This window comes from Aquarana catesbeiana, linkage group LG08 (assembly GCF_042186555.1).
Source record: "Aquarana catesbeiana isolate 2022-GZ linkage group LG08, ASM4218655v1, whole genome shotgun sequence".
In the NCBI taxonomy this organism is placed as follows: Eukaryota; Metazoa; Chordata; class Amphibia; order Anura; family Ranidae; genus Aquarana; species Aquarana catesbeiana.
The window spans coordinates 275,283,464-275,417,629 of NC_133331.1; the positions used below are offsets into that span (position 1 = coordinate 275,283,464).

Below are 134,166 nucleotides of genomic sequence, written 5' to 3' on the forward strand. Positions count from 1 at the left end.
AAACTAAGACTGGGAGCCCATTAAAGTTCACGTGCGTGTAAAGGCAGGCGTCCCAATACTTTTGGCAATAAAGTGTTCTTTAAATGTAGAAAACGGTTTTCCTACAGCTGAACTCTGGGAATCTGTAAACAAAATTGACCTTCCATTAGGGCTTCCTGCACGCTAAGGGTAAAATCAGAACTAAACTTTTTTTTTTTTTTTTTTATTTCATTTTGAATAAAGTAAGGGGGCGATATAACCAGTGTGTTTTTTGTTGTGTTTTTATTTATTTTTTTGTGTCCCATTTGAGAGCTTTTCCTTCACTTCCTGTACCATAGTCACAACAGGAAGTGAGAGGAAATCCCTTTAGCGTGAGGGAATCCCGTGTTGTCACCAGAGCTAGTGTCCCCATTTGCAGATTTCCCCTCTTACTGTCCTGGTGTAAACATAAAATTTGTGCTTTGGGACAGGTGCAGTGTCCAGCCCTGCAGTATGGCAGGCTGCAGCTGGACAGGGTTGAACGTTGTACAAAGTGGTACCATTGTTAAAGTGTGTGTTTGTTAAGCCATATAAGTAAGTCTAAGCCAGCCCCTCTATTAGAGCCTGGCATAGCACAGTGTAAGAGTTTTTTATAAAAAAAACAAGGTATGTAAATACCTGTTTAGAGCTGTCTTCAGGCCGGTCACATGACTCGCAGCCACTGTACAGCTCCAATAGATGGCTTCTGCAGGAGGGGCTGAGATCTCCCGCTGATGTCAGCTGGGGAGGTCACATGGCCGCTCAGCCCCTCCTACAGTAGCCATGGGAACTGGCCGAGAGTCACGTGACTGGCCTGAAGATCACTCTAAACAGGTATTTACAAGCCTAATTTTTATAAAAGAATAATACAGTGTGGTTTTATAGAGGGGCTAGCAGTGAGCATTTCAACGTTTTTATGTGTACTAATTGCGGCGTGGGGGAGGGGAGGGGGGGGCGGAGACACAGAACACAGAGCTGACAGGCAGACAGGAAGGAGGGGGTGGGGGTGAGTAGGAGAGAGTAGAGTAGGGCTGCGGATGACGGAGTGATGTAAACTGACCACGGTGGTCAGAGCTCAGCAGCCCTGGTTATTGTGGTCAGCACATAGAGGGGGACACAAGGGGTGGCAGAAACAGGCAGGTTTTTTACAGTTTAGAGAGCACTGTGCTGTTTAATCTGCTTTAAGGGACCAGGATCTGGGTTAACAAATACTTTAAGGTCCCTGTGTGTTCAGGGGATCAGTGCACAAAACTCAGGTCTTCTGTATTCCATACATTTATCCCTAAATGCATAGGTCCCTAAGTGCGGGTACCAGTAGACTAGCTTTCAGCCACAGGCTGCCATAGACTTCGACAGGCAGCATGGACATTGCACTTGTCTCTCCCCAGGCACACTAAAATGCTTGGAGAGATGCCCCAAAGCAAAATGGTCCCTTCTGCAAGGATCCTATGGCCTTATTCACAACAGCACTCCCGCGCTTAGCTTTTCTGTACACAGAAGAAGTCATCTGGGAGGTGTAAATGGACATTCATCTTTGGGCACATGCTGCCCTAAATGCTAGTACCGTAAGGTGCACTATATAGTCCAAGGATCCTCAATCTATGGCCCTCCAGGTGTTGCGGAACTACATATCCCATGAGGCATTGTAAAACTCTGACATTCACAGACATGACTAGGTATGATGGGAATTGTAGTTCCTGAACAACTGGAGGGCCATAGTTTGAAGACCCCTAAAATAGTCGCAGCAGCGATTAGGCTCTCATAGGTTTTTTTTTGTCAAAGCTTAAAGTGGAACTTTTGTCAGAAAATGAAGCCCTGCTAGATCACTTCAGGCTGGCCACTTTTGCAGGTATAGTTATGTGAAACATAAAAAAAAGTGTCTATATTGTTTAAAATCCAGTAATACTCTGTTTCGCCCTAGTCTGCACATGCTCAGTTGCTCTCCATTTTTAGGCACTCACTACTGAGTTTGTAGAGGCCGAACTGCGGATAGTCTTAGGTTGGGTTCACACCTATGTGAATTGGATGCGGGTGATCAAATACTAGCAAAAGAAAGCTCTATTTGTGGGGAAAAAAGAACATCAATTTTATTTGGGTACAACGATGCACGACCGCGCAATTTTCAGGTAAAGCAACGCAGTGCCGTATTGCAAAAAATGGCCTGGTCAGGAAGTGGGTAAAATCTTCTGGAGCTGAAGTGGTTAAGATTGCCCCCTTGTCCTCTGTGATGACCTTAACCACTTGACGACCGCCTCACGCCGATGTACGTCGGCAAGGTGGCACGGACAGGCAAAATCACAAACATATACGTGATTTGCCTTCCGCGGGTGGGGGGTCCGATCGGACCCCCCCCCCGGTGCCCGAGGCGGTCGTCTTTTGTCCCCCGGCGATCGGAGGTGAGGGGGAGGCCATCCGTTCGTGGCCCCCCCCTCGCGATCGCCGCCGGCCAATGGGAACATTCCTTTGCTGCTGTATGCTAAACAGCAGCAAAGGAAATGATGTCGTCTCTCCTCGGCTCGGTAATTTCCGTTCCGGCCCGAGGAGAGAAGACAGGTATGTGAGTGCACAACACTACACACATACAGTAGAACATGCCAGGCACACAAAACACCCCGATCGCCCCCCCGATCACCCCCCAATCACCCTTCCCCCCTGTCACAAACAGATACCAGCAGTTTTTTTTTTTTTTTTTCTGATTACTGCATTGGTGTCAGTTTGTGACAGTTACAGTGTTGGGACAGTGAGTATTAGCCCCCTGTAGGTCTAGGATAACCCCCTAATAAAGTTTTAACCCCTTGATCACCCCCTGTCACCAGTGTCGCTAAGCGATCATTTTTCTGATCGCTGTATTAGTGTCGCTGGTGACGATAGTTAGGGACCTAAATATTTAGGTTCGCCGTCAGCGTTTTATAGCGTCAGGGACCCCCATATACTACCTAATAAATGTTTTAACCCCTTGATTGCCCCCTAGTTAACCCTTTCACCACTGATCACCGTATAACTGTTACGGGTGACGCTGGTTAGTTTGTTTATTTTTTATAGTGTCAGGGCACCCGCCGTTTATTACCAAATAAAGGTTTAGCCCCCTGATCGCCCGGCGGTGATATGCGTCGCCCCAGGCAGCGTCAGATTAGCGCCAGTACCGCTAACACCCACGCACGCAGCATACGCCTCCCTTAGTGGTATAGTATCTGTACGGATCAATATCTGATCCGATCAGATCTATACTAGTGTCCCCAGCAGTTTAGGGTTCCCAAAAACGCAGTGTTAGCGGGATCAGCCCAGATACCTGCTAGCACCTGCACTTTGCCCCTCCGCCCAGCCCACCCAAGTGCAGTATCGATCGATCACTGTCACTTACAAAACACTAAACACATAACTGCAGCGTTCACAGAGTCAGGCCTGATCCCTGCGATCGCTAACAATTTTCTTGGTAGCGTTTTGGTGAACTGGCAAGCACCAGCCCCAGGCAGCGTCAGGTTAGCGCCAGTAGCGCTAACACCCACGCAAACACCGTACAGCTCCCTTAGTGGTATAGTATCTGAATGGATCAATATCTGGTCCGATCAGATCTATACTAGGGTCCCCAGCAGTTTAGGGTTCCCAAAAACACAGTGTTAGCGGGATCAGCCCAGATACCTGCTAGCACCTGCGTTTTGCCCCTCCGCCCGGCCCAGCCCAGCCCACCCAAGTGCAGTATCGATCAATCACTGTCACTTACAAAACACTTAACGCATAACTGCAGCGTTCGCAGAGTCAGGCCTGATCCCTGCGATCGCTAACAGTTTTTTTGGTAGCGTTTTGGTGAACTGGCAAGCACCAGTGGCCTAGTACACCCCGGTCGTAGTCAAACCAGCACTGCAGTAACACTTGGTGACGTGGCGAGTCCCATAAGTGCAGTTCAAGCTGGTGAGGTGGCAAGCACAAGTAGTGTCCCGCTGCCACCAAGAAGACAAACACAGGCCCGTCGTGCCCATAGTGCCCTTCCTGCTGCATTCGCCAATCCTAATTGGGAACCCACCACTTCTGCAGCGCCCGTACTTCCCCCATTCACATCCCCAACCAAATGCAGTCAGCTGCATGAGAGGCATTTTCTTTATGTCCTCCCGAGTACCCCTACCCAGCGAACCCCCCCAAAAAAGATGTTGTGTCTGCAGCAAGCGCGGATATAGGCGTGACACCCGCTATTATTGTCCCTCCTGTCCTGACAATCCTGGTCTTTGCATTGGTGAATGTTTTGAACGCTACCATACACTAGTTGAGTATTAGCGTAGGGTACAGCATTGCACAGACTAGGCACACTTTCACAGGGTCTCCCAAGATGCCATCGCATTTTGAGAGACCCGAACCTGGAACCGGTTACAGTTACAAAAGTTAGTTACAAAAAAAGTGTAAAAAAAAAAAATATATATAAAATAAAAAAAAATAGTTGTCGTTTCATTGTTCTCTCTCTCTCTATTCACTCTCTCTATTGTTCTGCTCTTTTTTACTGTATTCTATTCTGCAATGTTTTATTGTTATTATGTTTTATCATGTTTGCTTTTCAGGTATGCAATTTTTTATACTTTACCGTTTACTGTGCTTTATTGTTAACCATTTTTTTGTCTTCAGGTACGCCATTCACGACTTTGAATGGTTATACCAGAATGATGCCTGCAGGTTTAGGTATCATCTTGGTATCATTCTTTTCAGCCAGCGGTCGGCTTTCATGTAAAAGCAATCCTAGCGGCTAATTAGCCTCTAGACTGCTTTTACAAGCCGTGGGAGGGAATGCCCCCCCCCCCCACCGTTTTCCGTGTTTTTTTCTGGCTCTCCTGTCTCAACAGGGAACCTGAGAATGCAGCCGGTGATTCAGCCAGCTGACCATAGAGCTGATCAGAGACCAGAGTGGCTCCAAACATCTCTATGGCCTAAGAAACCGGAAGCTACGAGCATTTTATGACTTAGATTTCGCCGGATGTAAACAGCTCCATTGGGAAATTGGGGAAGCATTTTATCACACCGATCTTGGTGTCGTCAGATGCTTTGAGGGCAGAGGAGAGATCTAGGGTCTAATAGACCCCAATTTTTTCAAAAAAGAGTACCTGTCACTACCTATTGCTATCATAGGGGATATTTACATTCCCCGAGATAAAAATGATTAAAAAAAAAAAAAAATGAAAGGAACAGTTTAAAAATAAGATAAAAAAATAATAAAGAAAAAAAAAAAAAAAAAAAAGCACCCCTGTCGCCCCCTGCTCTCGCGCTAAGGCGAACGCAAGCGGCGGTCTGTCGTCAAACGTAAACAGCAATTGCACCATGCATGTGAGGTATCGCCGCGAAGGTCAGATCGAGGGCAGTAATTTTTGCAGTAGACCTCCTCTGTAAATCTAAAGTGGTAACCTGTAAAGGCTTTTAAAGGCTTTTAAAAATGTATTTATTTTGTTGCCACTGCACGTTTGTGCGCAATTTTAAAGCATGTCATGTTTGGTATCCATGTACTCGGCCTAAGATCATCTTTTTTATTTCATCAAACATTTGGGCAATATAGTGTGTTTTAGTGCATTAAAATTTAAAAAAGTGTGTTTTTTCCCAAAAAAAATGCGTTTGAAAAATCGCTGCGCAAATACTGTGTGAAAAAAAAAATGAAACACCCACCATTTTAATCTGTAGGGCATTTGCTTTAAAAAAATATATAATGTTTGGGGGTTCAAAGTAATTTTTTTGCAAAAAAAAATAACTTTTTCATGTAAACAATGAGTGTCAGAAAGGGCTTTGTCTTCAAGTGGTTAGAAGAGTGGGTGATGTGTGACATAAGCTTCTAAATGTTGTGCATAAAATGCCAGGACAGTTCAAAACCCCCCCAAATGACCCCATTTTGGAAAGTAGACACCCCAAGCTATTTGCTGAGAGTCATGTCGAGTCCATGGAATATTTTATATTGCGACACAAGTTGCGGGAAAGAGACAAATTTTTTTTTTTTGCACAAAGTTGTCACTAAATGATATATTGCTCAAACATGCCATGGGAATATGTGAAATTACACCCCAAAATACATTCTGCTGCTTCTCCTGAGTATGGGGATACCACGTGTGAGACTTTTTGGGAGCCTAGCCGCGTACGGGACCCCGAAAACCAAGCACCGCCTTCAGGCTTTCTAAGGGCGTGAATTTTTTATTTCACTCTTCACTGCCTATCACAGTTTCGGAGGCCATGGAAAGCCCAGGTGGCACAAAACCCCCCCAAATGACCCCATTTTGGAAAGTAGACACCCAAAGCTATTTGCTGAGAGGTATAGTGAGTATTTTGCAGACCTCACTTTTTGTCACAAAGTTTTGAAAATTGAAAAAAGAAAAAAAAAAAGTTTTTTCTTGTCTTTCTTCATTTTCAAAAACAAATGAGAGCTGCAAAATACTCACCATGCCTCTCAGCAAATAGCTTGGGGTGTCTACTTTCCAAAATGGGGTCATTTGGGGGGGTTTTGTGCCACCTGGGCATTCCATGGCCTCCGAAACTGTGATAGGCAGTGAAGAGTGAAATCAAAAATTTACACCCTTAGAAATCCTGAAGGCAGTGATTGGTTTTCGGGGCCCCGTACGCGGCTAGGCTCCCAAAAAGTCCCACACATGTAGTATCCCTATACTCAGGAGAAGCAGCTAAATGTATTTTGGGGTGCAATTCCACATATGCCCATGGCCTGTGTGAGCAATATATCATTTAGTGACAACTTTTTGTAAATATTTTTTTTTTTGTCATTATTCAATCACTTGGGACAAAAAAAATAAATATTCAATGGGTTCAACATGCCTCTCAGCAATTTCCTTGGGGTGTCTACTTTCCAAAATGGGGTCATTTGGGGGGGTTTTGTACTGCCCTGCCATTTTAGCACCTCAAGAAATGACATAGGCAGTCATAAACTAAAAGCTGTGTAAATTACAGAAAAGTACCCTAGTTTGTAGACGCTATAACTTTTGCGCAAACCAATAAATATATGCTTATTGACATTTTTTTTACCAAAGACATGTGCCCGAATACATTTTGGCCTAAATGTATGACTAAAATTTAGTTTATTGGATTTTTTTTATAACAAAAAGTAGAAAATATCATTTTTTTTCAAAATATTCGGTCTTTTTCCGTTTATAGCGCAAAAAATAAAAACGGCAGAGGTGATCAAATACCATCAAAAGAAAGCTCTATTTGTGGGAAGAAAAGGACGCAAATTTCGTTTGGGTACAGCATTGCATGACCGCGCAATTAGCAGTTAAAGCGACGCAGTGCCAAATTGTAAAAAGACCTCTGGTCCTTAGGCAGCATAATGGTCCGGGGCTCAAGTGGTTAAAATGTATTACTCAATACCAAGTTCACTATATGGACCTCTTATATATTTGTACATGTTGATCATATCCCCCCTTAATCTCATCTTCCCAAGAGAGAATAGATTCAGTTCCTCTAATCTGTCCTCTTAGTTGTGTTCCTCCATGCCTCTTATCAGTTTGGTTGCCCTTCTCTGTACTTTCTCCAGTCTGAAAGTTGATAGGATATAACAGTGAGCAAGTAACCATGTGAGTCTGGTGTGTCTGCCCTTAGATGGAACGCTCACTGAAGGAGAATAGGCCTGTATCTTACTGCAGACTTTGACAGGGATGCTGCCAGGCTAAGCAGAGCGCTGCAAGGAAGCGGACGGAAGAATGGAATGCAGGGCCTCTTGGTCTTCTGTGCCATAACAGGCAGAGTGATGCAGAGAAGCATCTGGGACTCCAAGCAATAGGTGACATCACACACAGCATGCGTGGGAACATAAGTCCAGAAATTAAACGAGATGATGTGGGATCCTCCGCTCAAAGAGGGGCTTAAACCAGAGTGCTTGTGTCTCATGAGCTATGAGTAAGCACTTGGTGTAAGTGTGAAACGCGTCAGCTATTTTTGTACCACCCCACAGTCGTGTTGTGTACCCCATGATCCTGTATTTTGAATAAAAAGATGAATTTATCCATTCTGGTGTGCGGCTGTCCAGGACTATTTGTTCTCTTCTGCGTGGGAACATGGCTATGCATTTTGGGGCAATCCTACTATAGTACTGGGGAAGGAAACTATGCTGCGGCCATGGAAACAAATAAACGGCTATGGAACTACAGAGAATAGCAAGCTGAGATGAAGTATATGGACCTTTAGCTTGGGTTAAGACTATTAATAAATGTAATGCAAATAAATTACATTAAAGTGGATGTAAACTCTCAAATATACCCAGTGAAGTGAACAGCTTCTGATGATACACAGAGATTAAACAAATTTTACATGTATATCTGCTGTCTTCAGCTTGCTATATTCTTCAGAAAGTGCACATCTTATTAGAGATTTTTATCTTCCTGTTCACCTGTGGGTGTGGATTCTTTCCATACACTGGGTGACAGCTTATTGGAGGAAGGGCACACGCCCCTCTCCACATAGGCAAAGGAAGGAAGCAGAGCAGAGCTGTGCTGTGAATAGACCAGCTCTCTGCTATCTATTTATAGCACCTACCCCAACACAAATTTCAGGCTGGTTATATCTTGGTTGTCGAAGAACTTGTCAGATGTTATCAGGCTGATAACAGAAGAACGGAGCAGCAGAAAGACACAGGACTCAGGGCTTTGGACAGAGATAAGTAAAAATACAGCTATATGTGCCCAGCTCAAATTTCATGAATCGGGTTTACATCCACTTTAAAGTAGTTGTAAACCCTCGTGTTTTTTCACCTTAATGCATCCTATGCATTAAGGTGAAAAAACTTCTGTCAGTCACCGACCCCCAACCCCCCCCCCCGTTTTACTTACCTGAGCCCCGTATTTCCCTCGGCGGAGACGCGCTCTTCCTCTCTGCGCGGGGACCCAGCTTTTGATTGGATAGATAGATAGCAGCGCAGCCACTGGCTCCCGCTGCTGTCAATCAAATCCAATGACGCGAGTGGCGGGGCCGAGTCCGGCATTCGTGTCTATGGACGCCGAATGCTGGACTCGGGAGCGCGCCCGCAAGGTAACCCCCCGGGAGATCGCTTCTCCTAGGGGGTTATCTGATGTGAGGAGGAGCCGCGAGAGCCACTGAGGGACCCCAGAAGTCGAGGATCGGGGGCCACTCTGTGCAAAACAAGCTGCACAGTGGAGGTAAGTATAACATGTTTGTTATTTTAAATAAAAAAAAAAAAAAAAAAAAAAACAAGCCTTTACAACCACTTTAATGCTCCATTCACACTTGTAGGACTCCAAAGTCATGCAACTTTGGAGTGCAAATTTGGATAAGTGCAACTTGGATGTAAAACATTTGGGTATGACTTTCATGCAACTTTTGATGGATAACATTAAAGTCTATGGCACTCAAGTTGCATGAAAGTCAGACCAAACTAGTGCATGAACTACTTTGAAGTCGCTGTGATTGTAAGTTGCACAAATATGGATGGTTATCTTTGGAAAACATGGGGTACAACCTCTCATGTGACTTTGATGTCCAAAGTCATATGACAAGTCACACAAGTGTGAATGGGGTCAAAAGGACATCTGTGGGCAATTCAATTATGGGGCTGCTTGTCCGGATCCTAATGAAGGAAGGGATTTACTTCCAGAAAAATGGACAAATGTGCAAAAACAGTAATACCTTGGATTGTGAGTAATGCGGTTTATGAGCGTTACACAATACGAGCTTATTTTTTACTCGATTTGCGAGTGTTGTTTCACGAGCAGGATTCAAGCCTCTAGGGTGTGCAGTACCAAATGTGGCCAGAGGTGCGGGGGCATCGGTAACGCTCAGAGACACTCCGTTTCCGAGTGTCTCCGGCGCCCCTGCATCTCTGGCCACATGATGTACTGCATACACCAGCAGTAGCACTGGAATGCATTATCTGAGTTTCCATTGATTCCTATGGGAAAACTCGTTTTGGATTACAAGCATGCTTCTGGATCGAATTATGCTCCTAATCCAAGGTATATGCAATAAATACATGAGAATACATAAACACAATTTTAAAAAAATGGTGTTAAAGTGGTTGTAAAGGTAAAAGGATTTTTTTTTTTTTTTTAAATCTTAAAGAGGTTGTAAAGTCAGAAGGGTTTTTTATATTAATGCATTCTATGCATTGAGATAAAGAGCCTTCTGTGTGCAGAAGCCCCCCTTATACTTACCTGAGCCTCCTCTCTGTCCAGCGATATCTACAAATGTCTTAGCCGTCTGGAACCCTCCCTCCTGATTGGGTCAGGCACAGCAGCGGCGCAATTGGCTCCCACTGCTGTCAATCAAAGTCTGTTAGCCACTCAGGACAGAAAGGGGGCGGGGCCAAACCACAGCTCTGTGTCTGAATGGACACAGGGAGCTGCAACTCAGCTCAGGTGCCCCCATAGCAAGCTGCTTGTTGTGGGGGCATTTAACAGGAGCGAGGGGCCAGGATCACAGAAGAGGGGCCCGAGAAGAGGAGGATCGGGGCTGCTCTGTGCAAATCCACTGCAACAGAGCAGGTAAGTATGACATGTTTTGTTTTTTTTCTATAAAAATAACAGACTTTACAATCACTTTAATGCATTCTCTGCACTCAGATAAAAAAAAAACTTTCAATGGCAGCTCTCCCCCAGCCCACCCTTAAATACTTACCTGAGCCTGATTTCAATCCAGGGTTGTGCCTGTATGCAGCACTACTGCTATTCTCTCCCCTCTCTCACATGATACTCAGCAGCAGTGGGAGCCATTGGCCAGTCAGGGTGTCCATGCTGACCCATATCCCCAACCAAAAGCGCATACAATGGGCATTTGAGCATCAGAACTGGACCACAGAGCAATGGAAGAAGATGGCCTGCCCTGATTAATCACATTTTATTTTCCATCATGTGGATGGCCAGGAGGGTGCGTGTCGCTTACCTGTAGTAGTAGCAGAGGCAGTGAGATGCTTTGGGCAATGTTCTGCTGGGAAAACTTGGCTGCTGCCATTCATGTGGATGTTACCATGTTACCTGACACAAACCACCTACCTAAACATTGTTGCTGACCAAATACACCCCTTCATGGAAATGATATTCTCTGATGGCTATGGCCTCTTTCAGCAGAATAATGCACCCTCCCTCCCTGCAAAAATGGTTCAAAAATATTTTGAGGAACACAACAACCAGTTTGAAGTGGTGACTTGGCCTCCAAATTCCCCAGATCTTAATCTAATTGAGCATCTGTGGGATGTGCTGGAAAAACAATGATCCATGGAGACCCCACCTCCCAGCTTACAGGACTTAAAGGATCTGCTACTGATGGCTTGGTGCCAGATACCACAGTGGACCTTCACAGGTCTATTGGGGTCCACGCCTCGATGGGTCAGGGCTGTTTTGGAGGTAAAAGGGGACCTATTCAGCCTGTCAGTGTGCCGCACACTGCATCAAATTGGTCTGCATGGATCTCGTCCTAGAAGGAAGCCTCTTCTAAAGATGATGCACAAGAAAGCCCGCAAACAGTTTGCTGAAGACAAGCAGACTAAGGACATGGATTACTGGAACCATGTCCTGTGGTCTGATGAGACCAAGATAAACTTATTTGGTTCAGATGGTGTCAAGCGTGTCTGGCGGCAAGTCCGATCAATGAAGGCCCCACCTTGCAACGGCCTGGTGTCAGATACCAAAGCGTACCTTCAGAGCTCTAGTGGTGTCCATGCCTCAACAGGTCAGGGCTCTTTTGGCTGCAAATAGAGGACCTACTCAATATTAGGTGGGCACTGGGTAGTCATAATGTTATGGCTCATCAGCATATATATATATATATATATATATATATATATATATATATATACACAGACACACACATACACGTGTGTGTGTGTGTGTCTATATATATATATATATATATATATATATATATACATACACACAGTTTCTTGTGAAAGTTGAGCACTTCTACTGATATGATAAATAATATCCCAGCTGGAGGACTTTCCTCCTTCCATAAAACAGAGGACATTTGGACAAAAGGATGAGATGGGGATCTGTACCAGGACAATGACACCTACAATCTGATTGGCTGCTCTGGCCAGCTCTACAGAGAATAATACATATGATAATTCACTACTGATATCTAATTATCATTGTAGCCAAGACTGGATAATATATGAATCCCATCAACACCACACATCTGCCTATCTCCTCTCTATCATCTGTGTGCCCCGCCCACACCGGAAATGCTCTTCACTTCCGCTCTGCGGTAGGGCCCAGGTAAACCATGCTGCTTCCTGGTTACCATAGTGACGCCAAGCGGCGTGATTGGACCGCTTTCTAGACGCTTAGAGCCAAAGTGTGGAAACGGAGACACCACTAATGGATGCTGGTCTGACTAGAAAAGGTAACCTTTGGAGCGGAGGGACGGCGGCCATTTTTTCGAAGTCCGGAAGTAGTATTAGGCGAAAGATTATTTTTTGAAGAAACTTGAAGAAGAAGTGTGATTGTGCAGAGTGTGTGAGGAGGAGGTAATAATGTCTTCTTATTATGAGAGAAGGGGGTCCCAGCACTCTGTGCGGACTGGATGGGGGGACCATGTCACCTCCACACATCATCATCTTCCTGCAACTCCTCTGATATGGAGAACATTGGATGGGGGGCTGTGCTGGGGGTGGTCTCTGCAGAGCTGTGAAAGGCATGGGGACATACAAAAAGTAGTGCAGGAACTACATTTGCAAATTGCGCTGCACTAAACCACACAGTACTTCAGTTTCATGTGATTTGGTTATCACAAATGTGTTGCATTCGCTAGATGTGCCATCAACAAAAATGACACCCGTGTGCATCTCACAAGGGCGGTGCATTCATGTGTGGGAAACGCGCATGGAACGCACCTTTCCCACACCGTATTATAATGTGAACCGACCCTAAATCTCTGCGGTAAACAAGTTCCTTCCAGCAGCCGAGGCGGGATCTCCTGCATGACACAAAAAAGTTCTGCCTGATGGAGAAGTTATCCAATGCAATGGTGGGTTTGTATTGTGCTCATATTCAATGACACCCAACCATTGGGGAGAATTTAATCCCACTGACACCAGTGAGTGAGTCCCATTATCCAAACAACACCAATGATTGGGTCCTATTATCCCACCGTCACCAATGATTGGGTCCTATTATCCCACCGTCACCAATGATTGGATCTTAATATCCCACCTACACTAATGATTGAGTCTTATTATCCCACCGACACCAATGATTGGGTCCTATTATCCCACCGACACCAATGATTGGGACCTATTATCCCACCGTCACCAATAATTGGGTCCTATTATCCCACCGACACCAATGATTGGTTCCTATTATCCCACCGTCACCAATGATTGGATCTTAATATCCCACCTACACTAATGATTGAGTCTTATTATCCCACCGACACCAATGATTGGGTCCTATTATCCCACCGACACCAATGATTGGGTCCTATTATCCCACCGTCACCAATGATTGGGTCCTATTATCCCACCGTCACCAATGATTGGGTCCTATTATCCCACCGACACCAATGATTGGGTCCTATTATCCCACCGACACCAATGATTGGGTCCTATTATCCCACCGACACCAATGATTAGGTCCTATTATCCCACCGAAACCAATGATTGGGTCCTATTATCTCACCGACACCAATGATTGGGTCCTATTATCCCACCGACACCAATGATTGGGTCCTATTATCCCACCGACACCAATGATTAGGTCCTATTATCTCACCGACACCAATGATTGGGTCCTATTATCCCACCGACACCAATGATTGGGTCCTATTATCCCACCAACACAAATGATTGGGTCCTATTATCCCACCAACACAAATGATTGGGTCCTATTATCCCCCCAAAACCAATTATTGGGTCTTTTTATCCTACCGACACCAATGATTGGGTGTTATTATCCTATTAACGCCAATGATTGGAGCTTATTATCCTACCAACCACATTGATGGAGTTTTATCCAATCAACAGCAATAATGGGGACTTATTATTCCACCAACACCAATGTTTAGGTCTTATAACCCACTGACTCCTTCATCAGGCATGTGTGATGGCGATATACTGTATGCTTTGACGTCTGGTAATGGATTACTTTTTGAGATTCATAATCCACCCTACATTTCATATACAGAGACCTACAGAAGACCCAAGGATCTCTATGGGGATTTCATGATGGCGAGCCAGGCAACCCTTAAATTACCGGGTAAGAGGAGACTTTAATTTTCTTGTAAGGCCAGGTTCACACATATGTGGCTGCGGTTTCTTGCTTGGGGTCCAATGCGTCGCTGTTCATGTGCGAATCGGGTCTGAATTTTTGCCTGAACTCGCACTTCAAATGGACTCAGACTGTGACCCCTATTGAATGCGGACAGCGGTCGCCCCAGACCTTTTGTTAACTGGCTCCATTGAGAGCTGGTCACACTCGCCTGTCATGCGAATTGGATGCAGGGAAACCAGCATCTAATTTGCATATATGTATTCAGTCAGTGTGTGTGTTTCCTACAGATGGATCCAGTAACAGAAATCCCTCAGAGAGATGTCCCCGTCCTCTGTATTCCCGGGACTCCACACAGGAAGATCAGAAGATCCCTCAGGAGGATCAGGTAGATTATGTTTCAACAAATATACTAAATGAGTTATACAAAGTCATAGTTCATCATTGTAGTATCTGTACTATTTTGTCTTTTAAGAATGAAGTTTTAAGAGATAAAGTAGAAGTAAAAGACGAGATGTACACGATGGGTGATGATCCATGTAAGAAGGAGGAGATCCCTCCAGAGATCAGCACAGGTGAGTAATAAACACTAAATCCAGAGAAGAGTCCCAGATTCTCCTTGTTCAGTCACTACAACAATCTCTTCTTCTCCCCCCTCCTCTGTCAGTAGACAGTAATGGGGAGACAGTATGTGTCCAGTGGGGGAGTCAGGAGACATCAGCCTCTATTAGACTCCGGCTCTCCTCCTCACATCATGTCATTGTGTGTTACCAGCCAAGAGATGTGATCAGTCTCCCCCCACACACACTCTCTGGGGTCTCTCATACATCTCAGTACAGGGGGCTTCACTCCCATCTTTATTCACAGACCCCGGAGACACCAGAAACACTCAGAGAGACATCAAGGCTGAGGAGGAGGAAGAAGGAGGTCATGTGAGGATTAAAGAAGAAGAAATTCCCACAGTATTCAGCACAAGTGAGTAATAATTACTAAATACAGTTATGTATAATATAATAGTATCTTATTTGGGCTAATGAAAGTATGTTATTACAGAGATTATCCAGAAAGGATTATTAGGTTGATGCTTTTATACAACTAACCTGCTGTATTTGTGTGAATTGACTGATCAGCTTGAATACTTATATGCATCAAAAGTCCCCCTTAGCTATAATCTTCTTCTAAAGCAGATATATTTGTGTATTGATTTTTTTTCTTTTTCCTAAAGTGGTTGTAAACCTCAGACATAAAATATGAGCAAAGCATATCCCTCTATGGTGTGTACTTGTCTCAATCCAGAGCACTAATTTACTAAAGCGGGGGCACTCAGAATCTGGTGCAGCTGTGCATGGTAGCCAATCAGCTTCTAACCTCACCATTCAATTAAGCTTTGACAAGAAAACCTGGAAGCTGATTGGTTTCTATGCAGATGAGCCTGATTTCGCACTCTCCAGCTTTCGTAAATAAACCCCAAGTGTCAATACTGTCTGCTGCGTCATTCCTCTGCTATCAGCATGAATCACTTCTGACAAGTTTTAATGAAACCAAGAGAAAAAAAGTGACAGGGGAGGGACCTTCAGCTGATTGACAGCCTCAGCTCTGTTCCTCTGTGCTGTGCTGAAGAGGCGGGTGTTCCTTCCCTCCAATCAGCTCTTTGGGCTCTCCTCACTGAACTCTGCAGAGTATAACGTCAGCTCTTCCGCCCCCTTTTTTTCTGTTCGCTCAGACAAGCTTTTTAAATTCTGGACTTTGAATGGCTGTGGAGAAGAGAAGACTGCAGATAATGAGGTACAACTTATGTAGGAGGATTTGTATAATCTCTGTGTATCACCAAGACGCCAATCACTTCTTTGGGCATATGGAAGGGTTTACAACCACTTTAAAGAGGGAGTCCCACGACAAAAAAAAAAAAATTAAAGTCAGCAGCTACAAATACTGCAGCTACTGACTTTTTAAAATAAGGACACTCACCTGTCCCCCGAATCCAGCGGTGTGGGCACCCGAGGCCGAACCGTCTCTCGGTCCTCGGCACCTGCCGCCGCCATTCTCTGTGAGGGAATCAGGAACTGAAGCGTTGTGGCTTCACTTCCTGATTCCCTACTGCGCATGTGCGAGTCGCGCCCCTCGTCCTAATTGGTCCCCTCTATCTCCTGGGACCCGTGTGTGTGTCCCAGCAGACAGCGCGGGGGGACAGGAAGAGGCATAGACTCCCGTGGGAGTCTATGCCGGAAGTGGGTGCAAATACCTGTCTTAGACAGGTATCTGCACCCCCCTCCCCCCTGAAAGGTGCCAAATGTGACACCGAGGGGGGGAGGGTTCCGAAAAGCGGAGGTTCAATTTATGTGTGAACCTCCGCTTTAAGCTAGGCATACATGTTGAGTAAAAAAAAACCTCACAGGTTCCTGCACCCACACAAGCAGGAACGGGGGGCTCCTCCCTTTCCGAATACACAGATCAGCGCTGCAGCAGCTGATCAAATGCTGGTTTTCCAGCAGGACCATTCAAAAGACCAGCTTCTGTTGAACAGAGGGGGTTACACATGGACCGAAATTCGTCTGGTTTCTGTAGAACTGACCAAATTCCAATACAGGTATTCCCAGATTTAATTATGTATGGAGTGAGGAAGAGTTAGAACCCCCTGATGGGTTTTTCCAGGACTCCCTTAGGGAGATTCTTCCATCCTTCATGTCCTGCTGACGTTTTACCAGGCAGGCAATCAATTGCAACACTGACAGAAAAATAACCCTTCCAAAGATGTACGTTTTGGCTTGACATACTGTACACTTAAATAGTTGTCACTTCTTATTTCCCACAGATGGACAAAACAGAAACTATAACATTGTTGTTATCTCAACATTTGGTAAAACAGAAGATGAGGACATCAAAATCAATTCTTCAGAAGAAAATCCCATCACCCAACATCTCCATCCAATACCTCATGGTGCAGATCTGTCATCTGGTTCCTTTACACATGGGGAGTGTTTTCCTGATCTCTGTGATCCCGTCATCTACCATACAGAGAGGGAAACATTCTCATCTTCTGAAAGCGGCAAATGTTTTAATCAGAAAGCTCATCTTCCTTCAAACGAGGGGTCTGACACAGTCAAGGAGCCCTACTCGTGTTCAGCGTGTGGGAAGTGTTTTTCTCTATTGTCCATTCTTAAGAAACATAAGAGAACACACACTGGTGAGAAGCCGTTTTCATGTCCTGAATGTGGAAAATGTTTCACCACAATGTCCGGTCTTAAAACGCATAAGAAAGCGCAGATGTGTTCTTCGCCTGACATAGGGCAATGCATTCCTGACCAAGACGGACTTACTAAACATCACCTGGGGGAAAAGCCTTTTTCATGCCGGGAGTGCGGGAAATGTTTTTCTCAGAAAAGCAATCTCATTATACACGAGAGAAGCCACACAGGAGAGAGGCCACATTTCTGCACCGACTGTGGAAAATGTTTTTCCACCACTACAAATCTTGCGTCACACCGGAAAACTCACACCGGAGAAAAGCCATATTCGTGTTCTGAGTGCGGGAAATGTTTTTCTCAGAAAAGCAATCTCATTACACATGAGAGAAGTCACACTGGAGAGAAGCCGTATTCCTGCACAGACTGTGGAAAAAGTTTTTCCACCACGGCAAATCTTACTTCGCACCGGAAAACTCACACCGGGGAAAAGCCATATTCCTGTTCGGAGTGCGGGAAATGTTTTTCCTGGAAAGCATGTCTGATCAGACATCAGCGTGTGCACACGGGATAGAAGGCATGGCTGTGGATCTCATCTTCTTTTAACCGGTGACTCTAGATCTTATCTTTGTCATGAGATGACTCCCATGTCTTGTAGTCATGTTGAAACACCAAAGGTTGAGGGTTTCACTGGCTGCACCGAGTTGATGCTGAACTAGCTCCTTTTTTATCACCATCACACCAAATGGCAGTAAAAATTATAATAATATTATCATCTGGTATTTGTGTCTACATTATTTTCTCACCACCAGTATATTGAAAAACCTACAGTGTATGTCAGGGCAAAAATCAAATAGGCACCTAATTTTACCACAAAAAAACTAGGAAAACTTATTGACTCGAGTATAAGCCTAGGGTGAGAAATGCACAGCTACTGTAAGTGTTAAAGAGGGTCAACAATGCCCATTTGCAGCCTCACTGTGCCCATTTGCACGCCTCACTGTGCCCATTTGCAGCCTCACTGTGCCCATTTGCAGCCATAGGTCCCCTGAACTTCAAACTCAGTAGTTAAGGGTTCCTAGGTGCCCCCTAGCTGCAGCCAAAATTTGGGGTCTCTGGACTCAAAGGGTCCCGAAATGACATTGCTGCAGATGGACACAGTTGACCGAATTTGGGGCCCCGTATCTCGGGGCCACTTAGTGCTAGGAACCCCAAATTTGGTGTACAAAGACAATGGAACTAGCACTACAATTAGGGCTGGGGAAAAAATCGATTTAAATCTTGAATCGAGTTGAGAGGTCAAATCGATTCAAAATTTAAGCAAATCGATGTTTTTAGATTTTTTTTTTTTTTTTTTTTTCACCGCGCCGGTCCCGAGGCGCTGCGGGCATGAGTTTTTAGGCGAGGCCGCGGCTTCGCCTAAAAACTCATGCCCGCAGCGCCTCCGGACCGGCGCGGATACCGCGCCGGGCCTGAAGAGCTGTGGGCAAGGAGTTTTTAGGTGAGGCCGCGGCTTCGGCCTAGTCCGCGAGGCCGGACTAGGCCGAAGCCGCTGCCTCGCCTAAAAGCTCATGCCCGCAGCGCCTCGGGACCGGCGCGGTTTCCCAAAAAAAAAAAAAACAATTCGAATCGTGAATCCAGTTTTTTTTTTTTTTTAAGAGAATCGAAGATTTTTTTTTTTTTTTTTTAAGAAAATCTCCAAGCCCTAACTACAATATATCCAAAGCTGGGGTTCCTAGCACCAAGTGGCCCCGAGATACAGGGCCCCTAAAACCGGTTCAGAAAATGTCAAGCACTTTTCTGCAGCAGAGAATGACATTTTCCGAACTGAATTAGGGCCCCGTATCTCGGGGCCACTCGGTGCTAGGAACCCCAAATTTGGTGTACAAAGCCAATGGAACTAGCACTACAATTTATGCAAAGCTGGGGTTCCTAGCACCAAGTGGCCCCGAGATACGGGGCCCCAAATTCGGTTCAGAAAATGTCAAGCACTTCTGCAGCAGAGAACATTTTCCGAACTGACTTTGGGGCCCCGTATCTCGGGCTCACTTGGTGCTAGGAACCCCAGCTTTGGATATGTTGTGTTACTAGTTCCACTGGGTTTGCACACCAATGACATTTTTTTGCTGCAGAAAAGTACTTGACTTGAGTATAAGCCGAGGGGGGCACTTTCAGCACAAAAAAAATGTGCTGAAAAACTCGGCTTATACTCAGGTATATACGGTAAATATATTAGGTATATCCTTTCCAATGCATGCACACTTTCCCATGTCTAACTCCTTTTGAAAATGCTGCACAAAAAGTACAGAAATATACTCTGCTGACCTGCCAGAAATCCAGCGTGCTCCTAACTTCTTGTGTGAACACAGTGTCTCTGAGCCACTGATGTTCCACCCAGCACTGACAGCCCTACTGCCTAACACTCACTATCCATTCTACATGCACACATTGATTTCTTCCCAGCAAAACAAGACTACTACCTTCATTGTCACTGAGTGTAGATAAAGGGCTCCTGGAAGATTCCAAGTAGTTCTGGGGGCAGAACTACAGGAACAATGTAATGGGGAAAAAAAAAATGTGCAATATTCCCTGGGGGGAAAAGAGGGGGTTTTGAGCAAGGCAAGCCATAGATGATGCGGTTCTCTTTCCTGCAACCCAAAATTGCTCCGTTAACACAGTCGTTGTTGGGGGAATCCCTCCCGTAGTGCTATTGTGTTCTGCTGGCAGGGAGCCTTCCTTTTCTGGCAGAACACAATAATTACTGCTGGTGGCTATAACCACCGACAGTGATTGCATGCAAAAAAACCTGACAGGCTGGTTGTACTAAAGTCAATCGATGGGTCGACTTTAGTACAGCCAGCCTGCCCATACATCAGCATTTTTCAAGGCAACCTTTACAACTGTACACAATCCTGGGGCACGCCAGTCTGAGGGCTCGTTCACACCAGGAGGTGCATCCATTTACACACGTCACATTTTTTAATGGGTGCAAATGTACATGCATTTGCTAGATGTGTGGGGGTGTCAGTAAGAAATAATAGCACCCACATGCGACTGCAAAAGGCAGCACATTTTTGTGTGGTACAGGAAAATGTGAACCCCCCCCCCTCCTAGCACAACCCCCGCCCCCCAAATTCCTCCTCCTAGCACATCCCCCTCCCTCAAATTGCCCCTCCTAGCATAAAGCCCCTCAAATTGCCCCTCCTAGCACAAACCTCATCTAATCCTCCCTTCTAGCATAAATCCTCCCTCCTAGCACAGCCCCCCCCCCCCCCAAAAAAAAAAAAATCCTCCTACAACAACCTCCCCCCCCAAAAAGAAAAAAAATCCTCCAACTGCAACCCCCCATCGCAACATGAACCCTCTTGTTCCCACATCCCTACCCCTAGCATAAACCCCACTGCAATCCCCCCCAATCCACTTTCTTAGCACAATCCTCCCAAACCCCCCCACCTAGCACAAATGTGGGCTGTGCTTAACTCCCATGCAGTGTGTGGGCTGTGTGTGTTAACGCCCTGTGCAGTGCGACTACGAGGAGAGAGAGAGCACAGCCCACGCGGCTCTCTTCTCCTCCCTGCAGCTATGTGTACTACTGCCGGTGTAACGTCGATTAGTGCCTCCCGTCAAAAAATGCCTCCTACGTTACGTCACTCCAGCTGATTTCCCAATCAGCTGGTGTGACATATGGACTGGCCATACGCAGTTCATCGGATTCAGTTTTCGACGGGAGACAAGCCATGGGGAGCGCGCAAAGGGAGAGAATCTTAAGATTCTGCCTCGCTCTCTGTGGCGTGACGTATGGACTGGACATGCGCAGTGCGTAGGATGTATTTTTCGACGAAAGACAACCCATGGGAGTTGCCTCTGTGCATATCAACACTGATCTAAGGCAGAACTCCGCAGAGAACACTGATCTAAGGGAGAACTCCGCAGAGAACACTGATCTAAGGGAGAACTCCGCAGAGAACACTGATCTAAGGGAGAACTCTGCAGAGAACATTGATCTAAGGGAGAACTCCTCCCTTAGATCAGTGTTCCCTGCGGAGTTCTCCCTTAGATCAGTGTTCCTTGCAGAGTTCTCCCTTAGATCAGTGTTCCTTGCAGAGTTCTCCCTTAGATCAATGTTCCTTGCAGAGTTCTCCCTTAGATCAGTGTTCCTTGCGGAGTTCTCCCTTAGATCAGTGTTCCTTGCGGAGTTCTCCCTTAGATCAGTGTTCCTTGCGGAGTTCTCCCTTAGATCAGTGTTCCTTGCGGAGTTCTCCCTTAGATTAGTGTTCCTTGCGGAGTTCTTCCTTAGATCAGTGTTCCTTGCGAATTCCGCAAGGAACACTGATCTAAGGGAGAACTCCACAGAGAACACTGATGTAAGGGGGAAACCCGCAGAGAACACTGATCTAAGGGAGAACTCCGCAAGGAACACTGATCTAAGGGAGAACTCTGCAAGGAACACTGATCTAAGGGAGAATCCCGCAGAGAACACTGATCTAAGGGAGAATCCCGCAGAGAACACTGATCTAAGGGAGAATCCCGCAGAGAACACTGATCTAAGGGAGAACCCCGCAGAGAACACTGATCTAAGGGAGAATCCCGCAGAGAACACTGATCTAAGGGAGAACCTCGCAGAGAACACTGATCTAAGGGAGAACCTCGCAGAGAACACTGATCTAAGGGAGAACCCCGCAGAGAACACTGATCTAAGGGAGAACCACGCAGAGAACACTGATCTAAGGGAGAACTCCGCAAGGAACACTGATCTAAGGGAGAACCCCGCAGAGAACACTGATCTAAGGGAGAACTCTGCAAGGAACACTGATCTAAGGGAGAACTCTGCAAGGAACACTGATCTAAGGGAGAACTCCGCAGGGAACACTGATCTAAGGGAGAACCCCGCAGAGAACACTGATCTAAGGGAGAACTCTGCAAGGAACACTGATCTAAGGGAGAACTCCGCAAGGAACACTGATCTAAGGGAGAACTCCGCAGAGAACACTGATCTAAGGGAGAACTCCACAGAGAACACTGATCTAAAGGATAACCCCGCAGAGAACACTGATCTAAGGGAGAACTCCGCAAGGAACACTGATCTAAGGGAGAACCCCGCAGAGAACACTGATCTAAGGGAGAACCCCGCAGAGAACACTGATCTAAGGGAGAACTCTGCAAGGAACACTGATCTAAGGGAGAACTCTGCAAGGAACACTGATCTAAGGGAGAACCCCGCAGAGAACACTGATCTAAGGGAGAACCCCGCAGAGAACACTGATCTAAGGGAGAACTCTGCAAGGAACACTGATCTAAGGGAGAACTCTGCAAGGAACACTGATCTAAGGGAGAACTCTGCAAGGAACACTGATCTAAGGGAGAACTCCGCAGGGAACACTGATCTAAGGGAGAACCCCGCAGAGAACACTGATCTAAGGGAGAACTCTGCAAGGAACACTGATCTAAGGGAGAACTCCGCAAGGAACACTGATCTAAGGGAGAACTCCGCAGAGAACACTGATCTAAGGGAGAACTCCACAGAGAACACTGATCTAAAGGATAACCCCGCAGAGAACACTGATCTAAGGGAGAACTCCGCAAGGAACACTGATCTAAGGGAGAACCCCGCAGAGAACACTGATCTAAGGGAGAACCCCGCAGAGAACACTGATCTAAGGGAGAACTCTGCAAGGAACACTGATCTAAGGGAGAACTCTGCAAGGAACACTGATCTAAGGGAGAACTCCGCAGGGAACACTGATCTAAGGGAGAACCCCGCAGAGAACACTGATCTAAGGGAGAACTCTGCAAGGAACACTGATCTAAGGGAGAACTCCGCAAGGAACACTGATCTAAGGGAGAACTCCGCAGAGAACACTGATCTAAGGGAGAACTCCACAGAGAACACTGATCTAAGGGAGAACTCCGCAGAGAACACTGATCTAAGGGAGAACTCTGCAAGGAACACTGATCTAAGGGAGAACTCTGCAAGGAACACTGATCTAAGGGAGAACTCCGCAAGGAACACGGATCTAAGGGAGAACTCCGCAAGGAACACTGATCTAAGGGAGAACTCCGCAGAGAACACTGATCTAAGGGAGAACTCCGCAGAGAACACTGATCTAAGGGAAAACTCCGCAGAGAACACTGATCTAAGGGAGAACTCCGCAGAGAACACTGATCTAAGGGAGAACTCTGCAGAGAACACTGATCTAAGGGAGAACTCCGCAAGGAACACTGATCTAAGGGAGAACTCCGCATCCTCGTCCAGAAGCAACCACCGTCCACGTCCTTGTCCAGAAAACCACCGTCCACGTCCAGAAGCAAGCTCTGTGCATAGGAATCCAATGAGATAGGCATAGGAATCCAAAAATTCATGCCAAAAGATCACGCCCCACAATCCACCCACCCAATGGAAATCCAAGATTGCGATCATGCCACAATCCGCCCTCTATGACGTTGCGCGGAGAGCGAGGCAGAATCTAGCAATTAGATTCTCTCCCTCTGCGCGCTCGCTGTCGGGAAAATGCATCCGACGAACTGCGCATGTGCAGTCTCACGTCACGCCAGCTGATCGGGAAATCAGCTGGAGTGACGTAACGTAGGAGGCTTTTTTCGACGGGAGGCACTAATTGACATTACACTGGCAAAGCAGAAAGCTGTAGCGCTGCCCGACATAACCAATGACATCATCGTTTGGTAGGACATGGGTGGGCGGCATGCACAGCTTTCTGCTTTGCTGGCAATAGTACACATAGCTGCAGGGAGGAGGAGTGAGTCGTTCTCTCTCTTCTCTCTCTCTCTCTTCTCTCTCTCTCTCTTCTCTCTCTCTCTCTCTCTCTCTCTCTCTCTTGTACTGCATAGGGAGTTAACACAGAGTAGCGCTCTGACCAGGATGTGTCAGTGGCTAATCCTGAGAACTCGGCATCCCAGGGTGCCACGGGACCCCAGTTGAAAAACCCTGCCATAAATGGATTGAATCTCAATCAGTCCCTGCTGCACGGGCCGAGATTCCATCCATCTATGGAATAAAGTCACAGCCCCACTATAAGTCGCTGATCACCACCATTACCAGTATAACTTTCACACAAACCAATTAGTACACCTTTTAAGATTTTTTTTTTTTAACAAAGACACGTAGCAGAATACACTTTGACGTGAATTTATGAAGAAATTGTTTTGCAACAGAAAGTAATACATTTTTAAAATAGAATTTTTGGTATTTTTTCGTTCATATCGCAAAAAATAAAAGAACCCAGTGGTGATCAAATGCTACCAAAAGAAAACTCTATTTGTGTGAAAAAATATAGGTGTCATTTCCGTACAGTGTTGCATGACTGCGCAATTGCCAGTTAAAGTAGCGCAGTGCTGAATAACAAAAAATGTCCTGGTCATGACCTCCCGGAGGTCAAGTGGTTAAAGCAGATTTAGGTGTGTTTTGCTGTAATTTGTTTCTAATCAGATCCTGGATGCACAGATTTATTTTATCTCTAAACGCATCTAAATGCAGGTAAACACACAGCATAAGTGGCTCTGTTTAAAAAAAATGCCTTTATGTGTTTTAGAAATGTCTTTTAAATGCATGTTTGCCCACACCAGTGTGAATGAGACCTTGGGCTCTATGCACGCTGGGTGTTTAGGTGCAGGTGAAGAGCACAGGTGCACCATCCACTCTCTATGAGGGGCTGCTGGATGGTAGTAATGTTTAGGGCAGTATGCCCAGAACATAAGCAGTCTGCATCTTAGACATTCATTTTTGGGCATATATTGCCCCAAATGATAGTACTACTAGGGGCAGAAAAAATGGAAACCAGTTTGTTGTGTATGGGGCTGTGTAGCAGCAGACCGGTCAGGGTGCCCATGCTGACCCGCGTCCATAGCCAAAAGCATCTACAATAGGCACCTGATCATCAGAACTGGACCCACAGAGCAATAGAAGAAGGTGGTCTGGTCTGATAAATCACGTTTTCTTTTACATCATCTGGATGGCTGGGTGGGTGTGCGTCACTTACCTGAGGAAGAGCTGGCACCAGGATGCAGTGTGGGAAGAAGGCTTCCCAAAGTGTGATTCTTTGGGCAATGTTCTGCTGGGAAACATTGGGTTCTGCCATTCATGTGGATGTTACCTGACACAAACCACCTACCTAAACATTGTTGGTGACCAAGTACACATCTTCATGGAAACGGTATTCCCTGATGGCAGCAGCCTCTTTCAGCAGGATAATGCACCCTGCCACACTGCAAAAATGGTTCAAGATTGGTTTGAGGAAGACAACTGGTGTAAGGTGTTGATTAGGCCTCCAAATTCTCCAGATCTCAATCCAATTGAGCAGCTGTAGGGTGTGCTGGAAAAAACAATCTGATCCATGGAGACCCCACCTCCCAACTTACAGGACTTAAAGGATCTGCTACTGACGGCTTGGTGCCAGATACCACAGCGGACCTTTACAGGTCTAGTGGGGTCCACGCCTCGATGGGTCAGGGCTGTTTTGGAGGTAAAAGGGGACCTACTCAATTGGGAGGGTGGGTCATAAAGTTATGGATAATGTGTGTGTGTGTGTGTATATATATATATATATAGTATCTCACAAAAGTGAGTACACCCCTCACATTTTTGTGAATATTTTATATAGCTTTTCATGTGACAACACTGAAGAAATGACACTTTGCTACAAAGTAGTGAGTGTGCAGCTTGTATAACAGTGTAAATTTGCTGTCCCCTCAAAATAACTTAACACACAGCCATTAATGTCTAAACCGCTGGCAACAAAAATGAGTACACCCCGTAGTGAAAATGTCCGAATTGGGCCTAAAGTGTCAATATTTTGTGTGGCCACCATTATTTTCCAGCACTGCCTTAACCCTCTGGGGCATGGAGTTCACCAGAGCTTCACAGGTTGCCACTGGTGTCCTCTTCCACTCCTCCATGATGACATCACGGAGCTGATGGATGTTAGAGACCTTGCGCTCCTCCATCTTCCATTTGAGGATGCCCCACAGATGCTCAATAGGGTTTAGGTCTGGAGACATGCTTGGCCAGTCCATCACCTTTACCCTCAGCTTCTTTAGCAAGGCAGTGGTTGTCTTGGAGGTGTTTGGGGTCGGTTATCATGTTGGAATCCTGCCCTGCAACCCAGTCTCCGAAGGGAGGGGATCATGCTCTGCTTCAGTATGTCACAGTACATGTTGGCATTCATGGTTCCCTCAATGAACTGTAGCTCCCCAGTGCCGGCAGCACTCATGCAGCCCCAGACTATGACACTCCCACCACCATGCTTAACTGTAGGCAAGACACACTTGTCTTTGTACCCCTCACCTGGTTGCCGCCACACACGCTTGACACCATCTGAGCCAAATAAGTTTATCTTGGTCTCATCAGACCACAGGACATGGTTCCTGTAATCCGTGTCCTTAGTCTGCTTGTCTTCAGCAAACTGTTTGCGGGCTTTCTTGTGCATCATTTTTAGAAGAGGCTTCCCTCTGGGATGACAGCCATGCAGACCAATTTAATGCAGTGTGCGATCCCAAAGACAACCTCTGGATATGATGCTGAACACATGCACTCAACTTCTTTGGTCGACCATGGCGAGGCCGGTTCTGAGTGGAACCTGTCCTGTTAAACGGCTGTATGGTCTTGGCCACCGTGCTGCAGCTCAGTTTCAGGGTCTTGGCAATCCTCTTATATCCTAGGCCATGTTTATGTAGAGCAACAATTCTTTTTTTCAGATCCTCAGAAAGGTCTTTGCCATGAGGTGCCATGTTGAACTTCCAGTGACCAGTATGAGAGAGAGAGAGAGAGAGAGAGAGAGAGCGATAACACCAAATTTAACACACCTGCTCCCCATTCACACCTGAGAACTTGTAACACTAACAAGTCACATGACACTAGGGAGGAAAAATGGCTAATTGGGCCCAATTTGGACATTTTCACTTAGGGAGGAGCGCAAGGTCTCTAACATTCACCAGCTCTGTGATGTCATCATGGAGGAGTGGAAGAGGACTCCAGTGACAACCTGTGAAGCTCTAGTGAACACAGACAGAACTATATGGCGTTAAACTGGCAGTAACACACACAGAATTATATGGCGTTAAACTGGCAGTAACGCATACAAAACTATATGGCAGTTTAAACTGGCAGTAACGCACACAAAAGTAAATGGCCTTTAACTGGCAGTAATGCACAAAACTATATGGCGTTAAACTGGCAGTAACGCACACAGAACTATATGATGTTAAACTGGCAGTAACGCACACAAAACTATATGGCGTTAAACTGGCAGTAACCTACACAAAACTATATGGCGTTAAACTGGCAGTAACGCACACAAAACTATATGACGTTAAACTGGCAGTAACGCACACAGAACTATATGGCGTTAAACTGGCAGTAAGGCACACAAAACTATATGACGTTAAACTGGCAGTAACGCACACAAAACTACATGGCGTTAAACTGGCAGTAAGGCACACAGTACTATATGGCGTTAAACTGGCAGTAACGCACACAGAACTATATGTAGTTAAACTGGCAGTAACGCACACAAAACTATATGGCGTTAAACTGGCAGTAACGCACACAAAACTACATGGCGTTAAACTGGCAGTAATGCACACAAAACTATATGGCGTTAAACTGGCAGTAACGCACACAGAAGTAAATGGTGTTAAACTGGCAGTAACACAATCAAATATACAGTGTTCAACCCTCACTACACTGATGCTATCTGAACTGTTTTTACTCTAGCTTTACACTACACTGAAACTATCTGAGCTGTCCCTACTCTAGCTGCACACTATGCAAAGCTGAATGATGGTCCTCCTCACTACACTCACACTATCCCTAGACTGACTCTAAACTAGTATTCTACACTGACAATTAAAGCAAAATAGCACAGTATAGCACACTAACTAATAGCACTTAACAGAGCCCTGTTCTATCTCTCTCCAAAATCACACTGAAAATGGCTGCCATTGAAAGAATATTTTTATACTGTGGGGCGGGAATGAGCCATGATTGGATAAAGTCATGACGACAGTGTCCAATCATGACTCTGATAGTGCTTTGTGTCCTGATTGGCTGAAGCTTTCACTGCTTCGGCCAATCAGGGCTTGCAATGCACTGTTCAACGTCACAATGCATTGTGGTCAAACGACGCCTTTGTTCGGATGTTCGCCGAACAGCGAAAGTTAGTCCCAAACGTATGCTTTGGCCGAACCGTTCACCCATCCCCAATCCTGGGGGCATCTGACTGCTAGGCTGTCTGAGGGCCTATCCAGAAGTAAGGAGAGCAGCACAGGGTTGGGATTGCGGCTTGCAGTCCAACCAGAAGTGATGGTTCTGCTGGTCGGAGAACCTGTCTGTGGTCTGAGGTAGAAGGGAAGCTGTTGCCACAAAGGGACCAACCACCTTTACCAGGAACCACAGTGAGTAACTGAAGCAAGTACTGGAGTAGCATTTTCACCGAACGGGCACAGTGGAGAAATGGGAAACTTCAGGCGGTGATCAAGTCAGGGACCCAACCCGCAGAGGAGACGCTTGCAGAGCAGCCTTGTGAGTCAAGCCAGGGACCTCGCCGTTAGCAGGGGTGAATCTTGAGAAGTATCTGGAGTGCCAAGCTAGGGACCCAGCAGGAAAGCGTGGGTGATGCTTGAGGGGATACCACCGCAAACCTTGGAGGAGCTCAAGGGATTCAGAGTCAGTGAATCAGAGGATCTAGTGAAAGATCGAGAGCTCAGTGTTGAAGAACTACAAGAGGCAGTTGTAGTGGAGATGAAAGGACTGTTACGAGTTAGGAACTGTTAAAGACTGTTACCATAGGAGACAGCATTCTTGCAAAATCTCTTTTACATCCAAGAAGTGTCTGGCACCCAATGACTTTCACCACCTTGGCACCCACTATGCCTCACAACCCACTACATATTGAAGGATATGTCAGCTATCTTTGGTCTTGGAGGTCCTCATTAGACTGCACAAGGCCGGAGACCTGGCTACACCCCCATGTTCAGTCCGCAGCAGAACTCCTGAAGAGGGGAAATGCAGCAAACCCCATTGAAGACAAAGGGAGCCGAGCAGCAAAAATGCAGGCTTATATGCAATAAATTAGCCGTAAAAGGGATATGGGGGTCTGGGTACTGCCCTGGGAGACATTTTTCAGGAGCAGTAATTTTAATGATGCGTAAAGTGCAACAATGAAAAATAAAACTTCCTTTTAAATATCGTCCCTGGGGTTCCCCTTAATGTGCCAGTAAAGTGGCGCATTTGTAGCATATACAGAACATGCTACAGCAAAATATGAAATATCTAAAGAAAAAAAATCCCATTTAAAATGACTCGCGATTACAATAAAAAAATAATCATGTGACATCAGAAGGGGGTGGTGCCTTCGCGTGACGTAACCAGGTGGCCCCGCCCCTTGCCTATATAGGAGCTGTCAAAACGAAGAGAGAGCATACAGCGTTTTCCATTTTTTCTATTTTTTGGGTCCGGCGGGTGTCATGATTGATGGTGGATTTACACAGCGGGACACAATTTTTTTTATTTAATAAAGGATTTGTCAAAAACTGTTTCTTGTGGTTATTACTTTTTGACACTTTTTTGGTGAATGGGTCCGATGTATCCGATACCCATTCACATAGGGGGGGGTCAGGATCTGGGGGCCCCCTTTTTAGAGGGGGCTTCCAGATTCTGATAAACCCCCACTCGCAGACCCCGACAACTGCAGCCCAGAGTTGTTGGGAAGAGACCCTTGTCCCCATGGGGACAAGGTGCTTTGGGGTGGGGGGGTGCAGAGCCCCCCTGCCCCCAAAGCACCCCCCCATGTTTAGGGCATGTGGTCTGGTTTAGGAGGGGGCACTCGCTCGCCCCCCCTATCCTGACCTGCGGGGCTGCATGCTTGGCTAAGGGTCTGCTATGGACCTTGGGGGGGACCCCACGCCGTTTTAAAAAAATATTTTGGTGTGGGGTTCCCCTTAAAATCCACACCAGGCCTGAAGGGTGCCCATGTCGTTTTATTCTTTATTTTTTTTACCGGCATTTTTTTTTAATTCATCTATCAGCGGGGAAACCAATTGACAGATGATGACTCATCGGTTGCTAAGGGCGTGGCGGCCTGTTCCTTAACAACCGACTTACACTATGCCCCCGATTGGGCGAAGCTTTGCCCAATCAGGGCACAGAATGCACTGTGCAGTGCTCAGTGCATTACAGGGTGTTCCTCGGTGGGAAACACACTAAAATTCGGGATGTTTGGCGAACGGCCGAACAGGCAAATGTTCGGCCTGAACTCATGCTAGGGCCGAACCGTTCGCCCATCCCTGGTGGAGGCCATTGGAGTACAGTGACCGCATTGTCATGTTCAAGAATCCAGTGGTGAGATGATTGGATCTTTGTGACATGGTGCATTATCCTGCTGGAAGGAGCCATCAGAAGATGAGTACACTGTAGTCATAAAGGGATGGACATGGTCAGCAACAATACTCAGGTAGGCCGTGGTGTTTAAATGATCCTCAATTGGTACTAAGGGGCCCAAAGTGTGCCAAGAAAATATCCCCCACACCATTACACCACCACCAGCCTGAACCATTGATATAAGGCAGGATGGATCCATGATTTCATGTTGTTTACACCAAATTCTGACCCTACCATCTAAATGTTGCAGCTGAAATCGAGACCCATCAGACCAGGCAACATTTTTCCAATCTTCTATTGTACAATTTTGGTGAGCCTGTGTGAATTGTAGCCTCAGTTTCCTATACTTAGCTGACGGGAGTGTCACCCGGTGTGGTCTTCTGCTGCTGTAGCCCATCTACATCAAGGTTCAATGCATTGTGCGTTTAGAGATGGTATTCTGCATACCTTGGTTGTAACGAGTGCTTATTTGAGTTACTGTTGCCTTTCTATCATCTCAAACCCATTCTCCTCTGACATCAACAAGGCATTTTCCGCCACACAAGTGCCGCTCACTGGATATTTTCCCTTTTTTGGACCATTCTCTGTAAACCCAAGAGATGGTTGTGTGTAAAAATCCCAGTAGATCAGCAGTTTTTCTGAAATACTCAGACCACCTCGTCTGGCACAAACAACCATGCCACGTTAGAAGTCACTTAAATCAACTTTCAGATGCTCGGTTTGAACTTCAGCAAGTCATCTTCACCACGCCTCGATGCCTAAATGCATTGAGCTGCTGCCATGTGATTGGCTAATTAGTAATTTGTGTTATCAAGCAACTGAACAGGTCTACCTAATAAAGTGGCTGGTTACTGTATACATAGCTTCCAACTGTCCCTGATTTCGAGGGATTGTCCTTGATTTGGAGCAATGTCCCTCTGTCCCTCTTTCCTCCTCATTTGGGTCTGATCTATATAATTGTATATAAAATGCACTTTTTTATTCTTTTTTCCCAGCGCTAAACCTTTCATCTGATTTCTAAATTGCTGCATTTGTAAATTCCACAAGCCAATATAAATGAATAGTAGTGGTAAAAAAAAAGCACTTGTGGGTTTAACCAATCCTGTTTTTTTGTACAATTCTCCTTTAAGGGGGCGTGGCATGGGGTGTGTCCTATGCCTGCATACTTTTGCTGATTATATATATTTTTTTTTTATTTTTTTTTTGCCGATAGGTGTCCCTCATTCTTACTTCCCTCATTCATACTTTTGCTGATAGGTGTCCCATATATATATATATATATATATATATATATATATATATATATATATATATATATATATATATATATATATATATATATATATATATATATATGTGGGACACCTATCAGCAAAAGTATGAATGAGGGAAGTAAGAATACCCCTGTTTAAAAAAGTGTAACATGCAAAACTCCGGTAGGTGTAATAAGATGTATCTTTATTTTGGAGGAGTGCGGGGTGTAGCAAGATGGCGGTGACGAAACGTCACTTCTGTTGCACATTCTGACGGGTCGCCAAATCTGATGAAACACCACCACTAGAGGGTGTTGATCAGTTAGATAGTAAGAGCAAGTGTCCTCAGAGCAGGAGGGACGGCGGCCATTTTGTTGAAGCCCGGAAGTAGTATTAGGAGAGGGATTATTGTTCCAAGAGACTTGATGAAAGCAGTGTGAGCTTGGAGAGTGTGTGCCCAGCGAGGAGGAGGTAATAATATCTTCTTATGAATGAAGGGGGCCCAGTGTGGACTGGATGGGGCACCATGTCACCTCATCTTTCTGCAAGTCCTCTGATGTGTAGAACATTAAATGGGGGCGGGGCTGTGCAGCACAGGTCTCTGGGAAGCCATAGCCTGTGCAGTTTGCTGGCAGGCCTTCTTGATATTTTGGAGTGGTCTTCTGGGAGCTTAAGGGCCGGTGTCTTGCCGAATAAGTTCCTTCGGCGGATAGGTTCCCCCCCTGTATTGCGCAGGCGCGGCGCCTGCGCAGTACGTACTACTGTCGGCCGCCGGAGATAGCCGAAGCTCAAACGCTTCAATCAGCTGTACACGGCGCCTGCGCTCTGGGTCCAGGTTCCTCTCCCACTATCCAAGTGGACCTAGAGGGGGAATCTAAAAATGCCGAGCGCAGCGAGGCCGTGCCCGAAGTGTGGCGAGGGGCCCTCTTACAGGCGCCGTGTACAGCTGATTTTCAGCTGTTCCGCTTCGGCTATTTCCGCCGCCTTCTACTGCGCATGCGCAGTAGAGGGGGGAACTAATCCGCCGAGCGGAACTTTCTCGGCAGAACACCGGGTCACACCAGAATGTGTGCTTTCTTGCGGTTTCCTGCATGTTGCGGTTTTGACAGCCCATTCATTTCAATGGGTTGCCATATACACAAAAATGAGTACAGGCGCTACTTTTGCAAATCGCTCTGTGCCAAACTGCATCTGCACTAATATGCAATTTGGTGGCTGCAAACACACTGCATTTGATAGATGCGTTGGGAATGCCGTTACCAATGATAACTGCTCCCATCTCACAAGGGCAGTGCATTGATGTGTGGGAAATGTGCCTTTCCTGCTCCATATTATGGTATGACCCAGCCCTCAATCTCCCAAACTGTAGGAGCCCAGTGCCTTCCAGCTCCTGGCACATCAGATATGGATGGGGATGTGTTGGGCTGAGGGATCTCCTGACACTCAAAGAGCAGAGTAGGGGTGTGATATCAGGTCAGTTATCCAATGCAATGGTGGGCTTTTATTGTGCTCACATTCAATGACACCCAAGGATTGGGACACATTTAATCCCACTGACACCAATGATGGAGTATTATTATCCCTCCAATGATGGGGTCTGACTATGCCACTGATGCCAATGGCCGTGTTTTATCATCCCACCACCACCAATAATGGGGTGCTATTGTCACAATGGCGCCAGTGATAGGGTGCTATTGTCCCCCTGGCATCACTGGTGGGGTCCATTCGTCCTGTCACCAATGACGGGGCCCTATTGTCCCACCGGCATCAATGACAGGAGGTGCTATTGACCCGTTGGTGCCAATGAGGGGAGGTGCTATTGACCCGTTGGTGCCAATGAGGGGAGGTTCTATTGTCCCGTTGGCGCCAATGAGGGGAGGTGCTATTGTCCCATTGGCGCCAATGAGGGGAGGTGCTATTGTCCCATTGGCGCCAATGAGGGGAGGTGCTATTGTCCCATTGGCACCAATGAGGGGAGGTGCTATTGTCCCATTGGCACCAATGAGGGGAGGTGCTATTGTCCCATTGGCGCCAATGAGGGGGGTGCAATTGTCCCGTTGGCGCCAATGAGGGGGGTGCTATTGTCCTGTTGGCGCCAATGAGGGGGGTGCTATTGTCCCGTTGGTGCCAATGAGGGGGGGGTGTTATTGTCCCGATGGCGCCAATGAGGGGAAGTGCTATTGTCCCGTTGGCGCCAATACGGGGAGGTGCTATTGTCCAGTTGGCACCAGTGAGGGGGTGCTATTGTCCCGTTGGCGCCAATGATGAGGGGGCGCTATTGTCACGTGGTGCCAATTAAGAGGGGGGGGTGCTTTTGTCCTCCCACCGGCGACAATGACGGGGTGCTATTGTCCCACCGGCAGGGAAAAGAGAGAGCGGTAAGCTGCTCCAGGTGAGTGGAATATCCAAGAGGACTGGGTGCTATCCCCCGGCTCTCATCCGTAGTAGTAGTAGTAGTAGAGACAAAAATAATTTGGCTGCACACCACCGCCGGTCCAACAGTGTTTATTAGAACTGTACTAGTGATTGCCACCAGGACCTTGAATATAGGTTGATGCGTTTCACACTGACAATTTGCTTCCGCAAAACATAAGGTAAACAAAATCAACACTCCTTTAATAGGACCACCCCCACCTGTCACAGGTGCTGAGTGATGTAATTAGTATCCTGACCGCTTTATAAGGATATAAAAACACTACAGTATCTCACAAAAGTGAGTACACCCCTCCCATTTATGTAAATTATTTTATTATATCTTTTCATGTGACAACACTGAAGAAATGACACTTTGCTACAATGTAAAGTAGTGAGTGTACAGCTTGTATAACAGTGTAAATTTGCTGTCCCCTCAAAATAACTCAACACACAGCCATTAATGTGTAAACCTCTGGCAACAAAAGTTAATACATCCCTAAGTGAAAATGTCCAAATTGGGCCCAATTAGCCATTTTCCCTCCCCAGTGTCATGTGACTGGTTAGTGTTATAAGGTCTCAGGTGTGAATGGGGAGCAGGTGTGTTAAATTTGGTGTTATCGCTCTCACTCTCTAAGCCTCGGTTCACACCAGAGGCGGCACGACTTGCAGGTCGCCTCGCTGAGGCGACCTGCACACGACTGCCCGGGCGACTTGCAAAACGACTTCTGTATAGAAGTCTATGCAAGTCGCCCCAAGTCGCCCCCAAAGTCGTACAGGAACCTTTTTCTAAGTCGGAGCGACTTGCGTCGCTCCGATTAGAACGGTTCCATTGTACTGAACGGGACGCTACTTGTCAGGCAACCTAGGTCGCCTGACAAGTCGTCCTAGTGTGAACCGAGCCTTATACTGGCCACTGGAAGTTCAACATGGCACCTCATGGCAAAGAACTCTCTGAGGATCTGAAAAAAGAATTGTTGCTCTCCATAAAGATGGCCTAGGCTATAAGAAGATTGACAAGACCCTGAAACTTAGCTGCAGCACGGTGGCCAAGACCATAGAGCGGTTTAAAAGAACAGGTTCCACTCAGAACAGGCCTCGCCAGGGTCGACCAAAGAAGTTGAGTGCACGTGCTCAGCGTCATATCCAGAGGTTGTCTTTAGGAAATAGACATTTGAGTGCTGCCAGCATTGCTGCAGAGGTTGAAGGGGTGGGGGGTCAGCCTGTCAGTGCTCAAACCATACGCCGCACACTGCATCAAATTGGTCTGCATGGCTGTCATTCCAGAAGGAAGCCTCTTCTAAAGATGATGCACAAGAAAGCCCACAAACGAAAAAAGTTTGCTGAAGAAAAGCAGACTAAGGACATGGATTACTGGAACCATGTCCTGTGGTCTGATGAGACCAAGATAAACTTATTTGGTTCAGATGGTGTCAAGCGTGTGTGGCGGTAACCAGGTGAGGAGTACAAAGACAAGTGTGTCTTGCCTACGGTCAGGCATGTTGGTGGGAGTGTCATGGTCTGGGGCTGCATGAGTGCTGCCGGCACTGGGGAACTGCAGTTCATTGAGGGAACCATGAATGCCAACATGTACTGTGACATACTGAAGCAGAGCATGATCCCCTCCCTTCAGAGACTGGGCCGCAGGGCAGTATTCCAACATGACCCCAAACACACCTCCAAGACGACCACTGCCTTGCTAAAGAAGCTGAGGGTAAAGGTGATGGACTGGCCAAGCATGTCTCCAGACCTAAACCCTATTGAGCATCTGTGGGGCATCCTCAAACGGAAGGTGGAGGAGTGCAAGGTCTCTAACCTCCACCAGCTCTGTGATGTCATCATGAAGGAGTGGAAGAGGACTCCAGCGGCAACCTGTGAAGCTCTGGTGAACTCCATGTCCAAGAGGGTTAAGGCAGTGCTGGAAAATAATGGTGGACACGCAAAATATTGACACTTTGGGCCCAATTTGGACATTTTCACTTAGGGGTGTACTCACTTTTGTTTCCAGTGGTTTAGACATTAATGGCTGTGTGTTGAGTTATTTTGAGGGGACAGCAAATTTACACTGTTATACAAGCTGTACACTCACTACTTTACATTGTAGCAAAGTGTCATTTCTTCGGTGTTGTCACATGAAAAGATAGAATAAAATATTTACAAAAATGTGAGGGGTGTACTCACTTTTGTGAGATACTGTATGTATACCACCATGTGAATGTACATTTTGTCTACAGTAAGAAATATCAAAACTAAGATATAGAAAAAATATATATGCAATGAAAATAAAAAAATATATATAAACAAAAAAAAGAATAATAAAAAAATAATAAATGTTAAGAGGAAAACTAAGAAAAAAATGTAGCAAGAAATGACAAAATCCAAAAATAAGAGTAAAAAATAATAAAAAGTGATAAAAAAATCATTAAAAAAAATCAAATCGTCCCGTCGGCGTCAATGGTGGGGATCCAATCGTCCCGCTGGCGCCTATGACGTGGTCCTATCTTCCCACCGGCGCCAATGATGGGGCCCTATCTTCCCACTGATCACGACCGATGATTGAGGCTAAATTTATCTGACTTCCGCAATGATTCTCTTATTTTACAACCATTGATGCTCGCTAGATTGCCTAAGCTGCTGTACGAATAAAAAAGAACTAATAAAAAAGAAATAACCGCGCTAAATATAAGTGAAACACGTGAAGCAATCTCAAAGACTTCCGTGAGGAAATACATATATAAATACAAAGATGTTGAAAAATATTAAAAATCAAATTATGAAAAGTACATGGGTCAACACATGTATGTATGAATCAAACATGAGTGTCCATATGTAATATTTGCGAATAAAAATAAGTGTCCATATATAGTAACAGAAAATAAAAATGTGAAGTAATGATCTGAAAACAGTCCAAGAAAGACCCCTTGGGTGAATCCAACCAGAGTCAACGGTGTAAAAAATTTGAGTGACAACCCATACAGTATCTGCAAATACCCAATAATTGCGCTTACCGCAAGGCAAGCGAACACCAACCTGTATCACGTCTTGGTGTGGAGAATCCAGATGGTGCTCTTAGACTGTATACATCGTAGCACAAGGCAAGCCAACAACAGCTTGTGTTCAGTATTGGTTAACCACACCACACTACGTGATCCACCACCAGGCAAATAATGCGCTTACCGCAAGGCAAGCCAACCACAGCTTATGTTCAATAGCAGTATGAGAGATCCATTGGCGTTCTGGACTGCTTGCGGCAGGAACCGGGGGATACAGCAGAGACTCCAAAATGACATCTCACATGCATGTAAATAAAAAGAAACTGGCCATAGTGTAATACTGATAAAAACGATTTAATAGATAAAGGTAGAAAATCACATGAGTATGTAAAAATACAGCAAACAGCCGGCCGGCATAGCAAGCACCCGTCCACACTGAAAATGGCGATGACGTCAGAGCGTCAACCTCCCGACGTACGTTTCACCACAAATGGCGTTGTTTGGGGAACCTGTACGAATGTCTGATGAGATTTCCTGACTATGGTTTATAAAAACTTTATGAGCTACTTTTTTTTTTTTTTGGTCTGCACGGAGCAGCCCTGATGCTCCTCTTCTGGGATCCCCCGCCAGTGCTCCTGGCTCCTTCCCCCTGCCTGGTGTCCCCATAGCAAACCACTTTCTATAGCGGCACTTGTGTGGGGTTGATCCCGAGCTGCACTGTGTGTGTCCGTAGACACATGCAGTGTGGCTTGGCTCGGCCCACTCCTCACAGGCTGTGATTGGCAGCATCAGGAGCCAATGGCTCCAGCTGCTGCCTGTATGTCCACCAAGGAGAGAGATGCAGCGCTGGATTGAGATCAGGCTCAGGAGAGTGGGGGCTGGGGGGATCCTGTGTAAAGAAGTTTTCTTAGCCTTCATGCAGATAATGTATTTAAGGTTAAAAAAAAAAAAAAATGTTCTACTTTTACAACCACTTTAAAATGATGGAACCAAGTGCATACATGTACGTCTCCTTCAGTGCAGGGTAGGGAGCCATCACTTTTTGGAATGAAGGACTTGTTGGGCCTTGTAGTCTGACTGGTTTTATTGTCATGCTGACCCTCCAGTTACAACTATTCACAATATTTAGTTCTTATGGTGATGAGCGTGTGGCCTGTTAGGAGAACCAAGTAGAATATTCCCATTACACACATTCTAGGAGACGGCTTAAAACAGGGGTAGGCAACCTGGGGCCCTCCAGCTGTTTCCCATGAGGCATTGCAAGGTTGTTAGTTACAATTACTCCCAGAGGCATGGTGGGACTTGTAGTTCTGCAACAGCTGGAGGGCCCCGGGTTGCCTACCCCTGGCCTAAAGAAGTGAACGCCATAGTGACTGCCATCTGGGAGGGAACCAGTATCTACACAACTCCAAGCATACATCACCAGCACCCCATAGATCTTCAAAATAACCTCCAAAACTTTACTAAAGCAATTGCATACATATAAGCAAAGTGTGTGTGATATATATATTATATTATATTATATACACACAGTGTTTCAGGACCACTCCGGACTCCTTCATCAGGCATGTGTAATGGCAATATATGCTTTGACTTCTGTTAGTGGAACTGTCCTCTCCGAGACAGAGGCACAAACTGCACTGTGCCATGTACATCTATTTTCAAGGTAAATTTTTGTTTTAGTTTTTCATGATTTTGTGAGATTTATAAGCCCCCCCCTATATTTTATATACAGAGACATACAGAAAAGTTGGAGTAGACAGAAAGAAACAAGGATCTCTATAGGAACGTCATGATGGAGAACCGACCGCCCCTCACATCGCCAGGTAAGAGAAGACTTTCATTTCTTGTAAAGGAGAGAAGAATATTGAGGATCCACCTAGATACACACATCCTCTGATATAAAGACATAGAAACAATGTATTCAGTCAGTGTGTGTGTTTCCTACAGATGGATCCAGTAACGGAAATCCCCCAGAGAGATGTCCCCGTCCTCTGTATTCCCGGGACTCCAAACAGGAACATCAGGAGATCCCTCAGGAGGATCAGGTAGATGGGACTAAGGTTTTTAAGATAAAAAATGAATATTCCTCCGAATCATTAATTGGATATTTTTCTGTGTTATCTAGAATGATGGCCTGATTGTGGTTAAAGTTGAAGATAAAGAAGAGATGTCTACGATGGATGATGATCCATGTAAGGAGAAGGAGGGAATCCCTCCAGAGGTCAGCACAGGTGAGGAATAAACACTAAATCCAGAGAAGAGTCCCAGATTCTCCTTGTTCAGTCACTACAACAATCTCTTCTTCTCCCCCCTCCTCTGTCAGTAGACAGTAATGGGGAGACAGTATGTGCCCAGTGGGGGAGTCAGGAGACATCAGCCTCTATTAGACTCCGGCTCTCCTCCTCACATCATGTCATTGTGTGTTACCAGCCAAGAGATGTGACCAGTCTCCCCCCACACACACTCTCTGGGGTCTCTCATACATCTCAGTACAGGGGGCTTCACTCTCATCTTTATTTACAGACACCAGAGCCACTCCGAGAGACATCAAAGCCAGGGAGGAGGAAGATGGACATGTGAGCATTAAAGTGGAGGAAATTCCTATAGAGATCAGCACAGGTGAGTAATAAACACTACGGTAAATCCAGGGAAGAGTCCCAGATTCTCCTTGTTCAGTCACTACAACAATCTCTTCTTCTCCCCCCTCCTCTGTCAGTAGAATGTAATGGGGAGACAGTATGTGCCCAGTGGGGGAGTGCCCAGCCTCATGTGTGGTACCAACCAAGAGACATGACCAGTCTCCCCCCACACACACTCTCTGGGGTCTCTCATTCATCTCAGTACAGGGGGCTTCACTCTCATCTTTATTCACAGATCCCGGAGACATTCAGAGAGGAGTCAAAGCTGAGAAGGAAGAAGGAGGTCATGTGAGGATTAAAGAAGAAGAAATTCCCACAGTAATTGACACAAGTTAGTAATAATCACTAAATGCAGCTATTTATAATATAATAGTATCTGTTATGGTCCAATGAAAGTTATTTCAGAGATTTTAAGAAATTTTTCCAGATTGGATTATTAGGCTGGTAAATCGGATACTGTAAAATAGTAAATTCATACATACAAGATCCTTCTGACCCTGGAGTAGTATTCCCTCTATTCCCATTCAAAGAGGAGCAGGTGCATTGGGGATTCATGTAATCCAGCCTTTCTCAACCTTCTCAACACAGAGGAACCCTTGAAATAACTTTCTGGTCTCAGGGAACCCCTATTAAAAATAACTATAGCTAAAGCTCATGATACATTAGTGTGGTGGTCAGTGGGAAGAATTACCCCTTTACGGATGACTAAAAAAGATCAATGGTGTCAGTGAGAACATATCTGAGAGGTAGTAATTTCTCATTGCTCAAAGAACCCCCAGCAACTAATGGAGGAACCCTGGTTGAGAAACCCTGACGTAACCCTCAATGCGAACAGGGAGGAGGAAAGTAACAAGCTGTTGATCCCCTTTTGGCCTATACAGGTGAAGGAATTCTATGCTAGGGGTTTATTTAATGCCTCCTTTGTATCTCCTGTGATCCAATGCAAAGACATTCTGAGACTGTCACAGAGATATGATATAAGGAAAACCTTTCCAATATTTGCTTGAAGAAGCAGATCTTCTTCTGTGAAATGCATCCAGTTTACTGGCTGAACTATACTTACCTTCCATATGTGATCAAAATAAATCTTTTTCCTCTTAATGAGGACCACATTTGTAAGGCCAAGATATGTAATACAGGAACAGAGGTAGTTGTAAATGTATTCAAATGTAAAAAAGGCTTGCATGATGTTTTTATACAACTAATCTGCTGTATTTGTGTCAATTCACTAATCAGCTTGAAAACTTTGTATATACTGTATGTATTAAAAATCTCCTTTAGCTATGATCTAACTCTAAAGGAGATATAGTTGTGTTTGTTTATTTTTCTTAAGCTAGGTATACATCAGGGGTGCTCAACCAGTGGCACATGGGCCACATGTGACCCGTGGAGCCCTCTGATGTGGCCTGCAGCCTCATGCTCTGGGATGGCAGGTCGGCAAGCCCAAATCGTGGGTTGCCACCCCAGAGTATCAAGTAGATGGAACCAGCGCTGGAGGAAGTGAGTGGGTGCGGAGGGAGCAGGCGCCACATAAACCGGTGCTTCCTCTGTAGCGCCAGCTCCTGTCCCAGGAAAAGTGTACTTTCACCCACCCCCTTTCTGTACCCATATGAAAATGTTATCTTTTTTTTTAGACAGAGAGCTTTCTTTTGGTGGTATTTAATCTCCACTGACTTTTTTTTTTTTTGCTAAACAAATGAAAACGAACGGAAATTTTTAATTTTTTTGCAAATAAGTAATTTTCTTTATCGTACATCACGGGACACAGAGAAGCCATAATAACCAACTGGGTTATACGCCACCTATAGGTGAATGGACACTGGCAAAAAAAAAAAGACAGGAATTCCTCCCCTATATAACCCCTCCTACACAAGAAGTACCTCCGTTTTTTTCGCCAGGGTCTTGTAAGGTGATGGTCACGGTTTGGAGAAGCTCTCCATGAGCTAGCTAAGAAGATGGTCCTGGAACAGATCCTGAAGCATTTAAAGGGCTATATAATTGGATCCATCCGGACAGTGATGCACTAAAATGGATGGTACCCAAACCTCATTACACAAGAAGACTACGAGGTATTGCCTGTAATGTGACCCTTTGGGCACTGGACCCTGGGAAACTGGATCCTTGGTAAGAAAAAAGATCCCAAAGGAGTTCTGGCAGGGTGCTTTACAGGTCCAAGGGAGTGGCCCCATATTCAAGGGGACCCGGTCCTTGAAGGTCCAAGAGACGAAGACCCGCCGTCATGCGGGATTGGTAAGTGTTTTAAAAGCTTTTTTGCACTTGTCAAACCATTTTTTTTTTTTTTAGAACCAGGTGTTGTCATAACTTTTATGTCTACTGGGGGCAGTGGTGTTGCGGATGGAGGCACTTCTCTGTGGAGCTTCCAGCCAGGTTGATCCTATCAGGAGGCTCGCGGTTGTTCAGATTCCCCTGCCCCTGTGCATCTAGTTCTTACGCCGGCGCCTTTGGTGGCCCTTTCCCATCGCTGTTTATGTGGTCGAAGGGGGCGTGCACGGGAATGGTGCGGAAGAATGTGCACGTGGGAGGTGTGTGAGATCTGCACAGGATGCTACAAGCATGCACGTTGTAAAACGTGCACACCGGACATGCACAATAGATGCGGAATCGGCCATATTAGGAGCTGTTCCAGCCCTAGGCTTTTGTAAGCCGGCTGGAGGGGACACAGAGTGGCATCAGCTGGGCACGTGAGTCACTGTGGGTGGATGGATCAGGGCACCACAGGTCCTGTAAGAGCTGTAGTATTTACAGAGCGGTTAAAGTGCATAAAGGTGAGCTTTTTTTACCTCTGATTTTTTTTTGTCTCAGGCATGTCTTCCCGGAAGAGGAGTGGGGGAGGCGCAGCAGGAAGGGGTGCAAATGCACCACCATCAGTATTGGAGGATGCTAGCCTTACATCTGCTGTGTTTAACTCTCCTGAAAGACCTGAGGCAACTGGCCAGTCTGAGCCATTACGGTTGTCGGGCATTGTAGCAACAGCTAATGCTTCTGACTCAACCTACATTACAAAGGACGACTTAGCATCAGCTTTAGCTGGGCTAGAGAGGAAAATAGCAGGTATGATTGCTTCAGTTTCCCAAGGTGGAAGGACACAGGATAGATCCCCTTCACCTGAGCCCCCACCTGCATTGGAACAGGATTGGGTAGTAGATGTGGAAGGAGTGGCAATGAATGACCGGGAGGAAGGTCAGGCCACAGACTCCACTTCTGAGGTGTCAGGTTCTGAAGAACCATTTTCAGCCTTTCAATCCCAGAGACTGCTGAGCCAGTCCCTCATGGAGATGGTCCAATCAGATTTCAAATTGCCACCTGTGGAGGTCCCTGAAGTTTCCTTTTCTTCTTTAGGATCTCTGCAGCCTCCACAGAGTTTGCAGGCTTTTCCCTTGCATCCATGCTAGAGCAAATCATGTATGCTGACTGGGATCACCCGGATAAGCTGTTTATTCCTCCTAACAGGTTTGCACTTTTGTACCCTATGGAGAAAAAGTTTATAAGAAAATGGAGCATGCCGTCTGTGGACGCCACTATTTCCTCTGTGAATAAGAGTCTCAAGCCTCGTACACACGATCGGATTTTCCGACGGGAATTGTCTGATGACAGACTGTTGGCGGAAAATCCCACCGTTTGTACGCTCCATTGAACAATTGTTGTCGGATTTTCCACGGACAAATGTTGGATGGCAGGCTTATAAATTTTCCACGGACAAATGTCTATTGTCGGATTTTCCGATTGTGTGTACAAAAGTCCGTCAGACAAAAGTCCAAAGTACAAACACGCATGCTCGGAAGCAAGCATGAGCCAGAAGCGGTCGGTCTTGTAAACTAGCGTTCGTAATGGAGAATTAACATTCGTGACGTGGAAAATTATGAAATCTCGAAATGCAGCGCACAATTCTCTTCTTTAATGGGATAATAATGAAGCTGCTTTGCTGGTGATACTGATGGAGTTATTGCAAACACATTTTCAAAGGCTTTTTTTTTCTAGTGATATCAAGAATAATATTATTATACTTGTTGTTTTTTTTTTTTGTTTGTTTGTTTTTTGGTGCAAGTCACCACAACACCATTATTCCGTAGTTTTTTTAAATCATAGATGCAACTATGTTGGTGTCCCTTGTTAATTTTACATTGTATTTTTTAAAATGTAACTGCCTACTCCCAAACTGTCATTTTGAAGTAAAACGCATAGCCGAGTATTATTCTACACATTTTTTTTTTTTTTTTTTATTGTGCATTAAAAAACAAAAAACAAATAAAATTAGACATGCTATCTGCCAATAGAACTTAACCCAAAAGTGCATTCTATGCATCCAAAAATATAGAAAATATAACAAATCAAATCATTATTATTCAATCAAAAAATAAAAAATAAAAGCCTTATGCATGTGTCCTGCTTCTTAATATAGGGGGTCAACAATGCCAAGAGTTGGTAAAAGCAGGGGTCCGTCATCCGGAGATAATTCTGAAAATCATCCGGATTATTCTCCTAGAGCTCCCACAGCAAAGGCATATGACATAATTGGTCACGATTAATAAAGCAACCAATTTTTGGTCCAAGAAATCCTGTTCCTGGACTGGACTTGGGTCAAAGCAATAAATCCAAGGCCAATAATAAATAACCCGTTATCTCCTCCGATGCCGCAACATGGCTGGTTGACGAACGGCCGTTCAGAAACTAAATGAAAAGGGCAAAATGAAAAGCACAAATCAACACACACCACACTTCTACTAACACAAAATTAGCAGAAAGAGCCCAAAGGGTGCAGCTAAAGAGCTGAAAAAACACGTAGTACGTCACTATGTTCGTGTTTGTTGACCCACAATTCCTTGCCATTTGTATGCAAGACAAGTTCCTGGCCACGCCCTTCGGACAAAAATCTGTGGTTTTGTCTTCGGAAAATACAATCATGTGTACGAGGCTTTACCTGTCCTGTAGATAATGCCCAGGTGTTTAGGGATCCAGCAGATAAGAAATTGAAGTTCATTTGCTATTGCCAGGTCTGCTGTACAACCAGCAGTGGCGGCTATCGGTATCTGTCAGTCTTTAAAGGACCAGGTGAAGTGGGTAACTAAGTGTTCTTGTTCAAGGGGTACCTGCGGAGGATTTGGCAGAATTACTTCTGGCCTTATGTTTCACAGTAGATGCCCTTAAGGATTCCATACAACAGATGTCCCGGTAGGCCCTGCTGTCAGTACATATGCGCAGTATTCTTTGGTTAAAAAGCTGGGTTGCAGAGTTATCCTGCAAAAGATGACTAGCTGGTTTTCCCTTTTCATGGGGAGCGGCTATTTGGAGAAAACCTGGATAAATATATCCAGAAGATTTCAGGGGGTAAGAGTGCGCGTCTACCAGTTAACAAGAGGAGCAGATGACCTTCCTTCAAGGTGTCTAGTGCTTCAGTACCCAGCACTTCTAATTTCAGGCAGTATCGACGGCCTCAGCTGTCTGGTTCTAGGGGAAAGCCTCAAGGCCAAGGGCAGAAAAAGCCCTGGGGCCAGAGACCCCCTAAGGTCAGTCCCAAGCCTTCCTTATGAAGGGGCTCCCCCACTCACGTGGTTCTCAGACACCTGGGAAGAAGTGATCCGAGACAGGTGGGTTATTTCAGGTGCCCCCCTTTCTCGGTTCCTAAGGTCCAACGTCCCCATAGACCCGGTAAAGAAGAGGTCTTTTCTTCAGGCAATAGATCAACTAAGGTTACCAGGAGTGATTTCAGAGGTTCCAATCATTGAAAGATTCAAGGGTTTTTACTCAAATCTTTTCATAATTCCAAAGCCAAATGGAGGTGTAAGGCCTATTCTGGACCTCAAGGCTCTGAATCAATTTCTGGTCATTCGTTCTCTCCGAATGGAGTCAGTTCATTCAGTGGTAGCCTCCTTACACGGGGAAGAATTCCTGGCATCCATAGACATCAAGGATGCGTACCTACACGTGCCAATCTGCAGGTCCCATTAAAGGTTTCTGCGATTCGCGGTGGGCTACCAACATTTTCAGTTTGTGGCACTGCCCTTTGGGTTAGCCATGGTGCCTCGGGTATTCACAAAGATATTGGCTCCGGTATTGGCAGTTCTAAGATCTCAGGGAATATCGGTTGCAGGATACATGGACGATCTACTATTGATAGATCAAACGGTTCGAGACCTGAGGCGAAATGTAGCTCGGACAGTTCAATACTTGGAGCGTCCGGGTTGGGTTCTGAATTGGTCAAAATCGGCCCTGCAGCCGGTTCAGCGCCTAGAGTATCTGGGGCTAATACTAGACACAGTCAAGGCAAAGGTATTCTTGCCACCAGAGAATGTCAGAGTCATGGAAAACCTTGTCCAGGTCATAAAGGGGAAAAGATATCCCTGCATTTGCCTGTGTATGAGGCTACTGGGGAAGATAGTATCTTCATTCGAAGCAGTCCCTTATGTACAGTTCCACTCCAGACCACTTCAGAGCAACATTCTGTCTGTCTGGAACAAGACTATCCAGACTCTGGACTGGCACATGTTTCTTCGGCTGAGGGTGCGTCAGAGTCTCAGTTGGTGGATGTTGACCAGGAATCTGGTAAACGGAAGGTCCTTTTTTACCTGTGGTCTGGAAGGTGGTGACGACAGCCGCCAGTCTCTCTGGATGGGGGCAGTCCTAGAGGAGGCTACCGTCCAGGGAGAGTGGTCCTGGAGGGAGAAGAGCTTGCCCATCAACCTTTTGGAGATTCGGGCAGCTAGCTTGGCTCCAAGATTCTGGACTTCCAGACTACAGGGATGTCCTATGAGGGTCCAGTTGGACAATGCCATGGTTGTGGCATATATCAATCACCAGGGGGGCACCAGGAGTCAGACAGCCCAGAAGGAAGTGCATTGCATGCTGACCTGGGCAGAAAGATTTGTTCCATCCCTATCGGCGGTGTTTATTCTGGGAGTGGAGAATTGGCAGGCGGACTTTCTGAGTTGCCAGCAGATGTTACCAGGGGAGTGGTCCCTTAATCCTGAGATCTTTGCATCAATCTGCTGCCGATGGGGGTTCTGGATGTAGACCTGCTGGCGTCCAGGTTCAACGGGAAACTTGACAGCTTTGTGTCCAGAACCAGGGACCCGCTGTCTTTAGGGGCAGATGCCCTGATAATTCCGTGGGATCAGTTTTCCCTGATATATGCCTTCCCCCCAATCTGGCTGTTGCCAAGGCTACTATGCAGGATCTGGGAAGAGAGAAAGTTGGTAATCCTAGTAGCTCCGGCCTGGCCCAGAAGGACTTGGTACGGCCAGAATGTAAGACTGGCGGTGGGAAACCCCTGGGTTCTTCCACTCCGTCCGTATCTGCTCTCACAGGGTCCAATATTCTGATGTTCTGTTTATATTGCCAGGTCTAAAGATGGGACAGGCAGCATCTAAGTCAACTATTTCTCAGTGGATCCGCCAAGTGATTGTTCAGGCATATGGTTTAAAGCAGGGATATGCAATTAGGTGACCTCCAGCTGTTGCAAAACTACAAGTCCCATCATGCCTCTGCCTCTGGGTGTCATGCTTGTGACTGTCAGAGTCTTGCTATGCCTCACAGGACTTCTAGTTCTGCAACAGCTGGAGGTCCGCTAATTGCATATCTCTGGGTTAAAGGGTAAGGCTCCGCCTTTTCCGGGAAGGGCACACTTTACCAGAAGAGTGAGTGCTTCATGGGCAGTTTGTCATCAAGCATTGATGGCTCAGATTTGCAAGGCTGTTACTTGGTCACTATGTTTTATTAAGTGAATGTTAGGACTCAGGAGGATGTTGCATTTGGATGCAGTGTACTGCATACAGCAATATAGATCCTGTTCTGCTGGTAAATCTTTGGTTATAATGGGTTCCCTCCCCTCAAAAAGCATTGCTTGGACGTCCCAGTTAGTTATTATGGCTGCTCTGTGTCCCATGATGTACAATAAAGAATATAGGATTTTTTTTCTACAGCTTACCTGTAAAATTCTTTTCTTGAAGTACGTCACGGTACACAGAGATCCCTCCCCTCTTGTCTGGGAAGTTTATTGCTTGCTACAAAACTGAGGTACTTCCTGTGTAGGAGGGGTTATATAAGGGAGGACTTCCTGTCTTTTTTTTTTTTTTTTTTTTTTTTTTTTTTGCCAGTGTCCATTCACCTATAGGTGGCGTATAACCCAATTAGTTATTGTGGATGCTCTGTGTCCCGTGATGTACTCCAAGAAAATGATTTTACAGGTGAGCTGTAGAAAAAAAATCCTAATTTTTCACTTTCATTCACTGATGAGGCTGCACTGATGAGGTTGCGCCGATGGGCACTGACGAGGCTGCACTGACAATCAGGGCACTTATGATCAGTGCCCTGATTATCAGTGTAAATGTGCCCTGTCAGCCATGCCGGTTAACGGCTCTCTTTTCCTTGCATGGTGACAGCCGATAAGGAAAGGAATGCTGATAACCGGCAAGTTTGTTTACATGTGGTCAGCTGTGATTGGACACAGCTGATTACATGGTAAAGGTCTGTTGTGATTGGACAAAGGCTACAGCGGTCACAGAGCGCACCTGAGGCATGTTCTGGGAGAACATCTATGGACGCCCTCCCAGAACTAGAGTATTGAGGTAGTTAACCACTTCCCGCCCATCATATAGCAGAATGACGGTCGCAAAGTGGTTAAGTTATCTTCACTGGGCGTCATATGGCGTCCAGCAGGATAAGCCACTCGTGCACAGAGTGGCGATCAGTGGTGCGGTGTGTCGCTCGGACACACCGCATCTCTGATCCCGGTAAAGAACCTATGAACTGTGCTGCACCCACAGTGTGAAAGCAGCCTTAGAGGGGGCTCAGGACAGTAAGTGCATAATTTACATTTGGACTTTGGGGGTTTGGTATAACCCCACAGTTGAGATGTGTTTTACCACACATCCCCAACCACTGGTGTAGCATCAGGGGTTGCAATGATGACCCCGTCCCATTCTCCAGGGGGTCTGCACATTTTACACTTGGACAGGAGGGGTGGCGAGGGCGGCCTATACAGGAACTGATTTTGTCCATATTTTCCTCCTGCAACCGCTAAAAGTCAACGTCTCCTCTCCCTCCCACTGGCATTCAGCGGCTGCAGGTGGAAAATGTTCATTATGCTATTTAAAATAAAGAATTTGAAATTCAGACCATTCAGTTCATTTTGACACACCCCTGGTTACCAAATTACCGTATTTATCGGCGTATAACACGCACCTTAATTTTAAGAGGGAAGTTTTAGGAAAAAAAGTTACATTTTAAATAAATTTGAAGCAAAATAAGGGTCACAGTCCAATCAATGCAGCCCCACCATTGCCCATCTGCAGCCTCACCATTGCCAATTAATGGAGCCTGCTCATTGCCCATCTGCAGCCTTACCGTTGCCCATCTGCAGCCCCACCATTGCCCATCTGCAGCCTCACCATTGCCAACTAATGGAGCCTGCTCATTGCCAATCTGCAGCCTCACCAGTGCTGGATTACACACAGCCACAATCTCCTGTGTACCCGACTCTCAGTCACACACAGTCACGGCTCCTAAGATAGACAAAACAGTGGTCCAACAGGCCAGGAGGCGGGACTGTGTGTGACTGAGCGCCAGGTACACAGGAGATTGTGGCTGTGTGTAATCCGTGGTGCTCGCCCCTCTTCCCCTCAGACAGCAGGAATCGGTGAAAAACACACACACACATGATTTCCCCCTGACTTTCAGGGGGAAAAAGTGTGTGTTATCCACCGATTAAATACAGTACTTAAGTGGCCCCCGCTCTTCAAAAGCTTGAGCACCCTTGGTATATGTGTTTGAGTTTTTTTGCATTGATCAACGAGTTGAACGAAAAAAACTCTTTCTGGCACCCACACAAGCAATGTCGATGCAGGGATCTCACCTTCTGGACTCCCCCTATCAGAATACACAGTACAGTGGTGCAGTCGATTTAAATGCTGGTTTTCCAGCAAGAGCGTTCAAAAGATGCTGGTCTAATGACTAGCTTCTGTTGAACTAGGAGGGGTACACATGAACCAAAATTTGTCCAGTTTATGCTGAACTGGCCAAATTTGAATGCATGTATACTGAGCTTTAGTTATTTAAAGGAGCAAGGAAGGGTTAGACCCTCTAGTCAGGTTTTTCCAGGACTTCCCCTAGAGAGATTCTTCCTGTCCTGCTAATATTTTACCAGACAGGATGTTAAAGAAGCTCTCTAATAGCAACACTAACATATAACCCTTCCTACTCTACCTAAACTTTTTTGGCTTGACATAGTTGTCGCTTCTTCTTTCCCACAGATGAACAATACAGAAACTATAACATTGTTGTTATCTCGACATTTGGTAAAACAGAACATGAGGACATCACAACCAATTCTTCAGAAGAAAATCCCATCACCCAACATCTCCATCCAACACCTCATGGTGCAGATCTGTCATCTTCTGAAAGCTGCAAATATTTAAATCAGAAAGCTCATCTTCCTTCAAACAAGGGGTCTCACCCAGTGGAGGAACCTCAGGAGCCCTACTCTTGTTCAGAGTGTGGGAAGAGTTTTTCCTGTAGAAAAGTTCTTATTGAACATCAGAGAACTCACGGCAGAATGAAGAGCTTTTCATGTTTCGAATGCGGGAAAGATTTTGCTTCTAAATCTTATCTTAAAACACACCAAAGAAGTCACACAGGGGATAAGACTTATTCGTGTTCAGTGTGTGGGAAGTGTTTCTCCCTATTGCCTGTTCTTATTAACCACGAGAGAACGCACACCGGAGAGAAGCCATTCTCATGTTCTGAATGTGGGAAATGCTTCACACAGAAATCATCTGCAATAATGCACCAGAGAATTCACGCTGGAGTGAAGCCGTTTTCATGTTCTGAATGTGGAAAATGTTTTCGCCGTAAAGGAGCCTTGATGGACCATCAACATGTACACATGGAAGAGAAGCCATTTTCCTGTGTGGAATGTGGGAAATGTTTTTCCTCTAAAAAAGTTCTTACTGAACATCAGAAAACTCACAACGGAATGAATGAATTTACGTGTTCAGAATGTGGGAAAGATTTCTCTTCTAAATATTCTCTTGTGGCCCACCAAAGACGTCACACGGGGGAAAAGCCTTTTTCCTGTTCAAAATGCGAGAAGTGTTTTTCCCTATTGTCCATTCTTATTAAACATGAGAGAACGCACACTGGAGAGAAGCCGTATTCATGTCCTGAATGTGGGAAATGCTTTGCACAGAAATCATCCGTAGCAGTGCACCAGGTAACTCACAGCGGAGAGAAGCCGTTTTCATGTTCCGAATGTGGAAAATGTTTTCCCAGGAAACAAGCCTTGGTCTATCACCAACGTGTACATACCGGAGAGAAGCCGTTTTCCTGTCTGGAATGTGGAAAATGTTTTTCCATATTGGCTAGTCTTAAAAGACATGAGAAGACACACACGGGGGAGAAGCCATATTCATGACCTAAATGTGGAAAATGTTTCACTGTGTTGCCTGATCCTGAACACATAAGAAAACGCAGATGTGCTCTTAGCCCAACATAAGGAAATTCGTTCCTGACCAAAACGGACTTACTAAACGCCAAATATGTCATGTGGGGTAAAAGCCTTTTTCAGGCTGGGAGTGTGGGAAATGTTTTTCTCAGAAAAGCAATCTCATTACACATGTGAGAAGTCGCCTGGGAGAGAAGCCGTATTCTTATACAGACTGTGGAAACTGTGCTTTTGGCCTGAAATGTGTTTTTGAGAAATACGGACTTATTAGACACCAAACATGTTGCATGGGGTAAAAGCCTTTTTCATGCTGGGAGTGTGGAAAATGTTTTTGCTTTTCTGAGATTCTCATTACACGCAAGAGAAGTCACACCAGAGAGAAGCTGTATTTATGCCAGGAGTGAGGGAAATGGTTTTTCCCAGAAAAGCAATCTCGTTATATACAAGAGAATTCACACCGGAGAGAAGCCGTATTCCTGCACAGACTGTGAAAAGTGTTTTTCCACCACAACAGATCTTATTTCACACCAGAGAAAAGCCATATTCCTGTTCGGAGTGCGGCAAATTATTTTAGTTGAAAACCTGTCTGATCAGACATCAGCATGTGCGCACAGGAAAGAAGCCATGTCTGTAGATCTCATCTTTGTCATGAAATGGCTCCCATGTCTTGTGGTCAAGCTGAAACACCAAGTTAATGCTGAACTAGTTCGTTTTTTTTTTTTTTTTTTTTTTTTTTTTTTATCACAATCACAGCAAATTTCAGTAAAGATTATAACTGTATTATTATCCTGTATTTGTGTGTACATTATTTTCTCCTACCAGTGCACTAAAAGGCTTACAGTGTACGTCAGGGCAAGAATCAAACATATTGGGTATATTGTTTTCAGTACATGCACACCTCCCCATAGTTCACTTTTTAACCACTTCCATACCGGGCCTATTCTGGCACTCCCCTGCTACATGTACAAATCATTTTATCAGAACCCCCAAAAATTATGTTTTTGTTTTTTGTTTTTTTTTTGTTTTGTTTTTTAGCAGAGACTCTAAAGAATAAAATGGCAATTGTTGCAATTTTTTACGTCCCACTGTATTTTCACAGGAATTTTTCAAACGCGTTTTTAAAAAATGCGTTTGCTTCTGTGAGCGAGCACGTGGGGGCAGAGGCACTTTACATTTTTTTTTTTTTTTTTTTTTTTTTTTCTTTTCCCCTAAAAAAAAAAATATTTTCATCACTTTTATTCCAGTTACAAGGAATATAAACATCACTTGTAATAGGAATAGTACGTGACAGGTCCTCTTAATGGAGAGATGTGGGGTCTATAAGACCCCACATCTCTCCTCCAGGCTGGAAAGACCGAGATAAAAAAAAAAAAAAAGAACTGTGTTGGCCTTTTCAGCCGAGTCCCTGGCATTTTTTACTTTCACTGGCTCGGATGTGACGTCATACCGTCGTGCCCGGGCCTCCGAGGGTCATAGAGATGCAGCTGCAGGCATCATTCAGATATCTCCACTCAAAGTCCAGGATGTCATATGATGTCCTTGGGCTGGAAGTGGTTAAAAAAAGCTGCAAGTACGGGAAAATTTCTCTGTTGACCTGCCAGAAATCCAGAGTGCAGCTAACACCTTGTTTGGGCTTAGAGCCACTGAAATCCCACCCAGGACTGACAGCCCTACTGTCTGTTCCCATTCTACGTGCACAAATTGATTTCTTCCAAGCAAAACAAGGCTACTGCTTTGACTCTCAAGAGTCGGCCCCTGTGCTGTGTATAGTTAGTTCTGGAGCTACGTCTATGTTAACAGGGACTGACCTCCCAGCAGCTGCTCCTGCAAGAATTTTACAAGCCTGGTGATGATGTCACAGGGAGTAATATAAGACGTTTCTCATTTCAGGAATAATCTAATGTAAAACAAAAAATGCTACAATATACCTGGGTGGACGGGAAGGGGTTTTGACGGTAAGTTTAGGTAATGCTTTTGTGTGCGCTTAAACCACTTGCCCACCGGAAGGTTTACCCCCCTTCATGACCAGGACAGTTTTTGTGATACGGCACGTTAATTTAACTGACAATTGCACGGTCGTGCGATGTTGTACCCAAATAAAATGTATGTTCTTTTTTTTCCCCACAAATAGAGCTTTCTTTTGGTGGTATTTGATCACCTCTGTGGTTTTTATTTTTTGCGCTATAACCGAAAAAAAAGGAATTTTGGGAAAAAAAAAAACAATATTTCTTCTATAAAACATATCCAATAAAAATGTAAAGAATCAAATGTCTTATCAATTTAGGCCAATATGTATTCTGCCACATGATTTTGGTAAAAAAAAAAAAAAAAAAACAATAAGCTTATATTGATTGGTTTTCCACAAAAGTTCTAGCGTCTACAAACTATGGGATAGATTTATGGAAAAAATGTTTAACTAGTAATGGCGGCAATTAGCGACTTATAGCAGGACTGCGACATTGCGCTGGACAAATCTGACACTAAAAGGGATACCAAGACAGTAATCGGTGCTAAAGATATGCACTGTCACTGTACTAATGACACTGGGGTTAACAGGGGCGATCAAAGAGTTAAATGTGTTCCTAGGGCGTGCTTACTAACTGTGGGGGAGGTGCTTGTACTGTGGAAAGGCAGAGATCCGTGTTCCTGCTTAGCAGAAACACAGGATCACATCCTTTCCTTGTCACAGAACGCAATCTGCCTTGTTTACATAGGCAGACCGCTGTTATCCCTGTTTCCCGAACAATAGGCAGGTCCTGGCGGACATTGCGTCCGCCGGACTCGCTGAGTCGATTCCTGCTGTGTCCAATCAGCGTGTGCGTGCTCCAGACCTGGAAGTGCAGGATTACATACAGGTACGTGATCCTGCACAGGGAAGCCGCTTTACTGCTGTATATGTACTGTATACAGTTGGCAAGTGGTTAATTACTGATATTATTATTTTTTTTAATACTAGAATTTCCCATATTACACATGCTCCAGCTGTGTAAAGAACTACATGGCCCAGCGACCTAAAGAGCCTGCGCGTATGTGTCCCCAGTCATTTACAGTAGAGTGGAGCTGCTTTCAATCCTGGACAAAAACAGCATCATATGTCACATGGTAGTTCTTTTCCTGGGATCGCGCACCACAGGGTGGTTCCACTGGATCAAGAGCGGCTCTGGAAAGCAGAGCCAACAATAAAGGGACTGGGTGACACTGTAGGAATAAGCAATCCTTACAACATAAAGGAGCTGCAGACAATGTAAGTCTCAAGGTCAGCTGCTGATTTTTATGTGTCGTTTTATATCACTTTAAGCCCCGGTTCACACCTGTCACATTGCATGTGATTCACACAGGAATCGTACCACATTCCTGTGCAAATCGTATGCGATTCTGTGCGGTGTGATCTGAGTCCATTCATTTTTTATTGGCTCAAATTTCACCACATCCGCGTAAAAAAGGTGTGGGCAGATTTTATGTTCACGCTGGAACCAGATCGCATGGGTGTTCATACCCATGCAATCTGGTTCAGGCAAACCCACTGCGTTTTGCAAGCTGCTTTTGCGGTGTCCTTAACTTCTAATTGACACCTGCAGCGGTGCAGGAAATGCAAAGGAATCGCTGCGTTTTCTGCATCACATCAGTGTGAACCGGGAGAAGTATGGGTTTGTAAAAAAATTAAAATAAACATACGTACTCTATGCTGCAGCTGCCCCACATCCACTCTAAGCCCAAGAACTGAGCAATACATGACTGATGATCACTCAGTTCTCTGTCTGCTTGGAATGGAGAGCAGTAACTGTCAGTCACTCTTCTCCTCCAGCATTTACTGGAGCATTGGAGGTGACGAACACAGCTGGCTCTGCTGAGAGGTGGATCCAGCTGTCAATCAGGAAGCTGAGTACATCCTGACAGTATGGTCAGAATCCTTCCTACGCCTGGAGTGCCTCTGCCAGTTGTGACCCATTATGCCCCGTACACACGAGCGGATTTTCCGTTGGATGGTTTTTCCGCTCATGCTTGCATACACACGGTCACACAAAAGTTCTCTGAACTTTCTACCACCAAGAACGCGGTGACGTACAACACTACGACGAGCCGAGAAAATGAAGTTCAATGCTTCCGAGCATACCTAGGAATTTTGCGCGTCGGAATTTTTATGATCCACAAATTGAGAACATGCTCTTAATCTTTTGCTGGCCGAAATTCCGCCAGCAAAAGTCCGAGGGAGCATACACACGATCGCATTTTCTGACCAAAAGTTCTCATCGGACTTTTGCTGGCGGAATTTCCAATCGTGTGTACGGGGCATAAGCGATGTATGGCCAAAAAAAGCTCTTTTAATGGCTCATTTTGTCAAGGAGATGGCCCTGCTGCCTGCCAAAGTTTATGGTGATGGCTTTACAAGGACAAATGCCATAACAAGTGGTACCCACATTTAGATCCATGTCAAGTGAGATGCAGGGGCTGCACAGACACAGTCACTGCTCCCAATTTAACATCTATGGTATCTGGCACCACATTGATAAAGTCACGTGACGTGACGCAACGCGTTGGGAGGAGCCAGTGACGACATTTGATGTGTCTGTACGAAGTACACTGGATGTGGTAGGTGGAGAGGAAATCGCTCTGACTGTTCTTTAGCACTGATTACCATAGAAGTACATGTGAGTGGATCCACCTGTGCCTTTGATGCTGTTGATGCACTTTATGCTGATCATTGCGCAATGATGATTTTCTTTTATTCCATGAATGCAACACCATAATCGGATGATTTAAGAGGAAGAGCGGGAGGTAGCAGCAGAGCATGATTTATGCTATGTAGCCCACTGAGAGTGAACTTACTACACCCAGAAACTATTTTGTTTTTTTCCTTGTATTTGATACATGTTGAGACTATCATTGATTTTGGCTATATCCATATACACTGTATAGGGCTGCATTATGCCCCACCACTGGTGATTGAACATAGCAATTATTGATGGTATTTTGATATGCTTATTGCTGCCATTTTTTACATATTTGGTTTTATCACTTAGCACTCTTATGTGTTTTTCGCTAGTTTTCCACTACCCATTTGGAGTTTGTGCATATATTAGGAAGTTAATTTATAGCGCACTATTATTCGCTTTATCATTTACTATAGGGGTATCAGAACACTCTTAGAATGGTTGCGGCTTGATTATTTAGGTAATTTCTAATTTTGAATCAATATACACTATATCAGCGCTCTAGTACACCATTGTATATCTGGCACCAAGCCGTCAGTAGCAGATCCTTAAGTCCTCTAAGTGTTCCGTCCCCACCTCACAATTCTACAGCTGCTCCATTGAATTGAGATTTGGAGGCCAAGTCAACACTTCAAACTTCTTGTGCTCCTCAAACCATTTTTGCAGTGTGGCAGGATGCAATATGCTGATGAAAGAGGCCACTGCCTTTAGGGATATCGTTTCCATGAAGGGGTGTATTTGGTCAGCAACAATGTTTAGGTAGGTGGTTTGTGTCAGGTAACATCCACATGAATGGCAGGAACCAAGGTTTCCCAGCAGAACGTTGCCCAAAGCATCTTGCTGCCTCCCCCGGCTTGTCTTCTTCCCATACTGCATCCTGCTGCCATCTCTTCCCCAGGTAAGTGACACACACGCACCCGGCCATCCACATGATTCATCAGATCAGGCCACCTTCTTCCATTGCTCCGTGCTCCAGTTCTGATGATCATGTGCCCATTGTTGGGGCTTCTGGCGGTTGACACGGGTCAGCATGGACACCCTGACCGTCCGGTCTGCGGCTACGTAGCCCCATACACAACAAACTGCGATACTCAATTTTTCTGCTTTCAACACACCAACTTCAGGGACTTCTTAGGATTGCTGCCTAACATATCCCACCCACTTTCAGACGTCAATGTAATGCAGGGATCTTCAAACTTTGGCCCTCCAGCTGTTGTGGAACTACACATCCCATGAGGCATTGTAAAAATCTGACATTCACAGACATGACTAGGCATGATGGGAATTGTAGTTCCTGAACAACTGGAGGGCCGTAGTTTGAAGACCCCTGATGTAATGGAATAATCAGTGTTATTCACTTTACCTGTCGGGTCATAAAGTTATATGTGTATAGATGGATTTTTTTTTTAGTTTCTTGTGAAAGTTGAGCACATCTACTGATATAATAAATAATATCCCAGCTGGAGGACTTTCCTCCTTCCATAACACACAGAGGTGTAGTGGGTAGCACTCTCGCCTAGCAGTAAGAAGGGTCACTGGTTCGAATCCCAACCACAACACTACCTGCCTGGAGTTTGCATGTTCTCCCTGTGTCTGCGTGGCTTTCCTCCGGGTACTCTGGTTTCCTCCCACACTCCAAAGACATGCTGGTAGGTTCATTGGATCCTGTCTAAATTGTCCCCAGTATGTATGAATGTGAGTTAGGGACCTTAGATTGTAAGCTCCTTGATGGTAGGGACTGATGTGAATGTACAATGTATATGTAAAGCGCTGCGTAAATTGACAGCGCTATATAAGTACCTGAAATAAATAATAAATAAAACTAGAAAAGGTACAATTTCTGGGGAAATTGTGAAAGTGTTCTTGCCTCTACAACTGGAGTGGGCGGAGTAACTGGGTGGGGTGGAGTGGCTTGAGTAACTGTGAAAAGTGTTAAAAAGCTTAATATTTTAAAAAGTATAAATAGTAGTAAAAAAGTTCCATCATTCGCTGAAAGAGCTGAACATTTTTTTCAAAAGTAATTTTTTTTTTCAAAAATGAATTTTTTTTCTTCAAAAATGATTTTTTTTTTCAAAGGTAATTTTTTTTTTTCAAAAATAATTTTTTTTTCGAAATTATTATTTTTTTTAAAGTAATTTTTTTTTCAAAAATAATTTTTTTTTTTCAAATATATTTTTTTTTTCAAAAATATTTTTTTTTTTTTCAAAAATGATTTTTTTTTTTCAAAAATTATTTTTTTACTTTTTTCAAAAATTATTTTTTTTTTTCAAAAATATTTTTTTTTTTACATGGGGCGGTCATAATGTTTTGGCTGATCATGGGGTGGTCATAATGTTTTGGCTGATCATGGGGTTTTTTTTTGTCACCTCCCACTCTAGTTTTGAACATTTCGCCATTCATTCCTATGGGACCAATTTCGCCGCAAAAACGACGATATTCCGTGAACCATTCGGCGAATGTGTAAAAACTGTGGGAGGAGTTAGGGTGGTAAATTATCAGCATTATCAAGCATTGCAGATGAAGGTATGGCCACATGCATTTGGGGGGTTTCAGCATCTTGTGTTTACAACCACTGTTTCCTAGCAACGCTCATGTACTGTTTATGCTTCACACGCACTGCTCAATACACAACACAATGTAATTTCTACACAATATAATTCCTATCAAAACTTCCCCATCATATTGCCACCATTAAAACTGCCCCATCAGAATTGCCCTATCAAAACTGCCCCATCATATTCCTCTATTATAAATCAGTACATGGTGTGTCTGTCCCCTCCCCCGGGCTCTGTAATCACAGCTGAGATGCTCCAGCCACCTCCCCCCTTGTGTATAACAGAAGCTTTGGTAACCATGGCAACAAAACAAACACAGTACACTCTGATTAATGGCTAAAATTTCCTGAAATTACCTCTAAACAAAAAGCTTTTTCCCAAAAACTATAAATCCTACAGCGAAGATCTTTATATTGTGAGAATCACAAGACCCAGACCTAGATTTTGATGTATAGTATGTCTGTAAAAAATTAAAAATGAAGGCACAGTCGCAGTTTAGAAATTGCCCTTCAAATTTGGAGGGGGCTAGAGTGTAGTTTCAATGAATGTCAATGGACGGCGTGAGTTACAAACAAATGGTCATATTGTGAAAACTATCAGGACTATGGCTTAGCCGTGGACATGTTTAGTGGCAGCAGGGATAGCTGAACGTTTTGATATAAGATTTGTGTAGGTGGGCTTGAAAATGAGGGAGTGGCGGCAGTTTAGAAATCATGTTCTGATTTTTCAGCTTTTGTCATCTCCCACTCTAGTTTCCCCATTCATTCCTATGGGACCAATTTCGCCGCAAAAACGACGATATTTCGTGAACCATTCGGCGAAACGTTCCACAAAGTAATAGCACACCATTCGGGAACAATCCGCACGTTTCGGTATATTACTTGTCTATGTAGTGGAAAAACTGTGGGAGGAGTTAGGGTGGTAAATTTGGCTATAATAATAAGAATAATATATATGTGAGATAACAGTAAGTGGTCTTGCTATGCAAGAACACTTAATAACACAGAGGACATTTAGACAGAAGGATGAGATGGGAGGTGTTGCCATGACAACCAGACATTTCCTTTCCTCTCCTGATCTGTACCAGGACAATGACACCTACAATCTGATTGGCTGCTCTACAGAGAATAATAATGATAATTCAGTACTGACATGTAATTATCATTGTAGTTCAGACCAGAGAAATGTAGCAAACCTTCAAAACCAAAGCACCCGCCTGTCTCCTCTCTATGATCATCACTATGCGCCCTCTACACCGGAAACACTCCTCTGACTTCCGCTGTGTACACTCCACGGCCTAGACGCTTTCTGGTTGCCATGGTTCCGCATCAGGGCTAGACTGATTTAGGTGGTGCAGTACATAGTAGACACCACTAGAGGGCGCCCGCTTGCCGTGTAACTGCGGGAAGTGTAAGTGCCAGAGGGGCCAGCAGCCATTGTGTTGTAGTCCAGAGGACGTTTTAGCTTGGAATTGCTTTTTTCCAAGACTTTCATGGGTGAGTCTGGAGAGTATTTGCCCAGTGAGGACTTTGGAGGAGGTAATAATTTCTTTTTATTATGAGAGAAGGGGGTCCCAGCACTGTGTGTGGACTGGATGGGGGGATCATGTCACCTTCATACATCATCATATTCCTGCAAGTCCTCTGATGTGTAGAACATTAGATGGGGGGCTGATCGGGATGTATTCCCTAATATTATCCCAAATTCTGCCAATTGTTAGTTCTCATGAGTGCAGGACATGGCTTTTAGAAAGTAGACTTTTTGGTCATCATAATCTGATCAGTTACATTGTCTTGTTGCTCCTCCAGTTCAAACCACATTTAGTGTCAGTGGTTGGGAATATGTGGTCTTTTAAAGCAGAACTAATCCCTTTGATTTAACAGTTTCCCAAAACAATTTAAGACATGCTTAAAATGACTGGTGTCATAACTGACCACATGTGCAGCATTGTGGCAACTGTAGATGTAAACAGAGGCTAAGATGGCAGCTACCTTGGCTGTAAAGGAGAGGAGGGTTTGTTCTGCTTTAACCCCTTGCCGACCAGCGCACTCCAATTTACGTCGGCAGAATGGCGCGGGTGGGCAAAAGGGCATACAGGTACATCCCCTTTAAGAAGCGGTGCTGCGGGTGTGTGCGCCCGGCGGGCTCGGTGACCTTGTCCATGGGTGCCGCAGACTCGATGTTCGCTGGGGGCCCGCGATCGTGTCACGGAGAGGTAGAAAGGGGAGATGCTTTTGTAAACAAATCATTTCCCTTTCTGCCTGGTGACAGGACAGAGATCACTACTCTCTGTCATCGGGAGCAGTGATCACTGTCATGTGAGGTTTAGCCCCTCCCCCCACAGTTAGAATCACTCCCAAGGACACACTTAAACCCTTCACTGCCCCCTAGTGGTTAACCCCTTCACTGTCAGTGTCATTTACACAGTAATCAATGCATTTTTATTGCACTGATCTCTGTATAAATGACAAGGGTCCCAAAATAGTGTCAAAAGTGTCCGATCTGTCCGCCATAATGTTGCAGTCCCGATAAAAAACGCAGATCGCCGCTATTACTAATAAAAAATAAAATTAAAAATAAAAATGCCATAAAACTATCCCCTATTTTGTAGATGCTATAAATTTTGAGCGAACCAAGCAATATACACTTTTTGCAATTTTTTTTTTTTTTTTTTACCAAAAATATGTAGAAGAATACATATTGGCCTAAACTGAGGAAAAAAAATATTTTTTTTTATATATTTTTGGGGGATATTTATTATAGTAAAAAGTAAAAAATATTGCGTTTTTTTCAAAAGTATCGCTCTTTTTTTGTTTATAGCACAAAAAATAAAAACCACAGGGATGATCAAATACCACCAAAAGAAAGCTCTATTTGTGGGGAAAAAAGGATGTCAATTTTGTTTGGGTAGAACGTCGCACGACCGCGCAATTGTCAGTTAAGGCGACGCAGTGCCGCATCGCAAAAAGTGCTCTGGTCAGGAAGGGGGCTGAAGCGGTTAATGAAACAGTGTTCTGCAAAATAAAAGCCTGTGTAGCATTCAGCCCAATGTACCCTGAGCTTTTTATTTATTTATTTATTTTTTTTTTTTACAGTGTGTGGTTTGGAAAACCCCCTCAATTTCAAGTACAGAAGAGTGGAAGTATTTATAAAGACACAAGGATCTGTAGAAGGACATCATGATGGAGAACCGTCCGCCTCTCACATCACCGGGTAAGAGGAGACTTTCATTTCTTTTATTGAGGATCCTCCTAGATACACACATCCTCCGATATATGGAGATAACATGTCAGGTTCCTATAAGGTGTCAGGGTGTCATTATTTCTCCATGGAGGAGTGGGAGTATATAGAAGGACACAAGGATCTGTAGAAGGACGTCATGATGGAGAACCGTCCGTCCCTCACATCACCGGGTAAGAGGAGACTTTCATATCTTGTAAAGGAGAGTATTGAGGATCCCCCTAGATACACACATCCTCTGATATAAAGACATAGAAACAATGTATTCAGTCAGTGTGTGTGTTTCCTACAGATGGATCCAGTAACAGAAATCCCCCAGAGAGATGTCCCTGTCCTCTGTATTCCCGGGACTCCACACAGGAACATCAGGAGATCCCTCAGGAGGATCAGGTAGATTGTGTTTCAGCAAATATACTAAATGAGTTACACAAAGTCATAGTTCATCATTGTAGAATCTTAATAATTTTTATTTTAAGAGTGAAGTTTTAACAGTCAAAGTAGAAGTAAAGGAGGAAACTGAAGTTGCATATATGGGGGATGATGATCCATGTAAAGAAGAGGAATTTCCTCCAGAGATCAGCACAGGTGAGTAATGAACAGTAAATCCAGAGAAGAGTCCCAGATTCTCCTTGTTCAGTCACTACAACAATCTCTTCTTCTCCCCCCTCCTCTGTCAGTAGACAGTAATGGGGAGACAGTATGTGCCCAGTGGGGGAGTCAGGAGACATCAGCCTCTATTAGACTCCGGCTCTCCTCCTCACATCATGTCATTGTGTGTTACCAGCCAAGAGACGTGACCAGTCTCCCCCCCACACACACTCTCTGGGGTCTCTCATACATCTCAGTACAGGGGGCTTCACTCTTATCTTTATTCACAGACCCCGGAGATACCAGAGAGACTCAGAGAGATGTCAAAGCTGAGGAGGAGGAAGAAGGACATGTGAGGATTAAAGAGGAGGAAATTCTTATGGAGATCAGAAAAGGTCAGTAATAAACACTTAATGCAGAAGCAACATAACATAATATCATCTATTTGGAGGTGCAAATGCAACACTTTGTTATATTTCATGATATGATCAGCTTCTGACATCTTAAAGTGGTATTAAAGGAAAAGTATGGGATTTTTTTTTTTTTTTTAATTATACTTGCCTAGGTGGATGTAGCATCTTTCCCCTGTCGCCTCTAAGCGTGAGAACTGAGCAAACACTGCCAATTGCTCGGTTCTCAGAGCTCCCTGATCAGAGTGCTGGTAACTGTCAGTCACCGCTCTCTGTTCTGCCCTCCTTGCTCACTGGAGCACTGGGCTGTGGAGGGAGCGGGAGCAGCCAGCTCAGGCTCTCAGCGGCTCGCTGAGAGGCTAAGCCGATCCAGGCATATTGGCGGATCTCGACCACATGGTCGCAATCTTTTCCCATGCCTGGACCATCTCTGTGATGCCAGCCGACAGCGGGTCACAGGAGTGCAGAACAAACTGCACTCCTGTGATCCATAGGATAAGTAGAGCCAAATGAGCCTCATGCACACAGGGCATTTTTACTTCCGCTATTGGCCGCGTCACATGTTTTTGTTTTTTACAGGTTCAGAACCCCTTTCAATGTAATTCTATGTGTTCATGCACACATAGACTTTTAGGAGCTGTAAGTGGCATAGGCATTTTCAAGCTATAAAAAAAAAAACAAAAAAAAAAAAACAAGGGCATTTTGGAGCAGCAGCGTTAAGCTGTAAAGCGCCTGATGCAGCTAAATGCGTGTTAATACTGTATACAGCGCTAGGCAGCGTCAAGCGTTTTTAAGCTGTAGTAATTGGAGTTGAGAGTGGAAAATAGAAGAAGGCAGAAAAACGCCAATGCAAAACGCTTCTAAAAGCACGTTTTTACAGCCGCTTTTTCCTGGCATTGGTACTGGCTTTGCAGCTCTTTTTTTTTTTTTAATGCCATGTGTGCACCAGGCCTAAAGGTACGGCTTTTTTTTCCCCTAAAAAATAACAAACATGTCATTCTTGCCTTCTTTGTGTAATGGTTTTGCACAGAGCAGCCCTGATCCTTCTCCTCCCAAGTCCCCCTCCGGCACTCCTTGCTCCTCCCCCATGACCAGGGCCCCTAATAGCATGCTGGTATGGGGCCACTGGTGCCTGCTTGCTCCCAAGTCCTGCTATATGTGCCCATAAGACACATAGAGCCATGAGTTAGCCCTGCTTCCCACTCTCTCTTCATTGGCTCACTGGCTGTTAAAGTGTTAGTAAACACAGTAATATGAAAATAATTTATCTGCCCCCCCCCCCACACACACAGTGCCCACGGCTTATAAATCTTCTTTTTACATTAAAATATTGTCATTATATACCTTTTTGGCTGATCTGTATACCACAGTTAGTGGTGAACGGCACAGTTCTGATCAACAAGGAAATAGTCTCTCCAGCATAAAAGACACAACTGAGCATGTGCAGGTTGGCTACTCTGCTTGTGTTAGCTGGCTTTCCCCAGATAGACAGTGCAGGAGTGGGAGGATCTGTGCATACAGGATAAAAACATCCTTTTTCCACAATGCAAGGGATTAACCCCTTAAGTTCCACAGCGAGTATACCAAGCATGCTATGCTGCATATACAGACTGATTTCTACTGTTTTGGGTTTAGTAACACTTTAATGTCTCGGCCACTGAGGAAAGGGAGTCCCAGGACAGCCGGGGGTCTCTTGCACATCGCTAAATCAAGAGGGTGCTCAGATGAGTATTAGGGGGGCTATGGGGGGAAGCAGAACACAGAAGGTTTTTTTACCTTCTTGCATAGAATGCATGAAGGTAGCAAGCCTTCAGCCTTTACATCCATTTTAACAATATCTTGCTATTTGATTGCACAGAAGTTTATTCTTTTTCACTTCTTATTTCATGCAGATGGACAATTCAGAAAGGATAACAAGCTTCCTATTTCCTCTACGGGTGATGGAACAGAAGATGGCACCACATTTGAGTCTTCAGATGAAATCTCAATTTCCCAGATTCTCCATCCAACACTTCAAGGTGCAGAACTGTCATCTGGTTCCTATACAAATGGAGGAGGTTCTTCTAATCCCTCCCATCCTATCACCCATCAAACCGCTTGCAGAGAGGGAAAGACATTTCCTTGTTCTGACTGCGGCAAGCGTTTTAACCAGAAAGCTCATCTTGCTTCACACCAGAGGTCTCACGCAGTGAAGGAGCCTCAGTCCTGTTCTGAGTGCGGGAAGTGTTTTTCTTCTAGAAAAGCTCTTACTGAACATCACAGAACTCACATAGGAATTAATCCTTTTTTATGTTCCGAATGTGGGAAAATTTTCTCTTCAAAATGGTCTCTTATGAGACACAAAAGGGTCCACACGGGCGAGAAGCCGTATACATGCTCGGAATGTGGGCATTGTTTTTCCCTGTTGACCAGTCTTATTAAACATGAGAGGACACACACCGGAGAGAAACCGTTTTCATGTCCTGATTGCGGGAGATGCTTCAGACAGAAATCAGACGCTGTAATGCACCAGAGAACTCATTCAGGGGTGAAGCCGTTTTCATGTTCTGAATGTGGAAAATGTTTTACCCGAAAAGGAGCTCTGATTGCTCATCAACACGTGCACACGGGAGAGAAGCCATATTCCTGTTCAGAATGCGGGAAATGCTTTGCCACCAGCACTCATCTTAACTACCACGAAAAGACTCACATGTCTGAAAAGCCGTTTTCGTGTTCTGAATGCGGAAAGTCTTACGCTCAGAGAGGAAACTTAATTTTCCACCTCAGGTCTCACACGGGGGAAAAGCCGTTTTCATGTTCTGAGTGCGAGAAATGTTTTCCCCACAAAGACAGTCTTATTAAACACCAGAGATGTCACACGGGAGAGAAGCCGTTTTGCTGCACCGAATGCGGGAGATGTTTTTCCTGCAGACAAAGTCTTATTTCGCACCAGCTGGCTCACACAGGGGTGAGGCCATATTCATGTTCAGAATGTTGGCGATGTTTTTCCAGGAAGAAGAACCTTATCACACATCAGCGTGTTCATACAGGAGAGAAGCCATATTCCTGTTTGGAGTGCGGCAAATGTTTTATCTCCAGATCTCATCTTAACTATCATGAGAAGACGCACATGTCTGAAAAGCCGTTTTCCTGTTCTGAATGCGGCAAGTCGTATACTCTGAGACGGAACCTTATGTTACACCAGAGATCTCACACGGGAGAAAAGCCGTTTTCATGCTCTGAATGTGGGAAAGGTTTTCCTCAAAAAGATAGTCTTCTTAAACACCAGAGAAGTCACACGGGAGAGAAGCCATTCCCCTGCGATGAATGCGGACAATGTTTTTCTCAGAAACGATATCTTGTTTCCCACCAGTTGGCTCACTCAAGGTGATGTCCTATTCATGACTATAATGTTCGGGGTGCGGGAAATGTTTTTCCACCACTCAACTACCACAAAAAGACTCGCCTGTCTGAAAAGCTGTTTTTATGTTCTATAGGCGGAAAATCTTTTACTCAGAGAGGAAAGCTCATTTTCTCACCTCAGATTTAACAACAAGGAAAAGCCGTTTAGATGATCTGAAATGCAGAAACTGTTTTCCCCACAAAGACAGTCTTCTTAAAGTGGTTGTTAGCCCTCTGGGACCACTTTAACCTACGGGTAAGCCTACATTAAGGCTTACCTGTAGGTGCAAGAAATATCTCCTTAACCTACATGGTTATGGAGATATCGTACAAAAACCGGGCACCGCTGTCTACGGCGCAGGCGCACTGAGCATGCCATTAGTGAAGGCGAACATGCCGTCACTGACGGCGCATGCGCCGGAGTGACGTCATCGCGGCTCCGGCCAGTCACAGCGCCGGAGCCGCGATACCCGGAAGTCACTCCGGGATAGATGGCGATGGTGGTGGGGGCTTCGTTCTGAGGTAAGTTATTCATAATGAGCTAGTATGCTATGCATACTAGCTCATTATGACTTTGCCTTGCAGGGTGTATTTTTTTTTTTTTTTCCTAGGTTTTACTTCCTCTTTAACCGATTCAGCCCCGGAAGATTTGGCTGCTCAATGACCGGGCCATTTTTTGCGATTCAGCACTGCGTCGCTTTAACTGACAATTGCGCAGTGTTGCAATGCTGTACCCAAACAAAATTGACGTCATTTTTTTTCCAACAAATAGAGATTTCTTTTGGTGCTATTTGATCGCCTCTGCGGTTTTTATTTTTTGCGCTATAAACAAAAGAAGAACGACAATTTTGAAAAAAACACTATCTTTTACTTTTTGCTATAATAAATATCCCACGTTTTTTTATAAAAAAAAACTATTTTTTTCCTCAGTTTAGGCCAATATGTATTCTTCTACATATTTTTGGTAAAAAAAAATTCGCAATAAGCGTATGTTGATTGGTGTGTGCAAAAGTTATAGCGTCTACAAAATAGGGGATAGATTTATAGCATTTTTATTATTATTATTTTTTCTTTTTACTAGTAATGGCGGCGATCTGCGATTTTGTCGGGACTGTGACATTATGGCGGACACTTCAGACACTTTTGACACATTTTTGAAACCACTGACAATTATACAGCGATCAGTGCTATAAAAATTCACTGATTACTGTGTAAATGTCACTGGCAGGGAAGGGGTTAACACTAGAGAAACAAAATGATATCCTAGCTCCACTGCCAATATGAAAGTCCATGAGCTGTGATCAGGTGCTCTAGCCAGGACGTTCAGGCCCCAAATACAATACTTGAATCAAAAAGGGCTGGCAACTCTGATGCTCTTGAATAAAAGTCCTCTATTGGTTACATGGGTACACGGGTACAGGCTATATGCTGACAAGTTTCGGCTAAGAAGCCTTCATCAAAGTATGCTTTGATGAAGGCTTATCGGCCAAAATGTGTCAGCGTATAGCCTGTACCCGTGTACCCATGTAACCAATAAAGGACTTTTATTCAAGAGCATCCGAGTTGCCAGCCCTTTTTGATTCAAGGGGTTAACACTAGGGGGCGATCAAGGGGGTAACTTTGTTCCCTATGTGTGTTTCTAACTCTGGGGGGATGGGACTGTCTAGGAGGAGAGAGAGATCGGTGTTCATTAGAGGTGCATCGGATCGTCATCGATCCGTGATCCGTATGGATCAACCTCCACAGATCGGGGACACCCGCGATCCGCGGAGCGCTCTGTGGCCTCGGCCATAGGAAAGGCCACGGCTTCGGCCTAGCTCCATCTTGGTACACCCGGCGGCCGTTTACCACGTGATCGCCCCGTCAAATGACGGAGCGATCACTTGTAACAAACCGGCGTCATGTCATGACGCCGGTTCCTCTCTCCCCTCTGTGTACTGATCTGTACAGTTGAGGGGAGAGTTCGGATGGCAGCAGTGCCAATACTCTGCAATGCCCTGACAGTATACTCTGCAATACCATGCCAATACTCTGCAATACCCTGCCAATACTCTGCAATACCCTGCCAATACTCTGCAATGCCCTGCCAATACTCTGCAATGCCCTGCCAATACTCTTCCATACTCTGCCATACCCTGACAATACTCTGCCAATATACCCGCCAATACCCTGCAGTACTCTGCCATACCCTGCTAATTTATTATTACAGTGGGGGAGATTGTGGATATTACAGTGGGGGAGATTTTTTTTTGTTGATCCGAACCGTGACTGCTGATCCGAGGAACGATCCGAACCGTGAGTTTTTTGATCCGTTGCACCCCTAGTGTTCATACATAGTATGAACACACGATCTGTCTCCTCTCCCCTGAAAGAACCGGGATCTGTGCGTTTACATAGATCACGGTTCTCGCTCTGTCACGAGCAATTGCTGGAGCCCGGCGGGCACCCGCATCGGGGTTTGGCACATGCTGCGGGCGCGCCCCTAGTGGCCAAAAGGCGAAGCGACGTAAGGTAATGCCGTTTCACCCATCCGTGCCATTCTGCCACAGAATGAAAACTGCGGCGGCTGGTCGGCAAGCGTTAAACACCAGAGATTTTTTTTATTGCCCATGGTGTGTGAAACACACTCAGACTTATGGCTCGTACACACGATCAGATTTTCGGACAATCGAGCATCTGTTTTTTGTTACATGCTCACCATATGAAAATTCTCGTATGACAGAATACAACTTCAGAAGTGACGTAATGTGACGTAACATGTTGACTAGTTTTGTATGTATTCCTTCATTTCTCAGCATGCCTAGTCTTCTGCTTACGTTTTTTTCGTACGAAAACCGTATTAATTAAACGAAAATGGGACATTGAGTTCACGTACAACAAAAATTTTATAGTCTGCACATCCAGCTTTTGTCTGACCAAAAACTGGAATTGGCTGTCGAACGCACCATACTAACGATCCAAAAAACGGCAGATTGTTCGTCCAACAAAATTTTTCAGCCGATTTTTATATCGTGTGTACGGGCCTTAACACCCAGTGCAAAAAAAAAAAAAAGTGAGAACACAAAATAGTGCACAGGGTGTACACATGGACCTTTTCCGAAGAGGAAGGACCCTTACCCTGAACCCCCGGGGGGCGCAAGGCTCCTGACAGGGACTGAGATACTCACTAGCTGAAGCCAGGCAGGCCCAGTCCTCTGGGAGGTCTGCCGAAACAGATCAATCCCAAGTACCTAAAGGGAGGCCCCATGAGAGAGGGCAAACCAAGTCAGAAGGCAATATCCACTCCCAGAGATGTCTAACCAGAGTTAAGCTGTTTTGCTGCGCTGAGTGCGGGAGATGTTTTTCCTGCAGACAAAGTCCTATTTCACACCAGTCGGCTCACTTAAAGTGAAGGTCCACCCTGTAAAAAAAAAAAAAAAATGCACCAAAAAATCCCTAAAAAAAATGGAGGAAAAGAAAAAAAAATGTTTTACCTATATGAAATGGCTGTTGCTAGGCAGTCTTCCTAATCTGCCTCTTCCTACACCGCGGTGATCTTCAGTCTTCTCCTCCCCACGTTATCTTCTGGGGAATGGGGCGCGGTGTGTTATGGGAACTGTGTGTGTCCCACAACACATCGCGTCCCATTCACAAAGCGCTGCGCCGCTCGCGCATGCGCAGTAGGAAACTGGCAGTGAAGCCGCAAGGCTCCACTGCCTGTTTCTCTTATCTAGGATGGCGGTGCCGGGACCCGAGAGCCAAGGAACGGGTCGGCCGACATCGAGGGCACCCGGGACAGGTAAGTACTTATTTGAAGTCAGCAGCTACATTGTTTGTAGCTGCTGACTTTTATTTATTTTTTTTTAATGGCGGAATCCCGCTTTAAAGCAGAGTTCCTCGCCCCCTTACATGCCACATTTGGCATGTCATTTTTTTTGGGGGGGGGTGGGTACCTTCTTTTTAGTGGGACTTCCTGTCCCACTTCCTCCTTCCTCTTCTCGGCCACCTAGGCAACTCTTCCTCTCGCCCTAGGTAGCTCCTCCCTTACAGCCTGGTCAAAAGCAGAGCGCAGCGCGACTTGCCGTAAGCTGGTGCTCACAGTTGCTATGAGAGCGCCGCAGAGAGGAGGGGGAGAGGAGCGAGGCTCCTGGCGGCCGCATCGCTGGACCGTGGGACAGGCGAGTGTCTCTTTATTAAAAGTCAGCAGCTATACTTTTTGTAGCTGCTGACTTTTAATAAACTAAATAAAAACGCGTGGAACTCCGCTTTAAGGTCACGTCATATTCATGTCCATAATGTGGAAGGTGTTTACTGACAAATACTGAAGGCCATCTGTAAGTAGGAGGTGCTTCACCGGGAAACACAGGGGTTGGACAAAAATATGGAAACACTACATGATTTGCAGGTGTGAAAGTGACGTCATGTTTTGTGCTGAAAGCGGAAGGCGGAAGTGATGTAACATTCTTTTGCTTCCGCTGTGTGATGAGACACCTAGCTAATAGGTGGGAATCCTCACTTTCATCCTTCACTGCGTGTGCTGCTAGTAATGTGGAGTCATGTCAGAGCTTACTGAGTTTCAAAGAGGGCAAATTCTTGGTGCCTCTGTGAAGTTGCCAATTTATTTTCAATGTTGCGAGATACGGTATTTATTTATTTTTGGTACTTGTATAGTGCTGTCAATTTATGCAGCACTTTGCACATATATTGTATATTGCACATTCACATCAGTCCTTGCCCTCAAGGAGCTTACAATCTAAGGTCCCTAATTTACATTCATACAGTGCATTATAAAAGTATTCATACCCCTTGAAATTTTCCACATTTTGTCATGTTACAACCAAAAATGTAAATGTATTTTATTGGGATTATGTGATAGACCAACACAAAGTGGCACATAATTGGGAAGTGGAAGGAAAGTGCTAAATGGTTTCAATTTTTTTTTACAAATAAATATGTGAAAAGTGTGGCGTGCATTTGTATTCAACCCTCTTTACTCTGATACCCCTAACTAAAATCTAGTGTAACCAATTGCCTTCAGAAGTCACCTAATTAGTAAATAGATTCCACCTGTGTGTAATTTAATCTCAATATAAATACAGGTGTTCTGTGAAGCCCTCAGAGATTTGTTAGAGAACCTTAGACCCCTTTCACAGTGGGGTCGTGTTTGTGTTTTAGGGGGGTTAGAAACTCCAGTTTTGTGGCACTTTCAAATTGCTTTTAAGACGCTTTGAAAGCACTGCCCATTCATTGCAATGGGCAGGGACGTTTTGTATACAGCGCTCCAAACCCACCCCAAAGATGCTGCTTGCAGGACTTTTTGTGTCTCGCACACGCACCGACCCAGTGTGAAAAGGCACACTTTAATGAATGAGAGGCGGTTTCCAGGTGCTTAGCAGCGCTAAAGTGCCTGAAAACCGCCCCAGTGTGAAAGGGGTCTTATTAAACAAATAGCATCGTGAAGGCCAAGGAAAACACCAGAAAGGTCAGGGATAAAGTTATGGAGAAGTTTAAAGCAGGGTTAGGTTACAAAAAAATATCCCAAGCTTTGAACATCTCATGGAGCACTGTTCAATCCATCATCCGAAAATGGAAAGAGTATAGCACAACTGCAAACCTTCCAAGACATGGCCGTCCACCTAAACTGACAGGCCGGGAAAGGAGGGCATTAATCAGAAAAGCAGCCAAGAGGTCCATGGTAACTCTGGAGGAGCTGCAGAGATCCACAGCTCAGGTGGGAGAATCTGTCCACAGGACAACTATTAGTTGTGCACTCCACAAATCTGGCCTTTATGGAAGAGTGGCAAGAAGAAAGTAATTGTTGAAATAAAGCCATAAGAAGTCCCATTTGCAGTTTGCGAGAATCCATGTGGGGACACAGCAAACATGGAAGAAAGTGCTTTGGTCAGATGAAACAAAAATGGAACTTATTATCCTAAAAGAAAAATACTATGTGTGGCAAAAAACTAACACTGCACATCACCCTGAACACACCATCCCCACCGTGAAACATGGTGGTGGCAGCATCATGTTGTGGGAATGCTTTTCTTCAGCAGGGGCAGGAAAGCTGGTCAGAGTTGGGAAGATGGATGGAGCCAAATACTTATGCCCCGTACACACGGTCGGACTTTGTTCGGATATTCCGACAACAAAATCCTAAGATTTTTTCCGACGGATGTTGGCTCAAACTTGTCTTGCATACACACGGTCACACAAAGTTGTCGGAAAATCCGATCATTCTGAACGCAGTGACGTAAAACACGTACGTCGGGACTATAAACGGGGCAGTGGCCAATAGTCTTCATCTCTTTATTTATTCTGAGCATGCGTGGCACTGTGTGCGTCGGATTTGTGTACACACGATCGGAATTTCCGACAACGGATTTTGTTGTCGGAAAATTTTATAGCCTGCTCTCAAACTTTGTGTGTCGGAAAATCTGATGGAAAATGTGTGATGGAGCCTACACACGGTCGGAATTTCCGACAACAAGGTCCTATCACACATTTTCTGTCAGAAAATCCGACCGTGTGTACGGGGCATTAGAAGAAAACCTGCTAGAGTCTGCAAAGGACTTGAGACTGGGGTGGAGGTTCACCTAAACATACAGCCAGAGCTACGATGAAATGGTTTAGATCAAAGCATATTCATGTGTTAGAATGGCCCAGTCAAAGTCCGGACCTAAATCCAATTGAGAATCTGTGGCAAGACTAGAAAATTGCCATTCACAGATCCATCCAATCTGACAGAGCTTGAGCTATTTTGCAAAGAAGAATTGGAAAAAAAATGTTACTCTCTAGATGTGCAAAGCTGGTAGAGACATCCCCAAAAAGATTTGCAGCTGTAATTGCAGTGAAAGGTGGTTCTACAAAGTATTGACTCATTTTCTCTTTTATTTGTAAAAAAAAATTGAAAACCATTTATCATTTTCCTTCCACCTCACAATTATGTGCCACTTTGTGTTGGTCTGTCAAATAAAAACCCAATAAATTACATTAACGTTTTTGGTTGTAACATGAAAAAATGTGGAACATTTCAAGGGGTATGAATACTTTTTTAAGGCACTGTACACACATACTGGGGCCAATTTAGATATGACCCAATTAACCCGTCAGCATGTCTGTGGATTGTGGGAAGAAACCAGAGTACCTGGAGGAAACCCACGCAGGCACAGGGAGAACATGCAAACTCCAGGTAGGTAGTGCCATAGTTGGGGTTTAAACTAACGACCCTAGTTCTGCTAGGCGGAAGCGCTAACCACTTAGCCACTGTGCTGCCCACTCTCAAAGGGTATGATGGTATATAGTTTCTGGGAAAACGTTGTCTGATAAGCATAAGAGCTGTCGACATGGTTAACTGACCGAAAGAGACAAAAGGACATTGTGCAGGATTGTGACCCAGATTTTTACATGAGGAGTGGTATTAGATTCTATTATTCACTATCCAAGATTTATATTTGTCATTTCCCAGGAGAATTCAGGCTGCCTTGGATGGCAAAGGATGTCCAACAGCATATTAGGTAATGATTTTGTTCTTTTACCATACGGTACTGGTTTCCATACATTTGTCCAACCCATGCAAATGTAATTTACAGAACCCACCATAAGAAACATATGGTGACTGCCATTGCTGAGCTCCTTCGGATAATGCTAGTTTTCTGGCTGTCATGCTGATCCTCTGTATTCAGCACTTTCAGAGTCATGGACCTGACTCAAGTATTTAAGTCTGGATGTCTGGACGAGTCAGAAGTGCTTATCTGCATGCTTGCTCTGGGTCACTGACTCAGATTATTGCAACAAGGAAGTCAGCCTGACATTCATAAAATTAGCGTATTCAGAAGAAAGGATCAATAATAGTGACTCTGTGTGCTGATATTATCTCTGGTAAACTATTACTTCATACTTCCACACTACGCAGATTTTCTGTAAGTTATTAACAAATAATATAAGCACAGTGTTAAAAGATTTATTGCTCTTTGGAATTTTATAAATAAAAGTCTCCTTCATTCTTTGCCTTGCTTTTGACTCTTGAAAGAGTGTCGGAGATTGGATCTTCTCTTCATCTAAAGTCAAACACCAAAGGTTGAGGGGCTTCCTGATTGGTCTGAGTTGATACTGATCTGCCTACCAATTGTCCACACCATCAAGTCACAGTTCAATAAAGATTTTTTTTTTTACTATTATTCTATGTGTGTGCCTTTTTTTTTTTTTTTTTTACTACCAGAACTTGAAAAGATTGAAGCTGGCAATACACAGGTTCCTCCATCCACACAAATGAAAATGGGTTTACGAAGGGTTGTTCCTGCCAGACCAATCTGTTGACATTCTATGTGAGCTGCCACCAAGATAAAGGAAGGCCTGTGGACGTGGTGTACCTGGATTTTGCAAAAGCAATACAGTTCCCCGCAAACGCTTCATCTACAAACTGAGGTCTGTAGGCATGGACCATAAAGTTTGTTCATGGATAGAAAACTGGTTACGGGGGCGTGTCCAATAGGTGGTGATAAATAACGTGCACTTATACTAGTCTGGAGTGGTAAGTGGGGTACCCTAAGGCTTGGTCCTGGGACCAATTCTGTTCAATTTATTAATAAATGATATAGAGGTCGGCATAAATAGATCACTTTCAGTTTTTGCTGACAACACAAAAATAAGCAGGGCAATAACTTCACATCAGGATATAAAATAATGATGTGGGCAGCTACACGGCAAATGAGGTTTAATGTTGAAAAATGTAAAGTAATGCACTTGGGGGTTAAAAATATAAATGCAATTTACTCACTAGGGGGAGAACCTCTGGGAGAATACAGCATGGATAAAGATCTGGGGGTCCTAGTAGAAGGACAGATTGAGCAATAGCAGGCAATGTCAAGCAAAGCAAGCAGAATATTGGCATGCATAAAAAAAATAATTCACTCCAGAGATAAAACGGTAATCCTGCTACTAGATAGAACTCTGGTTCGGCCACATCTGGAGTATTCTGTCCAGTTCTGGTCACCAATCCTCAGGAAAGATGTGCTGGAACTAGAAAAAGTGCAAAGAAGGGCAACAAAATTAATAAGGCGACTGGAGGACCTCAATTGCGAGGAACCGCTACAAGCACTAAACTTATTCTCCGTAGAGAAGAGAGGCTATCTATACAAATACCTCAATGGTTATCCCAGTGTAGGAAGAAAACTATTCAGTCTCAGGAAGTGTAAGAAGACACAGGGTCACACAATGAGACTGGAAGTGGTTTAACCTTAAAGTGTTTGTTAACCCTCAAAAAAATACAGATCCCGTTCCCTTAACCCCTTCCCGCTGACCGTAAACACATCTGCATACTCGGCTTTCGGGGGTTATACCGGAATGATGCCTGCAGCTGCAGGCATCATCCCGGTACCGTTGTTTCGAGCGGGCGATCGGCTACCCGTATATAACAACCGATGCGGCTAAAAGCCGCTCGGCTGTTATACCGGAGGAGCGGGAGGGGACAACCCCGCCTCCCGCCGCTCTTACCGGGCCTCCCGTGCGATCGGGAGGCCCGGTGTCCATTCGTCTGCCTCCGGCGGCTGTGGGCGGGCTGGAACAAAGCCGTGTCATGATGTCACTTCCCGTTTAATACTTTGAAGTGTAAAGGAGGGATGGGGGGGTCTTTTAGACCCCCCATCCCTCCATAAAGAGTACCTGTCACCACCTATTACTGTCACAAGGGATGTTTACATTCCTTGTGACAGCAATAAAAGTAAAAAAAAAACATTTTTTTTTTTAAACACAATTTTTAAGTATAAAAATAAATAAAATAAATATAAAAAAAATTTTTTTAAAGCGCCCCCATCCCCGCGAGCTCGCGCAGCAAAGAAAACGCATACGGAAGTTGCGCACGCATATGTAAACGGTGTTCAAATAACACATGTGAGGTATCGCCGCGATCGTCAGAGCGAGAGCAATAATTTTAGCCCTAGACCTCCTCTGTAACTCTAACCTGGTAACCGTAAAAAAACATTTAAAGCGTCGCCTATGGAAATTCATAGCTACCATAGTTTGTCGCCATTCCACGAGTGCGTGCAATTATAAAGCCTGACATGTTTAGTATCTATTTACTCGGCGTAACATCATCTTTCACATTATACAAAAAAATTGGGGTAACTTTACTGTTTGGATTCTTTAAAATTTGTGGAAGTGTCCCTTTTCCAAAAATTTGCGTTTAAAACACCGCTGCACAGATACCGTGTGATATAAAATATTGCAACAATCTCCATTTTATTCTCTAGATTCTCTGCTAAAAATATATATATATATAATGTTTGGGGGTTCTAAGTAATTTTCTAGCAAAAAATATGGATTTTAACTTGTAAACACCAAATTTCAAAAATAGGCTTAGTCATGAAAGGGTTAAAGCCTGTTATACAGCACAGTGCTTGTGCTGTGTCATTTGGACCCTCTTATCACCTGAAATACCTGGCTGATCCTGCCTAGCTATGCCCTCTCCTCTGCAAACAGACCACGATAATCATGGCTGCTGAGTAGGGATGAGCTTCGTGTTCGAGTCGAACCCATGTTCGACTCGAACATCGGCTGTTCGGTCGTTCGCCGAATTGCGAACGATATGGGCCATTCGCGCCAAATTCGTGTGGCGCGTCACGGCCCATAATTCACTGCGGCATCGCAGTGCATTGCTGGCTGATGATTGGCCAAGCATGCACTATGACCCGCATGCTTGGCCAATCACAGCGCCGCCTGAACAGAGAGCCGTAATTGGCCAAAGCCAAGGAGGCTTTGGCCAATTATGGCTCAGGGGATTTAGTACACGCCCCACACTATATAAGGCCGCCTGCACAGCGGCCCTGTGTAGTGTGTGTTCTGGCGTTCATTGAGAGAGAGAGAGACAGACAGTGACATTTGATTTGAGTTAGATAGATTAGGCAGAACAGTCAGTCAGTTAGCTGCACTTACAGTGTATTGTGTATATATATGCATCCCAGGTGTTGCATATATATATATACACTGTATTCAGTTTAGCTAGATCCGTTCTTGTTATCTTCCTACTGACAGGCAGGCTTGTCTTGTTACAGTATTTACAGCTATCTGAAGAAAATTACTGGTGTTCTTTTGATCCTATTAGTACAGTCAGGCAGCTAGACTATTTACAGTTAGTGCAGTGCATCTTGCTCACAGTGTTCAGCTAGATCCATTCCTGTTATCTTCTTACTGACAGGCAGGCTTGTCTTGTTACAGTATAGACAGATACCTGAAGAAAATTGCTGGTGTCCTTTTGATCCTATTAGTACCACAGTCAGGCAGCTAGACTATTTACAGTTAGTGCAGTGCGTCCTGCTCACAGTGTTCAGCTAAAACTACAAGTTAGTGGGGTGCGTCCTGCTCACAGTGTTCAGCTAAACCTACAAGTTAGTGGGGTGCGTCCTGCTCACAGTGTTTAGCTAAACCTACAAGTTAGTGGGGTGCGTCCTGATCACAGTGTTCAGCTAAACCTACAAGTTAGTGGGGTGCGTCCTGATCACAGTGTTCAGTTAAACCTACAAGTTAGTGGGGTGCGTCCTGCTCACAGTGTTCAGCTAAACCTACAAGTTAGTGGGGTGCGTCCTGATCACAGTGTTCAGCTAAACCTACAAGTTAGTGGGGTGCGTCCTGATCACAGTGTTCAGCTAAACCTACAAGTTAGTGTGGTGCGTCCTGCTCACAGTGTTCAGCTAGATCCGTTCCCGTTATCTTCTTACTGACAGGCAGGCTTGTCTTGTTATAGTATATACAGCTACCTGAAGAAAATTACTGGTGTTCTTTTGATCCTATTAGTACCACAGTCAGGCAGCTAGACTATTTACAGTTAGTGCAGTGCGTCCTGCTCACAGTGTTCAGCTAGATCCGTTCCTGCTATCTTCTTACTGACAGGCAGGCTTGTCTTGTTACAGTATATACAGCTACCTGAAGAAAATTGCTTGTGTTCTTTTGATCCTATTAGTACCACAGTCAGGCAGCTAGACTATTTACAGTTAGTGCAGTGCGTCCTGCTCACAGTGTTCAGCTAGATCCATTCCTGTTATCTTCTTGTTACAGTATAGACAGCTACCTGTAACAAGGCTTCTCTTGTTACAGTATAGACAGCTACCTGAAGAAAATTGCTGGTGTTCTTTTGATCCTATTAGTACCACAGTCAGGCAGCTAGACTATTTACAGTTAGTGCAGTGCGTCCTGCTCACAGTGTTCAGCTAAACCTACAAGTTAGTGGGGTGCGTCCTGCTCACAGTGTTCAGCTAAACCTACAAGGTTAGCGCAGTGCGTCCTGCTCACAGTGTTCAGCTAGATCCGTTACGTTATCTTCTTACTGACAGGCAGGCTTGTCTTGTTATAGTATATACAGCTACCTGAAGAAAATTACTGGTGTTCTTTTGATCCTATTAGTACCACAGTCAGGCAGCTAGACTATTTACAGTTAGTGCAGTGCGTCCTGCTCACAGTGTTCAGCTAAATCTACAAGTTAGTGGGGTGCGTCCTGCTCACAGTGTTCAGCTAAACCTACAAGTTAGTGGGGTGCGTCCTGTTCACAGTGTTCAGCTAAACCTACAAGTTAGTGGGGTGCGTCCACCTCACAGTGTTCAGCTAAAGCTACCTGTAGAAGGTTGGTGGTGTTCTCATACTACAGGCAGGCTGTTGATTTTGCTAGCTGCAGTATCAGTACATATATATATATATATATATATATATATATATATATATATATATATATATATATCCCAGCTTAGTACAGCTACAGGACATTAGTATGTCTGGAAGGCCAAGAAGGAGAGGCAGACAGTCACAAGCCAATAAGAGAGGGCAAGCAGGCTCTGTGTCTAGTGCTGGTCGTGGAGACGGTGCATCCTCATCAGCACGTGGCCATGGGACACGCTTGGCCTTTTTTTCGGCAGCTGGCCGTGTTGAGCCGCAACATGCGGAAGACTTGGTCGAGTGGATGACCAAGCCGTCCTCATCCTCCTCATCTTCTCTCACCCATGCCCAGGGTACTTTGTCTGGCAAAGCAGCGGCCTCTTCCCTCGGCTCAATGTCATCAGTGACTCCTTCCCTAGCCCCACCATGTCCTCCTGAGGAGTCCCTCGAACTGTTTGACCACAGTGTTGGGTACATGCTCCAGGAGGATGCCCAGCATTTGGAAGGCTCTGATGATGATACTGAGCTCGATGAAGGCAGTAACATGAGCACGGACAGAGGGGGTGCCCAAGAAGGACAGCAATCTGGCAGTCATGCTCCCCCTGCTGCAGTATACTGCCAGGTTTGCTCCAGTGATGAGGAGGGAGGGGATGATGAGGTCACTGACTCAACGTGGGTGCCTGATAGGAGAGAGGAGGAGGAGGAGGAGGCGGCACATCACCAACGAGGCAGGATGCCCTCCAGGGGCCAGCCTAAGGGCAGCACATTGACTGCATCACACCCCAAAGCTCCACATGTGCAGGGCGCTGCAGTCTCTGCACGTTATTCAAAAAGTTCTTTGGTGTGGGCCTTTTTTGTGACGAGTGCATCAGATCGCACCGCTGCTATTTGCAACATATGTCTCAAGCGTATCTCGCGTGGCCAAAACATCTCCCGCTTGGGTACCACATGCTTGACCAGACGTATGTTGACCTGCCATGCAGTTCGTTGGCAAGCGTATCTAAAAGACCCACACCAAAGAACAAAGAGGACCTCTCCTTGCTCCTCATCAGCTGAGATTTCCAACCCCACTATACCTTCAGTCCTCTCTGAGACCTGCACTGAGAGGAATGAAGGTGTAGAATTAGGTGTGTCACAGCCAAGTACTTGTGGGCAATCTGCTTTTGGTACACCGACATCAGATTGTACCAGGCAAATTTCCCTGCCCCAGCTGCTGCACCGCCGAAAGAAGTTTGCTCCCAGCCATCCACATGCCCAGCGGTTGAATGCTAGCTTGGCAAAATTGCTAGCACTTCAACTGCTGCCTTTTCAGTTGGTAGACTCTGCCCCCTTCCGTGAGTTTGTGGAATGTGTGGTTCCTCAGTGGCAGGTACCCAAACGCCACTTTTTCTCACGGAAGGCGATTCCGGCTCTCTACCGGCATGTGGAAGGCAATGTCCATGCCTCGCTGGACAGGGCGGTCAGCAGTAAGGTGCATATTACTGACTCATGGTCCAGCAGGCATGGACAGGGACGTTACCTAAGTTTCACGGCGCATTGGGTGACTCTGCTGGCAGCTGGGAAGGATGCAGGACAAGGTGCAGTAGTGTTGGAGGTTGTTCCGCCACCACGCCTCCAAAATGCTAATGATTGTGACACACCTCTCTCCTCCACCCCCTCCTCTTCTTCTTTCTCCATGGCCTCTTCCTGTGCTTTGTCCTCGGAACCAGCGGTGCTCCGTAGCCATTCAAGGGGCTACGCAAGTACGCAGGCCAAAAGATGCCATGCGGTGCTTGAGCTGGTGTGCTTGGGGGACAGGAGCCACACTGGGGCAGAGGTTCTGTCAGCTCTGCAGGGGCAGGTTCAGAGGTGGTTGACGCCACGCCAACTTAAGGCAGGAATGGTGGTTTGCGACAATGGCACCAACCTCCTCTCTGCCCTCCGACAGGGGCAAATGACCCATGTGCCCTGTTTGGCTCACGTCCTTAACTTGGTGGTGCAGCAGTTCTTGGGCAGGTACCCGGGCTTACAGGATGTCCTGAGGCAGGCCAGGAAAGTCTGTGTGCATTTCCGCCGGTCATATAATGCCAGTGCTCGGCTGACGGACCTCCAAAAGGAGTTTAACCTGCCCAAGAACCGCCTAATCTGTGACATGCCCACCAGGTGGAACTCAACGTTGGCCATGCTGCAGCGGCTGCACACGCAGCAGAGGGACATCAATGAGTACCTGTGCGACTATGGCACCAGGACAGGGTCAGGGGAGCTTGTTTTTTTTTCCCCACGCCAGTGGGCCATGATCAGGGATGCATGAACTGTCCTCTCACCATTTGAGGAGGCCACGAGGATGGTGAGCAGTGACAGTGCATGCACCAGTGACACTGTCCCCCTTGTCCACCTGTTGGAGCACACGGTGCGTGGAATAGTGGACAGGGCACTTGAGGCAGAACAGAGGCAGGAAGAGGAGGACTTCCTTAGCTCTCAAGGCCCCCTTTATCCAGACAGTGTTCCTGCGTGCCCGCCGATCACACAGGACGAGGAGGAGGAGGAGGAAGATTGTGTCAGTATGGAGGTGGAGCCTGGCACTCAGCATCAGCAGCAGTCTTTAAGGGATCAGTCCCAAAAACACATGGACTTGTACGTGGCTGGGAGGAGGTGGCTGCGGACCATGTCGTCCTTAGTGACCCAGAGGACTCCGGACCGAATGCCTCAGCAAACCTACGCTGCATGGCCTCCCTGATCCTGCAAAGCCTGCGTAAGGATCCTTGTATTCGTGGTATCAAGGAGAAGGAACAATACTGGCTGGCAACCCTCCTTGATCCAGGTTACAAGGGTAAGGTTGCGGACCTTATCTTGCTATCGCAGAGGGAGCAGAGGATGAAACATCTTCGGGAGGCCTTGCAGAAAGGTCTGTGCAACGCGTTCCCAGAGACTGGGAGGTTACAAACTCCTGTTTCTGGACAACGTGTTGCTGAGGCTTCGGTCAGTCAAAGAAGGAGCGGTGGAGAAGGTGGCCGTCTGACCGATGCGTTCAGACAATTTTTTGGTCCGCAGCCCCAAGGTATGATCGGTTCCAGCAACCATCGCCAGCGTCTGTTTTACATGGTGCAGGAATACCTAGGGGCAAGATCAGACTTGGACACCTTTCCCACCGAAAATCCTCTGGGTTACTGGGTCTTGAGGATGGATCACTGGCCAGAGCTTGCACAGTATGCAATTGAGCTACTGACCTGTCCTGCATCCAGCGTTCTTTCGGAACGCACATTCAGTGCTGCTGGAGGCGTGGTAACCGATCACAGGGTGCGTCTGTCCACCGACTCGGTCGATCGACTGACCTTCATAAAAATGAATCAGTCTTGCATCACCACCAGCTACCAAGCACATGATACAGATGTAACAGAATAAATTTTTTGGAAATCTCAGATCCCTTCAAAGACTGCCTATGCTGATGCTGAGTGACTATCCCTGAGAAATTATCCTCTACCTCCTCAATCATCACGCTGATAGCTTGTAAGAACATTTTTGGTTCTGGGCGCCACCACCAGTGCCTAAGGCACAATTTTTCAGCCCGTTTAACAGGGGCGTGTAATTACAATTTTTGATGCAATACTTTGCAGCAGGGCTCGTTCCTGCGTTCCAACTAGAGTGTCTGTGAGGGATTGCAGTGTTGTGGCACCAGCACCAGTGCCTAAGGCCCATTTTTTCTGCCCCAGTTTAACAGGGGCGTGTAATTACAATTTTTGATGCAATACTTTGCAGCAGGGCTCGTTCCTGCGTTCCAACTAGAGTGTCTGTGAGGGGTTGCAGTGTTGTGGCACCAGCACCACCACCACCACCACCAAAGGCCCAATTTTTCTGCCCCTGTTCAACAGGGGCATGTAATTACAATTCTTGATCTAATATTTCACAGCAGGGCCCTGTGAGGGCTTACGTTGTTGTGGCCACAACAACACCTAAGGCCCAAATTTCTGCTGAGTATATAGGGCAGGCCCCTACTTTCAAACATCTAACTTACAAACGACTCCTACTTGCAAATGGAAGGAGACAACAGGAAGTGAGATGAAATCTACCCCTAGGAAGGGAATTTCTCTCCTGTAAGAGTTAATATGGGAAAAACATTTCTCCTTTCCACTGATGCTTTCCAATCCTTGTTCCACAAAAAAACCCAAATTCTCAAAAAACATTTGTCATTGGGACAAAAAGTGAGGTGAAATCTTCTAAAGAGGAGGAAAGACAGCAAAACAAATGTCACCGGGGTGATAACCCTTCCCTATGTTTTTCAAAAAGCTTAAAAAAGATTTTTTGGCTGGAGCTAAACACGTTAAAAATGTACCCGTTCAAAATGACAAACAGATTCTACTTAACAACAAACCTACAGTCCCTGTCTTGTTTGCACCGCCTGTATACTGCTGTTCAGAGTACATAGGGCCTGGTGGCCCCACACCTTTCCTTATTTTAATTTGGGTGCGGGGTTCCCCTTAATATCCATACAAGACCCAAAGGGCCTGGTAATGGCCTGGGGGGTACCCATGCCGTTTGTCTCACTGATTTTCATCCATATTGCCAGGACCCGACATTACATTAAACCCGCAAGCAGTTTTAAATGAGATTTTTTCCTTTAAAAATGACATTTGGTGCAGGGACTGTTCTAAACACGGGAAACACGCGTCACTTTACAGGCATACTATAGACACCCCCCAGGTACGATATTTAAAGGAATATTTCACTTTTTTTTTTTACTTTAAGCATCATTAAAATCACTGCTCCCTAAAAAACGGCCGTTTTTAAAAGTTTTTTTTGCATTGATACATGTCCCCTGGGGTAGGACCCGGGTCCCCAAACCCTTTTTAGGACAATACCATGCAAATTAGCCTTTAAAATGAGCACTTTTGATTTCGAACGTTCGAGTCCCATAGACATCAATGGGGTTCTAACGTTCGTGCGAACTTTCGGTCCGTTCGCAGGTTCTGGTGCGAACCGAACCGGGGGGTGTTCGGCTCATCTCTACTTTTGAGCCTTGACATTGTGGTCTGTTTGCGTGATTCTGTCAGCTGCAGCCTGCTATCTGTCTCTTGTGTCCCCCTCCCCTCTCTGCCTGTCTCTGCTTGTACAATCGTGCAGTTTTTTTACAGAACACAGTCACAGGGAAACTTCTTATAATGGTGCAGAGAGGATGGGAGCATGTAACAGAAGTAAGTGAGTTAACAAACACTTTAAGCACCTCAATACAGGGCACTTAACCCCCTTCCTGCCCAGGCCATTTTTCAGCTTTCAGCGCTGTCACACTTTGAATGACAATTGCACGGTCATGCTACACTATAACCACGTGAAATTTTTTATCATTTTCTTCACACAAATATAGCTTTTTTTTGGTGCTATTTAATCACTCCTGGGTGTTATTATTTTTTCTAAAAAATATATATATGTTTTTCCTAGTTTCTGTCAGTAAATTTGGGAAATAAGTACATTTTCTTTTCTCCTTCACTGATGGACGCTGATGGGCACTGATAGGCTGCACTGATGAGGTGGCACTTATGGACACTGATTAGGTTGCACTGATGAGCACTGATAGGCAGCAATGGTGGGCACAGATAGGCAGCACTGGTGGGCATAGATAGGCGGTACTGATGGGTGGCATTGATGGGCAGCAGTAATGAGCATTGATGGGCAGCACTGATAGCCAGCACTGACTGGCATCACTAATGGCCACTGATTGCTGACACTGGTTGGCACTGATTGCTGGCAGTGGTGGGCAAATATTGCTGGCACTGGTGGGCACTTAATTGTAATCAGTGCCCTGATTACATACTTAGCTGTCCCCTGTGAGGAGATGCCGCTGATCGGCTGTCCTCTCCCCACACTCTGTCAGTGTGAGGCGAGGAGCGCCGATTACCGGCATCTCCATGTTTACATGTGACCAGCTGTGACTGGACACAGCTGATCACATGGTTAAAGTAGCTCTTTACACAGATTGGGGTCACGCTGTGTCCTAGCAACTTGGCACGGCTGCGATCGCCGCGCTGCGTGCCCCTGTTCTGGGAGGCCGTCATATGACGTCCACCCAGAACGAGATCCACACTGCCCAGGCGTCATTTGACGGTGGGCAGGTGGCAAGTGGTTAAGCTGCATAGGGGTTTTTCACTGTCAGGGCAATAAGGAAGTGAAACTCTCTTCCACAATTGGTGGTGTCAGCGGGGGGTATTGATAGTTTTAAAAGACTCTTGGACCTGCATCTTAGTGAACATAACATACAGGAATATGGGAAATAATTATCAACATTGACACGCATACACCTACACAGGTTGAAATGGATGGACTAATGTCTTTATTCAACCTTACCAACTATAAGTGGATGGAAGAATCCTTTCCCCCAGGAGCTTACCGTATTTTTCAGACCATAAGACGCACTTTTCCCCCGCAAAAATATGGGGGAAAATGTCTCTGCGTCTTATGGAGCGAATATACACCAGGCACCGCCACCGGAACTGTCCCCCCACTGCTGCCGCCATGTTAGTACCGGAAGAGAGCTAAGGACAGACATTCCAAGCCCCCGCGAGCCCCGGACGATCTCCAGGCTGGGCCTGACACTTGCTGAGACAGAAGACAGAGCAGCCAGAGCGATGGCAATGGTCGGGCTGCATTAATGGCAATGGTCGGGCTGCATTATTGGTAATGGTCAGGCTGCATTAATGGCAAAGATCAGTCTGCATTTATGGCACTGGTCAGGCTGCATTTTATTGGCCCTAGGTAAGTCTGCATTTCTTTGGCACAGGTCATGCTGCATTTCATGGGCACTGGTAAATATTTTAGTACACCATTTGGTTCAGAATATTTTTTTTCTTGTTTTCCTCCTCTTAAACCTAGGTGCCTCTTATGGTCAGGTGCGTCCTATGGAGCGAAAAACACTGTAATTTATTGTCTCTTTTTCCTGAATAGGCAGTGTCAGCGTCTCTTTAATTACTGATTTTATATTTTTGGAAGACACAGCAGACCCCTGGGTATAAGCCCTGCTCCTAGTAGGATGGATACTAAGCTGTAAACTGAAGTATATTGTTCTAAGCAGAAGTGGATTGTCCTTTCCTTCTGTTGGTTATACCACCCTGCGCAGGAAGAGAGAGCTCAGCTTTAGCTTAGTGTCTTAACAGGATGAACATAGGTTCTATGTTTTCTTTTCTTCAATAAAGATTCTTTTTTTCTTTCTATAATCCTGGAGTATTTTTCTGGCTTCCAAAAGTGTCACATTGGTCCCAGGGCGGCTGGTGCTATACATTTCTTTTGGGGGGGGGGGGGGTGTGGGCGCAAACAAAGCCCTCCAGGCAGAGACAGACATATACAGTATGTACACTCTGCTACAAGTATGGCCCAGGACTGCAAGACTCAAACCAAGTTAAGCGGGATTATATTATTGGCAAAGCAAGGCCACTTTTAATCTCGAATTTGGGCTTTTCTAAACACCGCTTTCCAATAATATCACAGCACATCCATTAACGTGGGGGAGAAGGGTTGATTAATGATCAAATTTAATAAGGTAGCATGGTACACAACTGTTCAGCCAAATTGAATTTGCTGTTTACTATACTGCAGTAAACTCTGATCCTTGCTAATCTCCATTTCTGAAGGCAATTCAAAGGATGAATGTAAACATGATCGACTCTGCACTCACTGTGGTGACAGCTCCCCAGACACGGCTCTCCCCGGACATGGTTCCCTGGTCCAGTGGAAGCTGGTGCTCCCGGACCTCCCCGGACATCCTCTCCCCTGCCCGGCCAATACAGTCGCTTCTCCTCTGGGCCAATCAGGTCTCAGGACCTGCTTCCTAATTGGCCAGGACAAAAAGCAGGAAGACAATAGCGTATATTAATTTGCTATTGTCACACAACTGGGTGGGCTCAGGGTGCAGTGCTCTGCACCCCGAGCCCCCCCTTTTTTGAAGCCAATTAGAGCCTCAGACTCTAATCATGCGCTTCAAAAAAGAAAAAAACCCTTTGGAATGCATGCGTTTGCATGTCGATTAGGGGCTGGGCACATGAATTAGGGGGGCGGCGCCTCTGTGCCACTAATGGACGGGCCGCCACTGATTGGGCCCCAAACTCATAGATTCACCCATAGAAATACTCTAGTCTTGCTGCCCTTCTTTTTTTTTTTTTCGCCCATCAGTGTAACACCAGGCCCCCAAGTCTTGTGATCTCTCAAGAGCTCCCTACGAGCTTTCATCTTCGCAGAGCTGACATCAGGAGGCAGCATAGCACTAGACTGAGGGTGGAAGCTGCCCCAGCTAACTGATTGGTTGCTAGAATGCAGAGCGGTCCCAGCAACCAATCACAAGTTGGTTAACAGGAAAAGTTGTGAATCTCCAACTCTCCATCCATAACTGTCCTGTCTCCCGATGTCAGCTGTAGACATGCTGTGCCTCCTGCCCTCCGGCCTATGTAAGGTAGAACAGGGAAGAGGCCCAAATCACTACTAGGACAGGGGGGAAACCAGGGAAAATGTGAAGGGGGGCTGGAGACTGCAATGTGAAGGAGGAGGGAGGGGGTTATAAAAGGGGGGCAGGGATAGGAATGTAAAGGGGGCTGGGGACTGATATGTGAAGAGGGGTTAATGGGGTGTCTCGACTCTAAGGATGAGAATACTGGACAGTAAGGGAGCTGTAAACTCCCCACAGCAGGTAAGGCTGCCATCTGTTGTTCCCATTTTCTAGGGCATGGGAGGGAAAGACTTTCCTGACTCAAAGACATAGTTGGAGATCCACCATGTAGGGAGAGATTTGTCTGGCTGCGTAGACACATAGGACAATCTAGAGCGGGGGTCAGTAACCCATAGATCATGATTTACCAGTCAATCGCATCCAGTAGACTGGCAGACAGCGCCTACAGCTTTCCGACCCACTGTCCCCACAGCATCAAGCACTGTGTAGTTCTTTATGACTAGTGGGACTTGTTTCTTTTTTTAGTTGCAGCTGAGCCAGGGCCAGCCGTGGAAGGAACAAGCGGTCACTGCCTGAGCAAGCGGCCACATCAGCCGATAGCTACTTTGTAATTCCGACTGCAGGAAAAGGTGGAGTGATATCAACTGCACTCCTCCTCATCCCTGCTGGTATTAACTCGAGTGATGCCAGCAGTGGCTAAAAGACAGGGTAAAGAGCTCTGTGCTGTACTGAAATTGGATTCTCTTGCAGGTCATACTGAACTGGGCATAATAGCTTTTTAAGCTCTGTGAACACTGCAATAGTATTTTAGGGGCTCAGGGCAGTAAGGGCTTGTTTAAATATGAGGTTTGGGGGGGGTGGAGACATTTTTACCCCCCCCCAACTGCACCCCCTTTAACTGTAGTGGGCATAGGCATAGCCTGAGGTGCAGCAGGGGTCACAATGCCAACCTCACCCATGCTCCAGGAGGCCCATGTGGCCTCTTTGTCACACCTGGACAGCAGCATTTACTAGAACAGATCTCCTGTAGCTGCAAGCTGGCTTCTCCTCTCCTCCCCCGCTGGCATTCAGCTGCTGCAGGAGGAAAATAAAGGAGATCAGTTCTAGTAAACGCCGCCCCCACTGAACCTCCTGTCCCACTACCCCTTGCTTCTGCTGCCCACCCAAAAAGTGTGCCGATCCCTGGTAATCTTTGATCTCTTTCACATTGTGCAGGTAGATCTCCACCTCTCTATCCCTGTTCTAGAGAGTGGATTTGCTTGTTCCACGTGGTGAGGATGTTGAGGCAAAGTGACATGGAGTGAAACTGTGCTAAGGGAACGGCCTCAAAAGGAGGGTTCCACTAGTCTAGGTTCACATCTATGCGGTTGATGCAGTTTTTTAGGCATGTTTTTTATGCGTTTTTGCATGCAATTTTCATGCATTTTGCGGCTTTTTTTCACTTTAAAGGCACTGTATATAGCTGGTTGCTAGGGAGCGGGCCTGGAAGCTGCGTCCTTAACAACCAATGAGTCATCAGCTGTCAGCGGGTCTCTTTGGGTCTGGTATGGATTTGGAGGGGAACAAGAAAGAAAAAAAGAGGGCGCACCAGCCTTGTGAATTATCCCAAGCAAATTTATTAATAAAACCAGAATAAAAAAACAACTCACAAACATGTGGAGATAAAGCGCTTAGCGTAGCCACCTGATTGTGGCGATCAGTCCAGAAACAATAGTCTCCAGCTAGCTATGGAAAAGACATCAGGGCTGCTGCTGGCTGACGCATTTTCGAAGTCATAGCTTCTTCTTCAGAGCCTAGCAGCAGTGATCCCTTCAGCTTACTTAAAAGTATGACTTTGAAACGCGTCAACCAGCAGCAGCCCTGATGTCTTTTCCATAGCTATCTGGAGACTATTGGTTCTGGACTGATTGGCACGATCAGGTGGCTACGGTAAGCATTTTATCTCGATATGTTTGTAAGTCGTTTTTTTATTAATACATTTGCTTGGGATAATGCACAAGGCTGGTGCACCCTCCTTTTCTTTCTTGTTCTATGACTACTAGGATATCCCCTATCCTGGAAGGCAGCAAGGCCATAGCAACTATCCCCTGAGAGATGGATTACCCGATGTTGCATGATTGTGCAGGAGTATTTGTTTGCTGTTATGGATTTGGAGGGGAACCCCACAGCAAAATTAGAAAAAGAAAAAAAAAATGGCGTGCCCCCCCGAATCCATACCAGACCCATATCTGGGCATGCAGCCTGTCAGGAAAGGGAGGGGACGAGCAAGCGCCTCCCCCCCTCCTGAACCATACCAGGCTGCATGCCCTCAACATGGAAGGGGGGTGTTTTGGGCAATTTGTGCAATTTTTATTTAATTTTGCCCTGGGGTTCCCCTCCAAATCCATACCAGACCCAAAGGGACCCGCTGACAGCTGATGAATCATCGGTTGTTAAGGGTGCAGATTCCCAGCCTGCTCCTTAGCAACCAGCTATGTACAGTGTGTTTAAAGGGAGGGATCCCACGCTGTTTTATTCTTGATTTTTTTTTTTGCCGGCAATTTTTTTTCTTTTTTTTACATTCAGCTGTCAGCAGGGAACCCACTGACAACTGATGACTCATCGGTTGTTAAAGTCGGGGCGGCCGGCTTCCTGGCCCCCTCCTAAGCAATCTCTGTGTTAAAAAAATAAACAAAACGCATCAAAAACGCAACACTTGCATTTTTGGTGCGACTCCATTACACGCAAAACACAATCTGCTGCCGGAAAAAAGTCCCTGAACCTTTCCAAAAAAACTCAGCACCACAAAACACACAGATGTGAACTACATTCATAGGAAACCATGTTAAATGGACTGTAGTACGTTTCTGCAAAGCACACTAAAAAACAAATAGGTGTGAACGTAGGGTCAGGCCCAGAACCCTCATGTAGAAGTGAACTGAGGGGTGCCTTTTGGATCTGAAGGTGTGAGGTGTGAGTATGGGACCCTAAAAATGCTATATTTTCTGGAGGAAGGAAAATTCTGGTTTGTGCTGCACCCAAGAGTAGACCCTGTACTCCAAACAGCATAGGGGCTGGAGGGCCAACTTTCAAAAGTTGATTTGGAAAGTGGATTTTGGAACAGTTTAAAGGAACTTGAATCGTTTGAAAGTTGGCAGACAAGGGTGTGCCTAAAGAAGTCCTTCAGCAGAAGTCATGCCCTGGGTCTGCATTAAAGCAAGCACTTTTCTGAACACCCAGGGTGCAGAAGAGAGCCCAAATGGTAGTGCTACAATTGGAAATGTTGGTCTACCAAAGCAAACAGCAGAAAGTGTTGTAATGAGAAGATGGAAATGTGTAGATCGGCATCTTGTGTGTCTACTGATTCACCTTAACTAAAACAAGAACCGACAGATCTTGCCTAATTTAAAATTACTTATGGAGCAGAAAACTTTAAAAACTAGAATAAGAACTAACCTTTCGACCCCACATTCTATCACTATCCAAGCCTCAATCTCTGCAACATCTCCAAGATACGCCCCTTCCTAACCAATGTCACCACAAAGCTTCTAATCCACTCCCTGGTCATCTCCCGCCTCGACTACTGCAACTCCCTCCTCATTGGCTTACCTCTAAATAGGCTATCCCCACTTCAGTCCATCATGAACGCTGCTGCCAGGCTCAATCACCTCACAAACCGCTCAGCGTCTGCTATACCCCTCTGCCAATCCCTCCATTGGCTGCCACTCAGTCACCGAAATAAATTCAAGATACTAACTATAACTTACAAAGCCATCTACAACCTGGCCTCCAGCTACATCTCTAACCTAGTCTCAAAATACCAACCTGATCGTTCTCTTCGCTCCTCCCAAGACCTCCTGCTCTCAAACTCCCTTGTCACCTCATCCAATGCTCGTCTTCAGGACTTCTCCAGAGCCTCTCCCATCTTCTGAAATGCTCTACCCCAATCCGTCCGATTTTCTCCTACTTTATCCACTTTCAGACGATCAATGAAAACTCATCTCTTCAGAGAAGCCTATCTGGCCCCCACCTAACAACTGTACATTTATCAAAAAGAAAATGTACATTTACAACTGTACATTTATCTTCTCAATCAGCACATCACCCACAGCTATTACCTCTTGTATCTCTTGACCTTCCCTCTTAGATTGTAAGCTCTAAGGAGCAGGGCCCTCTGATTCCTACTGTATTAAAGTGTATTGTATTTGTACTGTCTACCCTCAAGTTGTAAAGCGCTACGTAAACTGTTGGCGCTATATAAATCCTGTATAATGATAATAATAACAACAGGCAGTAACATAATAAAGTTTATGACTCCCACTTCCTCTGCCTATGTATCCAAGTATGTATAATAGCCAGGAACCAGACCAAGTTACAGGGAAGCCCTGTCTTACCTATCCACATTGATGGATCTGTTAGAGCTCCAGGCTTCACCTGTCATGGTTAGCATACCCCGAAGAGGTCTTTAGGGTCTGGGAAACATAGGAATGGACCCTGACCCTGGACCTGTATAGCAACTTGTGGGTAACTACTTGCATTGCATTTTGTGCCAAGTGACTGCCTAATGTAGAATCCAGTGACCGAAGCAAACACACAGTAGTGGCCAGGTACTGCTTCCAAGGTATAACACCAAGAATTACTGTGAATCTTTAGAAGAGAAAAAGGAAATTTCTTCCCCAAAAGGAGAAGTCCATCACCTTGGGGTTCTAGAAAAAAATTGGGGTTTCACAGAATACACTAGATAGGATTATATTACTAGGGGTGGCATTGGCAAAGGTTTTTTTTGCCAGTGTCCAATTACCTGAAGGTGGCCTGAATATAATCCATGGTCAATAACTACAGGCCCTGTGTCCTGTACTGTACAATTAACCACTTGAGCTCCGGAAGGTTTCCCCCCCCTTGATGTCCAGGACATTTTTGCTATTCAGCACTGTGCTACTTTAACTGACTATTGTGTGGCCATGCAACACTGTCTACAAATGCAATTAATGTTATTTTTATCACACAAATAGAGCTTTCATTTAGGTGGTAGCACCACTGGGTTTTTCATTCCTTTTTAACCACTTGCCGACCGCCGCACGACTATATACGTCGACAGAGCGGCACGGGCAGGCAAAAGGACGTATATGTACGTCCTTGCCTGCCCGCGGGTGGGGGGTCCGATCGGACCCCCCCCCGGTGCCTGCGGCGGTCGGCAAATCTCCCCCGGCGATCGGAGGTGAGGGGGAGGCCATCCATTCGTGGCCCCCCCCTCGCGATCGCTCTCAGCCAATGGGATCATTTCCCTGCCTCTGTATTGTACACAGAGGCAGAGGAAATGATGTCATCTCTCCTCGGCTCGGTATTTTCCGTTCCGGGCCGAGGAGAGAAGACTGCAATGTAAGTGCACCAACACACCACACACAGTAGAACATGCCAGGCACACTAAACACCCCGATCCCCCCCCCCGATCGCCCCCCCGATCCCCCCCCAATCACCCCCCCCCCCCCCCCTGTCACAAACTGACACCAGCAGGTTTTTTTTTTTTTTTTTTTTTTCTGATTACTGTATTGGTGTCAGTTTGTGACAGTTACAGTGTCAGGGCAGTGAGTGTTAGGCCCCCTGTAGGTCTAGGGTACCCCCCTAACCCCCCCTAATAAAGTTTTAACCCCTTGATCACCCCCTGTCACCAGTGTCGCTAAGCGATCATTTTTCTGATCGCTGTATTAGTGTCGCTGGTGATGCTAGTTAGGGACGTAAATATTTAGGTTCGCCGTCAGAGTTTTATAGCGACAGGGACCCCCATATACTATCTAATAAATGTTTTAACCCCTTGATTGCCCCCTAGTTAACCCTTTCACCACTGATCACTGTATAACCGTTACGGGTGACGCTGGTTAGTTTGTTTATTTTTTATAGTGTCAGGGAACCCGCCGTTTATTACCGAATAAAGATTTAGCCCCCTGATCGCCCGGCGGTGATATGCGTCGCCCCAGGCAGGGTCAGATTAGCGCCAGTACCGCTAACACCCACGCACGCAGCATACGCCTCCCTTAGTGGTATAGTATCTGATCGCATCAATATCTGATCCGATCAGATCTATACTGGCGTCCCCAGCAGTTTAGGGTTCCCAAAAACACAGTGTTAGCGGGATCAGCCCAGATACCTGCTAGCACCTGCGTTTTGCCCCTCCGCCCAGCTCGGCCCAGCCCACCCAAGTGCAGTATCGATCGATCACTGTCACTTACAAAACACTAAACGCATAACTGCAGCGTTCGCTGAGTCAGGCCTGATCCCTGCGATCGCTAACAGTTTTTTTGGTAGCATTTTGGTGAAATGGCAAGCACCAGCCCCAGGCAGCGTCAGGTTAGTGCCAGTACCGCTAACACCCACGCACCGTACACCTCCCTTAGTGGTATAGTATCTGAACGCATCAATATCTGATCCGATCAGATCTATACTAGCGTCCCCAGCAGTTTAGGGTTCCCACAAACGCAGTGTTAGCGGGATCAGCCCAGATACCTGCTAGCAACTGCGTTTTACCCCTCCGCCCGGCCCAGCCCAGCCCACCCAAGTGCAGTATCGATCGATCACTGTCACTTACAAAACACTAAACGCATAACTGCAGCGTTCGCAGAGTCAGGCCTGATCCCTGCGATCGCTAACAGTTTTTTTTGTAGCGTTTTGGTGAACTGGCAAGCACCAGCCCCAGGCAGCGTCAGGTTAGTGCCAGTAGCGCTAACACCCACGCACGCACTGTACACCTCCCTTAGTGGTATAGTATCTGAACTGATCAATATCTGATCCGATCAGATCTATACTGGCGTCCCCAGCAGTTTAGGGTTCCCAAAAACGCAGTGTTAGCGGGATCAGCCCAGATACCTGCTAGCACCTGTGTTTTGCCCCTCCGCCCGGCCCAGCCCAGCCCACCCAAGTGCAGTATCGATCGATCACTGTCACTTACAAAACACTAAATGCATAACTGCAGCGTTCGCAGAGTCAGGCCTGATCCCTGCGATCGTTAACAGTTTTTTTGGTAGCGTTTTGGTGAACTGGCAAGCGCCAGCGGCCTAGTACACCCCGGTCGTAGTCAAACCAGCACTGCAGTAACACTTGGTGACGTGGCGAGTCCCATAAGTGCAGTTCAAGCTGGTGAGGTGGCAAGCACAAGTAGTGTCCCGCTGCCACCAAAAAGACAAACACAGGCCCGTCGTGCCCATAATGCCCTTCCTGCTGCATTCGCCAATCCTAATTGGGAACCCACCACTTCTGCAGCGCCCGTACTTCCCCCATTCACATCCCCAACCAAATGCAGTCGGCTGCATGAGAGGCATTTTTATGTCCTCCCGAGTACCCCTACCCAGCGAACCCCCCCAAAAAAGATGTTGTGTCTGCAGCAAGCGCGGATATAGGCGTGACACCCGCTATTATTGTCCCTCCTGTCCTGACAATCCTGGTCTTTGCATTGGTGAATGTTTTGAACGCTACCATTCACTAGCTGAGTATTAGCGTAGGGTACAGCATTGCACAGACTAGGACACACTTTCACAGGGTCTCCCAAGATGCCATCGCATTTTGAGAGACCCGAACCTGGAACCGGTTACAGTTATAAAAGTTACAGTTACAAAAAAAGTGAAAAAAAAAAAAAAAAAACACAAACAAAAATATAAAATAAAAAATAATAGTTGTCGTTTTATTGTTCTCTCTCTATTCTCTCTCTCTCTATTCTCTCTATTGTTCTGCTCTTTTTTACTGTATTCTATTCTGCAATGTTTTATTGTTATTATGTTTTATCATGTTTGCTTTTCAGGTCTGCAATTTTTTATACTTTACCGTTTACTGTGCTTTATTGTTAACCATATTTTTGTCTGAGTACAGCATTCACGACTTTGAGTGGTTATACCAGAATGATGCTTGCAGGTTTAGGTATCATCTTGGTATCATTCTTTTCAGCCAGCGGTCGGCTTTCATGTAGAAGCAATCCTAGCGGCTAATTAGCCTCTAGACTGCTTTTACAAGCAGTGGGAGAGAATGCCCCCCCCCCACCGTCTTCCGTGTTTTTCTCTGGCTCTCCTGTCTCAACAGGGAACCTGAGAATGCAGCCGGTGATTCAGCCAGCTGACCATAGACCTGATCAGAGACCAGAGTGGCTCCAAACATCTCTATGGCCTAAGAAACCGGAAGCTACGAGCATTTTATGACTTAGATTTCGCCGGATGTAAATAGCGCCATTGGGAAATTGGGGAAGCATTTTATCACACCGATCTTGGTGTGGTCAGATGCTTTGAGGGCAGAGGAGAAATCTAGGGTCTAATAGACCCCAATTTTTTCAAAAAAGAGTACCTGTCACTACCTATTGCTATCATAGGGGATATTTACATTCCCTGAGATAACAATAAAAATGATTAAAAAAAAAAAAAAATGAAAGGAACAGTTTTAAAATAAGATAAAAAAGCAAAAAAATTATAAAGAAAAAAAAAAAAAAAAAAAAAAAGCACCCCTGTCCCCCCTGCTCTCGCGCTAAGGCGAACGCAAGCGTCGGTCTGGCGTCAAACGCGGCTAGGCTCCCAAAAAGTCACTAAATGATATATTGCTCAAACATGCCATGGGAATATGTGAAATTACACCCCAAAATACATTCTGTTGCTTCTCCTGAGTACGGGGATACCACATGTGTGAGACTTTTTGGGAGCCTAGCCACGTATGGGACCCCGAAAACCAAGCACCGCCTTCAGGCTTTCTAAGGGCGTAAATTTTTGATTTCACTCTTCACTGCCTATCACAGTCTCGGAGGCCATGGAATGCCCAGGTGGCACAAACCCCCCCCCAAATGACCCCATTTTGGAAAGTAGACACCCCAAGCTATTTGCTGAGAGGTATAGTGAGTATTTTGCAGACCTCACTTTTTGTCACAAAGTTTTGAAAATTAAAAAAAGAAAAAAAAAATTTTTTTTTTTGTCTTTCTTCATTTTCAAAAACAAATGAGAGCTGCAAAATACTCACCATGCCTCTCAGCAAATAGCTTGGGGTGTCTACTTTCCAAAATGGGGTCATTTGGGGGGGTTTTGTGCCACCTGGGCATTCCATGGCCTCCGAAACTGTGATAGGCAGTGAAGAGTGAAATCAAAAATGTACACCCTTAGAAATCCTGAAGGCGGTGATTGGTTTTCGGGGTCCCGTACGCGGCTAGGCTCCCAAAAAGTCCCACACATGTGGTATCCCCATACTCAGGAGAAGCAGCTAAATGTATTTTGGGGTCCAATTCCACATATGCCCATGGCCTGTGTGAGCAATATATCATTTAGTGACAACTTTGTGCAAAAAAAAAAAAAATAAATAAATAAATTGTCACTTTCCCGCAACTTGTGTCAAAATATAAAATATTCCATGGACTCAACATGCCTCTCAGCAAATAGCTTGGGGTGTCTACTTTCCAAAATGGGGTCATTTGGGGGGGGTTTGTGCCATCTGGGCATTTTATGGCCTTCAAAACTGTGATAGGTAGTGAGGAGTAAAATCAAAAATGTACGCCCTTAGAAATCCTGAAGGCAGTGATTGGTTTTCGGGGCCCCGTATGCGGCTAGGCTCCCAAAAAGTCCCACACATGTGGTATCCCCATACTCAGGAGAAGCAGCTAAATGTATTTTGGGGTGCAATTCCACATAGGCCCATGGCCTGTGTGAGCAATATATCATTTAGTGACAACTTTTTGTAATTTTGTTTTTTTTTTTTTTTTTTTTTCATTATTCAATCACTTGGGACAAAAAAAATGAATATTCAATGGGCTCAACATGCCTCTCAGCAATTTCCTTGGGGTGTCTACTTTCCAAAATGGGGTCATTTGTGGGGGTTTTGTACTGCCCTGTCATTTTAGCACCTCAAGAAATGACATAGGCAGTCATAAATTAAAGACTGTGTAAATTCCAGAAAATGTACCCTAGTTTGTAGACGCTATAACTTTTGCGCAAACCAATAAATATACACTTATTGACATTTTTTTTACCAAAGACATGTGGCCAAATACATTTTGGCCTAAATGTATGACTAAAATTGAGTTTATTGGATTTTTTTTAGAACAAAAAGTAGAAAATATCATTTTTTTTCAAAATTTTCGGTCTTTTTCCGTGTATAGCGCAAAAAATAAAAACGGCAGAGGTGATCAAATACCATCAAAAGAAAGCTCTATTTGTGGGAAGAAAAGGACGCAAATTTCGTTTGGTTACAGCATTGCATGACCGCGCAATTAGCAGTTAAAGCGACGCAGTGCCAAATTGTAAAAAGTGCTCTGGTCAGGAAGGGGGTAAATCCTTCCGGGGCTGAAGTGGTTAAAACAAAAAAAGGCCACAAATTTTGAAAAAAAAAAAAATATTTTTCTGTTATAAATCACATCCAATAAAAGCATACTTCAGAAATTTAGGCCAATAAGTATTCTGCTACATGTAAAAAAAAAAAAAAAAAATCCCAATAAGTATACAGTGGGGACAGAAAGTATTCAGACCCCCTTACATTTGTCACTCTTTGTTATATTGCAGCCATTTGCTAAAATCATTTAAGTTCATTTTTTTCCTCATTAATGTACACACACAGCACCCCATATTGACAGAAAAACACAGAATTGTTGCAATTTTTTGCAGATTTTTAAAAAAAGAAAAACTGAACTATCACATGGTCCTAAGTATTCAGACCCTTTGCTGTGACACTCATATATTTAACTCAGGTGCTGTCCATTTCTTTTGATCATCCTTGAGATGGTTCTACACCTTCATTTGAGTCCAGCTGTGTTTGATTATACTGATTGGACTTGATTAGGAAAGCCACACACCTGTCTATATAAGACCTTACAGCTCACAGTGCATGTCAGATCACATGAGAATCACGAGGTCAAAGGAACTGCCTGAAGAGCTCAGAGACAGAATTGTGGCAAGGAACAGATCTGGCCAAGGTTACAAAAACATTTCTGCTGCACTTAAAGTTCCTAAGAGCACAGTGGCCTCCATAATCCTTAAATAGAAGACGTTTGGGATGACCAGAACCCTTCCTAGAGCTGGCCGTCTGACCAAACTGAGCTATCGGGGGAGAAGAGCCTTGGTGAGAGAGGTAAAGAAGAACCCAAAGATTACTGTGGCTGAGCTCCAGAGATGCAGTCGGGAGATGGGAGAAAGTTGTAGAAAGCCAACCATCACTGCAGCCCTCCACCAGTTGGGGCTTTATGGCAGAGTGGCCCGACGGAAGCCTCTCCTTAGTGCAAGACACATGAAAGCCCACATGGAGTTTGCTAAAAAAACACCTGAAGGACTCCAAGATGGTGAGAAATAAGATTCTTTGGTCTGATGAGACCAAGATAGAACTTTTTGGCCTTAATTCTAAGCGGTATGTGTGGAGAAAACCAGGCACTGCTCATCACCTGTTCAATACAGTCCCAACAGTGAAGCATGGTGGTGGCAGCACAATGCTGTGGGGATGTTTTTCAGCTGTAGGGACAGGACGACTGGTTGCAATCGAGGGAAAGATGAATGCGGCCAAGTACAGGGATATCCTGGACAAAAACCTTCTCCAGAGTGCTCAGAACCTCTGGGACGAAGGTTTACCTTCCAACAAGACAATGACCCTAAGCACACAGCTAAAATAACGAAGAAGTGGCTTCACAACAACTCCGTGACTGTTCTTCAATGGCCCAGCCAGAGCCCTGACTTAAACCCAATTGAGCATCTCTGGAGAGACCTAAAAATGGCTGTCCACCAACGTTTATCATCCAACCTGACAGAACTGGAGAGGATCTGCAAGGAGGAATGGCAGAGGATCCCAAAATCCAGGAGTGAAAAACTTGTTGCATCTTTCCCAAAAAGACTCATGGCTGTATTAGATCAAAAGGGTGCTTCTACTAAATACTGAGCAAAGGGTCTGAATACTTAGGACCATGTGATATTTCAGTTTTTCTTTTTTAATAAATCTGCAAAAAGGAACTTAAATGATTTTAGCAAATGGCTACAATATAACAAAGAGTGAAAAATTTAAGGGGGTCTGAATACTTTCTGTCCCCACTGTATATTAATTGGTTTGTGTGAAAGTTGTAGTGTCTACAAACTATGGTATATATATTTGAAAATTGATCAATCTTGATGTATTGACGACCTATCCCATTTCTGGAGGCCCAAAAATGCCAGGACAGTACAAATATCCCCCAAATAACCCCTTTATGGAAAGTAGACAGTCTGGGGAATTTAGTAAGGCCTCTTTCGCACGGACGATCCGTATGTCCGTTTTTCATCCTTCCGTTTTCGGATGAAAAACGGACATACATTCATCCCTATGGAGCGTCGGATGTCAGCGGTGACATGTCCGCTGACATCCGACCCGCTCCGATCCGAAAAGTGTAACGGAGGAAAAACCTACTTTTCCATCCGTTTTCGGATCGGATCGGGTGACGACGGACACTACGGTCCGTCATCATCCGATCCCCCATAGGGGAAAGCAGCGCTCTGACAGGTCCGCCGCTGCACAGCGTGCAGCGATGGACCTGTCATCTTCCTGCTCAGCGGGGATCGGCGGAGCGATCCCCGCTGAGCAAGCGGGTGTTCACGGGGCGGATCATGACTGATCTGCCCCGTGTGAAAGAGCCCTAAGAGGCATGGCGAGTTTTATGAAGTTGTAATTTTTTTGTCACAATGTTTTGAAAATTAAAGAAATTATTATTTTTTTTCACAATTTGTTTTTTACATGTGCAGTACAGTGCCATCATTATGACTGGTGTGGGAGTAATCAGGGGTACTGACTGGTGACAGTATGTTTAAAAATAAATAAATACAATACTTTTTTTCAAATTTTTAATTTTTTTTAAATTTTTTTACTATTTATATATTTTTTACATACTGTACTATCATCAGAGTAGTTCAATGTCACCATAGTAACACTGTACTACTCTGGGGAGAAGGTGATCAGGATTTTTTTTTTTTTAACACTTCGGTTGCTGTTACAGTGATGTTTTGAGCGGTCATGAATGTATTACAATCATAACAGTTGTTATTATTGTGTGCTGTGATTGGTCCACAGCTATCACATGGTACAGGGTGTCCTCACTGGCCCAGGCACCGTAATATAGCTGTAGGCCAATTAGCATCACAATACTAAGCACAGCTGTTATGAATGAAACCCATTCATAACAGTTGTGTTTACATTGTGATCACACGATACCCCCAGCCGCTCAAAGTGGGCACAATCTGCTGTGTCCACCATCACCTAACGACGTACATGTACGTGATCCAGCCTGCTCGTCCACAGTAAATGTACTACGGGCAAGAAGAAAGTGGTTAAAGTGGTGTTCCACCCTAAAAAAAAAAAAAAAAAAAAGTCATGATTGTGCCTAAAAAAAAATAAAAAAAAACATTTGGATATTTTTTTTTTTTACTTACCTCTAAATGCCTGTTGCTAGGGGGTCCCTCGTAGTCTGCCTCTTCCAGTGCCTGGGCTGGTGACATCACTTCCCCCTCGGCACAGGAAGGGCTCAGCTCTGCTCCCTCCCTCCTGTCAATCATCTGGGACCCATTACAGGTCCCAGGTGACTGAGCGGCCAATCACGGCGCGAAGCGCCGCTCGCGCTTGCACAGTGGGTGCCAGGCTGTGAAGCCACAGCCCGGTGCCCACAGTTGCAATGCCGGCGCCGCTGAACGGAGGGGGAGACGAGCGGGGCTTCGATCCCCCGCATCGCTGGACCCTGGGACAGGTAAGTGTCCAATCAAAAGTCAGCAGCTGCAGTATTTGTAGCTGCTGACTTTTAATTTTTTTTTTTGACTGGCCCTCTTCTTTAAGGTAACCCTTTTAGTTACCTGCTAGAATTTTTTCTTTTTTTTAATTCAGTACATTGACTGTGGTACATGTGCAGTACAGTATACAGTCCTGGCATCTTATATATGTAGCTAGGTGCTGAGATTTAGGCTGGGTTCACACTATCTTCGCATGCGGCTTACAGCAGGGGTCCAGTGCGTCCCAGTTCACCATTTCAGCCCGCATTTTTGGCTGAATTTGGACCTGAAACAGACTAAAAGACGCACGGGCTCCTGTGCAAATTCGCACCGGAGCCGCAGCGGAGATATGCGAACCAGCTCCATAGACAGCCGGTCAAAATCTCCTGATATTGCGAATTGGATGCGGACCCAGCCTAAGGGACTCCAATATCCATGAGCAGGAGATACACTTTATTGCCAAAAGTACTGGGATGCCTGCCTTTACACATACATAAACTTTATTGACATCCCAGTCTTAGTCTGAAGGGTTCAATATTGAGTTGGCCCACCCTTTGTAGCTATCACAGCTTCAGCTCTTCTGGGAAGGTTGTCCACAAGGTTTAGGAGTGTGTCTATGGGAATGTTTGACCATTCTTCTAGAGGTACATTTGTGAGGTCAGGCACTGATGTGGACGAGAAGGCCTGGCTCGCTGTCTCCGCTCTAATTCATCCCAAAGGTGTTCTATCTGGTTGAAGCAGGCCAGTCAAGTTCTTCCACCCTAGACTCAATCGTCCATGTCATTATGGACCTTGCTTTGTGCACTGGTGCCCAGTCATGTTGAAACAGGAGGGAGCATGAAATTGTCCAAAATGTCTTGGTATGCTGATGCCTTAACAATTACTTTCACTTGGACTAAGGGGCCAAGCCCAACACCATAATCCCCCCTCCACCAAATGATTTGGACCAGTGCACAAAGCAAGGTCCAAAAAGACATGGATGAGCGAGCTTAGGGTGGAGGAACTTGACTGGCCTGTACAGAGTCCTGATCTCGACCCAATAGAACACTTTTGGGATGAATTAGAGCGGAGACTGTGAGCCAGGTCTTCTCATCCACATCAGTGCCTGACCTCACAAATGTGCTTCTGGAAGAATGGTCAAACATTCCCACAGACACACTCCTAAACCTTGTGGACAGCCTTACCAGAAGAGTTGAAGCTGTTATAGCTGCAAAGGGTAGGTCAACGCAATATTGAACCCTACGGTCTAAGACTGGGATGCCATTACAGTTCATGTGTGTGTGTAAAGGGAGGCGTCACAATACTTTTGAAGATATAGTGTATATCATCAGGGCCTGCCCAGGTGGCGAAGAAGAGTATGGGTGACCCCGAAGGAAGGAACATAATATGGCACTGCGGGGACAGAGTGGATGCAGGGAGCTCAGCCCTCACATCACTGAAAGAGAGATACTGTAAATGTGTCATAATGTGGAAATTTGCTATGTAAATGCAGGCAGCTCTTACCACCCTTTACTTCCGCTTTAAGCAGAACCCTTGGCATGGCTGAGAAGTGATAAACATGGATTCCAAATATCAAAAATCTTCACTGGCCAGTATATACCGGGCTGATATAATGTGAAATTTCAGGGAATAGGACATATACACAGTATGAAATTCCAGCTCCTATCAGGAATTTTTTTATAATGTAAATGTGAAACAATTCCCCTCTTCTGGCCTATACTCAGTAAAAGACCCATCAACATCTAAGAATTACACATCAGGAATGCATTTTGTATTTTTCATGCAACACTGAAACTGAACATGTTTTACTCTGGCAGCATGAGATATTAAAATATACTTATACTTAATAGACTGCTCCTGGGTAGCACATTGATTGAATACTGCTCTGTTTAAAGTGGTTGTAAACCCTTCTATATACCCAGTGAAGTCGCTGGCTTTAGGTGATACGCGGAGATGAAACAAATCCTCCTATATAAGTTGTACCTGTTTATCTGCAGCCTTCTCTACATTCCCTCAAAGTGCTGAATTTATAATGCTTGTCTGAGAATTCAGAAAAAAGGGGCGGAGAGCCGAAGTTACCTTCTGCAGAGCTCAGTGAGGAGAGTTTTGAGAGCTGACTGGAAGCAAAAGACACCCCCCCCCCCTCACACAGCTCACAGGAACAGTGCTGAGGCTGTCACTCTGCTGGAGCTCCCTCCCCTGTCACCTTTTATCTCTTGGTGTCAGGAAAACTTGTCAGAAGTGATTAATGCTGATAGAAGAGGAAGGAGACAGCAAACAAAAATGACACTTAGTGCTTTTAATTGAGACAAGTACACACTATAGAGGGATATGCTTTGTCTGAGGTTTACAACCACTTTAGGTGACTAGCGGTTGTCCAACATCTTTCAAAAGACAGCTTGACTGAGTCCAACTACCAAAGACCCTTGTGTGGACAAAGACTAATTTGCTGGCCAGATGGTGATACAGGAACCTCCTTGTCCTCTGCAGGGAGGGAGACGTGAGAGTTTATATAAAAACTGTCCACAGCCTGAGCAATAAATAATTTTTTACTCTGAGTGTTCTGGGTGAGATTTGTTTTTTGAGCAAGGAGTCCATCACAGGGTGGGAAAACGACTTCTCTCCAGTGTGAAGCCTTGTATGCCTGGTAAGAAGAAGTCTTTTTGAAATACATTTCCTGCAAACCGTGCATGAATATGGCTACTCCCCTTGTGAGCCTTTTCGTGTATTGTAAGAACCGACTTCCTGGAAAAACATTTTCCACATTCAAAACATGCAAATGGCTTTTCCCCTGTGTGAGTTCTTGCGTGCGCAATAAGATTGGCTCTCAGAGAGAAACACCTCCCGCACTCTGAGCATGAATAGGGCTTCTCCCCTGTGTGGATCTTCTCATGCCTAAGGAGGTTTGACTTCTCCGAAAAGCGCTTCCCACATTCCGAACATGAAAAGGACTTCTCCCCTGTGTGGACTTTTTCATGTCTAATAAGGTTTGATTTTTGGGAGAAGCATTTCCCACATTCTGAACATGAAAAGGGGTGCACTCTCGTGTGAGTTCTTTGATGTGAAACAAGGTGGGCACTCTGCTTAAAGGACTTTCCGCAGTCCATACAGGAAAATGGCTTCTCTCCCGTGTGAGACCTCTGGTGTGTAGCAAGTTTTGATCTTTCACTAAAACATTTTCCACAATCTGGACATGGTATGCCCTTCGAACATCCATGATCTTCATGCATTGCAACGGGTTGAAAATCATCAGAAAACCACCCCCCATGTGAAAAGGGACCAGATGACAGATCTGCACTGTAAGGTGCTGGATGGAGATTAGGGATAATGGAGCTTTCTTTTGTGGAATCAGATATGATGTCATCCTCATCTTCTAGTTCACAATCTGGATAAATAATAGAATGATTCTCTGTGTTATTCCTTAAATATGGTTCATCTGAATGAAATGGAAGGGAAATAATAATGGTTAAAGTGTCACTAAACTCACATCATAAAAAAACTATCAATAAATGGTGTATTATATGCTTTTCATACTCACTCAGTCACTATGAGATTCGTTTTCTGTATTCTGCAAAAAACCTGGTTGATCCTGCTGCTCTTCATCTCCCCCTCCTGTTCATATACCAAATTCAGCTAGGGATTTAGCAGAGCAGCATTGGCAGCTCTGCACATGCTCAGTTTTTCAGTGAGTTTCTTTGCTAAGCATTTCCTCCCTATCACATCGGAGCAGCCCATGTGACTATAGAGTCATACATGTAGGTGTATACACAGTGATAAATGACAGGCCACTCCCTCCCTCCTCCTTCAGGTCCACTAAACAGCTAAACACAACGTGTGTGTGTGTGTGGAATAAATGTAGACTGATGGAGGCTTCACCTCCCTGTTATTCTAAGACACAGGCTAGAGGGGCGTGACACAGATTGTGACTGGCAGAAATCCACCCACACCATGTTATTTCCACAAAATAATAAAGATTTAATTTCAAATATATATTTGTATGACAATTTAAAACAGTTTATGGATATTAACTATTTATTTTTACTCTGTATTCCAAAGGCTGTTCTTTATTTTAAAAATGTGACCAGGATAGTGTTATCATGGAAAAAGCCCAATCCTCCATCTGTATCAGCGTGGAAGGGTGTGGTAAATAGGGCTGCACCTTTATACAAAGCTACATACATTAGCAGGGGCATACAACAAAAATTTGATAAAGTGTGGGGCAGTTGGACGAATAGTGAAACTACGGTGGCGGATTGAGTGGCACCTAATAGAATGTACCTGCAGTGGGTTTTAACGTGTGTGTAACTTTCTGACATATCTTAAATCTATCATTGACGGTTATTGTGAAAAGGTGGCCTAATCATTATTATCTTGTTTTTTTCACCGAGCGAAGGTCTGGAGGAAAAAGGAGAGAGTCAATGCTGAAGAAATGTAAATAGTTTCTTTTTGTGTGTGGCCCAATGGGTCTTGCATGTACCTGTTATGTTAAAAAGTAATAAATAAAACTTTTCAAAAAAAAAAAAATGTGACCAGTAGCAGAGGGCTAGAAGCTCCTCCTGCTTATGTTTCCCTGCAGACTGGCTGGGAAAGGGCTGGGTCATGCAACAGCTGTATATTGATTAGGAAAAAGGTACTTAGATGTTTTATTTTATTCAAATAGTTACAGTGCCATCATTCACATACAGAAATAGAAGGGACAATGTAAATTAAACAGTGTGTGTAGTATCACTTTAAAAACTTTAAGGAATATTGTCTAAAAGTAACTGAGATGTCTGTAAGAAAGTGCTATTCTGCCTCACCCCTTCTAACACGGGCCTCAAGGAGCGCACAGAATTCGTTGGAAACCTACACGCTCCATCCACATTTTTTTCATTTTAAAATAAAGCTATACAAATTTTCAGTGAACAGATTCTTCCCAGTCATCTTCCAGGAGAGCAGATAAGAAAGTGAGACTAGACCCAGCGGGTCAAAGAAAATAACAACCATCTTTAAAAAGAACCTGAACTGTGAAAGCTGCATCAAAAAAAACACAAGCAGGAGGAAAAAGCACTAGTCACCAATATTGTCTGTGGTCTTCCTGCAGCTGGTCTTTTTCCCATTACTGCCTTTGCATGTCTTGTTCTGTACTTTGTCTTTGCGTGGGGGTGGCCATCTTAGTAGAGGAGCAGAGCTTCGCTTCCTTGTGTCAGAACTGTACCACTGATCACTGGTGATCAGATAACTGATGGGGTAATTATGAAAAAGCAGCAAAAGAGGTGGTGAAAGCACAAATCCACTGAATTAATTGAGCAAAAGCAGAGAGATGCTTCCACTGCAGGTACAGTTTCCTCTCCAGCAAGGAAAACAGCAAGAAGCATAGTAGTGACATCATGAAATCCTGGTTCACACTAGTGCAACTTCTGATGCAACTTGGGTCGCATATAACATTCAATGTATGACAAGGAAAATCTCATTGTTTTCAATCAATGTGACTTAGAATGGTGCGATTTTGGAAAAGATCCCTGCACTACTTTGGTTTTGATTTACAGTGAGACTTGGCCCCATAGCCACTTGCCAACCAGGCTTTTTCTAGCACTTTTTGTTTACAAGCCCAAACATTATACATTTTTTTTTTCTTTAGCAAAGTCCCTAGGGAATAAAATGGTAATCGTTGCAATTTTTTATGTCACACAGTATGTGCGCAGCGGTTTTGCAAACACAATTGTTTTTAGAAAAAAATACAGTTTAATGAAGTGAAAAAAAAGCAAAACGCAATAGTTACCTAAATTATTTTTGTATACTGTGAAAGATGATGTCACACAGAGTAAATAGATACCTAACATGTCATGGTTTAAAATTGCGCACGCTTGTGGAATGGCGACAAACTTCTCCATAGGCGATACTTTAAACGCCTTTCTAAGTTACCTGTTTAGAGTTACAGAGGAGGTCTAGCGCTAGAATTATTGCTCTTGCTCTAATGTTCACAGTGATAGCTCACATGTTTGGTTTGAATACCATTTACATATTGCGTGCATGACTTACGTATGCGTTGGGCGTGATTATAGGAAGGGAGCTGTGATTATAGCTGGGGGAGGGAAGGGGAAAGGAGGTAGAGCAGGAGCTGATCATGAAAAGAGGAGAAAGGAGACAAAGTGAGATTTGAGTGTTACCTGGTCACAGAAAAATGATACTCCAACTAATGTCTAAGCACACTCCACCTCAGCTTTGGTCTCCTACTGGCATCTCTCCTCACCAGATACACAAGATGGTCAAAAAGTTAGATTTTGTCTCCAGACCAGCCCTTCAGTAGAAAGGTTCTCCCTCCCTAATTTGCTGCTATTCTTCTCTCATGTGCTGTCCAGGAAGATGACTGATGAGTACTACTACAGGCTGGTTGTACTGAAGTTTATCACTGGATCGACTTCTGTACAACCAGACTGCCTATAGATGGATCCCTGCTGAACCAGCCGAGATTCAATCCATCTATGGGCAGCTTAAATCTAACCCTGCCAAAAAGGATTATTGAAGAGTCAGAACAATGACCTATCATTTGATAGACAGATATGGTTTGAGTGTGTGTGTAATATGTGGCCATATTCACAGCCCTCGGTAATTAAAAGATAAGGCTGCTTTCTTTCAAGAACAATAGATCACTGTTGTAACACCCTAGTAGTATCACTCATTCTGTTTACATTTCTTCTGCATTAGTGCTTAGGCTGTTTTTTGAGGAGGGAGAGGGTAGTTTGCTAGTTGGCCTGCAACCTAGCAGAGACTTGGATCAAATCACCAAGAAGCAACTTGTACTTTTAGAACCTTTAATTCTACCAGCAGTAAGTAGAACAAGTGAGACTTTATTTACTGCAGTTCATCATGCTGACTAACACATTTTTTCCATGCAATACAACTATCAACTACAGTCCCTTGAAATTTTCCACATTTTGTCATGTTACAATCAAAAACGTAAATGTATTTTTTGGGGATTTTATGTGATAGACCAACACAAAGTGGCACATAATTGTGAGGTGGAATGAAAATTATATAAATATCTGAAAAGTGTGGCGTGCATTTGTATTCGGCCCCCTTTGGTTTGTTAGAGAACCTTAGTGAACAAACAGCATCATGAAGGCCAAAGAACACAGCAGACAGGTCAGGGATAAAGTTGTGAAGAAGTTTAAAGCAGTCTAGCCCAAGCCATCTCCTCTTCAGTCTATAATGAATGCCACTGCCAGACTCATCCACCTTACCAACCCCGCTCAGTGTTCGCCACTCCTCTCTGCCAATCCCTCCACTGGCTTCCCATTGCCCAACTAATAAAATTCAAAACACTAACAATAACATACAAAGCCATTCACATCCAATCTCATCTTCAAATATCCTCCCAAGACCTTATGCTCTCTAGCTCCCTTGTCTTCTCCTCCCATGCTCGTCTCCAGGACTTCTCCAGAGCCTCTACTATCCTCTGAAACTTACTACCCCATTCTGTTTGGCTATCTCCTACTCTGACCATTTTTAGGTGATCCCTGAAAACTCATCTCTTCAGGGTGGCCTATCTTGCCTCCAGCTAACAACCAAATCTTCTACTCCCCTCATCAGTTCTTCCCTCACAGTCCCTATCTTTTGTTTCACCAGCCCTTCCCTCTTAGATTGTAAGCTCGCAGGAGCAGGGCTCGTCTAACCCTCTTGTTTTGAATTGTACTGTTGGTGTAGTGTCTCCCTACATTGTAAAGTGATGTGCAAACTGTTGGCCTTATATAAATTCTGTAATATTATTATTAATAAGTTATAAAAAAAAATATCCCAAGCTTTGAACATCTCATGGAGCACTGTTTAATCCATCATCTGAAAATGGAAAGAGTATGGCACAACTGCAAACCTACCAATACATGGCCGTCCACCTAAACTGACACGCTGGGCAAGGAGAGCATTAATCAGAGAAGCAGCCAAGAGGTCCATGGTAACATGGAGGAGCTGCAGAGATCCACATCTCAGGTGGAAGAATCTGTCCACAGGACAACTATTAGTCGTGCTCTCCACAGATTTGGCCTGAATGGAAGAGTGGCAAGAAGAAAGCCATTGTTTAAAGAAAGCCATAAGAAGTCTCGTTTGCAGTTTGCGAGAAGCCATGTGGGGGACACAGCAAACATTTGGAAGAAGGTGCTCTGTTTAGAGGAGACCAAAATTGAACTTTTTGGCGTAAAAGCAAAATTTTATGCGTGGTGGAAAATGAACACTGCACATCACCCTGAACACACCACATCCCCACCGTGAAACATGGTGTTGGCAGCATGATGTTGTGGAGATACTTGTCTTCAGCAGGGGCAGAGAAGCTGGTCAGAGTTGATGGGAAGATGGATGTAGCCAAATACAGGGCAATCTTAGAAGAAAACATGTTGGAGTCTGCAAAAGACTTGAGACTGGTGTGGAGGTTCACCTTCCAGCAGGACAACAACCCTAAACATACAGCCAGAGCTACAATGGAATGGTTTAGATCAAAGCATATTCATGTGTTAGAATGGCCCAAACAAAGTCCAGACCTAAATCTAATTGAGAATCTGTGGCAAGACTTGAAAATTGCTGTTCACAGACGTTCTCCATCAAATCTGACAGAGCTTAAGCTATTTTGCAAAGAAGAATGGACAAAAATTTCACTCTCTAGATGTGCAAAGCTGGTAGAGACATCCCCAAAAAGACTTGCAGGTGTAATTGCAATGAAAGGTGGTTCTACAAAGTATTGACTCAGGGGGGCTGAATACAAATCCACGCCACACTTTTTACATATTTATTTGTAAAAAAAATTGAAAACCATTTATCATTTTCCTTCCACTTCACAATTATGTGCTACTTTGTGTTTGGCTATCACATCTCACTCCATTAGTCTCCTCACGCATCACCAATTTACTAACAGACATATCAGTCTGGATGTCATATCACTTCCTCAAACTCAATCTATCCAAAACTGAGCTCATAATATTTCCTCCCCCATGTGCCCCTTCCCACGACTTCCCTATCAAGAGCGATGGCACAACCATCCACCACTGCATGCCAGAATGCTAGATGTAATCCCGGACTCTGAACTATCCTTTCAGCCCCACATCCAATCACTGTCCAAAGCTTGCCGCCTCAACCTCTGCAACATCTTCAAAATACGCCCCTTCCTAACCAATGACACCACAAAACTTCTAATCAACGACTACTACAACTCCCTTCTCATTGGCTTACCTTTACATAGGCTATCCCCTATTCAGTCCACCATGAACACTGCTGCCAGGGTGATCCACCTTACCAACCATTCAGTGTCTGTCACTCCTCTCATCCCCCACAGCTATTACCTTTTGTATCTCTTGACCCTCCCTCTTAGATAGTAAACTCTAATGAGCAGGGCCCTCTGATTCCTCTTGTATTGAATTGTATTGTAACTGAACTGTCTGCCGTCATGTTGTAAAGCAATGTATAAACTGTTGGGCTATATAATAATAATAGTTATATTATTCACCTGTGCTATTCTCTGGAGAAGTTTCCTCCTCTTTAATCGTCAGATGGTTTCTTTTGTCCTCAGATACAACATATCGAGTCTCTCCGGTGTCTGTGAATAAAGATGAGATTGAAGCCCCCTGTACTGACATGTATGAGAGACCCCAGAGAGTGTGTGTGTGGGGAGACTGGTCACGTCTCTTGGCTGGTAACACACAATGACATGATGTGAGGAGGAGAGCCGGAATCTAATAGAGGCTGATGGCTCCTTATTTCCCCCACTGTGCACATAGGGGGAGATTTACTAAATCTAGTGCACACAGAATCTGGTGCAGCTGTGCATAGTAACCAATCAGCTGCTAGGTTTTAGTGTCCAAGCTTAAAGTGGTTGTAAAGGAACAAGGTTTTTTTAACCTACATGCATTTTACGCATGTAGGTAAAAAACCTTCTGATATCTCCCTGAGGAAGTCATGAGGTGTGACGAAACACGTAGGAGGGACCTGAGAAGCTGACGCAGAAAGGATTACTAGAGGCGCAGGACAGTGTACGAGCCACGAACGAGTTGTTCTTATTGCTAGTACTGCAAGACTGCCAGCAAGTAACTAACCTGGCTACTATACATATGTTCTATGATGTCAATGTGAGTGTTCATTTGGCACATGCTTATTAGGTAAAAGTTTTTTAAAACAATAAAGCACTATAGCATACCCTTATTATTTTGCATGATCATATTGAGCTATAGAGCTGGAGATCGCTATATGCAGAGCGAGAAGTGTGGGGCATGCTGACAATTAATCCAGTAATGATCAATATATAAAATTAAGGATAAATCTTAAAGAAGTATGAACTACCGTATTAAGGTAAGGGTACATCTTAAACGGTGGGGGTGGCACATTGTTACGAGTAAACTAGTAAGCACGGTGGAATTTAATGAAGATATCTATTAAAGTGGTTGCTAACCCACTGTAATAAAATCTTCTTATCCCCTCTGTATCATAACAACATGTGTCCCTGTGCCTGTGTAATGTAATAAAAATCTGCCGATCTGTACCTGTATAAGCTGCACTCTTGCCGCTCAGCTGACATGTCAGCTTCCTTGTTTCTCTGACTCACAGCTAGAGTTAGACTGTTTTAGTATCACAACCTGCAGATTTACACAGTATATTTTTGCACAGAGAAACTGAAATTATCTCTTTTTTACAGTTTTCCTATAGAGACATTTATCATATGCGATTGTGGATATCGTTTGGTTGTGTATACATGTTTATGTATGTATTATGTGTATACATGTTATATGATATAGACACATTTGCACCCCCCCCCCCCATACTTGCCTGAGCCCCCTCTCGATTCCGTGATGTCCACGAGAGCCTTGGCTCTCCAGGGACTCACACTCCTGATTGGCTTTGACTGTCATTCACAGCCAGTGAGCCAATCAGAAGACAGAGGGGGCGGAGCCGAACCATGGCTCCCTGTGTGGATAGACACATAGAGCTGTGGCTCAGGAGTGTGCCTGCTTGAGTGCCCCCATACCAAGATGCCTGGCGTGGGGGCACCTGGCAGGAGGGAGGGACCAGGAGCACCGTCGTGGGACCTGAGAAGAGGAGCGTCTAGGCTGCTTTGTGCAAAACCATTGTACAGAGAAGGCAAGTATGACATGTTTGTTATTTTGGAAAAAAACAAACAAGACTTCCATACCGCTTTAATTGAACAAGCTGAAGTTAGAAGCTCATTGGTTACTATGCAGAGCTGCACCAGATTCTGTGTGCACCATTTTTAGTAAATCTCCCTCCATACAGTTTTCCCATTACTGCCTACTGACAGAGGAGGGGGGAGCAGAAGAGATTGTTGTAGTGACTAAACAAGGAGAATCTGGCACTCTTCTCTGGATTTAGTGTTTATTACTCACCTGCACTGATCTCTGAATACGTTTTCTCCTCTTTAATCATCAAGTCGGTTTCTTCATCCTCAGATCCAATGTATCTCTGAGTGTCTCTGGTGTCTTCAGGTTCTATGAATAAAGATGAGAGTGAAGCCCCCTGTACTGAAATGTATGAGAGACTCCAGAGAGTGTGTGTGGGGGGAGACTGGTCACATCTCTTGGCTGGTAACACACAATGACATGATGTGAGGAGGAGAGCCGGAGTCTAATAGAGGCTGATGGCTCCTGACTCCCCCACTGGGCACATACTGTCTCCCTATTACTGTCTACTGACAGAGGAGGGGGGAGAAGAAGAGATTGTTGTAGCGACTGAACAAGGAGAATCTGGGACTCTTCTCTGCATTTAGTGTTTATTACTCACCTGTGCTTTTCTTTGGAGGAGTTTCTTTCTCCATATGTGGCCCATCACCTCTTACAAGCGTCTCTTCTGCTTCCTCTCTAGCTTTTGTTACAGAAAGAATACAGTTTTCTTCCTACATAACCGAGCAAAAAAAATTAAGAAAAAACTTTAACTGTTGAATTATATCAGTGACTGACATTGGATATAAGCAATGTTGCTTCTGTAATGATCACAAAGGTAGTATTCAGTTTTGAACTCTATTTACCTGATCCTCCTGAGGGATCTCCTGATGTTCCTGTGTGGAATCCCGGGAATACAGAGTACGGGAACATCTCTCTGGGGTATTTCTGTTACTGGATCCATCTGTAGGAAACAGACACACAGACTGAATACATTGTTTCTATGTCTTTATATGAGAGGATGTGTGTATCTAGGTGGATACTCCATACTCTTCTCTCTTTTACAAGAAATGAAAGTCTCCTCTTACCCGGTGATGTGAGGGGCGGCCGATTCTCCATCATGACATCTTCACACAAACTCTTGTGTCCTTCTAAATTCTCCCACTCCTCCACAGAAAAACACACAGTACCATCCTGACACCTTACAGGAACCTGACACACACACAACAATACAGTCACCACCAAGACCTATCCCTTCAATTATAATGTCCCTTAATTCCAAGCACCACTCACCTCTACAGCCAGCAGCTCAATGATCTCCCTTGTGAATTCTCGAATCTTCTTGTTGTCCTTACTTATAGAGTGAGATGGGGGCTCTATAACTGAAATTCGAGTCTTCATCAAACTGGATGTGACCAAGCCATCAGAAAGTTTAAAAGCTATATAGTTCTATATTTAAAGCAAAAAAATACTTGGATTATGACACCACCCAAACTAAAGTAAACATTAATAATACATTCCTACTACAGTGTCTTTCACCACTCTGTGTGGTGAGTATTTTCAGCCTTGGTAGATGACTTCATAAGGATCTACAGGTATCTAATAAGCAGGTATGACCAGTACACTGGGGGGGGGGGGGGGGGGGCGTGGCAACAGCCTGGTAAGATGGCCGCATAAGTTCTCAGCTCCTGTCTGTTCCTGGGCTCTACCACATATACGCCGATCTCTAGGCATCTCTCAACCCATTCTGAACACCTGCTCTACCATCAGAGATGCGGCGGCACCGACAGGTCACGAATATTCAAAAACTCTCCAGCCTCTTCCCATCTATGAGAGCTGGTCCTCAACAAAATGGCGGCTGAGTCATGACTGCAGATGCAGATCCCGAACTTCCATCGGCGGCCCTGGCGCTACAACGGCAACACACAGACACAATGATCTCTGCAGGAGACTCCTTGCAATCTGGCAGCTCCACACCATCTACCCAGAGCCCAACCAAATCAAAGCCCAGATGAGATTCAGCTGAGGATGACCCACTGAAGGAGGTGAGCAACATACAATCCAAAGCACAGTCTAATGTTGCACAACTTGACCCGTTTGCATCCTTTCCCACATCAGGACAGCCTATTTCTGACCCCACTTTAAAAGAGATGCTAGTATCCCGCACATCTATTCAATCGGATATTCTATTCTCTCTGAACCAATGCCAAATTGAAGTATGTGAGTTAGGAGGGAGAGTGAACCAAGTGGAAGACAAAATGTGTGAAGTGACCTCCTCATTCAACGCCCTAGTTGACTCACATACATCACACCAAAATGACCTGATGTTCCTGAAAGCCAAAGTGGCTGACCTTGAAGATAGGTCCTGCCGTAATAACTTAAAAATCAGAGGTATACCTGAAACAGTACAGACCCATCAACTACCTCACTTTGTGCGGGACCTATTTAAGGCAGCGGTACCCAATCTAGCGTCAGGAGGATCTTACCATCGATAGGATCCACCGCATTCCTTCCTCCCTGCAGAAGTATCTCATGATGTCCTAATTCGGATCCATTTTTTCCAAGCAAAAGAAAAAAAATCTTAGAAGCGTTCCACCATAATGATTAGATTCCAGCATAAGCCGATAATATCCAGGTTCTACCAGATTTTTCCCAATACACTCTGCAACTTCAACGCAAGTTAAATTCTATCACTAAAGCTCTGTGAAACAACAAACTTATCTACAAATGGAAGTATCCAGCCAAGCTGAGTGTGACCCACCAAGGAAAATCACACCTCATTACTTCATCAGATGAGGGTCTTAAGCTTCTCAAACAATGGGAAATTATTCTTGAAATACAATCTACTTCCACTAATCCCTCACGTCAAGGGTCTAAGCGCATTCAATCTGGCTGGCAAGTAGTGTCCATGAAATCTTCGAAGCCTCAACAAAACACCTAGAGACGACATCTCTACGTCCTCGCCCGGTTCCAGAAAGGAATCCTGAAGCTAAATGGAATACTTTCCACTGTACCCTATACCCAACAAAAATTTGCAGTGGACACTTCACTCTTGGTTCTACATGGACCTTTTCTTTTTACTTGTTCTTTTTCAACGTTTGGTTTGGGCAAGTTACGTTTTCTGTTTTTCGTTGCAAACCTGTGCTAATACTACAAGAATTTCACCCGTTTCCCCTGCCCAATTGATTCCAGTTACAACCAGGGGACCTGACCCCATTTGTGATATGACCTTTGTATTCTACTTCCTGACATCATCTTGGCTGTATGACTTAGACTGCATTTTATATATCTCCAGAAATAACTTTCATCCAAACACGGAAAACATCGACACCTCCTGACACTCCCACTTTACCACCCAAGATTACCTTCATCCTTCAAGACTTCTATTTGATCTACAACAATGCTATACATTTCACCTCGATACATGCAAATGGGACTTAAGCTCATGTCCCTAAATGTCCGAGGCCTAAACATCCAGCGAAGCGCCACTCTCTATGGAAGGAAGCAACTTCCAACAAAACTGATATCATTGCTATACAGGATACCCACTTCCACAAAGATTCCACACGTCACTGCTCCCACAAGAACTACCCACACATTTTTCTAGCATCGACTCAAGCCAAGAAGAGGGGAGCCATGACGGCTGTTAGAGACCCTGTCTCTTTCATTATCTAATGCTATTTTGGAACCGGAGGGTAGATAAATCATACTCATATGCAACATTAATATTTGTATATATACTTTGGCTAACATATACGCCCCAAATTCACATCAATTAAAATTCCTGTATAAGCTATTTACCATAATCTCCAAGGTACGTCAGGGTTATCTTGTTGTGTGCGGAGATTTCAGTCTTGTAGCAGACCCTATCATGGATGCTTCCTCACGATCAAAATCCCACTCACCATCCCTGGGGAGTTTTATTCATACTGAGGACATACATGATGTGTGGTGCTGCCAACATGCAAATGAACACGATTTCACGTATTTTCCCCCGCAACACAATTCATATACCTGCATCGATATGTTTCTGGTCAACAAGTTACTTCTACAAAAGGTAGCCTCGTCCACCATATCCGATACCCTGTGGTCAGACCATGCGATCATATGCATATCTCTGGTGGAGGTCGACTCCTGTTCACCTATGTACCCGTGGCGTTGCAACAATTCTATAATTCAAAACCCTGAATTCCAAAAAACCATTGACGATCAACTTGACAAGTTCTTTTTACACAATAGCCTTCCGGACACCAACCCGTTCACAGTGTGGAAAGCTCACAAAGCCTTTGTGAGAGGTCTATTGATCCAAATTGGCTCCAGAGCTAAAAAAAACTCTACACCACCAAATTAGATGCTCTATTATCTGAAATTCATTCTTTAGACGCTTCAAACAAAACATCCTCATCTATTACTACAGCAGCTAAACTACTACAATTATGTAACAACTTGAGAAGGCTACTGTGTGAACAGCATGACAAATACTTGAAAAATGAACTATTAGGCCCTTAACAATAGAGCTAGAAGAATCCTAGCAAACAGATTGAACTCCCAGAGAACCAAAACTAGGATTCCAAACATCTTTCATCCACACACTAATGAAAAGATTATAAATCCTCAAGCAGTGGTGGAGGCATTCGCTGATTACTACGAATCACTCTACAACTTGAAATGCGATCCTAACACGCCACAGCCAGCCTACCCCTGGGCAAATCACCAGGCCCTGACGGCCTAACCAATGAATACCTTAAAACCTTTAAAGATATCCTCGCTCCCTTCCTATAGCCAGTTTTCGCTAAAGCCTCTGAGACTGCTTCCCTTCCTTCGGAATGGCTAAAAGCACACGTAGTGACCCTCCCGGAGCCAGGGAAAACTCCAAATATGCCTGCAAATTTCCGACCAATCTCCAGTCTAAATTCAGACATAAAAGTGTTTGCAAAACTCTTATGCCGCGTACACACAACCGGACTTTACGGCATACTTTGTCCTGCAGACTTTACGATGGACTTTCCAAATGAACGGACTTGCCTACACACGATCAACCAAAGTCTGACGGATTCATACGTGATGACCTACGACTGGACTAAAACAAGGAAGTTCATAGCCAGTAGCCAATAGCTGCCCTAACGTCGTTTTTTGTCTGTCGGACTAGCATACAGACGAGCGGACTTTTTGACCGGACTCGAGTCCGTCAAGAAGATTTGAAACATGTTTCATTTCTAGGTCCGTCAAACTTTTGGGGAAAAAAAAGTCCGCTGGAGCCCACACGCAATCGAATTGTCCGACGGACTCCGGTTCGCCGGACCAAGTATGCCGTAAAGTCCGGTCGTGTGTACGCGGCATAAGCCACCAGACTTCTAAACATCTTACCCACCCTAATCAAACCAGACCAACTAGTGTTCATCAGGGGGAGACAAGCAACCGATGCTACCATACGCTTGATCAACCTTATCTACCATACGGAGATGAACCGAGCGCCTTCTCTGTTTCTTTCTATCGATGTGGAGAAGGTGTTCAACCGGGTCCATTGGGCTTACATGTCCGCAGTGCTAACCAAGTTCGGTTTTAAGGGCCCTATTTTGTCTGCAATTCTAGCCCTCTACTTTACCCCATCTGCACATGTTTTTACGTCTGGTGTAATTTCTAAATCCTTCCCAATAACCAACGGCACTTGCCAAGGATGCCCCCTATCCCCATCAATATTCAATCTCATGATTGAACCCTTGGCAGAATCTATCTGCTCCCAGCTCCGTTTTTCTGGATTCACATTCAACCATAGACCCCCATAAAGTAACTTATTTGCCGACGACGTAATCCTAATACTGACCAAACCTCTCATATCACTCCCTTCTGCCCACCAGATCCTTCAAACATTTAGCAACATCTCATACTGTAAAAGTACATTTTTCTAAATCTAATTTTAGATCTAGGAGTCCATATAGAATCTCGGGAAACAACTCTCATCACAACTGCCATTTTCCTGGACTGACAATAGTATCCTATATTTGGGAATCACCTTAACCTCCTACACCTCTAAACTGGCAGATGCCAATCTTAAACCTTAAATCCAAACAGTACACGGAGACACCCAGTGACTTTTTAAAATTGATATGTCCTGGTCTGGAAGACTGGCGGCATTTAAAATGCAAGTCCTTCCCAAAATTTTGTATATTTTTTGCACACTCCTGATCCCAATGCCCTTACATTATCTTGCATCACTGAAATCAATACTGAAAACCTTCATCTGGAAAGGCAAACGAGCTAGATGCTCATGCCCCCACCTTATCAAACACAGACAAATAGGCGGATTTGGATTACCAAACATAAATGATTACCTTTATGCTTCACAACACGCACCCCTACGCCACTGGTTCCAGAATTCACAAGAGATATTATGGTCAGATATTGAAACTACACTTACAAGCATCAATAAACTGGAAACCTTTAAACATGAAATCCTTCCCCCTACCTACTCGGGCTTTGATGCTAGCATGGAGAAAGCTAATTTCCCAATCAGTTCAAGACCATCTCCAACACCACATCCGCCTCCCACTAAGATCATTGGAACTCCTTATACCCTGTATAGCTCTTCAGCAATGGGATGAAGCGGGTATCCACTGGATAAATTACCTATACCAAAGTAACCAGCTGAAATCTTTTGAATCCCTACAAGCAGAGTATGATCACCCCAAATCTGCCTACTACTCATACATGAGAGTATCTAGTTTTCTATCCAAACACGCTCCTCCCAGCCTGCAGATATCTAGTAAGATCTGGAAATTCCTTTGCTCTCTACACCCTACTCAAAAGGGCATATCCCTATTTTACAACTCTTTACAACATAAATTGATCTTCTCTAAAACACTACCTATGCTTAAATGGGAAGATCTCCACACATCTTTCCCTGAGACCCAAAGGATTAGAGCTATTCGTTGTAACTATACATTGACACACTGTGTAGCCCACTGGGAACAATCACAAAAGCTGCTAACCAGATGGTACCCAACTCCATTCCAAAATTTTCCAAGTCCCATTCTCTTCTCTGTTGGAGGGGATGTGAACAAGTGGGTAATCTCATTCACACCTTTTGGTCATGCAGAAACCTCACTAGCTTCTGGAAGAAAATATTCTCCATCCTCTCAGAAACAAGGGTTTTAACCAACCCCAACCCTGCTCTCGTAATCCTGCACCTGGGCATAGATAGCTTCCATCGTAGTCTAAGAACTGTTGCATTACATTTTAGTGGCAGCAAAAACTGTTATAGCTAGGCATTGGACTAATAATCTGGCACCAACCCTTCAGAAGTTGTAGATTTAACCAGCATACAATTTTCATACAAAAAATATATTCCCACATGATTTCCAAATGTGCATTATTCAACAAAATGTGGAAACCTTGGATGGACAGTAAATACTATGTTAATGTCTTTTCATAACATATACTGTAAAACCTATTCTTCTCTCTGTGTGATCTTCTCTAATTACAATTGATTCTGTGATTGTTTTACTAAGTGCATCAGCCCTTTCCCTTCCCCCCTTGTAATGTAAATATGCTACCAAAGTTCTTTGGTTGTATGTATATCTTTGTATAATCTTGAAAACATATAAAAACATTGACATATAAAAGGTCAGGGATGGGGAATGGATGAGTTTACTTCTCCTTAAGTAGAGATAGATTGATGTCGCATGATGCTCCCAGAATCTTCCTCCGCTCCCCAGGCAGGTCTGTGTTTTATTAATATAGATAAGAGTGTTGTCATGTGACCTCCAGGAATCCTCCTCACCGGTCAGGTCTGTGTTTTGTTGATAAAGAAAAGAGGGATGTCATGTGACCTCCCAGAATCCTCCTCACCTCTCCGGTCAGGTCTGTGTTTTATTAATAGAGATAAGTGTGATGTCATGTGACCTCCCAGAATCCTCCTCACCTCTCCGGTCCATTTTATGAAAGTGGTTGTAAACCCATTTTAAAGAAAAAAAACTAACACCTGCAAGACAAAGGCATAATGAGTTAGTATGCCTAGCATACTAGCTCATTATGTAATACTCACCTGAGATCGAAGCCCTCGCTGCGGTGCCCGTACACAGCATCGGCCGGCGACATCACTCCCAGGGGTTACTTCCGGGTATTGCGGCTCTGGCGCTGTGATTAGCCGGAGCCGCAATGACGTCACTCCCGCGCATGCACGCAGTAACGGCACACTCACTGAGCCGTTGCTTCAGTTTGTGTCAGTGCGCATGTGGCGATGACGTCAGCACATGCAAATACAGGGGATATCTTCTAAGCCGTGCAGGTTTAGGAGATATCCTGGGTAGCTACAGGTAAGCCTTATTATAGGCTTACCTGTAGCACAAAGTGGTCTGTAAGGGTTTACAACCATTTAAATTGAGATAAGGGTGAGGTCATGTGACCTCCCATAATCCTCCTCACCTCTCCAATCAGGTCTGTGCTTTAATAGAGAGAAGAGCCATGTCAAGTGACCTCCCAGAACCCTCCTCACCTCTCCGTCAGGTCAGTTTTATTATTAGAGATAAAAGTGAGGTTATGTGACCTCCCAGAATCCTCTTCACCTCTCTGGTCAGGTCTGTGCTTTGTTAATAGAGATATGAGTGATGTCATGTGACCTCCCAGAATCCTCCTCACCTCTCCGGTTAGCAGGTAGATGATTTCCAGAGTGAGGTTTAGTATTCGCTCAGTTGTGTAACTCCGCTCTGTATCCATGCTTAGTAAGGTAATCTGTTCAGCGGTGACCGTACAGAGTAACGTTCTTACCTCCAACAAAAAGCAGCGCTATATACATGAAAAAAATATATATATATCTGGAAGAGAAGAAAGAAAAAAGAAATAAGTAAAGAGGGGGGGAAGGAGAAAGGTAGGGGAAGGAATTGAAAAAAAAATTGTGTGCATTTTGACCCTTCCCTTAACACCTGCACAGGTAAACTCCTCTCCTTTCACCACACAGATAGGATCACATCTTTCATCAACACCTTTCTCATCCAGTTACCCCTAAGTACCCCTCTTGCCAACCCCTATCTCCCATTTCCACTGAACCACATTACTGCGTCTCTCTTGAGGGAACCTCAACCTTATAACAAATTATGGTCCAAGCAAATTCACGTCTCTAAATGTTAGAGGCCTGAATGTTCTGGAAAAACATTCTAGGCTACTGTCAGATTTGAAAAAGTCACACATACTAACAGTGTTTCCACAAGAAACTCACTTTGTGTCATGAAGATCCTGCCAGTAACAGGCAGATTAGACCCATCGGTGCACGATTGCGGGCGTCTATGCGCACGCGCACATGCATTTGTTAGTGTCTGGCGGGTTATTTAAACCTGTCTGGGACTTGCATCATTGCTGTTTGCTCTGCAGCTCTGTGTATGTGTTCCCTGAAAACCTGATATCTGCTCCTGTTTTGACCCGGCTTGCTTTGAGACTATTCCTGTTATCTGCCTGTACCTGATCCTTGGCTTGTTTGACGATCCCTCTGCCTGCTCATTTTGCACCTCTGCTGCCAGCATGCTTATCGACCCGGCCTGTCTGACTATCCTGGACTCCCATCCAGTCTGCTGAGCCTGTCTGCCTGATCCATCCAGTCTGCTGGGCCTGTCTGCTGAGTTGTCCAGTCTGCAGTTCCTGTCTACTGATCCATCCCGTCAGCTGTGCCAGCCATCTGATCCTTCTGCTATTGATCCTGCCAGGCACTCATACCACTCCGCACTCCTGCACCCCTGTCACCACTACCAGGGGCCCTCGAGTCGGAGGATGCTCTGCAATTCGGGCTCACCCTTTAGGTACGTAACACTTTGTTTGGAAACTTACAAAGAAAGATTTCTCCACAGTAAGTGGATCTAAAAAAAATCTAAATCTAAAGGAGTTAATACACTTTTAGGCTTGAAACAAGACAATCAAGGCTGCTTTATTTTTGTGAAAGAGGGAATCTGCCATATCGTAGTTTCCTGAGCTAAGGTCTACTTCCCTAATTTAGACCAACTGCCTTTCCTGCATAACCTAATTCCACAATTGCTAGAATTTGGAGAAGTTGTACTGCTGATGGGGGGGACCTTCGCCTTTCACCCCCTCCTGGACATAGCTAAGGATTCTTCCAACGGTCTTTCTCCTACTTCAAAAAAGTGGAACTCACTACATTTAATGAATCCTTGGATGATTCTCCATCTACCAGGTGAAAGACTTGAAGTACTACTTACTGACACACAGACAGATTTCATACAGTTATGCCGCGTACACACGAGTGGACTTTTCGACAGACTGAACTCCAAAGGACTTTTCGATGGAGTTCCAACGAAACGGACTTGCCTACACATGATCACACCAAAGTCCGACTGATTCGAACGTGAAGACGTATGACCGGACTAGAATGAGGAAGTTCATAGCCAGTAGCCAATAGCTGCCCTTGCGTCGCTTTTGGTCCATTAGACTAGCATACAGACAAACAGATTTTTCTGATAGGACTCGAGTCCGTCGGAAAGATTTGAAACATGTTCTATTTCTAATGTCCGTCAGATTTTTCGACAGACAAGGTCCGATGAAGCCCACACACGATCGAATTGTCCGACGGAATCGTTCCGTCGGACCTTTGCTGTCGAAAAGTCCGGTCGTGTGTACACGGCATTATAATCCAACACAAGGACCTTTCTCTGGTCTCCGAGACATCTATTGACAAGTCTTAACTCTCTGATCACGCCCACTATTCATCTGGTACTACGTCTGAACGCTGCTGGTCCAAAACCTGCCTCATAGCATTTAAATGAATGGTTGCTTTAAGATCAGTTAGTAAAAACTGACATTGAAAGGTCATTAAAAAAAAACAACTTAACATTAAATGAACGTTCCAAACAAATCCCCAACACATACGGGAAGCACATAAGTGTGTAATCTGGGGAATCCCTTTTCAGAAGGGAGCACGGGGAAAGAGAGACAGGACTGTATATGGTGATAAACAGGAGAAGAGAGAGAAAGGAAAGAAGGAAATGAAGAAGGGGGGGGGGGGCAAAGTGAGGAAGAGCAGAAGGAAAAAGGGAGAGAATGAGACAGGAAATAAGAAAGGGAAAGAGAGAGAAGGAAGGAAGGAAGGAAGGAAGGAAGGAAGGAAGGAAGGAAGGAAGGAAGAAAGAGGAAGAAAAGTAGGCAAAAAGGAAGAAAAGAAGGACGGGAGGGTTAAGAGGAAGGAAGAAGAAAGGGAGAGAGGAAGGATGGGAGATAGTAAGGAAAGAAGGGAGAGAAGAGGAGAGGAGAGGAGAGGAATGGGAAATGAAGGAAGAAAAATGAAGGGGGAGGACTTTAGGGAAGAAGGAAAAGGAAGGGGGGGGGAAGAAAAATGAAGGGGGGGGGGAGGAGGGACGGAAGGAAGGAAGGAAGGAAGGAAAAGAGGAAGAAAGAAAGGAAGGAAGGAAGGAAGGAAAAGAGGAAGGAAGGAAGGAAGGAAGGAAGGAAGGAAGGAAGGAAGGAAGGAAGGAAGGAAGGAAGGAAGGAAGGAAGGAAGGAAGGAAAAGAGGGAGATGAAAGAAAGGAGTAAAAAGGAAGGAAGTGAGGGGGGGGGAGGAAAGAAGAAAACAGAAAGAAGAAAGGGTAACCAAATATATAATAGAAGGAAAAGGGAGGGCGGGTGAGGATGAAAGAGGAAGGAATTGAAGGGGGAGGGTCAGACATCTGACATTAGGAAACCATTCAGACATCAACAAGAAGCCAGTCACGGCGCCATACTGATTTCTGACCCCACAACAGGACTCTCCATCTCCTCATAAGAAGACCTGATTACCTCTTCCTCCAGGACGAAGACCAATCCCAGCCCAGGAAGTCTCCTGAGGTAATCACCTCCCCCTCCCCCCCTCACCTTTCTTCCCTGGTTCACCACAGAACGTCAACCGCGCTTCTACTGAGGACGCGTCTCCTCCTCTTACACGTCACACGTTCGCCCTCTAGTGGTAGCTTTGCCTCCATACAGTCACTGTCAGCTGGAAGAGTATCCAATCACGCTGCAGGGCGTCACTATGGCAACCAGGAAGCGGCTGCGCAGTCGTGGAACGCACACAGTGAAAAATGCAAGAGCCTTAGGGCAGAAGTGGGGGAGAGTTTCCTGTATAGGGGGCAGAGAGAAGAAAATAGACAGGTGTTGAGGGCTGAGGGGTTGTATGTATATCCAGAGCGATCAGTCATAATTATTTAAAGAGGTTGTAAACCTCCATGGGGAAGTTGTACCTATTGGTAAGACTATAATAAGGCTTACCTATAGGCATAGTTCCCAACTGTCCCTGATTTGGAGCAATGTCCCTCATTCCTCCTCATTTGTCCCTCATTTTGGTCTGATCTATATAGTTGTAAATAAAATGCACTTTTATCTTTCAAAAAGTGTTTCCCAGTGCTAAACTTTTCATCCAAATTATACATTTCTGAATTTGTACATTTTAGAAGCCAAAATAAATGAATAGTAGTGGTAAAACAAGTCCCTTGTGGATTACATTAACTTTTTCTTTGGTTAATTCTCCTTTAACCACTTGAGGTCCGGGCCATAGCCGAATGACAGCTACAGCGCAGACCTCAATCTCCGGGAGGACGTCATATGACGTCCTCCCCTATGCACGCGCACCGCGCGCACCCTGCAGGGCGCGCGGTGTGCGCGCTGTGATCACCGAGTCACGGAGACTCGGATGATCACAGATCCGCGTAAGGGGCCGGTCCCGGCCCCTTACCATGTGATCAGCTGTCAGCCAATGACAGCTGGTCACATGATGTAAACAATAGCTCGGTGATCGGTTTCGTTTTCTCCTCACGCTGACAGCGTGAGGAGGAGAAAAAAGCCGATCACCGGCTTATGTCAAAGGGACATCGGTCCCGAAGAGGAAGGAGGCACAGATGCCTCATCTGTGCATCCAAGTGCCCACAGTGCCCACAAGTGCCACCTATTAAAGCCCACAAGTGCCACCTATTAAAGCCCACAAGTGCCACCTATTAAAGCCCACAAGTGCCACTTATCAATGCCCACAAGTGCCATCTATCAATGCCCACAAGTGCCACCTATTAGTGCCACCTAGCAGTGCTGCCATCAATCAGTGCCCAATCAGTGCCCAACCGTAGAGGTGATCAAATACCATCAAAAGAAAGCTCTATTTGTGGGAAAAAAATGATAAAAATTGCATTTGGGTACCGTGTTGTATGACTGCGCAATTGTCATTCAAAGTGCGACAGCGCTGAAAGCTGAAAATTGGTCTGGACAGGAGGGGGGTTTAAGTGCCCAGTAAGCAAGTGGTTAAGGGGGTGTGCCAGGGGGCGTGTCCTATGTCTACATACATTTGCTAGTAGGTGTCCCTCATTCCTATCTCAAAATGTTGGGAGGAATGCCTATAGGTACTGTAAATATCTCCTAAACATGCAACATTTAGGAGATATTTACCATATACACTGCCGCCGACATCATTGGCGCATGCGCACCTAAGGAACAGCCCGCTAAGCCGTTTCTTTAGGGCCCGTGCCATGATTGGCGGCATGCGCAGGAGTGACGCAATCACAGCTCTAGGCAATCACAGCACCGGAGCCCGCAAACCCGGAAGTAACTCTGGGAAACATGTCGGCCGTGTAAGTATGGTTGCCACCTCATCCCTTTAAACCCGAACACATATTAATTACACAGGTTTTATGGCTGATTAAGGTGGTAATTAAACTCACTTGGTGCCTTATCTGCATTTAATTAGCCTCAGAACCCGTGTAATTCAAAGGTGTTTGGGTTTAAAGAGATGAGGTGGCAACTCTACGTGTGAGTGGTGTGGCGGTGCCGATCCAGGGCATTGTTCTAAGGTGCGATGCATACTAGCTCATTATACCTTTGTATTGCAGGTTTGTTTTTTTTTTTTGGGGGGGGGTTGGAGGTTTACAACCTCTTTAACCACTTCACGCAAAACAACGTACCCGTACGTCAGTACTTTGACACTAAATACCGGGGTTATGGCAGCAGCTAGCTGTGTTTCTCTTTAAGAGAAAAGTGGTCTCCGCGGTGGATTCACCAGGAGATCACTTTTATCGGTGGCGGGAGAGGTGAGCACCCCCCTCCCACTGCGCTCCGGTCGTCTCTGCCTCTTACCGGACCGGCCGTTAGCGGCGGAGACGATCGCGTCCTTTCCCATGGATGTCTCGCTGCTGACTGAGGGGAAGATGGCCCCCGCTTGGCTCCATAGCATGGGAGGGCGTCGTCAAACGTCACTTCCGCCCATAGCCACTTGCCGCCTGCTCTCGTTCTGGGAGGCGCGCAGCGCGGCGGTCGCTCTGTAAAGAGCTGCTGACTTGGCTCTTTATTCATGTGATCGGCTGTGTCCAATCACAGCCAGTCACATGTAAACAAGGAAGTGCCGATAACCGGCGCTCCTCGCCTCACACTGACAGAGTGCGTGGCGAGGAGAGCCGATCAGCGGCATCTCCTCGCAGGGGACAGTGAGAGATGTAATTTGGGCACTGTTGATCAGTGCCCTGATTACATTAGAGCGCCACCAGTGCCAACAACCATTGCCCGCCAGTGCCAGCAACCAGTGCCAACAGTCAATGCCCACCAGTGCCAACAATCAGTGCCCACCACAGCCAGAAATCACTGCCCATTAGAGATGCCAGTCTGTGTTGGCTTTCAGTGCCACCTATCAGTGATGCCAATCCATGCCCATCAGTAAAGCCCATCAGTGCCGCCTATCCGAGCCCATCAGTGCCGCCTATCAGTACCACATATCAGTGCCACCTGTCGGTGCCCATAAGTGCAGAATATTAGTGCCTCCTCATCAGTGCTACCTAATCAGTGCCCATAAGTGCCGCCTCATCAGTGCCACCTCATCAGTGCAGCCTATTAGTGCCCATCAGTGCCGCCTCATCAGCGCACATCAGAGAGGAAGAAAAATTACTTACAAAATTTACTGACAGAAACTAAGAAAAACTTTTTTTCTTTAGGAAAAAAAGAAAAATCCCAGCAGTGATTAAATTCCACCAAAGAAAGCTTTATTTGTGTGAAGAGAATGATAAGAATTTCACATGGTTACAGTGTAGCATGACCACGCAATTGTCATTCAAGCTGTGACAGCGCTGAAAAATGGCCTGGGCAGGAAGGGGGTGTAAGTGCCCTGTGGTTAAAGGAGATTTTTTTTTTTTTTTTTATCAAGTGACATTTTTTATTTTTTATTTTATTGCATTTTATTGTAAATATGAGATCTGAGGTCTTTTTGACTCCAGATCTCACATTTAAGAGGTCCTGTCATGCTTTTTTTCTATTACAAGGGATGTTTACATTTCTTGTAATAGGAATAAAAGTGACCCAATTTTTTTTTTGTGTGTGAAAAAGACAGTGTCAAAATAAAAAGTAAAATAAATAAGTAAACAAAAAAAATGTTTTAAAGCGCCCCGTCCCAACGAGCTCGCGCGTAGAAGCGAACGCATATGTGAGTAGCGCCCGCATATGAAAACGGTGTTCAAACCACACATGTGAGGTATCACCGCGATCGTTAGAGCAAAATAAATAATTCTCGCCCTAGACCTCCTCTGTAACTCAAAACTGGTAACCTGTAGAAATTTGTAAACATCGCCTATTGAGAGTAAAAGGTTGTCGCCATTCCACAAGCGGGCGCAATTTTGAAGCGTGACATGTTGGGTATCAATTTACTCCGCGTAACATTATCTTTCACAATATAAAAAAAAAATTTGGCTAATGTTTCTGTTGTCTTATATTTTAATTCAAAAAAGTGTATTTTTTCCAAAAAAAGTGTGCTTGTAAGACCGCTGCGCAAATAGGGGGTGACAGAAAGTATTGCAACGACAGCCATTTTATTTATTTATTTATTAAAAAACGATTTTAACTTGTAAACAACAAGTGTCAAAAAAGAGGCTTGGGCTGAAGTGGTTAAAGCTGAACTCCATGCCTGATTTTTACTGCATAGTTAGATTGGTCCAGCTTAGCACAATATACACTATATTACCAAAAGTATTGGGAGACCTGCCTTTACACACACATAAACTTTAATATTTGAATATTGAGTTGGTCCACCCTTTGCAGCTATAACAGCTTCAACTCTTCTGGGAAGGCTGTCTACAAGGGTCAGGAGTGTGTCTATGGGAATGTTTGGTACAATGATTTTTATTAGCATACTGTATATAGAAAGAACAGATATAAAATTCCCATGCATGGGGTAATGAACATTAGACACAATGCAGACTTTGCATGAAAACACAGAAAAAGGTGTGTCCTAAAGTACAGACTATTAACAAACCATGATTCACTGACCCAGATCGGGGACCAACGCATAATGCCTGAGCCATGAACCATAAGACTCAGGGGCTAAGGTAAGCAAAGGGAGCTAAGGTAACTAAAATAAAAATAAATAAATGAGTAAAAAAAAAAAAAAAAGGGGGGGGGGTGTTGTTAAATAAAGCAGGAGGCAGATAGAGGGAAAGAAGAACAGTGAAAGACGGGGGAGCAGAGGAAAGGGAGGGGAGTTCCCCCAGGCTGGGGGTTGAGGAGAATTAGTTTGGGAGGCCTAGGCTGGTTGGGCGCGGGGATGGAAGGGTGTAAGACCACTATGGAGTCCACAATTTAAGGAATTTAGCATAAGTATCATTTAGGATACTTGACATTTGTTCGTGGATCATGAGGGTTGTCAAGGTACTCTTCACCTCTGCGAACTAAATAACCGTTTTCTTCCAGGCCCTCGCTATTGTAAGTTTAGCAGCTATGAATAAATAGGTGGCCAATATCTGCTGATAGGAAAAGAGGCCCGGGATCTGACAATGGAGTAATGCTAGTTTGGCGTCCTAGCGGATGGGTACGTGGAAAAGGGTGAACAGAAGCCAGAAAACTCTTGACCAGAATCCAACCAAGCGGGGACAGGGCCACCAAATATGGATTTCATCACCTCGCTGACCGCAGCCACAGAAGCATCTATCACTATGAGACGGATTTAACTTGACGATGTGAGCCGGGACCCAATACCACTGAAAGAGAACCTTATAGGCTGCCTCCAGCATAGCCGTATTGAAGGAGCACTTTGCTATGCTAAACCAGGCCTTGCTCCAATCTGCAAGCTCAATTAGGGATAGGTCTTGCTCCCACTTGAGCACATAGGAGAGGGAAGCAGAGGTGCTGCTAGAGTTGAGGGAGGAATATATCATAGAGATGGTGCCAGAGGCACCTGGGGAATGCAGGCAAGTATGTTCGAAGGTGGTTTTCTGGTACGGGAAAGTGTCATGGCCGTGAAGGGAGGTGATCCAATGCCGTAGCTGAATATAACGAAAGAATTTGACTGAAGGAGCTTCGTTGGTCGCTTGGATCGAGGACCAGGAAGGGAAGGTGCGAGATCCGAGAAAATGTCGGACCTGCGAGAGCCCATGGGCAGGACACCACGAGATAACGTGTGATTGTTCTAAGCCGGGAGGAGCATGGGGTTGTTCAGGAGGGGGAGCAGTGGGAGAAACGGCGACATGAGTTTACCAGAATCCCCAAACTGTTCCCACAAAGTTGGGAGCATGAAATTGTCCAAAATGTCTTGGTAAACTGACTCCTTAAGAGTTCTCTTCACTGGAACTAAGGGGCCAACCCCAACCCCAGAAAAACAACCCCACACCATAATCCCCCCTCCACCAAATGATTTGGACCAGTGCACAAAGTAAGGTCCATAAAGACAGGAATGAGCGAGTTTGGGGTGGAGGAACTTGACTGGCCTGCACTCCTGACCTCAAACCGATAGAACACCTTTGCAATGAATTAAAGCCGAGATTGTGAGTCAGGCCCTCTCGTCCAACATCAGTGCCTGGCCTCACAAATGGGCTTCTGGAAAAAATGGTCAAACATTCCCATAGACACACTCCTAAACCTTGTGGACAGCCTTCCCACAAAAGTTAAAGCTGTTATAGCTGCAAAGGGTGGACCAACTCAATATTGAACCCTATGGACTAAGACTGGGATGCCATTAAAGTTCACGTGTGTTTAAAGGCAGGTGCCCCAGTACTTTTGTTAATTTAGTGTATGTATGTAGATCTCAGACCAGAGCCATTGCTGGGGAAGCTGACAGCCCCTGTAGAAGTTATCGCTACTACAATGATAGAAGCTATCTTCCGGACCCTGTAGTACCGCCATTAATAGAAAGCCTCAGATTTTCTTCAGTGAATACAAGGTGTTCTCCAAATGCGGTGGAGCTGATGATGCCGTCACCCTGCCTCTCCACCTCGTTGAATCAGAGTATACACAAGACGTTCTGTGAATGGGCGGCAGTGCTCAGCACAGGATGGGGAAGGTTGGCGCTACCACTGTAGTACCATTGGCTACAACAGGCAAGTTACCAGATTATCAAAATGAAATCCACAAACACCTTGTTAACCGCGCCCACTTACCAGTGCGCTTATAAAGGTATTTTTCAAAAAGCATGTTGTGTTTCTGTTGCATTATCAATGTGTTTTTTGGTGTGTTTTATGGCTTCCTGACTCCCAGCATGCACCTGTGAAACATTGATATGTGACTCCAGAAACGCACCGCAAATGCTTTCTTGATGGTGAAAGGTCTGGGAGATAAAACATATCGAGAGCAACTTCAGGAACTTAATATGTACAGTCTGGAGAAAAGAAGGGAAAGGGGGATTGAAATCTTTAAATACATCAAGGGAGCGAATAAAGTTCAGGAGGGCAGTTTTTTTCAATATGAAACCAAAATCAAGAACATGGGGACCAAGGGCGGCCCGTGCATTGTGGACGCACGGGCGCCGCCCCCCCCCCCCCAATCCCTGCCGCCACCTCCCTATCCATGCGCCCGGCAGCTTTCAGGATGTTGGACGCATGGACTCCTATGGCAGTGTGGGAGGGTTTTTTTTTTTTTTAAAGCAATTGATTAGAGCCTGAGGCTCTAATAGTCTTCAAAAAAGGGTGGGCTTGGGGTGCACAGAGTGCTCCCTGATCCCACCCTGTTGTGTGTAAACATAGCAAATACATTTTCGTTATTTTTACACCACAGTGCCTCCCCGCCAATAAGGAGGCAGGTTAGTGAGACCTGTTTCCCGAGTGGCCAAAGTGCCGGGCATCCTATTGGATGCCCGGCACTTTGGCGGAAGAGACACACAGGGGAGGAAGCTGGAGGATTGGACTCTTTCGCCGCCGCTGCTGCTGCCCACACTGAGACACAGGAGGAGAGGACCCAACTGCCCGGTAAGTGCCAGACCTCCTCCCGTGCGGGGAGTAGTACTGTCGGCGTGCGTGCCCCACACCTCGTGGAATGGAGGAGGAGACACATGGGAACCATGGAGGATGCAGGAGCCATCGCCTGCCCATCCCACAGCTCGCTGCCATCACCCTAGTGGGGGAAGTGCCAGTCTGATGGCGGGCGAGCGGGGGGGGGTCACAGTAGCTGCATATTATGGGCACAGAGGCTGCATATGATGGGCACAGAAGCTGCATATGGTGGGCACAAAAGCTGCATATGGTGGGCACAGAAGCTGCATATGGTGGGCACAGAAGCTGCATATGGTGGGCACAGAAGCTGCATACGGTGGGCACAGAAGCTGCATACGGTGGGCACAGAAGCTGCATACGGTGGGCACAGAGACGGCATATGATGGGCACAGAGGCTGCATATGATGGGCACAGAGGCTGCATATGATGGGCACAGTGGCTGCATATGGTGGGCACAGTGACTGCATATGGTGGGCACAGTGGCTGCAATTGGTGGCACTGTGAGGCTGCATTGATCGTTTTTTTTTCAGTGTTTTTCAGAATTTTTCAATTTCTTTGTGCCCCCCAAAAAATTTTGAGCACCACCCCCACTGACGGGGACATAACCTCAAACTAACTGGAGGGAGGTTCAAAACTCATTTTTAGGAAGTATAATTTTACTGAAAGGGTAATTGATGCTTGGAATAACCTTTCAGCAGAGGTAGCGAGACAGTCAACAGTAAATGGCTTCAAACGTGTTTGGGACAAACATCGATCTATAGTCAGACAACAAAGTTAAAGTGGAGTTCCACCCACTTTTAGAACTTTGTCTTAAAGGAAAGACGACCCCTCCACCACTCGTTTTTAGCTATTTTTTTTTCCCAACTCACCCTTTCTGAAGTACTAAGTGTACTTCCGTTCCAGCTGGCCCACAGCTCAGGATGTCGTGTCCTCTGTGTCCCCCCCAGAAGACAAGCTGGTCATTCACAAAACGCCGGACGACTCGCGCATGCGCAGTAGGAAACCAGGAGTGAAAGCTGCAAGGCTCCACTGCCGGTTTCCCTTAGGATGGTGGCGCCTGCACCCGATCTGATTGATCAGCCTGGGGGGGGGGGGGGGGCGACATCGTGGGCTCCCTGGACAGGTAAATGTCCTTATTAAAAGTCAGTAGCTACAGTGTTTGTAGCTGCTGACTTTTTTTTTTTTTTAATGTGGCTGAAACACTGCTTTAACAAAGAAAACAAAAAAATTAAAAAAATGGGCGAATTCGATAGACTACTCTGTCTTTTTCTGCCGTCACTTTTCTATGTTGATACGTTTTTGATCATTATCTGGATTCCTGAGTCCCAGCATGTACCAGTGAAACGTGGACATGGTGACTCCAAAAATGCACCGCAAATACTTTTTTTATGAAACGTTCACCAAACGTCAAGCCGCATATAAATGTAAAAATGGGACAGCAACAATCTAGGCAATGTATAGCCTCTATGTAAATGCAAACCAAACATAGTCGGCCATAAACATATCCAACTAGGCAAGAGGGGTCCATATGCTGTACCCGTGCTGAAGAATGGTGGCAGTTATCCAGGTGGTGCAGCATCTTCTATATCCTATGGACTACTAGCTGACCTATAAAAGTAGAGACATAGATTACCAAATACCTTCTTGGAGCACCTACTTGTTGGATGGTGGAATGACTTACCGTGTCTGATCCTGTGTGGTGCATGTCCTACCTGCCTGACTACTTTTGTGCCAACCATTGACAGACAGCATTTTACAGGACAAGGGTCTGTTTATACAATGACCGACAGAAAGAAGGACATTTGGTAACTGAACAGGTTTTAGCAGAAGTTAGGGGAGTTAGGAAGTAGCTCCAGCTCATAGACTGGCTTCTTCTGGCATCTTTACAACCGTGACACCAAGAATTTTATCAAACTTATTTTTTGACCACTTCCTGCCGGGAGGATGTCCATGGACATCCTTGGGTTTCAGTGGTTATACTGGGATGAAGCCTGCACCTACAGGCATCGTCCTGGTATGTATCTTTTCACCCGGCGATTCCCTTTCAGGCAGTTTGCCACTCAACCACTTCTGTGGGTGGCAGAAGGGGATCCCACCCCCCTACCGCGGCAGCCGCCACCTTTCCCGGGCTCTACAGTCCCAGTGCGGAGCCCAGGAGCGATGCGGCTGGTGGCGATGGCTGCTCTGAATAGAAAGAGGGGAACTGACGTCGTTCCTCTCTTTCTTTAACCCCGGAAACTTGGAGCGACGAGAAGTTTGTCATTTCTGGTTCCACCTCTTTGTTTACCTGGCCGCCAGGAAAGCAGCCCATGTCTGATTGGCTACAAGGGAGGCTAGAAGAGAGTTTTGGCGATTAATAGACCCCAAATCTCTCCATAAAGAGGACCTGTCACGACCTATGCTGTCACAAGGGATGTTGTTCATCCCTTGTGATAGCAATAAAGTTAATCCAAAAAAAGTCCAACCGTGCTTACGAGAAAATGCGAACGCATATGTTACTCCCGCACGCATATGTAAACGGTGATCACACCACACATGTGAAGTATTGTCGCGAACGTCAGAGCGAGAGCGATAATTTTAGCACCAGACCTCCTATAATTCTAAACTGATAACCTGTAAAGGCGTATAAAGCATCGCCTATAGAGAATTTTAAGCACCGTAGTTTGACGCCATTCCACGGGCAGACGCAATTTTAGAGCATGACATGTTAGGTATCTATGTACTCACCGTAACATCA

At 45.2% G+C, this 134,166-nt stretch overlaps 2 protein-coding genes across 2 annotated transcripts; one reads left to right on the forward strand and one right to left on the reverse strand.

The window, feature by feature from the left end:
* The first annotated feature begins 12,136 nt into the window (after positions 1-12,136).
* On the forward strand, positions 12,137-66,791 carry LOC141106744 (uncharacterized). Its single transcript, XM_073597672.1, is given in 14 exon segments — positions 12,137-12,312; positions 14,091-14,162; positions 14,465-14,562; positions 39,533-39,638; positions 39,931-40,026; positions 40,282-40,377; positions 50,312-51,532; positions 51,625-51,793; positions 51,864-52,206; positions 61,942-61,981; positions 62,301-62,398; positions 62,485-62,593; positions 62,887-62,991; positions 64,899-66,791. Coding segments are annotated over 14 exon segments (4,056 nt in total). The 5' UTR covers positions 12,137-12,287; the 3' UTR covers positions 66,377-66,791.
* Positions 66,792-103,390: 36,599 nt separating this feature from the next.
* LOC141106523 (uncharacterized) lies at positions 103,391-124,138 on the reverse strand. Its single transcript, XM_073597356.1, is given in 10 exon segments — positions 103,391-103,808; positions 103,811-104,542; positions 110,579-110,668; positions 112,467-112,568; positions 112,861-112,972; positions 113,105-113,202; positions 113,327-113,450; positions 113,532-113,687; positions 120,876-121,051; positions 124,012-124,138. Coding segments are annotated over 9 exon segments (1,686 nt in total). The 5' UTR covers positions 120,954-121,051; positions 124,012-124,138; the 3' UTR covers positions 103,391-103,614.
* Between the last annotated feature and the right edge of the window lie 10,028 nt (positions 124,139-134,166).